Consider the following 144,179-nt stretch of genomic DNA (forward strand, 5'->3'; position numbering starts at 1 on the left):
AGCGTGATTCCTCACCGACTAGCAATGCCAAAATGTCTTTCAAAAAATCCATACTGCGCCTATTCTCGACAGAAAGTAGACGCAAAGACTGGTAATCTGGAAACATTGTAATCGCATATATGGTAACTACCTGATCACTATACCGAAGTATCGCCGGGCATTTGGTGCAGTGAATAGGGTTTGGGTCAGCATGCAAGAGGTCAGTGGTTTGATACTGGCTCGCAACGTTTTTGTTTGCTAAATGTAGACTGCGTGGTTCGGCATGTGGCGTCCTAATCGTCATACAGAGAATACAGTGGGTCTCCTGCGAAACTTTCGTACTTAAGTATTACGAACACAGAAATGGAAGTACAGTCATTTTCATTGGTTCCCTTACAAAAAAGCCTTGCACGTCGTGGAAGCTAATTGTTTCGCGCCACTTGATTTACTAGATTCCAAACCTTTTATTGTGTACTCTTCCCAAGTTGTCACCTCGAGTAGAACCAACTATTATTCTTGACACTTTCAGGTCCTTATACACTCCTGGAAATGGAAAAAAGAACACATTGACACCGGTGTGTCAGACCCACCATACTTGCTCCGGATACTGCGAGAGGGCTGTACAAGCAATGATGACACTCACGGCACAGCGGACACACCAGGAACCGCGGTGTTGGCCGTCGAATGGCGCTAGCTGCGCAGCATTTGTGCACCGCCGCCGTCAGTGTCAGCCAGTTTGCCGTGGCATACGGAGCTCCATCGCAGTCTTTAACATTCGTAGCATGCCGCGACAGCGTGGACGTGAACCGTATGTGCAGTTGACGGACTTTGAACGAGGGCGTATAGTGGGCATGCGGGAGGCCGGGTGGACGTACCGCCGAATTGCTCAATACGTGGGGCGTGAGGTCTCCACAGTACATCGATGTTGTCGCCAGTGGTCGGCGGAAGGTGCACGTGCCCGTCGACCTGGGACCGGACCGCAGCGACGCACGGATGCACGCCAAGACCGTAGGATCCTACGCAGTGCCGTAGGGGACCGCACCGCCACTTCCCAGCAAATTAGGGACATTGCTGCTCCTGGGGTATCGGCGAGGACCATTCGCAACCGTCTCCATGAAGATGGGCTACGGTCCCGCACACCGTTAGGCCGTCTTCCGCTCACGCCCCAACACCGTGCAGCCCGCCTCCAGTGGTGTCGCGACAGGCGTGAATGGAGGGACGAATGGAGACGTGTCGTCTTCAGCGATGAGAGTCGCTTCTGCCTTGGTGCCAATGATGGTCGTATGCGTGTTTGGCGCCGTGCAGGTGAGCGCCACAATCAGGACTGCATACGACCGAGGCACACAGGGCCAACACCCGGCATCATGGTGTGGGGAGCGATCTCCTACACTGGCCGTACACCACTGGTGATCGTCGAGGGGACACTGAATAGTGCACGATACATCCAAACCGTCATCGAACCCATCGTTCTACCATTCCTAGACCGGCAAGGGAACTTGCTGTTCCAACAGGACAATGCACGTCCGCATGTATCCCGTGCCACCCAACGTGCTCTAGAAGGTGTGAGTCAACTACCCTGGCCAGCAAGATCTCCGGATCTGTCCCCCATTGAGCATGTTTGGGACTGGATGAAGCGTCGTCTCACGCGGTCTGCACGTCCAGCACGAACGCTGGTCCAACTGAGGCGCCAGGTGGAAATGGCATGGCAAGCCGTTCCACAGGACTACATCCAGCATCTCTACGACCGTCTCCATGGGCGAATAGCAGCCTGCATTGCTGCGAAAGGTGGATATACACTGTACTAGTGCCGACATTGTGCATGCTCTGTTGCCTGTGTCTATGTGCCTGTGGTTCTGTCAGTGTGATCATGTGATGTATCTGACCCCAGGAATGTGTCAATAAAGTTTCCCCTTCCTGGGACAATGAATTCACGGTGTTATTATTTCAATTTCCAGGAATGTAGTTCGTTAGGACCTTATGTCAAAAGTTGGCCGCTTGGGTTAACGGTGGCGGTGCTATCTGGGGCGTCTTGTCACGGTTCGCGCGGCTCCCCCCGTTGGAAGTTCGAGTCCTCCCTCGGGCGTAGGAGTGTGTGTTGTCCTTAGCGTAGGTTGCGTTACGTTAGATTAGTGTGTAAGCCTGGGGAACAATGACCTCAGCAGTTTGGTCCCATAGTCCTTACCACAAATTCCCAAATTGAAATGTTCTAGCAACGAGCTTTGCAAACAATTGCCAAACCGGTTACCATTTATATGTATTATCAGCATGTAAAAATTAACTATGCCCGTTAATATTGAGTCTGATAAGCGTATGCTGTTTGTTTTCGTGTTATGTTGTTATTATCGATCGCAGTATGGGAACCTGACGTCCATTACCGTTAGAGAGATAGTGTAATTCTAAAATTAACATTTCAGAATTAGCAACGTCGGGATGAATCATCCAGAAAAAAATCTGTAAGGGAGGTGATGCATGGTAGGTGGAACAGCCGGCTACGACTAATAATGTGTTTATAGTGCATTTGCTGTTCACCGGACAGGGGCTAATTGTTAGTGGAGTAATGCGCCCGATATAGACTCCATGTTCGTTCGTACACATATTGTATTTTTCTTCTTGTGTTACTCTAAAACACAGCGGCATTTGTATGGCATACACAAATGATGAATATGTGGGTATGATTCTGATACTAGATGCATCTAATACCCGGGCTGGTTTTGCCGGTCGTGATTATGCTGCTATACATCATGGTCGACATCATCAAGTTAAAAACGACGGCCACGAGAAAGACGGGCCGTAGCGTGCACGTCACAGCAAGTGACACAGCAGATCTCACGACTGCAAGCAGCCGTCTCCAGCGGGAAGCAAGTTATTATTTAGACGAGGTTAATAATTCTTGACAGCGTGTTCAAATACATGCAGATTCTCAGCATCATACGTAAAAAATTTTTAGTGGGTGCATTTTCAGATACGTATTGATTTCTCGTGGTCCACGCATGGAGCCGAGCATCCGCGAGGTGTGGCGGACAAGGCCATTAGTGTGACGTCACAAGTTAGTTGCAGGACCCGTATATCTCGCTTTCCCAGAATAAAAGAATGTTTAGTCATCTGGAGGTCCGCCTGCCGCAGAAAGATGTTCTCCTTCCACCATCGCGTAACAGAGGTCGTCCACGGACTCGCCGTACTCCAGCTACCGAGGAAGCTGTTCTGCAGGTCATACAACAAGAACCAGAGAATTACGCATAGCGTAACGAGGCAGCTGCGTGTTCCGGAACGCACGGTCTTTGTTGTGCTGCAAGAGCGTCGGCCGCACCAGTATCATTTTTGGCTAACGCAATACCACCGTCCTGCAGACCGCGTCTTCGAATGCAATTCTTTACATGGTTCCAACAATAAGAGGAAGCCACGCACTACTTCATAAACATTTTGATATGCACAATACACACCACTGATGCGTCATTAACCCACACGTCAGCCTCGAAAGTGGGTATTCAGTTAGCCTTGGCATCAATGTCTTAGCAGTCATATTGAGACAGAAGTTTTAGTCCCTACTTCTTGCGTAACTGCTTGAGAGCACGAAGGCATCATACATTCCTCTCAAATTATTTGCCTGACGCACTGGAAAATTTACCAATTCAGTTCAGCAGATGTTATGGTTCTGAGATGATGGAGAACCTCCAGATTTTTAAATTAATGTGAGAATATATTTAGACGGAACATTTCCAAGGAAATGGACGGGAAGATCCAGTTGTATGGCCTCCGCGTTCACCGGACATAATTACCCTTAATTCTTGGTGTCGGGACACTTGAATTCTGAGTGTTTTGGCCACAACTGAAAACGGGTTGGGTAATATTTCAGGGAACAGACCCATGTTAAGTAGCCAGTGACGCAGGAACACAAAATATCTGACGTGACTCCACAAGGACAAATCACGTGGTGTTCGTTGAAGTGACCCGGAGGGTCATTGAAGAAGAGACTCGTGAAGGAAAGCTTCTTCCAGTAGCAGCCCCCAAAGCTATGCAAAGGCCACTGCGAATCCAACTGTCGTGAATAGTCAGCGCAAGCAACTGCATCTGGTATAGCCCTAAACGCAAAAGTGTGCGTATGATGCTTCGGTATCAGCAGTTCTCTGCTTACACTTGTCATTCATTTCCTCGGACTTCTGACGAATGGTTACCTCATACTTTCAAACTTCTGTGCTAGAAGTCCCGGTCGACCTGTTTCCTTCATACCTCGCATGCAGACAGGCTCGTGGAATGTATTCTACCGGTCATCGAATGTTTTGCCTGTTTACCCTTTGTCTGGTATTTATTTATTTATGTATTTCGACATCAGCAGTCAGACTGGTTTGATCCTTAGAACCTATTAATCCCACACACGAAGCTGTCTTTTACTTCAGTCATTGCCGGTTCGATGTGTACATCGAACACTTATGGACAACAGATGCAACCATTCGTTATTGTTGTTCAATTCCTGTAGTTCCTTCGTGGTTCTTCTTAATATCGTTTAATTAGTCGTCGTTTTCTGTAGCTTTTTTTTCTTTGAGTGGTCAGCCTTTTGACTGGTTTGATGAGGCCCGCCACGAATTACTCATCTGTGTCAGTCTCTTTTTCTCACAGTGGTACTTGCAACCCAAGTCGTAAACTATGTTCTGGATGTTTTCCACCTCTACACCTCCCTCTACTACCACAGAAGACATCCTTGATGTTTTAACAGTTCTATCATCCTATCCCTTCTCCATCTCAGTTTTTTCCACATATTCCTTTTACTTCCAGTTCCGCGCAGAATGTCCTCAATCCTGGCCTTAGCAAACCACCTAATTTTTAACATTCGTCTGTAGCACCACACATCAAATGATTCGATTCTCTTATGTTCCTACAGTCCATGCTTCACTACCATACAACGCGGTGCAACAAACTTACATTCTCTGGAATACTCTCAAATTAAGGCCAGGGTTTGATAATAGTAGACTTCTATTGGACAGGAATGCCCTTTCTGCCAGTGCTAGTCTGCTTTTGATGGCCCCATACTCAATCCGCCGTTGGTTATTTTGCTGCCTTGGTGGTACAATTCCCTTACCTCATCTACTATGTAACCTCCATCCTGATGTTCAGTTTGTCACTGTTCTCGTTCCTGATACTTCTCATAACTTTTATGTTCCTTCTATATAGCCTCAGACCATTCTCTGTACTCATTACAGTTCATTCCATTCGGCAGGTCATTTAATTCTTGTTCACTTTCACTCAGGATAACAATGATATCACTCCTAAACTTTTCTTTTATTTCCATCGTTGCTTCGTCGACGAACCGTTTGACCAGCGTGGGCGAAGCACTACATTCCTGTCTTATACCCATTTTGATCGCAGCATTTTGTTCTTAGTCCTCTGCTCTTATTATTCCCTCTTGGCTCTTGTACGTGTTGTACATTACCAGTCTCTCCCTATAGCTTACCCCTATTTTTCTCAGAATTCCGTGCAAATTGCACTGTTTTACATTGTCGAAAGCTTTTTCCAGGTGGCCTAATTCTATGAACGTGTCTCGATTTTTCTTTAGTATTGCTTCCGCTATTAACCGCAAAGTCAGAGCTGCCTCTCTGATGCCTTTATCTTTTCTAATGCCAAACCTATCATCATCTAGCGCATCCTCATCTAAAACATAATAAATTTCCTTTTCCATTCCTCTTTATATGGATTTTGTCAACAGCATAGATGCATGAGTTGTTAAGTTGATTGTGCGATAATTCTCGCACTCGTCAGCTCTTGCGGTCTCCGTAACGGTGGTTGATATTTTTCCGAAAGTCAGATTGTATGTCGCCAGACTCATAAACTCTACACACCAAAGTGAGTAGATGATTTATTATCACCTCCCAAATAATTTTAGTAAATCTTACGAAATGTTGTCTATCAGTGCTGCCTCATTTGATCTTAAGTCCTCCAAAGCTCACGTACATTCTGATTCAATACTGGATCTCCTTTGTCTTCTAAATGAACTCGAGTTCCTTTTCTATGGTATCAGACAAGTCTTCCCCCTCAAACAATGTACTCCTTCCTCCTACCCGCTTTCTTCTTTATACTTATCAGTGGAATTCCCTTTGCAATCTTAATGTTACCAACCTTGATTTTAATTTCACCGAGTGCAGTTTTCATTTTCGTATATGCCTAGTCAGTCCTTCCGACAATCATTGCTTTTTCGATTTCCTTCCTTGCAGCCATTTCGTCTTAGATTCCCTGTACTTCCTATTTATTTCAATCCACAGCGACTTGTATTTCTGTATTCCTGAATTATGGGGAATATTTTTGAGCGTTCTTCTTCCATCAATTAACTGAAGTATTTCTTCTATTACCCTTTATTTTATCGCAGTAAACTTGTTTACTTCTGTTTTATTTCTCTCCAGATTCTGTGATTGTCCTTTTAGAGGCGTCCGTTTTTCTTCAATTGTATTGTCAGTAGGCTGTTTAGGTTTTGTTATTGGTAACGCCACGTAGCGCTATGTATGCAAATCACTAGCTGTGCTGTGTGCAGTCTGTGGCTGCTTTGCATTGTTGTCTGCCATTGTAGCGTTGGGCAGATGGATGTGAACAGCGCGTAGCGTTGAGCAGTTGGAGGTGAGCCGTCAGCAGTGGTGGATGTGGGGGGAGAGATGGCGGAGTTTTGAAATTTGTAACACTGGATGTCATGAACTGATATATACATTATGACTTTTGAACACTAATGAGGTAAATACATTGTTTGTTCTCTATCAAAATCTTTCATTTTCTAACTATGCCTATTAGTAGTTAGTATCTTCAGTAGTTTGTATCTTTTATTTAGCTGGCAGCAGTGGCGCTCGCTGTATTGCAGTAGTTCGAGTAACGAAGATTTTTGGTGAGGTGAGTGATTTGTGAAAGGTATAGGTTAATGTTAGTCAGGGCCTTCTCTTGTAGGGATTTTTGAAAGTCAGATTGCGTTGCGCTAAAAATATTGTGTGTCAGTTTAAGCACAGTCATGTATAATTTTTCTAAGGGGACGTTTCATATGTCGACCCTTAGCCGAGGATACCTCACTGGAATCTTCTGTTTTTTTCTTGTAGTTTGTGTAATTAGTGTAGATTTTGTTTATTGCTAGCGCGTAATTGTAGGGAGAATCTCCTTTGTAGTTGCAGTCTTATATTTTTGTACAGTAAAACAGTTGTGGCATGCATGTAGATTTGCAACAAGTATTTAGCAGTTGCGCTTGCGATTAACTTGATATTATTTTCAGTGCTATGTTAATGTGTTTTCTTATTTTTGCTCTTCAAATTGAGCTTTTCTGTGTTATTGTGTGAAATATTGTGACAATTATGTCATATCTACAAAGGTAAATGATGATCTGAATGACACAAGAACTGTAGCCTCGCCGAAACGAAGTAACAATGAGTGATGTGAGACTCGTCGACACGGTGATTTTGACAATAAGCTGTTCATTACTCCACGTAAATTCAAAACATTTAAGAATTCTGACGACGACATTCATCCACAAGAATTGCTTCATCAATTCTCTCATTGTTTTCCTCCCAACTGGTGTGTAACTACTTGGAGAATGAACCAGCTGTAAGAATGCGATCGGTCATTCACGATTGTCACAGTGAAGGAGAATTTTATCATGCCTTCCTCTCAGCGTATTGGTCTCAAGCTACACAAGACCGAGTAAAACATAGCATCATAATGATGAAACGTTTCGAACAATCTGAAATTTCCAGTCTTATGAAATATTCTGAAGACACGCTGCATAAGAATAAGTATCTTTCAAACCCATACAGCCCCTCAGAACTCATCCGCATTTGCTTAATCAAACTGCCTGAACATTTACGACATATTATTTTAGCAGGACGTTGCAAAGACGACATTGAAGCTTTTCAGGGACTGTTACAAGATCTCGAAATTGACACTGACAATCGCGGAATGCGAAAACAGGAGCACAACAATTACAGGTCACATCTGTCATTATTCCGCGATGACAGAAATAATACACGACAAGGCTATTCTTACAACGTAAATCGTGACCAAAACAGACACCACCTTATGACAACCGTTGGCAGAGTAGTAATAATTACAGGGAAAGATCACCTCTCCGCGGTGATGACTATCACAGAGGCAATCAGAGAAACAGACAATATGGGAACCAAAATAATTATTATCAAGGGAGATAGAATAACTTCACATGCAACGGTCCAGCGCGCAGTTACGATTCAGGGAGAAATTCTCCACCACATGACCGACAAGAAAGAAACTATGGAATATACCGACATGACAACAGACGATATGATCGTAATGACAGACCTGAGTTGCATCAGAACTGGCGGGATTCAAACAGAGCAGGGCCCTCTCGACAAGGTGAATTTGTAGAAGTTAGGTCTCCAAATCCCAATAACGACACGCGCCAACAGACACAATAGGCAATTACTCATACCGCTGGCAGCCACAAAACGTACTTATGAAACTGACGACGCTGCTGCCGTAGCTAGTAATTACGTAAAAATGGAAGACATTAGGGACATCTTACTCAAGGAACACGACGTAAAACATAACAACATTGCATATCCTGTGATTCACATTGCTATAAATGACGTAAAATTTACGGCAGTACTTGACTCTGGCAGTCCCATTTCAGTTATTAGTGAAGCAGCTTTTAGCAAATGCAACAAATCGAACGATTGCCCCACACTTCCGTTACGTAAGATTAAATTACAAGGTGCAATCATTGGAAAAAGCGTAGATGTACGCCAACAAACCAACTTAGAATTCTTTTGTCAATGTCACAGCCTCTCTATGAGCTATCTTATTGTTCCATTATTGTCGACGGAAATTATATTGGGAGTCAACTTTTTGAATGACTACAAAGCAACCTTAAACTTTCACCATGCCGAAATAAGTTTAGAGAAGGAAGGTAAGTCAATAGCTTTGAAATTTAAAGATTGGCTATCGAACCATGACGAAGAAATTAATCGGCTATACTCCTGTTAGACAACAGTTCGGAATTTTCTACGGAACTAGACACTAACAACCACTCTGCAAGTGCTGACAGGGATGATGTCGACGGCATATTTGAAACTAATGAGTAAATTCAGAATAAAATTCAAACAATTGAGAATTGTAATGACACTGATAGGCAGGACCTTTTTGAGATTTTACAAGCACATTCCACAGTTTTTACTCACAAAACAGGAACAATCAAGGGATTTCAATACCAATTTCGTTTTAGTGAGCATACTAAATTTTGTGTTAGACCATACGTAATTCCAGCACATTATAGGGACTGTGTTAGAACAGAAATACAATCTATGCTTGACGAGGGCATTATTGAGCCTGCAGTAAGCCCATACAGCAATCCATTACATGCTGTTGAGAAGAAAAATGGATCGAACTGGCTTGTCTTAGATTCGAGACAAATCAATACTATAATTATTCCTGAAACAGACAGACCGCAAACGTTGTAAGAACTTCTTCAACATTTTAATGGTTTAAATGTGTTGTCTTCCATTGATCTCAGATTCAGCTTTTATCAGATGGAACTTCATCCAGAATGTAGAAAATACACAGCTTTCCTTTGTTTCGGCGTTTGTTATCAGTTTCGGAAACTTCCTTTTGGTTTCAACATTTCTTCGGCAGCATTCATTCGCGGGCTAAATTCCATATTACCTGAGTTCTTAAAACGTCACATCACCTTATATGTGGGCGATATTCTAATAGCAGAAGCTTCATGGGAACAACATAATCGCATCCTCAACACTTTGTTACGTATTTTTGCAGAATCTGGAATTACAGTTAACTTGGAAAAGTCTGAATTCGGTAGGTCAAAGGTCAGGTTTTTGGGACATATTATTTCTTCTGAAGGCATTCAGCCGGATCCTGAAAAGTTAGAAGCAATCAGAGCCATTCCAGTTCCATCCACCAAAAAACAAGTCCGCAGTTTTCTAGGTCTCGTAAATGTTTACTGTCGATTTCTGAATATGCTAATTCTTATTACACCAAAACTTTGTTCACTCATTGGAAAAAATACTATTTGTAACTGGGACGAACAAGCACAGTTGGAATCCAATTCTTTGAAAGAATCGCTACTTAACGCGCCAATACTAGCAAACCCGCCACAGACTGCACACAGCACAGCCTGTGATTTTCATACAGAGCACCACGTGGCGTTAGCAATAAGAAAACCTAAACAGTCTACTTAATATGTGTTTATCTGATACGATTTATGTTGTAGAATTTTTCTAATACTCAGCTACATTCACAATTATGAGGAATACTGTTATCCTCAAATATAATTTGCATGAAGAATTTTATTTACTTTGTCAAGATGATTAGACGTTATTTATCTGTTCTGTTTTGTTTTAATACTCATGTTTGAAGATGTTGTTTCGAAAGTTATTCTGATCCTTTATGTATTTACTGATGTCATAATTCCTGTAACACTGATGTATATGTTAGTTCGATTCTTTTGTAAAGCCCGTATTACTACAAATGTTATCTGTAGTATTATGTTATTTAATGATGTATTTTGTACCTTTGATATTGTATTCTCAAGTTATAAAATTGTAATTGACACCAGTTCATCAAATTTCTGATGGTCATAGTATATGCAAAATATGTGAGAAGTTGGGACTGTTAGTGTTTGGACGTGTGTTAATACTTCAGCAAGCGACTGATTAACAGCATTGCTGGTTCTAAGGACAATTCCAAAAACTTTGTGAGTGTACAAGTGGTGGTTTATGGACTTGCTATATTCTCTGCACGTCTCTTCGCTGGTAATTGTGCACCTGCACAGTCGCAACGGATGGCTGCTAGCTACCTCTACAAGGACTACAGTGGGTCTGCATCTTTGATGACCCACCAATACCATTATTTCTACAAGGACTACAGTGGGTCTGCACCTCTGGTGGCCCACCAATACCACAATCTCTACCAGGACTACAGTGGGTCTGCTCTGTGATGACCTACCTACCAATCTTCTTCAAAACTTCGACTGACTCTGCTGTGGGTTTGCTCTGTTGTGGCGCATTACCTGTCTGCATGTCAAGAGTCAGCACTCTCTTTCCGTTGGAAGGGCAACACTACTTCTTCAAGACTGCATTGAAATCCACTACTTCCGTGCGCATTCTCTTTTACTGCTCAGAATTTGAGGGAAAAAAACACTGCAGTTTTACTGTAACAAATGATCAGGAATGTCTTTATGGACTGTGAGATAATTTTAGCTTTGACCAACATTGTATCAATAAGTGTGTGCATTTGATATCTTTGTTGTTGTAATTATGAAAAATTTTATCAAATCATTATTGGCCACTGCCCAAAACAATTTGTAAAATTTTTTGTGAGGAGCATGGGAGCTATGTAAGTGGGCTGTTTAGGTTTTCTTATTGGTAACGCCACGTAGCGCTATGTATGAAAATCACTGGCTGTGCTGTGTGCAGTCTGTGGCTGGTTTGCATTGTTGTCTGCCATTGTAGCGTTGGGCAGATGGATGTGAACAGCGCGTAGCGTTGAGCAGTTGGAGGTGAGCCGCCAGCAATGGTGGATGTGGGGAGAGTGATGGCGGAGTTTCGAAATTTGTAAGACTGGAAGTCATGAACTACTACATACATTATGACTTTTGAACACTATTGAGGTAAATACATTTTTTGTTCTGTATCAAAATCTTTCATTTTCTAACTATGCCTATTAGTAGTTAGTGCCTTCAGTAGTCTGAATCCTTTATTTAACTGGCAGTAGTGGCGCTCGCTGTATTGCAGTAGTTCGAGTAACGAATATTTTTGGTGAGGTAAGTGATTTGTGAAAGGTATAAGTTAATGTTAGTCAGGGCCATTCTTTTGTAGGGATTTTTGATAGTCAGATTGCATTGCGCTAAAAATATTGTGTGTCACTTTAGTGAATGTTTTTGTTTGTTCAGTTTTGATCAGCTGTTTGAAAAGCAAATAATGTAAGAGGGTTATCAGCGCAGCAATTCAGAAACTTTTCTAAGGGGTCGTTTCAGTATTGCCTACTGAGAAATTCGTAATTTCTGTGTATGTAGCCCTATGGAACTTCAAGGTTTGCTAGTACTTCATTAATACATCCGTATTCCACTAATTTCTGTACTGACTATTTCTAATTAATTGCTTGAAATTCAAACTAATCTTCATCACAAGTACATTATGATCTGAGTCTATATCTGCTCCTGTGTGTCCCTCACAATTCAGTATCTGATTTCAGAATCTCTGTCGGACCATGATATAGGCCAACTGAAACCTTTGCGTATCACCAGCCTCTTCATATCAGAGTAGCACTTGCCACTTGCAACCTACGTCCTCAATTATTTGCTAGATATATTCCAATCTCTGTCTTCCTTCAGTTTTTGCCCTCTACAGCTCCCTCTAGTACCATGGAAGTCATTCCCTCGTGTCTTAACAGATGTCCTATCATCCTATCCCTTCTCTTTATCAGTGTTTTCCACATATTCCTTTCCTCTCCGACTCAGTGTAGAACCTCTTCATTCTTTACCTTGTCAGCCTACCAAAATTTCAATATTCGTCTGTAGCACCACATCTAAACTGCTTCGAATCTCTTCTGTTCCACTTTTCCCACAGTCCATGTTTCACTACCACACAATGCTGTACCCCAGACGTAAGGACGCAGAAATTTCTTCCTGAAATTAAGGCCTACGTTTGATGCTAGTAGGAATGCCCTTACTGCCATTTCAATTCTGCTTTTAATGTCCTCCTTGCTCCGTCCATCACAGGTCATTTTCCTGCCTACGTAGCAGAATTACTTAATCGAGTTCGAGACCTTCATTCCGGATGTCAAGTATCTCGCTGTTCTCATTCCTGCTACTACTCGTTACCTTCGTCTTTCTTCGATTTACTCTCAATCCATACTGTGTACTCATTTGACTGTTCTGTGGCGGCCACATGTAGTAAGTGTTACTTCACTCAGTGGAGACTGACCAAACAGAGGCACGCCAGTGACCAAGGCGTTGCGAAGTAAGCACGCACAGATAGCCTTGATGACAGCAGCAGTCTACCAACAGGATGATGCAAGGACGCACACAGACTGAGCGCCGTGTGAAGCCTGGAGAGTGCCGAGTAAGGGGAAGTGAGGCCAGCACACTAAGTTACGCTAAAATACACTGCGGGAGTAACACCAAAAAGCTATCACCGAGGGTGAAAAGCTTCTTCCTGCTGGATATAAATAGTGGAGTGCAGGCAGCAACAGACAGAAGCCATTAGAAAGCAGTTCGCATCTGAGGATGGACGTGGTCCGTGTCCGATTGTTCAGTCTTCGTAGGTGACGATTTCAGAAGTCTGTTCCAGCTCGCAGGCGTCATCCGCTCGCCGCCAGATGTCAACTTCAGCTCTGGAGGTCAGCCCGAGTACGGTTGGCACCATGGCTGACTAACAACACTGAGAATTTCTGGCAGGACCGGGCGCAGCGTGGTCTTGGTCACAGGCGCCGCTGGGGAATGACGCCCGGACTTCATGGCAACCCGGCCCCACAGCACGTGGTCTGTCCATGACAGAACCTCGCGTACATTGTGACTGATGGCTTCCCCGCCGCCAGTGCAGCTAGCGTCGGCAGCTGACCTCACGGCGAAGCGGCTCCGTGGGCGTGCCCGTACTGGGGCGCCTAGCGGAGACAAGTTCGTCTCAACCATAGGCTTCAGCGGAGCACAATGGGGCTGAGGCTCCAGAGTACGATCGGCGAGCGCGTTGCACGCATTGTCGGAGAATCTACACAGCAGCAGCCAGGCGGAGTGATCCGCAGTGCTGGACAACGACGACGAGGGAGAAATTGTAAAGAAAGTTCAATAAAAAAGTGTAAAACTTCACGCCGTCTCATTCTTTCATGCAACCACTGTGTCTGCTGCAAACTAGTGGTGCAGAAGTTGTAACAAGCGGTGTCAGGCGCCCCCATGCCACGACTTTGCCTAGCACCGTGCAGAGCAACCAATAAACACCGAATAGGGTGATTCCGGCAACTGCCTTCTCTCTGTTTTCTGTGTAGCTAGACATGTCGAGGGTAGCGTTAAGGGATGTAAGACTCTTATTTGAAAGGCCTAGCAGCCCTGTAGACTTACCGAAGTTTCGTGGGAATGATAGTCACGTAACGTAGTATCATCTAAATGTGTAGTATGTGGATTAACAGGTCACATCACTCCTTGCGATAAATTTGTACCAAGCACTTGTGATGTGTGTGGCCTCTATGGTCATGTAACAGGGCAATGTGGTAAGTCTATATGGCTTGCCATTAGACGTGCTAGGAATTAACTTGCTTCTGGGTAATACAATTTTATTTTTGTGAGGTGAGGTATACCACACGGAATATGCCAGAGACACTTGCAACCAGGACAAATGACGCTGTAGTCTCATTGACAGAGCAAGTTAAGAAACTGATTGAAGAAAGTAAGTTGCAAAAGCAGCACATGCAGAGGATGGAGCAACAATTGTTGCAAAATACTCAATCAGGCACGTGAAGCGATAGTGTAGAAGGCAAGGGTACTGTTTTATCCGGTGTGGCAGGTTGTTCAGCGGCTAATTTGATACCTTCCTGCTCTGGTAAAACATCAGAGGATGTGAATGTTTTCATTGGTGATGTACGGAGTACGGCTAAACTGTGTGGCTGATTGCATGAAAAGCGTTTGCAAATGGCGAGGTTACGGTTAGTAGGTGACGCAAAGACTTACGTGGCATACCACGAAGCGTTAAAGGATGCTACTACGTTCACAGAGTTGGCTGAGAAATTATTGATAAGGGTTAGGAAACAAAACGGTGCCAGATTTTGTAGAGAAATATTGGGGAGGATGATACAAAAGCGGGTGAAACGGTAGAAGAATTTTCTGACAGAATTACGAGAACGAATGCGCTCACGTGTGAGTTAACGCAAGATGCGAGTGCAAATGAAGTACTATCAAAAGAAGCAGAGAATAGAGCTTTAGACGTAATTTTGTGAGGGGTCTCGCCGGATTTTTCACGCCGGATGCGGATGGAAAATCCAAGTGACTTAGCAGTGGCAATGCGCGTAGCTACACACTTGCAGGAAGTGGATAGCGCCACTAGAAGTCGCAATGACAAGAAAATTTTATCGTCTTCCAAAGAGTGCTACCATTGTGGGAAGCAAGGTTATTTTAAGGTACAATGTCAGGAATTTTCAGAAAATAGGGCATAAGGCACAGCAGAGTAATGCCAAAAAACGGGTTAATTATACAGCAAGGAAAAGAACTGTTTAATTAAAAACTGCCGTCGGATGGCTTTCCCAGTTAAAAGCGGTACTCAGAGAGTGCACGAAGAGGCGGATTGTAGTTTGATGGTTTGGATAAAAGATAAGTTGTGAAGAGTTTTAGTGGATACTGGAGCGCATGTATCAGTTGTCAGTGTGGACCTTGTGGGCAAGAAAGGATTTGAAGCTCCCAGATACAGATTGCGCGCAGTACGTGATAAAAAATTAGATGCACTGGTGATAGCACAGCTCAAGTTTAAGATAGGGAACGTGTGGTTCCGGGAGCAAATGGAGGTGTTGTAAACTGTGGGACAGGGATTTTCAGCGATACTTGGGTTGGACTTTCTGATTAAACATAATGCCAAAATTGACCTTTCGGTACATACACTGGAACTCGATGGGAACTTGTTCTCAATAGGTACAGAAGCTGCAAATGATTCAGAGTCGCAAGGTACACCGATAGCTAAGGTGGTACCAACTTAACTGCGTACAAGTGCATTAAAGGTGACATCGTGTGACAAAGTACGAACAGGTACAGGGAAGTTGATCTGGGTACAAGTGGATGTCGATGTGCCACAGCAGGGGTTATTCTTGGTAGAGCCACTACCGAGTAATGAGGATTTCGACGAAAAGCATTGCTTTATTCGTAGGAGTGTATCATGGATAACGGTCATAAACGGGCAATTTATGGTTCCGGTGAGTTTAGATAAATTCGGGCGGGATGATGTCGATCTGCCAAAGGGATTAGTAATAGCCACAGTAGAGTTAATGGATGAAGAGGACATCGATAGTTCGAGACTAGGCTATTATGTAAAGCAAGCTGTCAGCACGTCTGCACTTCGTGACAAAGTAAATCATTCGACAGCAACTGATCGGTCGGGTTGTTGTTGCTGTTGTTGTGTTGTCTTCAGTCCTGAGACTGGTTTGATGCAGCTCTCCTTGTTACTCTATCCTGTGCAAGACGCTTCATCTCCCAGTACCTACTGCCACTTACATCCTTCTGAATCTGCTTTGTCTATTCACCTCGTGGTCTCCCTCTACGATTTTTACCCTCCACGCAGCCCTCAAATGCTAAATTGGTGATCCCTTGATGCCGCAGAACATGTCCTACCAATCGATCCGTTCTTCAAGTTGTGCCACAAACGTCTCTTCCTCCCAATCCTATTCAATACCTGCTCATTAGTTATGTGATCTACCTATCTAATCTTCAGCAATCTTCTGTAGCACCACATTTCGAAAGCTTCTATTATCTTCTTGTCCAAACTATTTATCGTCCATGTTTCACTTTCATACATGGCTACACCCCATACAAATACTTTCAGAAATGACTTCCTGACACTTAAATCTAAACTCGATGTCAAAAATTTCTCTTCTTCAGATTCGCTTTCCTTGCCATTGCCAGACTACATTTTATATCCTCTATACTTAGACCATCATCAGTTGTTTTGATCCCCAAATAGCAAAATTCCTTTACCACTTTAAGTTTCTCATTTCCTAATCCAATACCCTCAGCGTCTCCCGACTTAATTCGATTGCATTCCATTATCCTCGTTGTGCTTTTGTTGATGTTCATCTTATATCCTCCTTTCAAGACATCCATTCAGTTCAACTGCTCTTCCAATTCCCTTGCTGTCTCAGACAGAATTACAATGTCATCCGCGAACCTCAAGGTTATTATTTCTTCTCCATGGATTTTAATACCTTCTACGAATTTCTTTTGTTCCCTTCATTGATTGCTCATTATCCAAATTGAATAACATCGGGGTGAGGGTACAACCCTGTCTCACTCCCTTCCCAACCAGTGCTTCCCTTCCATGCCCCTCAAATCTTATAACTCCCATTTGGTTTCTGTACAAATTGTAAATAGCCTTTCGTTCCCTGGATTTTACCCCTTCCACCTTCAGAATTTGAAAGCGTATTCCAGTCAACATTGTCAAAAGCTTTCTCTAAGTCTACAAAAGCTAGAAACGTAGGTTTGCCTTTCCCTAATCTAGCTTCCAAGATAAGTCGTAGGGCCAGGATTGCTTCACGTGTTCCAATATTTCTACGGAATCCAAACTGATCTTTCCCGACGTCGGCTTCTACTAGTTTTTCCAATTGTCTGTAAAGAATTCGCGTTAGTAATTTGCAGCCGTGATTTATTAAACTGATAGTTCGGTAATTTTCACATCTGTCAACACATGCTTTCTTTGGTATTGGAATTATTTTATTCTTATTGACGTCTGAGGTCTCATACATCTTGCTCACCAGATGGTAGAGTTTTGTCAGAACTGGCTCTCCCAAGGCTGTCAGTAGTTCTAATGGAATGGAATCTACTCCTGGGGCCTTGTTTCGACTCAGGTCTTTCTGTGCTCTGTCGAACTCTTCACGCAGTGTCATATCTCCCATTTCATCTAAATCCTCTTCCATTTCCGTAATATTGTCCTCAAATACATCACCATTGTATAGACCCTCTACATACTCCTTCCAGCTTTCTGTCTCCCTTCTTTGCTTAGAACTGGGTTTCCATCTGAGCTCTTGATATTCATACAGGGTGTTTCAAAAATGACCGGTATATTTGAAACGGCAATAAAAACTAAACGAGCAGCGATGTAAATACACCGTTTGTTGCAATATGCTTGGGACAACAGTACATTTTCAGGCGGACAAACTTTCGAAATTACAGTAGTTACAATTTTCAACAACAGATGGCGCTGCAAGCGATGTGAACGATATAGAAGACAACGCAGTCTGTGGGTGCGCCATTCTGTACGTCGTCTTTCTGCTGTAAGCGTGTGCTGTTCACAACGTGCACGTGTGCTGTAGACAACATGGTTTATTCCTTAGAACAGAGGATTTTTCTGGTGTTGGAATTCCACCGCCTAGAACACAGTGTTGTTGCAACAAGACGAAGTTTTCAACGGAGGTTTAATGTAACCAAAGAACCGAAAAGCGATACAATAAAGGATCTGTTTGAAAAATTTCAACGGACTAGGAACGTGACGGATGAACGTGCTGGAAAGGTAGGGCGACCACGTACGGCAACCACAGAGGGCAACGCGCAGCTAGTGCAGCAGGTGATCCAACAGCGGCCTCGGGTTTCCGTTCGCCGTGTTGCAGCTGCGGTCAAAATGACGCCAACGTCCACGTATCGTCTCATGCGCCAGAGTTTACACCTCTATCCATACAAAATTCAAACGTGGCAACCCCTCAGCGCCGCTACCATTGCTGCACGAGAGACATTCGCTAACGATATAGTGCACAGGATTGATGACGGCGATATGCATGTGGGCAGCATTTGGTTTACTGACGAAGCTTATTTTTACCTGGACGGCTTCGTCAATAAACAGAACTGGCTCATATGGGGAACCGAAAAGCCCCATGTTGCAGTCCCATCGTCCCTGCATCCTCAAAAAGTACTGGTCTGGGCCGCCATTTCTTCCAAAGGAATCACTGGCCCATTTTTCAGATCCGAAGCGATTACTGCATCACGCTATCTGGACATTCTTCGTGAATTTGTGGCGGTACAAACTGCCTTAGACGACACTGCGAACACCTCGTGGTTTATGCAAGATGGTGCCCGGCCACATCGCACGGCCGATGTCTTTAATTTCCTGAATGAATATTTCGATGATCGTGTGATTGCTTTGGGCTATCCGAAACATACAGGAGGCGGCGTGGATTGGCCTCCCTATTCGCCAGACATGAACCCCTGTGACTTCTTTCTGTGGGGACACTTGAAAGACCAGGTGTACCGCCAGAATCCAGAAACAATTGAACAGCTGAAGCAGTACATCTCATCTGCATGTGAAGCCATTCCGCCAAACACGTTGTCAAAAGTTTCGGGTAATTTCATTCAGAGACTACGCCATATTATTGCTACGCATGGTGGATGTGTGGAAAATATCGTACTATAGAGTTTCCCAGACCGCAGCGCCATCTGTTGTTGAAAATTGTAACTACTGTAATTTCGAAAAGTTTGTCTGCCTGAAAATGTACTGTTGTCCAAAGCATATTGCAACAAACGGTGTATTTCTATCGCTGCTCGTTTAGTTTTTATTGCCGTTTCAAATATACCGGTCATTTTTGAAACACCCTGTACAAGTGGTTCTCTTTTCTCCAAAGGTCTCTTTAATTTTCCTGTAGGCAGTATCTATCTTACCCCTAGTGAGATAAGCCTCTACATCCTTACATTTGTTTTCTAGCCATCCTTGCTTAGCCATTTTGCGCTTCCTGTCGATCTCATTTTTGAGACGTTTGTATTAATTTTTGCCCGCTTCGTTTACTGCATTTTTATATTTTCTCCTTTCATCAATTAAATTTAATATTTCTTCTGTTCCCCGAGGATCTCTACCAGCTCTCGTCTTTTTACCTACTTGATCCTCTGCTGCCTTCACTACTTCATCCGTTAAAGCTACCCATTATTCTTCTACTGTATTTCTTTCCCTCAATCCAGCCAATTGTTCCCTTATGCTCTCCCTGAAACTCTGTTCAATCTCTGGTTCTTTCAGTTTATCCAGGTCCCATCTCCTTAAATTCACACCTTTTTTCAGTTTCTTCAGTTTTAATCTACTGTTTTGTTGAGTGGTACTTGAGATAAGTAAATAAATTAGTGAAATCAAAGTGAAGTAGAAATTATAAAGTAAATGAAAAACTTAGTTGAGAAGAATTACACACTGGCAAACAGCGGGCAGAGCAGAAGGGACAATGACCATGAAGTCAGCAAGTTCAGAAGCCATCGCCCTCCCCCACATAAGCGGACGCTGTCGATTCAGCCGTCAGGGCATCGCCCGACCGGCTCACGTCTTTCTCAGTTGTCACATGTGAGCAAAGGCCCTCGCCTACATTCCAAGAGCCAATGACCGACGTTAAGAAGATTCTTCGAGAAGCTTTTCAACGTGACAGAAGAGGCAATGACCGTAAAGTCGTTCATCTCCAGTAAACTGAAGTGAATAAATACTCGAGACGCAGTGGGCCCGACAGACGAAGAAAAGAGAAGAGAGTAACAGTAGTTTTCAGTCAGTTTCGGTGCTGAAGACCGTCATGCAAGAAGAGACTACATCACACACAGACGCACCAAGTCCGCCGCTGTAATGGAATAGCAAGCAGCAGCCTTGGCTCCAGAAGAAAGAAGTTAAAAGGTATTTGAAGTCTGATTTTTTTACGTACCTGGGTGACTCGTGAGGACGGGAAGGAGACGGTCTCACTTCAGCAGTCACCTGTGAGCTGGGATGAAGATCTGACAGCCGAAGACTGGCAAGCGGGAGTCCGTTGTTCGAGTCCGGGACACTTACCTTCCCCCGCCGCGCCGCTCCGCTGGCCGACGCACAACACACGCGGCCACTTAGAGAAGAGAAACACTGGCACTCCACATCCAAGGTATCACCGTCCGATGCACGACTTCGCTCTCAATAATTAAACGGGCCACCTCGCGCTCCGCGTCTCCAGTCAACTGGGCGAGACGGCGACACGAGATACACACTGCCGCGCGTAATCATACGCCGCCACTGCCGCAGTAGAAGGCTTCGCAAACGACACAGCTGCCGCTCTCAGAGCCAGAACATCGAGTAAGGAAACAGTTGTACAAATCTTCAACAAAAGTTATCTTATGTAAAAATGCTGTTTCACTCTACCTCATACACAAGCCAAGGAATAACCCACGCTGCTCACATGTTAAGAGAGAAAAGTAATTAATTTACTATTTTCACCCTGACATAGTGCTTTAGAATCTAATGCACTTTGCAGTAATGCTCATCCTGACAATTGACTAGAATCAAAAGAGAAAACCCAGTTACATTTAGTGACAGAACTGTTACATTTGGTGTCAGAGAAAAAACACTTGGCTCAATATAACGTGTGAATGGCACACTGAAAGTCCACAATTAGTATTGTTTAATGTGTGAAAGGATAAAGATTTGCATAGCAGTCGGATAATTTTCTTTATTTAGAAGTGTATTTTCTGTCATTATTTTAAGAGTTTGTCGAAAATATTTAAACATCGTTTTCATTCAGTGTAGTAAGATTGTGTAACTAATAGTTGTAAAATGATGACACGAATTCGTACAAAGTCAGTCAGCACCACAAGCGGTTTCTACTGAGGAAGCTATTCACAGCTTAGTTAATCAAATATCACAGCTTAAAAATGATAATAATGGATTATTTACAATTGTGTGAGGTTAGGCAAACCAGTTCAATCCCTCCCAATCTAGATTACTCAGAAGCAGCCTTGGTAACTCCTTTTTCAGGTAAACCTGGTGAGGACATAACAGCCTCTTTTGATGATTTAGTAGCAGCTGCAAAGTTAGGATCATGGTCAGATGAACAGCTCTTACAAATGACAAAGTTAAGATTGATAGGAGAGCCTACAGCACACTTCCTGTACCATGAAGAATTACGGAATACTCCAACATTTGAGGAATTGAAGAAAGGATTGCGTAAAAGTTTTCAAAAACAGAACAGCTGTAGATTTTATAGGGAAAAATTACACACTATCACTCAGAGGCAGAACTAGTCATTAGAAAACTTTGTAGATATGATTAGAAAAGGTTCGCAGGAGAGCTTCTGTAAAGTTTGGAAGGTAGGAGACGAGATACTGGCGGAAGTAAAGCTGCGAGGGCCGGGCGTGAGTCGTTCTTCTGTAGCTCAGATGGTAGAGCACTTGCCCGCGACACGCAAAGGTCCCGAGTTCGAGTCTCGGTCGGCGCACACAGTTTTAATCTGCCAGGAAGTTTCAGGATTAGAAAAGTTAATATTAACGCCTATCAGTTAACAACTAGTGATGAAGCAAATAAAGTTATTTTACAAGAGGCAGAAGATAGAGCTCTCGATACATTTTTACGAGGGTTACCTCCTGAAACGTCCCGTCGTGTCACGGCAGAGTTTCCTAAAAATTTTGCGGAAACTGTATCTGTGGCTACGGCTTTCGAAGAAATAGACATTGCCACCAGATACAAAGAGAAGCGAAATGTACACTCCTGGAAATTGAAATAAGAACACCGTGAATTCATTGTCCCAGGAAGGGGAAACTTTATTGACACATTCCTGGGGTTAGATACATCACATGATCACACTGACAGAACCACAGGCACATAGACACAGGCAACAGAGCATGCACAATGTCGGCACTAGTACAGTGTATATCCACCTTTCGCAGCAATGCAGGCTGCTATTCTCCCATGGAGACGATCGTAGAGATACTGGATGTAGTCCTGTGGAACGGCTTGCCATGCCATTTCCACCTGGCGCCTCAGTTGGACCAGCGTTCGTGCTGGACGTGCAGACCGCGTGAGACGACGCTTCTTCCAGTCCCAAACATGCTCAATGGGGGACAGATCCGGATATCTTGCTGGCCAGGGTAGTTGACTTACACCTTCTAGAGCACGTTGGGTGGCACGGGATACATGCGGACGTGCATTGTCCTGTTGGAACAGCAAGTTCCCTTGCCGGTCTAGGAATGGTAGAACGATGGGTTCGATGACGGTTTGGATGTACCGTGCACTATTCAGTGTCCCCTCGACGATCACCAGTGGTGTACGGCCAGTGTAGGAGATCGCTAACCCACACCACCGGGTGTTGGCCCTGTGTGCCTCGGTCGTATGCAGTCCTGATTGTGGCGCTCACCTGCACGGCGCCAAACACGCATACGACCATCATTGGCACCAAGGCAGAAGCGACTCTCATCGCTGAAGACGACACGTCTCCATTCGTCCCTCCATTCACGCCTGTCGCGACACCACTGGAGGCGGGCTGCACGATGTTGGGGCGTGAGCGGAAGACGGCCTAACGGTGTGCGGGACCGTAGCCCAGCTTCATGGAGACGGTTGCGAATGGTCCTCGCCGATACCCCAGGAGCAACAGTGTCCCTAATTTGCTGGGAAGTGGCGGTGCGGTCCCCTACGGCACTGCGTAGGATCCTACGGTCTTGGCGTGCATCCGTGCGTCGCTGCGGTCCGGTCCCAGGTCGACGGGCACGTGCACCTTCCGCCGACCACTGGCGACAACATCGATGTACTGTGGAGACCTCACGCCCCACGTGTTCAGCAATTCGGCGGTACGTCCACCCGGCCTCCCGCATGCCCACTATACGCCCTCGCTCAAAGTCCGTCAACTGCACATACGGTTCACGTCCACGCTGTCGCGGCATGCTACCAGTGTTAAAGACTGCGATGGAGCTCCGTATGCCACGGCAAACTGGCTGACACTGACGGCGGCGGTGCACAAATGCTGCGCAGCTAGCGCCATTCGACGGCCAACACCGCGGTTCCTGGTGTGTCCGCTGTGCCGTGCGTGTGATCATTGCTTGTACAGCCCTCTCGCAGTGTCCGGAGCAAGTATGGTGGGTCTGACACACCAGTGTCAATGTGTTCTTTTTTCCATTTCCAGGAGTGTATTTTCAGCAGGAGTACGATGTTTTAGGTGCGATAGACATGGACATATAGGGAAAAACTGCAGACAACCTAAATGCACTGTCAAAGAATAGGTCACACATTCAAGGAATGCAGGTCTAAGAAAGTTTTAGGAAATAGAAATCAGTTAAACTCAAATGGGAATGTCGGAGCCGCCGCCAGACGTTCCCAATAAAATTTTATGCCATGAAGGCGGAATGCTGGTTATCTGCTACCATATAGGATAAAGAGGCAAGGATACTGGTGGATACAAGCGCAAACGTATCAATATTGAGTAATGGATGTATTGGAGAAAAGAAATATGACCCTCCCAGGTATAGATTGAGTGGAGTAGGAGGAGGTAGAGTGAAGTCATTAGGATGTACGTAATTGATTTTCTATATTCATGGTGTACAATTTCAAGAAGATGTAGAAGTGGTAACAAAGGTAACTGACGGGTATGACGCGTTCCTAGGACTGGATTTCCTGAATAAACATCACGCTTAAATCGACCTCAGACAGCAAATTGTAGAACTTAGCGGAACAGTGTTTCAGCTAGGTGACACCGCTGCAAAGGGCCCGCTGCCGCAAGATATCCCTAACCGGAAGGCGAAATCAACTACACTGTGTGCAACATCCTTGAAGGTTGATTCGCGGGATAAGATACCATTTGGCTCAGGAAAACTTTTCTGGATGACCGTTGACCCCGAGGTACCTACAGATACAGTGTGTCTCATAGAGCCAATAGAGGAAAATGAGGATTTAGATGTATCACATTAATTTATACGCAGAAGTGTTCTACGGGCTCAAAAAGTTGAGGGAGGAAGAAAAGCACTACCACAAGCAATGAAAACTCTCGACTTTGACGATTACGCATGCTTCACATTAAGTATGCTGAAAAATACTTTATCACTTCACTAAAGCACTGTACGCTCAAGAATCACACAATTCACACATCAATCGTTGTAATAAGTGTAACAAATCTTGATGACAATAAATAAACATAAAATAAAATTTTCACTTAGAAAACTACATAGCAACACCTAAACTAAGTTTTTATTTATTTTCTAATTTCTACTTCACTTTAATTTCACTAATTTATTTACTTAAGTACCACGCAACATTCCTTCACTCTTCGGAGAAATTCGCCCTCGAATTTACCACTCAACAGTTCATAAGCAATAGATTGTGGTCAGAGTCCACATCTTCCCCTGGAAATGTCTTACAATTTAAAACCTGGTTCCTAAAACTGTCTTACCATTATATAATCTATCTGAAACCCGTCAGTATCTCCCGGCCTCTTCCATGTATACAAATTTCCTTTATGATTCTTGAACCAAGTCTTAGCTTTGATTAAGTTGTGCTCTGTGCAAAATTTTACCAGGCGGCTTCCTCTTTCATTTCTTTCCCCCAATCCATATTCACCTACTACGTTTCCTTCTCTCCCTTTTCCTACCCTCGAATTCCAGTCACCCATGACTATTAAATTTTCGTCTCCCTTCACTATCTGAATAATTTCTTTTATTTCATCATATATTTCTTCAATTTCTTCATCTGCGGAGCTAGTTGGCATATAAACTTGTACTACTGTAGTAGGCATGGGCTTCGTGTCTATCTTGGCCACAATAATGTGTTCACTATGCTGTTTGTAGTAGCTACCCGTATTCCTATTTTTTTTATTCTTTATTAAACCTACTCCTGCATTACCCCTATTTGACTTCGTATTTATAACCCTATATTCGCCTGACCAAATGTCTTGTTCCTCCTGCCACCCAATTTCTCTAATTCCCACTATATCTAACTTTAACCTATCCATTTCCCTTTTTAAATTTTCTAACCTGCCTGCTCGATTAAGGGATCTGACATTCCACGCTCCGATCCGTAGAGCGCCAGTTTTATTTCTCCTGATAACGACGTCCTCTTGAGTAGTCCCCGCCCAGAGATCCGAATGAGGGGACTATTTTACCCCCGAAATATTTTACCCATGATGACGTCATCATCACTTAATCATACAATAAAGCTGCATGCCCTCGGGAAAAATTGCGGCTGTAGTTTCCCCTTGCTTTCAGCCGTTCGCAGTACCAGCACAGGAAGGCCGTTTTGATTTATGTTACAAGGCCAGATCTGTCAGTCATCCAGACTGTTGCCCCTGCAGCTACTGAAAAGGCTGCTGCCCCTCTTCAGGAACTACATGTTTGTCTGGCCTCTCAACATATACCACTCCATTGTGGTTGCACCTACTGTACGGCTATCTGTATCGCTGAGGCACGCAAGCCTCCCCACCAACGGCAAGGTCCATGGTTCATGGGGGGGAGGGGTCGGGTATGGAAGCATTATTACTAAAGTATAAAGCATTGTTTGAAACGCAGGGTACGTTACCTTCTACACCGATAACACAGCATCGTATTCCGACAGGGAATCACGCTCCGGTGTATAGTAAGCCATAGAGACTACCGAAACAATTACTACCAGTAGTAGAGAAATCAATAGAACAACTGGGAGATGGGATAATCCAGCACAGTAATAGTCCTTGGTCTAGTAGTGAGGTCCTAGTTCCGAAGGAGACCCCGGACGTGTCAAAAAAATTTCACTTTTGTTGCGATTCCAGACATTTGAATTAACGGACAGTGGTGGACGTATTTCAGATTCTGAATATCACAGAAACGTTAAACCTAGGGCAGTGTAAGTTTTTCTCCACTATGGATTTGCGAAGCGGTTATCACATTTACGACGCATTGTGGTCACTTAGACTACAAAATAATGCCGTTTGGACTAAAAAACGCTCCAGCAACTTTTCAGAGGTTTTTGGATGTAGTCTTTCGCGGGTTGAAATCGAAAAAATGCATGGTGTATCTGGTTGACATTATAGTTTTTTCAAGAGATATAGAGCAGCATCTGGAAAGGTTAGAGAGGTGATTGAAAGATTAGAGGTAGCATGGCTAACATTAAGTTTTGACAAATGCCATTTTGCGGAAGCACAAGTAAAGTATCTCGGGCATGGTATCAGGCAGTACAGGGTACGGACAGATCATCTCACTTCTACAATACGAAATTTTCCGGTTCCGCAAATGGTTAAATAACCGCAATCGTATTTTGGTCTTGCGAGCTATTATCGAAAATTCGTACAGGGGTTCGCAGAAATAGCAAGGCCACTTACTAGGTGGCTAAGAAAAGGTGTTTCCTCCCGGTGGACGCAGATTGCGAGAAAGCTTTTCAAGAGTTGAAACGGATACTGACATCAGATCCAGTTTTTAAGTTCCCAGACTTTTCGAAGGGGTTTATACTACAGAGTGACGCGTCTAATCACTCTATTGGGGTTGTACTTGGGCAAGAAATTGATGGCAAAGAACATCCGATTGCGTTCGCCTCTCGTCAACAAGGCGGAACAAAATTACTCCACGACGGAGAAGGAATTGTTAGCGGTAATATAAGGGATTTCGCACTTTCGATGTTAACTGTACGGTAGAAGGTTTAAAACTGTGGCGGATCATTCAGCTTTGAAATGGTTATTACGTCTAAAAGACCCGGCGAGTAGGCAAGTGAGAAGGGCGCTGAAACTCAGTGAGTTCGATTATGAGGTTATACACAAGACAGGTGTGAAACATGCCAATGCTGACGTATTGAGCAGGAAAGTGGCAGTATTATAAGTAACAGGGGCGACTGAAGTTGAGTGAAAAAGGGCAAGAGCCATCGATAATGATTGCCAATTGTTCAGAATGCAACCGCAGTTCCTAGTACAGGACGGGTTACTTTGCAGGTCGACAAAAAGTGGCCTGCGCGTCGCCGTACCAACAGTGTTAAGGTCTGAAATTTTGCAACAGGCGAATGACCATTTTCTTTCAGGACGTGGTGGGAGAAGAGCTACAGATAGGCAGATAGCGGAGAAGGTTTGGTGAAGGAAACGATGTCAAGACGTGGACGAGTACGTCAGGAATTGTGTGCCATGCGCACAGTGTGCGGACTTGAGCCATCAAAAGATTCAGCTTCAAATATTACCAGAGGCAGACAGACCGTTCCAACAAATCGGAGTTGATGTATTAGGTCCATTTAATAGGAGTGCAGCAGGGAATAAGTATGTGTTAACAGTGATTGACCACTTTCCTAGGTATTTATTCATAGTTGAATTACCAAATCAGAAACAAAGTACGGTGACACATGCTTTAGTTATTAATTGGTTACTCAGGTATCGGATACCTCAGTCCTTAATCTCGCATCAAGGTACTAATTTCACGTCTGATCTGATGAAGCAACTGTGTAAGTTACTGAAGGTAAAAATACTACGGAGTAGCCATTCCATCCGCAAGCCCCCCCTGCGGGTCCGGGGATTAGAATAGGCCCGAGGTATTCCTGCATGTCGTAAGAGGCGACTAAAAGGAGTCCATCCCCCTCACGGGGGTAGTTAGCGCCTGCGTCCGGAGACGGACGGTTCCACGACCTATAATTGTGGTCTTTTTGGTTTTTCACTTCTCGTTTCTTCCTTCCTTTGGTTGGTTCCTTTCTTTGCTCTTCTCCACCTCACTGTCTTCCTTAATCTTTCCCTTGACTTCTTCTCCTTGCCTCCTCTATGCCTTCTTCTCCTTGCCTTCTCATTGCCTTCTTCTCCTTGCCTTCTCTGCTCTCCACCTCGGCGTTTGAGACAGTCTGTCCTCTTTCTCCATCTCTCTCTTCTTTTTCCTCTTCTTCCTTCCTCCCTGTGCGTGCCTGAAGGCCGACCCACGCGTTCGCACGCGTAGCTGGTGACGGGGTAACGCATAATTCCCCGCCCTGGGTAGACATGTAAGGCACGCACGTACCCCCTGGTAAAGGCCAGGCCCAGGGAGGGGTGATTGCCTGAGCTGATACCTTCTGACCATGCCGATTGGTCCCTCCATCTGTTTCTCGGGAGGTGTGACCTGAGGTGTAAACATTCACCTAAGGCGGGAGTGCCCTCTGAGAGGGTCCCCACAAGGAAGGAGCGCGCCATCGGAGACGCTGGCAATCATGGGGGATTCCTCCGCAATGGATTTCACTCCATCTCTCTCGACTTCTGCCCAAAAACGGAAACATGACCAGCCAACAGTGACGCAAGTCCTACCGCCTGCCCCACAGTTCCTCGTCGTTTCTCGATCTGAGGACGGAAAGGATTTTTCTTCTGTCAACCCTTTCGTTATTCAGAAGGGCGTAGATGCCATAGCCGGATCTGTCAAATCTTGTACCAGGTTGCGTAACGGTACCTTATTACTAGAAACTGAGAGCGCCTTTCAGGCACAAAAACTGCTTCGGGCCACACTCCTGTACACGTTCACTGTCCGGGTGGAGGCTCACCGAACTTTGAATTCGTCTCGTGGTGTGGTCTATACTAGATCCCTCGACGGATTGACTGACGAGGAGATTCAATCTTTCCTCGCTGAGCAGGGCGTGACGGCTGTCCATAGGGTCATGAAAAAGGTCAACCATGACCTTTTACCGACCCAGACACTTTTCTTGACCTTTGATAGTGTTAAGCTGCCATCGCGCATCAAGGCGGGCTACGAGGTTATTTCTGTTCGCCCCTATGTCCCGACACCTACGCGCTGCTACCAGTGTCAGCGTTTCAATCACACTCGACAGTCTTGTTCCAATGCGGCTAAATGTGTCACTTGTGGCAGGGATGCCCAAGAGGGTGACTGTCCACCTCCGTCGCCTCGTTGTGTGAACTGTCAGGGTGACCATGCCGCATCCTCCCGCGACTGTCCTGTCTATATGGAAGAACGCTGTATCCAAGAAATTCGGGTCAAAGAAAAAGTGTCCACCTCTGCTGCTCGCAAACTATTGGCTAGTAGAAAGCCCACGCGGCTCCCAGCGGGGAAATACAGTACTGTCCTCGCCTCTCCTCGGACTACCAGGGAGGTGGCAACCCAGACATGCTATCTGACCTTCAGCACCACGGTCGTCCGTTCGGCCAGTGCTAAGATCGCGCGGTCGACGTCTCCTCTTCCTCCCATCACCCCACAGACACCAGCCCCTTCATCAGCTTCTGCTAAGACGAAGACCCCGAAGTCAGATGCACGGGCCTTCAAGAAGGAACCGTCCCGTGCAGACTTCCTACGTCCCTCGACCTCCCAGCCTTCGACCGGTACCTCCACCAAACGACCTTCCAGGAAGGCTCATAGGAAGCACAGTTCTCCTTCTCCGGCACGGCGCATTTCTTCTCCTGCGCCACCCAGCGTTTGCCGCCCCAGGCCGTCATCCGTTTCGCCTGGCCGCACCGCTGGTAGCCGAACATCTGGCCGTTCACCGGCGGCGGAAGCTTCCCCTCCCGGCCATCTTCCCGAGATGGCCGATGAACCTATAGACCCAATGGACGATGACTGTCCGCCTACTGATAGCGGCGGCAGTGCTCGCTCGAAGTTAGGCCCTCAGCGTCCTTCGAGGTGACCCCTTCTTTCATCTTCCTTTTCTTCTTACGATGGCACTTATTCACTGGAATATTCGCAGCATTCGCTCCAACCGAGAGGACTTGAAGTTGCTGCTCCGCTCGCACCGTCCGCTCGTCGTAGCTCTCCAGGAAACGAAGCTACGCCCATGAGATCAAATTGCCTTGGCACACTACACCTCTGTGCGTTTTGACCAACCCCCTGTGGTAGGTATCCCGGCTCATGGAGGGGTTATGTTGCTGGTCCGGGATGATATTTACTACGATCCCATCCCGTTGCACACCGGCCTGCAGGCAGTTGCCATCCGCAATACTCTCCCCACTTTTACATTTTCCATTTGTTCCGTTTACACTCCATCGTCGTCTGCCGTTACCAGGGCAGACATGATGCAAATTATTGCTCAGCTACCTGCACCATTTTTGTTAACTGGAGACTTCAATGCCCACCATCCCCTTTGGGGCTCTCCAGCATCCTGCCCGAGGGGCTCCCTGTTAGCAGACCTTTTCAACCAGCTCAATCTTGTCTGCCTCAATACTGGCGCCCCTACTTTTCTTTCGGACACATCTCACACCTATTCCCATTTAGACCTCTCTATATGTACTCCCCAACTTGCACGCCGGTTTGAGTGGTATACACTTTCTGATACATATTCGAGCGACCACTTCCCGTGTGTTATCCATCTCCTGCAGCATACCCCCTCTCAGTGCTCATCTAGTTGGACCATTTCCAAAGCAGACTGGGGCTCTTCTCTTCCAGGGCGACCTTCCAGGATCACACCTTCATTAGCGGCGATCGTCAGGTCGCACACCTCACGGAAGTCATTCTCACTGCTGCTGAATATTCCATCCCTCACCCTACTTCTTCTCCACGTCGCGTACCGGTCCCCTGGTGGACCGCAGCATGTAGAGACGCTTTACGTGCTCGTCGACGTGCTTTACGCACCTTTAAACGCCACCCTACAGTGGCGAATTGTATCAATTATAAACGATTACGTACACAGTGTCATCGTATTATTAAAGAAAGCAAGAAAGCCAGCTGGGCTGCTTTCACAAGCACCTTCAACAGTTTTACTCCTTCTTCTGTTGTCTGGGGTAGCCTGCGCCGGCTATCTGGCACTAAGGTCCACTTACCAGTTTCTGGCTTGAAGGTCGCGAATGACGTCCTTGTGGCCCCTGAGGCTGTCTCCAATGCCTTCGGCCGCTTTTTCGCAGAGGTTTCGAGCTCCGCTCATTACCACCCTGCCTTCCTCCCCCGCAAACAGGCAGAGGAGGCTAGGCCACCTAACTTCCGCTCCTCGAATCGTGAAAGTTATAATGCCCCATTCACCATGCGGGAACTCGAAAACGCACTTGGCCGATCACGGTCCTCCGCTCCAGGGCCTGATTCTATTCATATTCAGATGCTGAAGAACCTTTCTCCTGCGGGTAAAGGTTTTCTTCTTCGTACATACAATCACATCTGGATTGAGGGACATGTTCCCGCATGCTGGCGCGAGTCTATTGTTGTCCCGATTCCTAAGCCGGGGAAGGACAAGCACTTGCCTTCCAGTTATCGACCTATCTCGCTTACCAGCTGTGTCTGTAAAGTGATGGAGCGAATGGTTAACTCTCGATTGGTTTGGCTGCTCGAGTCTCGACGCCTACTTACCAATGTACAATGTGGATTTCGTAGGCGCCATTCTGCTGTTGACCATCTGGTCACCTTGTCGACCTTCATTATGAATAACTTCTTGCGGAAGCACCCGACCGCGGCTGTGTTCTTTGATTTGGAGAAGGCTTACGACACCTGTTGGAGGGCGGGCATTCTCCGCACCATGCATACATGGGGCCTTCGCGGTCGCCTCCCTTTTTTTATTCGTTCCTTTTTAATGGATAGACAGTTCGGGGTACGTGTGGGTTCTGTCCTGTCGGACACCTTTCGCCAGGAGAATGGGGTGCCACAGGGCTCAGTTTTGAGCGTCGCTCTCTTCGCCATAGCGATCAATCCAATAATGGATTGCCTCCCAGCTGATGTATCAGGCTCCCTTTTCGTGGAAGATTTTACCATCTATGGCAGCGCGCAGCGTACGTCTTTCCTGGAGCGCTGTCTTCAGCGTTCTCTTGACCGTCTTTACTCCTGGATCGTCGCCAATGGCTTCCGTTTTTCTGCCGAGAAAACGGTCTGTATTAACTTCTGGCGCTACAAAGAGTTTCTCCCACCGTCCTTACGACTCGGTCCCGTTGCTCTCCCATTCGTGGAGACAACAAAATTTTTAGGTCTTACATTTGACAGGAAACTTAGTTGGTCTCCACATGTGTCATGTTTGGCTGCCCGTTGTACCCGTTCTCTAAATGTCCTCCGTGTTCTCAGTGGTATGTCGTGGGGAGCGGATCGAACCGTCCTACTTCGCCTATATCGGTCGATCGTCCGCTCCAAGCTGGATTATGGGAGCTTCGTATACTCCTCTGCACGGCCATCCATCTTACGCCGCCACAACTCCATACAACATCGGGGTTTACGACTTGCGATCGGCGCGTTTTATACTAGTCCCGTCGAGAGTCTTCATGCTGACGCTGGTGAGTTGCCACTCACCTACCGGCGCGATATACTGCTTTGTCGGTATGCCTGTCGGCTACTGGCAATGCCTGACCACCCGTCTTATCGTTCCTTTTTTGATGACTCTCTCGACCGTCAATACGGGTTGTATGTCTCTGCCCTGCTACCCCCCTGGAGTTCGCTTTCGTCGCCTCCTTCAACACCTTAATTTTTCACTCCCTGAAAACTTTCGAGTGGGCGAGAGCCACACGCCACCTTGGCTCCAGACTCCGGTTCGCGTCCACCTTGATCTCTGCTCGCTCCCGAAGGAGGTTACCCCGGGTTCAGTCTACCACTCCCGTTTTGTCGAACTTCGTTCGAAGTTCATTAATATCACCTTCATTTATACAGATGGCTCTAAGACCAATGACGGGGTCGGGTGTTCTTTTATTGTCGGGGCACAAAGTTTCAAATACCGGCTCCATGGCCATTGTTCGGTCTTCACAGCTGAGCTCTTTGCCCTCTACCAGGCTGTTCTTTACATCTGCCGCCACCGACATTCTGCATATGTCATCTGCTCCGATTCCCTTAGCGCTATCCAGAGCCTCAGTGATCCGTACCCGGTTCACCCTTTCGTGCACCGGATCCAACGCTGTCTTCAGCAGCTGGTGGACGTCGGTTCTCCGGTTAGCTTTATGTGGGTTCCTGGCCATGTCGGTATCCCTGGGAACGAAGCTGCAGGTGCCGCGGCCAAGGCTGCGGTCCTTTAGCCTCGGACAGCTTCTTGTTGTGTCCCTTCGTCAAATTTTAGCAGGGTCATTTGTCGGCGCATTTTATCGCTGTGGCATGCCGATTGGGCTGCACTTACAGACAACAAGCTTCGGGCCATGAAACCTCTTCCCGTGGCTTGGACGTCCTCCTCACGCCCTTCTAGGCGGGAGGAGGTAGTGTTGGCCCGGTTACGAATTGGACACTGCCGGTTCAGCCATCGCCATCTGCTGACGGCTGCGCCGGCACCGTTCTGTCCATGTGGGCAATTGCTGACGGTCCGCCACATTTTAACGTCCTGTCCGGATTTTAACACACTGCGTCTTGATCTTGGCCTGCCATGTACTCTAGAAGCCCTTTTAGCGGATGACCCACGAGCAGCTGCTCGCGTTCTTCATTTTATCAATTTGACAACCCCCTCTAAGGACATTTGATTATGCTGTTTTCCTTTTTTTTTAATCCTATGCCTCAGTCTGTCTTTTATCGTGTTTTCCGTTTCGTTGCTGCTTTAAACTTGACTCGCGGTGCATTCCTAACATAGTCTGGGCGCTAATGACCGTTGAAGTTGTGCGCCCTAAAACCACAAAAAAAAAAATCCGCATTAAACGGACGAACGGAAAGAGTGCATCACATGATCGCTAAGATGTTCAGTCACTATGTAAATAGTCAACACTCCGATTTGAATGTGTACTTGGAGTTCGTAATAATTGCGTATAACAGTAAGGTACATACGTGGACAGGATTGTTGCATTATGAAGTGTTGTATGGTCGGAAGATGCAATCACCTTTTGACATGCTTAATCCAAGGATGGGAGCGGAGGGCGAGCATGTAAGACAATTTTCGAAAACCATTAACGAAGTCTGGCAGAGAGTTAGTTGAGCTAACACGAAAGCGTTGGAACAACAGGAACGGATGGGAGGTACAACGAGGAAGTTGCCACAGTTTCGAGTAGGCCAGTGGGTGCTACTAGCTAATCCATATGTTCCAAAAGGGAACCAAGAGGTTCACAAACAAATTCCATAGACCGTACCAGGTAGTCGAAATTGCATCACCTGTCAATGTAAAATTACAATTGCCTACGAAGACAACGGTGGTTCACGTTAGTAGAGTTAAGCCGTTCCAGGGGTAGTAGATCCGTGTATATGTACTTCTCCTTCTGGCAGAAAACGAAAAGAAGCGCCAGAAGCAGACAGTAAATCGGGTATTAAGTGTAGGTTGCGTTCGAGGGATGTGTAGTTAGCAGTAATTATTATCTGTGTATTATTTTTGTGCACGGACTGGGGTTACTTTATTGGTATTAAGTGGTAGTGATGGGAGTTTTTTTCCTTCTCTCTGCATTCTGTAGGTGACGCAAGATGGAGTCCAAGTGGATAGTATGGGGCGTAGTCCTCTGGCAGCTGATACAAGCTGGTCAGGTACAGGATATGCTGTTGCTAAGTAGGGTGTTTGGGAAACAACCAGATGTGGTCCTCACGAGTCACGAGTGGACGCTTCGGCTTTAACTCAAAGTTAGAACGAGATATGGCAGCTAAAGGAGGTGGTATCGATTGTGGAAACGGTTGCATCTACGAAAGGAATATTACGGAACGTGCATGAAGAGTACGAGGCTTTGGATAGGTCATGTAAGGAAATAAGGGAACAACTGCGCCACGTCGTGAGATGATTCCAGGGAGGAGAAAGACAGTATAGAGGGTTTGGTTGAATGCAGGTGGGAAGCTGCTTAAAGCTATTTTTGGAACAGCGGATAGAGACGATATTGAGAGTGTGAACAATACTTGAACAGTTATTCGCGACAGGGAGAAAAGCATAGGGAAGTTTGTGGATATACACACAACAGAGGTATGGGGATTAGGTACAGAGTTGTTGAATGTGACACGTACGCTGCATGGGATGGCTACAGGGCTACGAGCATATATAGAACAAACACAGAAATTATTGAATAAGGATCTGCAACAGGTACAAAGGCGATTGGATATAGTGGAAAGGAAGCTGGAAATGGTTAAATTGCTGTGGGAACTGGTTAACAGCATTGGTGATGCACGAGTGAGGATGGATGAATTGCAAGAGGCAGTACGTCACGCAATGCACGGGCAGGTGAGTGTGACGTTGATGTCACCAGAAAAATTCAGACGGAGTCTAAAGCAGGCAGACGGAGAGTTTCCAGAGGGGGTAGAGCACATACTGCCGATAACTGAAGCGAGTATGTCACTTCTTTTATCATATGCCTAGGGTTAAGGTAACAATGGATCTAGACTAGTGTGGGGAGACAATATCACACAGTGCATCCTTATCCGGTCAGATGGGAGCACATGGGGAATGGCGTACAGTTCTGGACACAGGAGGTTTTATTAATTTCTGAGGAAGGGGAGTTTAGAGTTGAGTCGATGTCTAACGGAGTCAGTTTCCATTTGTCCATCACGGTTTGTTTCCTGGACAAGGGTTGTGAGATCCAGTTATTTAGAGCAGAAGCAGAAGCTTCGGAGTGTCGGAGAATAATAGTGGAGCCTACACCACATTTTCATGAGGTTGGGAGGCATTGGTTGTATTCAGTATCCACTACAGAGAGGATATCAGCCAAGTCTTGTGACAATGGTAATTGGACAGCAACCAAGGAGATGGAATTATGGGACAGTGGTTTGCTAATCAATGGGACAAATTGTGAAATAGTAGGGGATCGTTTCAGGTTACCAGCGACAGTCATGGGAGCACCAAGGTTATAGATACTCACCTGACTTTGTACTGGCCAGATGCGTCATTCGGCATCGCTCCAGGAGAAAATTTGATGTATATTAACAACACCTTGAATGCTACACTATTGCAAACGATAGATAAGCTAGTAGATTCGGAGAAAGGTCAAATTTCAATGCAGCAATTATTAAGTAATGTGGAGGAATACGATACCAGGCGGAAACGTAGCATAGTGACCATTGGTATTTCCACCAGTACTATTACGAGTTGATTGTATTTATCGGTGTGGTATATGTCTTATTAAAACGGAGGATTCAGCATGTTAGTGCATGACCGCTCCATGAGTTTCCTGTAGAATGGATTACCAGTAGGGCATGAGTCGGGGGAACCTGGATGGATATAGGGAAGAAGTAGAATATAGGATAGAACTAGAGTTAACATACAGGGTAAATTCGGGGTCGAATTTAATTTTTAGGAGGAGGCAATGTTGCGGCCACATGCAGTAAGCGTTGCTTCATGCAGTGGAGAATGGCAAAACAGAGGCACGCCAGGGACCGAGCGGCAACGAGTTCATCTCAACCACAGGGCATCCTGGCTTCAGCGGAGCACTGGTGACCTGAGGCTCCCGGGTGCGATCAGCGGCGCGCGTTGCGCGCATTGTCAGGGAATCTGCACAGCAGGAGCCAGGCGGAGGGATCCGCAGGGCTGGGCAGCGACGACGAAGGAGGAATTGTAAAGAAACTTCAGTAAATAATTGTAAAACTACACGCCGTCTCAGTCTTTGGCGAAGCCATTGTGTCTGCTGGTAACAAGTGGTGCAGAAGTCGTAACAGTTCATTCTGTTCTGAAGCTCATGTTATTCTTCTTCACCTTCACTCAGGATAGCAACGTCATCAGCGAATCGTATCATTGAAATCTTTCACCTTGAATTTTAATTCCTCTCCTGAATCTTCACTTTATTTCCATCATTGCTTCATCAATGTACAGAAGACCCCAGTGGACGAAACACTACATGATTGTCTTACACCCTCTTCAATCCAAGCATTTCGTTCTGTCGTCCACTCTTATTATTCAACCTTGGATCTTCTACGTATCGTAAATTACCAATCTCTCCCTATAGCTTACCCCAATGTTTATCAGAATTTCGAAATTTTGCACCTTTTTGCATTGTCGAACGCTTTTTCCAATTGGACAAATCCTAAGAACGTGTCTTGATTTTTCATTAGTCTTGCTTCCAATATTAACTGCGGTGTCAGAAATGCCGATCGTGCCTCTACTTTTCCTAAAGCCATACTGATAGTCATCTAATGCATCCTCACGTATGTTTCCAATTCTGTATATTATTCTTGTAAGCAATTTGGATGCATGAGATGTTAAGCCGATTGTGCTATAATTCTCGCACTTGTCAGCTCCTTCTGTCTTCGGAATTGTGTGCATGATGCTTTTGCGGAAGTCAGATAATATATCGCCAGACTCTTACATTCTACACACCAACATGAATAGTCGGTGTTTTGCCATCTCCCCAATGACTTTAGAGATTCATATTCAATTTGATCTAACCTTCTGCCTTATTTGACCTTAAGTCCTCCAAGGCTTTTTTTTAAATTCTGATTCTAATACTGGATCCCCTATATTTTCTAAATCGACTCCTGGTTCTTCTTCTATCTCATCAGACAAATCTTCCTCAGATAGGTCCTTTCTATTTATTCTTCCACCTACACACTCTCTCCTCTGCATTTAACAGTGGAATTCCCGTTGCACTCTTAGAGTTAGCACCCTTTTTTTTTTAATGTCACTGACGGTTGTTTCGACTTTCGTGTATGCTGAGTTTGTCCTTCCGACAACAATTCCCTTGTGAATGTCTTCACATTCTTCCTGCCGCTATTTCATCTTAGATTTCCTGCACTTCCTGTTTATTTCGTTTTTCAGCGAGTAGTATTTCTCTGTTCCTGAGTTTCCTGGAATATTTTTGTACTTTCTCCATTCATCGATCAATTAAAGTATTTCTTCTGTTACTCGTGGTTCCTCGCAGATACGTTCTTTGATCCTATGTTTTCCATCCCAACTTCTGTGATGGCCCTTTTTAGAGGTGTCCATTCCTCTTCAACTGTACTGCCTACTCAGCTAGTCCTTATTGCGGTATCTATAGCCTTAGAGAATTTCAGCCATATCTGGTCATCCATAGGACATCTGTATCCCACTTCTTTGCGTATTGATTCTTCCTGACTAATGTCTTAAACTTCAGCCTATGCTTCATCACTACTATATTGTGATCTGAGTCCGTGTCTGGTCGTGGGTACGCCTTACGATCTAGTATCTGATTTCGGAATCTGTCTGACCATAACGTAATGTAACTGAAAGCTTCCCGTGTCTTCCGGCATTTTCCAAGTATACGTCCTCGTCTTGTAATTCTTGAACGGTGTATTCGCTATTACTATCTGAAACATGTTACGGAACTCAGCCATTCTTTTTTCTCATTCCTTGTCCCAAGCTCATATTATCATCCTTCCTTTTCATCTACTCCTTCCCATACAACTGCATTCCCGTCCCCCATGACTATTAGAATTTTATCCCCTTTTACATACTGAATTACCATTACAATATCCTCATACACTTTCTCTATTTCGTAATCTTCAGCTTGCGTCATTGGCATGTATATCTAAACTAATGTTTTCGTTGTTGGTTTTGCTGTCGATTCTGACAATAACATTTTTGTCACTGAACTGTTCACAGTAACACTCTCTGCCCTACCTTCTCACTCATAACGAATCCTAGTCCTGTTATGCCATGTTGTGCTGCTGTTGATATTACTATGAACTCATCTGCCCAGAAATCCTTGTCTTCTTTCAATTTCACTTCACTGACCCCTACAATATGTAGACAGAGCCTTTGCATTTCCCTTTTCATATTTTCTATCTTCCGTATCACGTTTAAGCCTCTGATATTCCTCACCCCGATTCGTAGAACGTTATCCTTTCGTTGGCTACTCTATCTTCATCTCATGATCACCTTCCTCTTGGCAGTGCCCTCCCTCCTGCATGTCTGAATGTGGTAATATTCCGGAATCTTTTGCCAATGGGGAGATTGTCATGGCACTTATTGAGTTATAGTCCACATGAGCTTCGGGTATACGTTATGTGTCTTTAATGCAGTGGTTTCCCCATCCTTCTGCACCCACATGACGTTGATCATTGCTGATTCCGTCCGCTCTCCGCCCACTTTGACACAGGTGTTATCAGAATTACCTGTCATGCAGGAAGTCTTATTCCTCCAGTGTTGATTATTAATAAATATGAGAGAGGTGGCGGGCTTATAAACCGTGACCGAGGACATTTTGACTTCTAATCAAAGACTCTAACCGTAGACTATGTGTTACTGTGTCTCGAATGTATTGCATCACTGTATTGTGAAGTCTTTTTCCTAGTGCGATTTATCCTATGAAGGAGTACTCATTTATCTCAAGCCTTCCTTCCATTCTCGAACGCAAAGCTGGAACTAACTTTTTCGAGTATTTGTCTTTTCCAACGCCAAGTTGTTAGTCATTTCACAGATATCCAACTTGTTTTTCCACTCTACTGTCTATTATTCTATTACTCTTTTAAGCAACTCGGGTGCTTAAAGCGATAATGTAAATGACTGATGGTTTTCGTAGTTATCTGGCCCTGATACCATCGGATTAACCACAGCTCAAGGTTCAGTGGTTAGTGTCGTAGTCTCCAGATGATACAATGAGGCTTCGTTTGTGGGGGTGCTCAACTGCGCGCTCATGAGCGCTTATGCAAAGTCACAGTTTGTAGGCAGTCCAGTTTTTACACAGTCCACTCTATTCATTGTGACGAATGATGATGATGATGATGATGATGATGATGAGGACAAAACAAACACCCAGTCCTCGAGCAGCGAAAGTTCCAAACCCGGCTAGGAATCGAACCTTGGACTTGCTAATCAAGAGGTGGCAATGCTAGCCACTAGACCTCGAACTGCATACATGCAGATGATATGACGCCAGTTGCGATTCCCGGCTGAGTCACAGATTTTCATTGCTCGAGAACTGTTTCGTAGGTGCGGGAGGAAGTGGTAAGGAACTGGGTCGAAATTATTTTACATATTTTACCAAAAAATAATTACACAAGGACAGGATTTTAATACTAAAGCTCAAATCTTCGTTTTCTTTCACAATGAAACGTCGCATACCCTTGTTTCATATTACAGTTCCTAATGACACCATGTTGCAAGAATAACAGTGTAGCTGATTAGCTGTTTGAAGGCTATGCACAGGAAATCAAGCTCAAATCACAAGTTTTACACCCTGACTGTAGCTCAGAAAGAAAACGTTTCAAAACTGACGTCTTTTTTAACAAAGCTTGTGTAACAACTGTACAAGTTAAAGCCTGAGCTAGAAAACATAGCGGTAATTTCACAAATTTTGGCGTAATCCATTTCCAGGGGAAGTATCTTGCTATTACAGTAAAAATTGTTAAAACATGTAAAAGCTAAGTTCACTGCACTAAACGGATTTTTAAAAGAGCAACAATAATTACATAAATTCAACGAGTGAAAACTTTAAAATATAAGCTTTAATACACAAATATCAAATAACGTAAATCCCAGGCACACATATTCAGACAGTATCGATCTGTAAGAGCTGATGAATCTCATTTAGACACAGTGGTAGTTCCAAAAAAACATAGTAACAGCTTAGAATAAAGTAGTGATTCACTGTAACAAACACCAAGAAATAATTACCATTTACTACCATACCGCATGACAAACTAAAACTTTGACTAGCTTACAACACGCCAAAATAAAACCAGGGTTACTTAAGACTTCCTCCAAATAACACCACACTGGAAGGAACCTCTCAGCGAATATAGCTGCTACCTGGGTTTTTAACATAGCATCAGTCATAATGTTGGCCTTTGCAAAGCGTTAAAAGACAAGAGAGTTTGATCAGAAATACCTGAAACGTAAATTCGTTACCACAATCAGCCAACACAACTAAACGTACGAGACCGCACATACAGTCTGTTAAGTAAGATTGTGCTCGTGTTAATCACTAGAAAAACATACATGACAACATACTAAAAATTATACATTAACCATATAAAACTTATACATACATAATATATGAACAAAAGTGCAGTTACAGTTCATAATACGTCCACTTACCCGCAAGGTGGGAAATATTGCTTGGCACCTCTGAGGCATGCTTGAAATCAAGCTTTCCATGTATTCACATGCAACAAACTTCCAAATGCGTCGAAATGGCTCTGATAGTATTTTAAAGTGCAGATCGTTCTTCTTCGTAACTTATTTTTAATGTATGGCCTTATACATTTTCAATAGGGTTAGAATTAGATGTCTGAGACCCAATCCAGTACCTGCTAACCTTTCTCTTTACTCCAGTCGTTGAAAAGACTACTGCAGTGCTTAGGTTCATTGCCCTCCTGGAGTATCCAAGTCTGCCAGTCGGCTTCAAACATCATTGATAAACGTTGCACGTAAACTGCACTGATGCCTCTTCTTGAGTATCTCTGTCAAGAAATAAAAGTAAACTAACGCTTTACGGACAATGCATGATGGACAAAGGTTCCCTATGTCGATTTGTAAAGTAACTAACTCGATATCGCTTGACGTGTGTGTTTAATGCTGAACTACGCTTTTGCGTAACAGATCGTATACACCGCAATAGATATTGATTTTAATGTTAACAAAACACGACCAACTTGAGGTCACAGCACCGTTCACAAGTTGGCATGGGAATTAACATAACTATGTGTTCAGAAGTAACCAGAACACGGGAATATTATAATTAATACAAAAATACTCACCGGTCTCTCGAGGACTCGACAGAAGAAAACCACCGGCACATAATTAGCTCTAAATTCCAGTTAGAATCAACACTGTGGGGTCAGGATGCCGCAGTGAGAATCATTTACAAGATTCCCATAATAGTCTGCCATAATGTGACCAATTCACTGCAGGCTCCACAAGGGTCCGCTCCACAGGATTTCAAAGTAGCACACAGTCTTCTGATGGGGTCTTCAGGTTATTCATATAGCCCTTCGAGACACACGTGCCTCTAGCAACGGCAAGCCAGACCACACTGCAACACCAGTGACAGTCTCCTTAGAAACAATGCAGCCAACTGCCCTGGAGCATGTCGTCACAGTAAGCGTCAATCGCCCACGGCGCTCCTCTGGAAGCGGAACCCGCGGAAACACGCATGAATCCAAATAGCCTCTAGCTTGCTACACAAGAAACCGTCTGTCGGGAAAATTTCAACATACTCAAAGTACACAAGAAGAAGCGCAGCAAAACCATAGCAAAAGAACTTGATAAAAGCAAGCCTGACGACTGACCATCTTAATCAAGGTGCAAGTCGCCAAAGTTGCGTTTAAAAGAAAGACTTGGACTACGCGGTTAGAAAGCCCCATATGACGTCACACCGGACCAAAAATGCGATGATGACACATTTAATCTTTGAATTTGTATGCATGGCATATCTCCGGTCTCATAGCATCTAGACACCAACTTGAGTAGTCCTTTGGTTGTCACTTTTCCAAATTAATTCAGAAATTCCGAAGCTCTGACTTAGGTACTGGACTCCAAATTTCTACAAAATGGAGATCCATTTCTTATGCTACCACATCAACAGAAAATTCGTCGCCTTAGCAGACGCCTTCAGTCTAATCTTTATATCTATCCGCTCTCTCATCTGCGATTTACAGTAGATACATTTCTATCATTAATAATGTTAACACATCTGATTCATTTCAGAGACGGCGGTTCTGACTTTTCTATTTGCTGAATCTACCCCTCCGACTAGTATACCCATTTATATTAGTTGACAGTTCTCCTGCAGCCATTTCGTCCTAGGTCCCCTGTGCATCCCGTTTATTTCATTCCTAAGTGGACTGCTGTATTTCGTCTTTTCCTGCATATTTTTTGTACATCCTTCATTCGGATATAAATTGAGGTATTCCTGTTCTTACCTTGTTAGCCAACCTTTCTTCATAGTTACCTTCCGTGTACCTAAATCTGTGCTCCCAAGTGCTGTGGCTACCATTCTTAGATATGTCCATTCATGAACTAGCTACTGTGATATTCATTACGGCAGAACCTACTGCGTCAAGGAATTCCCAACGCTTACTGAGAGTCCATATCCGCCTGACTACTCTGATTCTTCCTGACGAATCTATAACACTACAACCTACGTTTCGTCATTACTCAATTGTGGTCTGATCCACATCCACTGCTGCGCAGTCCTTTCAATTCAGTACTTCATTTCGGGATCCGTTTCACCATGATGTAACACGGCTGCTTTTCGTTCCAAATTCGTCACCATACCATGGCAACTGACTCACATTTAGCCAATTAAAGGGAAATTCACACACGTTGCTCCATTATACGCCTTGTTGCAACACGGCTGCTCTAGCGGTGATCTCGGCAACGAGTCCACAGTTTTATGAATCTAAATTTGGAGAGATACGCCAAATACTGATATGTTTCCTTTTTCTGTATGTCTTTTACTGTTAGTTCAGTCGCTTCTGGGAAAGCAGCAGCACTTGTGAATCAACCCTGCATAATCTCGAAACTGGTGATAGTTCACAAATAACTTGTCATTTAAATATAAAAACGTCTCAAAAACAGTTGTTTTGAGGAATTATGTAGCGTACGATATCTGGGAATAAATTGTGCAAAATTGTCTGTGAGCTGGTCATTAGCTTTTGCTGTTAACGACTCGTAGAAACAGGTATAACTGCAACGGAAAGGATTAGCTAACGTTATTGAAGCAAATATACGGATTAAAGTAAATTGTAAGCTGGTGACATTTCGTACGTAATGAAGCAGCAGGTGGTGCCGGTAGTGATGAAGGAGCAGCTAATAAGATAGGGCTTGTTTGTCAAGGCATCCGGAACGGCTGCTCTGCGGTAGTAGTGCGCCAGGGAAGCTGAGGCGGCCTCGCAGTGGGAAGCGCGAAGCTGCGCTGCGGGGTGCCGCAATGTCGCTTATTCAGGGTCACCGGCCCACAAAGGCAGCGGCGGGAAGCTTGGCGACCGTGCCAGGAGCGCCAGATAATGACGTCTCACATGGGGACGCTAATTATTGTTATCGGCAGCAAGCTGGCATAGGATGAGACACCTACTGTCATAGTATAAGAAATATTAAGAAAAAGAAGGCAAGTGATTTCTGCTCACGTAATATGAAGTTCTTTGAAGAACAAATACAAATTGCGTAAACAGAGATCCTCGAGGTTTAGTTGCCTCTGAGATCCACAGCGCCGTAGACAATGGGGACCAGGAAGATCCTGTATCCTTGTGTCAGCATTGTTAGGACCGGGTAATTTCTTAAACGGCACAATCACAGTGAGATAAGACAATGGTGTTCTGGAAGGATGGGCTAAACATGGTTGGCAGTGGCGTGTTTCTTGCTGTTAGAAGTAGTTTATCTTGTTGTGAAATTCAAGTAGATAGTTCTTGTTAGTTAGCATGGGCAGAGGTCATTGTCAGCTAACGGAATAAAATAGTAATTGGATCCTTTTACCGTCCTCCCAATTCGGATCATACAGTTGCTGAAAGGTTCAAAGAAAACTTGAGTCTGATTTGAAACATGTACTCGACTCATACGAGTATAGTTGATGTTGACTTTAATTTACCATCAATATGTTGGCGAAAATACATGTTTAATTCCGGTGGAACGCACAAAATAACATCCGAAATTGTGCTAAGCGCATTATATGAAAATTGTTTTCAGAAGTTTTTTCATGAGCCCACGCGAATAGTAAGCGGTTCTGAAAACACACTTGATCTCTTAGCAACAAAAAATCCTGAGTTAATAACGAGCATCCGAACGGATACAGGGATTAGTGAACACAGTGTTGTCGTAGCGAGATTGAATACTGTAAACCCCAAATCCTCCAAAAACAAACGAGATGAGGCCTGAGTTCAGAAAAATAGTATCGGCAGCAATTAAGAGATTTATACCAAATAAATTAACTAACGACGGAGCTTATCCTCCTTGGTACACAAAACGGGTCAGAACACTGTAACAGAAACAATGAAACAAACATTCCAAATTTAAACAGACGCAAAATCTCCAGAATTGGCGATTTTTTACAGAAGCTCTAAATTTAGCGCGGACCTCAATGAGAGATGCTTATAACAGTTTCCACAACGAAACTTTGTCTCGAAACCTGGCAGAAAATCCAAAGAGATTCTGGTCATATGTGTAGTATGTTAGCGGCAAGAAACTATTAACGCCTTCTCTGCGTGATAGCAATGGAGATACTATGGAAGACAGTGTTGCCAAAGTCGAGTTACTAAACACAGCCTTCCGAAATGCCTTAACAAATGAAGACGAAGCAAAGACTTCAGAATTCGAATCAAGAACAGCTGCCAAAATGAGTAACGCATACGTAAATATTTTCGGAGTAGTCAAGCAACTTAAATCACTTAATAAAGCAAGTCTTGTAGTCCAGAATGTATACCAACTGCGTACCTTTTCAGAGTACGCGGATGCATTAGCTCGAACTCGACAATCATACACAACCGTTCGCTTGAAGAAAGATCCCTACTCAAAGACTGGAAAGTTGCACAGGTCACACAATATTCAAAAAACTTAGGAGTATTTCAGTTAATTACAGGCCCATATCATTAACGTCGGTATGCAGCAGGATTCTGGAACATATATTGTGTTCGAATATCATGAATAATCTTGAAGAAGACGGTCCATTGACACACAGTCAACATGAGTTTCGAAAACATCGTCCTTGTAAAACACATCTAGCTAGTTATTCGCATGAAGTATTGAGTGCTGTTTACAAGGGAGTTCAAATCGATTCCGTATTTCTGGATTTTCGAAAGGATTTTGATACTGTACGACCCACACAAGAGGGTTGCAAAGAAATTGCCTGCTCATGTAATATCCGTCTCAGTTACGTGACTGGATTTGTGACTCCCTGTCAGAGAGGTCACAGTTCGTAGTAGCTGACGGAAAGTCATCGAATAAAACAGAATGGATTTCTGGCGTTATAAGCCCTTTGCTGTTCCTTAACTACACAAACGATTTCGGAGACAATCTGAGCAGATGTCTTAGGTTGTTTGCAGATGACGCTGTTGTTTATCGACTAATTAAGTCATTCTAAGATGAAAACAAACTGCAAAACGATTTAGAAACGATATCTGAATGGTGCTAAAATTGGCAGTTGACCCTAAATAAGGAAAAGTGTGAGGTCCATATGAGTGCTGTAAGGCATTCGTTGAACTTCGGTTACACGATATTTCAGTCTGATCTAAAAGCCGTAAATTCTACTAAATACCTCGGTATTAGAGTTACGAACTACTTAAATTGGAAGGAAAACATAGAAAATATTGTGGGTAGGGCTAACCAAAGACTGCGTTTTATTGGCAGAACACTTAGAAAATGTAACAGACCAACTAAGGAGACTACGCTTGTCCGTCCTCTTTAAGAAGACAGCTGTGCGGTGTGGGATCCTTATCAGATAGGTCTGACGGAGTACATCGAAAAAGTCCAAAGAAGGGCCGCACATTTTGTATTATCGCGAAATATGGGAGAGAGTGTCACTGGAATAATACAGGATTTGGGATGGACGTGATTAAAAGAAAGGCGTTTTTCGATGCGACTGAATCTTCTCACGAAATTCCGATCACCAACTTTCTCCTCCGAATGCGAAAATATTTTGTTGACAGCGATGTACATAGGGAGAAACGATCACCATGATAAAATAAGGAAAATCAAAGCTCGTACGGAAAGATGTAAGTGATAGTTCTTACCGCGAGCTTTACGAGAGTGAAATAATAGAGAAATGTGAAGGTGGTTCGATGAACTCTCTACCAGGCCCTTAAATGTGATTTGCCCTCGATGTAGATGAAGATGTAGACATATGTACTCGTGTAGAGCAAAGGAGTTAATGAATTTGGAAAAGTGTTACCAGATGCAGTATTACGGGCATGGGTCAAAAATGAAACATCATGTCTGAAGCCGATGAGTTTCGATTTAGACCAAATACACACCTCATGTGGCGAAAAAGAGGGTTCCTACTGCATTATGCATAGTCGAGATGCGTGTTGCAGACGTGCACTTGTCACTTTCATTAGCATCTGTGAACGCCTGCTTAAGGAGAGCTGGAACTTTGAGATTATCCCAACTAGTCGCACCGAGAGATCTCCAAAGTCCATTAGCTGTGCTTGGACGAAATTGCTGCCAGACGCCCTTCTGGCGGTGGCTTCATCCTGCGGGTGGCCGGCCTTCCTCCTGCAGCTGCGTTTGTAGTTCTCTAATCTGCGTGAGCGTGTCATCCTCTTGAGGGCCGTGGGCGTAGACAGCATGACGCCCACCTGCGACACCCGCTTCTAGGGAGGCACAGAGGAAAGAATTTCCCGGCGGCACTTGTCGCCTGCTTCTCGTGATGTCCACTTCCGGTCTCGCTTTGTCACCGCTGCGAGTCCGGTGGTGGAAGCAGCTGTTCGGTTCCTAAGACGTCTGGGTACCACGTGCCAAAGTGTCCGCTCTCATTTCGTCGCTTCTGCTCATGGCTCGAGACCCTCCAGTTACAATCCTACTGCTAGATTAGCTAATACACGTAACATAGGCAAAGCAAGATTAGGAAGTATACATTAGCAAAGATCCACCTACTTCACTCTCCTTCCATGGTTACAATAATGAGGAGTAACAATAGGGTCGATGCGTAAATTTGTAGCTTTCATCCAAATGTTTCATAAATGCAACAGATACACACAAAAGAGGCTTTAGAAATGAGTAATTTATTTTACTTCAGCAACAGCAAATCAGCAAACTCTGGGATAATATTTCGATTCTGTGACTGCAAAAATCACGTTCTTTTGAGGCTAATAACTCGTTAAGTTCGGAGCGCGTTTTCATCCGGAATGGAAGTTCCTTAAAGATTGTTCTATAGATATTGGGAAATATTAAAATGTGAGGCGGAAGAACAGGTGACTCCGGTGGTTGTGGAATGACTCCCCAACGCAACTTCTGTATAATGCTTTTTGTCACTCTAGTAGAATGCGGACGGGTGTTATTGTGGTGTCACTGTAAGGCACCACACTGGCTAGGTTGTAGGCTTCAAATCGGCCTCGGTCCGTCAGTACACAGGACCCGATATTCGCCACTGTCGACGCTAGCAGACCGAGCGCCGCCACTCGGCTGGTCTCACTAGACAGCGCACTGCCCAGTTCTACAGCCGACTTTAATAGGAATGGTTCACTTGTTATTGCTTCTGAGATCTCATTTGCAGAGACGCTAGTTAGCACAGCCTTCAGCTAAGTAGCTACGACCTAGCCAGACGCCACATACAGTTTATGCATTGCCAATTCATCCATATGTGTGAAGCAATCAGAATTGTAAAGCAGTATTCGCAGTTCTGTCTATAACTGCACTTGTAAATATTACTGTGCAAAGTAAAGATCTACGTTCATCGCTGATGCAGAATTAAAGCTAAGTATTTAATTGTATTCCTGTCTACTAACTTCTAATTACCTAAGTTGTTCCAGATACATGCCGTCCGGTATAGTTCATTGATCCTGACGTCAACCTACGTGATCAATGCGTGCAGTAATGGCCACCACATGTGATCAGACTAAGAGTCAAATTGCGTGACTCAGCCGGGTCACCCTCTTTACATGAGGCCCATAGTTCCGCCTCATACATAAGTTATCAAGCAGTAGCATCACTTCACGCAGTCTTCCCTGCCATTCTTTTGAGATTCCATCGGCCAAAGAACTCAGTTCTTGCAAATAAATGTCAGCAATCACTGAGAAACCTCGGTGAAGCAATTAGTACTACACCGCACTGTCACTATTCAACCACATGCACAACATAATATTTTGTGGATTATTGGAGTTCTTTGTATCCGGAGTTGCTGCTCTGTTTGGTCTCAACCAGTCCCTTCTTTTAGTTATGTTAGCATAAAGACACCTTTTCTCGCCACCAGTAACGATAAGGGGCAGGAATGGTGAGTTTTGTTCACGAGCCGATTGATGACGAGCAAGCAGAGATGCACAAATGTGCATCCGCCAAAGTTTTGTGGTTATGGCTTAGAGAACGCGGTAGCCACACACCTGATTCTGAACCTTCCCCAGTGCATGAAAATGCTGCACGATGGTGGAAGTCCACAGTTCATCACATCTGCCAGTTCTCGAGTACACTGACGTGAATCATTGTGGATTAATGCGTTTAAACGATCATCAACAATCGAGTAAGGTCTTCGTAAACGAAGAGAGTCTAATGTCAAAACGATCTTCCTTTAAATGAGAAAATCATTTTCTTATAGTGCCCTGTCTAATGACATTATCCTCATACACGGCGCAAATGTTTCTGGCTGCCCCCGATGCTGTGAACCCACAATTGAACTCAGAGGAATACGTCAGATATATTCCGGTTTCTCCACTTGACACTCCACATTCTAGCGTCCAAAATTCCTCTCATTATTTCCAAATGACATTATGACGGTATGCAAATTCAAACTACAACAGTGAAGTACATACTAAAAATGTCAATCGCTAAATAAACACATAGCAACCGAAAAATTGTCACAGAAGAAGCCGAGTGTCAGCGTGGTGTGAAGGTTAAGATACTAAACTGTTGCATGAACGGTCGTGAGTTCAAAACTCACATGGACTGTATGGTTTTAATATCTATAATCGGTTCGGATACATTCTAGAACTATCCACTAATGTCAAGAACCATTGTACTGGAATATTCTGTAGCTGTATATTTACTGTGTGTGTTCTGGCCGGAGGCAATTCGCTCCGCGTTCTTGGATGTGCAAGTGCTGAATGAACCTTCGTTCAGTAAAGTTATTGTTCATGATTCATCTAATTAAACCTTCTTATAAGTGTTATATATATTCAGTCATTCCGGAGAAGTACCGCCGCCAGGTGCAGAAAACGGTAATCGACGAAAGCAAAACATCTCTGCTGAAGGTGGCTAATGGGAAATATTTAAAACTTACGGGAAGATGTGTCATTCGTATGGGTATAAGTTGCCATACACAGCACTTAGAATTCATCGCCTTACAAGAGTAAAGTCATGACGTCATTCTCGGGTGGGACTTTTTGAAAGCTACTCAGGCAATTATAGATTGTGGTCGCTCGAAGATTATGCTAGACGAGATGAGATACTGTGGATAGTAAGATGCGCATCCGAGTGTGTGGAGACTATGTGTTCTGGATAAAGTGATCATTCCTGCAGCCAGAGCTAGAAAGGTAGCTATCACGTGTAATGCCGTGCACCAACCCATGGATCTTGTAGTGGAATGTAAGTGAAGCATACCACTGTAGAATAACTTGTCACCCCAACCTCTGTCGCCTCGTTTAAGAACGGATTCGGGGAATTGTGGATAGTTAATTGTCGCCGAGAACCGCATATCATTCCAAGACGCATGTACGTAGCAAACGCTGAGCCTTTAATTGATGAACAGCTGAGTGTCATACACTCCTGGAAATGGAAAAAAGAACACATTGACACCCGTGTGTCAGACCCACCATACTTGCTCCGGACACTGCGAGAGGGCTGTACAAGCAATGATCACACGCACGGCACAGCGGACACACCAGGAACCGCGGTGTTGGCCGTCGAATGGCGCTAGCTGCGCAGCATTTGTGCACCGCCGCCGTCAGTGTCAGCCAGTTTGCCGTGGCATACGGAGCTCCAGCGCAGTATTTAACACTGGTATCATGCCGCGACAGCGTGGACGTGAACCGTATGTGCAGTTGACGGACTTTGAGCGAGGGCGTATAGTGGGCATGCGGGAGGCCGGGTGGACGTACCGCCGAATTGCTCAACACGTGGGGCGTGAGGTCTCCACAGTACATCGATGTTGTCGCCAGTGGTCGGCGGAAGGTGCACGTGCCCGTCGACCTGGGACCGGACCGCAGCGACGCACGGATGCACGCCAAGACCGTAGGATTCTACGCAGTGCCGTAGGGGACCGCACCGCCACTTCCCAGCAAATTAGGGACACGGTTGCTCCTGGGGTATCGGCGAGGACCATTCGCAACCGTCTCCATGAAGCTGGGCTACGGTCCCGCACACCGTTAGGCCGTCTTCCGCTCACGCCCCAGCATCGTGCAGCTCGCCTCCAGTGGTGTCGCGACAGGCGTGAATGGAGGGACGAATGGAGACGTGTCGTCATCAGCGATGAGAGTCGCTTCTGCCTTGGTACCAATGATGGTCGTATGCGTGTTTGGCGCCGTGCAGGTGAGCGCCACAATCAGGACTGCATACGACCGAGGCACACAGGGCCAACACCCGGCATCACAGTGTGGGGAGCGATCTCCTACACTGGCCGTACACCACTGGTGATCGTCGAGGGGACACTGAATAGTGCACTGTACATCCAAAACGTCATCGAACCAATCGTTCTACCATTCCTAGACCGGCAATGGAACTTGCTGTTCCAACAGGACAATGCACGTCCGCTTGTATCCCGTGCCACCCAACGTGCTCTAGAAGGTGTAAGTCAACTAACCTGGCCAGCAAGATCTCCGGATCTGTCCCCCATTGAGCATGTTTGGGACTGGATGAAGCGTCGTCTCACGCGGTCTGCACGTCCAGCACGAACGCTGGTCCAACTGAGGTGCCAGGTGGAAATGGCATGGCAAGCCGTTCCACAGGACTACATCCAGCATCTCTACGATGGTCTCCATGGGAGAATAGCAGCCTGCATTGCTGCGAAAGGTGGATAAACACTGTACTAGTGCCGACATTGTGCATGCTCTGTTGCCTGTGTCTATGTGCCTGTGGTTCTGTCAGTGTGATCATGTGATGTATCTGACCCCAGGAATGTGTCAATAAAGTTTCCCCTTCCTGGGACAATGAATTCACGGTGTTCTTATTTCAATTTCCAGGAGTGTAGAAACCTCCCATGCCGAGTCTGTGGCCGAAATTAGAGCTACCATTACAAGATCTTCTAGATCGACTATCACAAGATCCCACTAAGAAACAATAGAAGCTACTTAACATTCTTCAAGTGTTCTCTCAATCCTTCAATCCACAGGTGAAGAGAAAATTAGACAAATCGACAGTGAAGCACCGGATTAGCACTGCAAACCATCAACCAAGACGTTTACCGACTTCCACGAATTGTCGATACACTAGATTGTCTGAAGGGGCTAAGTTTTTCTCAACCATGGACATGTACTCGTGATGATGACAAATCGAAGTAGATAGTGCTGATCGTGAGAAAATTGCCTTCATCAACCCTGAGGGTCTTTATGAGTTTAAGGTAATGCCGTTTGGTTTGTGTAATGCACCAGCAACTTTTGAACGGATGATGGATAGCCTTCCAAGGTACCTGAAGTTTACGATGTGTCTTTGTTATTCAGATGACATTACAGTGTTCTCAGAGACATTTGATGAACATATAAAAAGACTGAGGGCCATTCGTAAGTGTCTCCAACAAGGCGGACTGAAATTTAATGTAAGAAAGTGTCTATTTGGAGCAAAAGAAATCAAAATACTCGGACACCTTGTGTCAAACGAAGGTGTGCGACCATACCCAGAAAAGGTGAGATATATAACTGAATTTCCTATTCCTAAAAGATGTGAGAAGCTTCCTCGGATTATATTCATATTACCTTCGTTTTAACGAAGCCTTTTGTATCAAAGCCAGGCCACTCAAAAAGCTGTTAAATGGTGATGTTACATTTTTCTGGGGTGGTGCGAAAGAAGATTAATTCCATGTGCTGTGAAAAGCTCTGACGACTAACCCTGTACTTGGTCTGTATGATGAGAGAGCACCTACAGAACTACACACAGATGCCAGCGGGTATGGGGTCGGTGCTGTTCTGGGCCAAATTTCGGACGGAAAAGAGATATTTATAGCTTATGCTTCTAGGATACTAACAAAAGCAGAGAGAAACTACTCAATTACACAAAGAAAGTCTTGCTGTGATATGGGCCATGTGCAAGTTTCGACAGTATCTCAATGGAAGGACATAGACAGTTGTTACAGATCATCATTCACTTTGTTGGTTGACAGGTCTCAAGGATCCAACATTACTACTCGCCAGGTGGGCACTACGTCTTCAAGAGTATGACATTACCATAGTATACAAAGGTGGAAGAAAACACTAAGATGCCGACTGTCTCTCAAGAAACCCTGAGCAAGACCAAGACTTTGATGAAGATAGTGATTGCCTCGCTGCACTCCAGGATCTCTCTGCTGAGCAGAAGTAGTACGGCAATATATCTAAAATTATGCTTGCCTCAAATAGGTCATAAGATGTGAAAGGACGATTTAAGGTAGTTGCTGGACTACTTTGCAAGAAAATCTTTGATCCGTTTGTAAAGCGGTGGCTACCAGTGTTCTTAGATGTTCTACAGAAATTCCATGACACACCTGAGGCCGGACACTTAGGATTTAATAAGGCATACAATAGAATCCGCAAAAGTTTTGCCTGGCCAGGAAGCATACCACTATGTCTCGCACTGTCGAGAGTGCCAGAGGAGAAAGGCAGTTCATTAGAAACCACCTGGCCGACTCATAACAATTCCACCAGCTAAAATGCGTTTCTAGCGTGTTGCGATTGACCTCCTCGGACGATTTCCAAGGTGTGCTAGTAGCAATAGGTGGATTATTGTTTGGACTCACTATCTGACACGCAATGCAATTACAAAAGCCGTGAAAACAGACGAAGCATCCGAGGTATCCAAATTCATCGTGGAAGACAGTTGTATTAAAACACGGTGCCCCAAGGTCGTTAATTACCGATCGTGGGAATGTTTTCCAATCGAATCTTGTGACAGAGATAAACTGTCGGTGCAACATTACTCATCAAATGACGACTGCCTACCATCGGTAAACTAACGGTCTTACTGAATGCCTTAATAAGACCTTGGCCGACATGCTATTAATGTTAATCAGTATTGAGCAGAGCAACTAGGATGAGGTGCTACCTTTCGTGAAGTTTGCGTATAACATCGCCAAACAAGACACCACAGGATTTACGCCATTTTTCCTGGTGCATGGGCGTGAGGCGACTACGACGTTGGACACTGTGTTTACGTTACGTCCTGACGACATGGACGACGACTACATCGGCCAGGTTTCAACCAGAACTGACGAAGTTTGGCAGTTAGCTAGACTCCGCACGCTGCAGGCTAAAGAAAACGATCGCCGAAGGTAGGACGCGAGCTGGTTCAAATAGTTCAGATGGCTCTAAGCACTATGGGACTTAACATCGGAGGTCATCAGTCCCCTGGACTTGGAACTACTTAAACCTAAATAACCTAACGACATCGCACACATCCATGCCCGAACTAGGATTCGAACCTGCGACCGAAGCAGCAGCGCGGTTCCGGACTGAAGCACGCGGCCGGCTATGACGCGAGCCACCGCCCTCTTGTTTACCAGCCTGGTCACCTCCTGTGGATCTTCACTCCGGTTCGGAAGGTTTGTCTCTCTCCGAAGCTTCTCAGACGCTACTTTGGAACTTATAAAGTTGTAAGACAGTTGTTTGATGTTACTTTTGTACCTGAAGATTTCGACCGCGACACCAGACGACAAAAGAACAGAGATACGGCCCACTTCCATCGAATGAAGCCCTACAAGGATCTTGAAAATTCGAAGCTCCAGAGACAGGCAACAAGCGGAAAGGTAACGAAGAGCGTAGAGGCAAAGAAGGTTCTAAGAAGGTCACCGTCAGGGCGATAATCAGTCTTCTGGAGTCGGAGTACGCAGGACCGATGACTCGTTCCCGTACTAGTAGGACGTAACACCGAGACGCTATTCTCTTAAGGAGGGAGCAATATCGCAGAAGAATCCGAGTAGCAGCTTGGTGTTGTGGCTATGATACGAAACGGCTGTATGAAGGGCCGTGATTTCAAACGTCACGTGGATTGTAAGAGCTTAATTTCTATATTCGTTTCGAGTACTTTCTAGAAGTATCCTTTAATGTAAAGAATCATTGTACTGCAATGTTCTGTAGCTGTATATATACCGTATGTGTTCTAGCTGCAGGCAGTTCGCTCCGCGCTCTTGTATGTGCAAGTGCTAAATAAACCTTCGTTAGATGAGGTTACTGCTCGTCATTCGTCTAATTACACCTTCTGCTACGTGACAATATCAACATGCAAAAAAAAAAAAAAAAAAAAAAACTCTACGAAGTTATGCACCAAACCAAACACTTTCCTTCTACTAAACGTCAAAGACATTATAACTATCTTGCATCTCACTGTCAACAAACTTAGAATATATTTCTTTTCGATTCGTGTAAAGCTGTGTTTCCTTTCTTTTTTTCCATCGCCAGGATCACATATATTTGTCATTTATCGTTATCCAAGATCAGTGGTTAGTGAGGGTTAAACCTGCTCAGTAATACTCTACAGCCTCCTACTTAATTACATGACTAAGAATCACACCCGCTTAATACCTGAGCTACTGATACCTACTTTGTTCCTCATGCGTCATGTCCTACATTTCTCTAGACATCATGATTTACAAAAAGGGTACTTCCACGAAAACCATCTATTACGCCATCCCATTCTTGTTCCATCATATCATCATCTGTTCCGTAATGTTTTGTCCTGCAGCAAGCCTCAAAATACATTAAGCTGGAAAAACAAGCCTGCAAATCTCATTATGTCATACCTATTCGTACATCACTTTCATCCTCTTATCTTTCGCTCTTGTTCCATTTTCAAATAACCAATTAATTCTTACACCTTATTGGATTATCTCTGCGCCGACTTCTGGTAACACGCCGCTTCCTTACACAAGACAGGCTTTTTTCTTAATCTGATCTGTGGTCTTCGGTGGTGGTACCTGTGATTCTCCAGTATACAAAACAAAAAAAACAGAAAAACTATTATGTCATTTCAAAACTTTATACAGACTATATCTTACTTACTAAGGTATCGCTTCCCGCTGCGTGACGCCCCATATTTTCTCTGTGAGTACTAGATTTCCGCTAGTCATTCTCCAATACAACATAATGCAAGGAACTGTCTTCCTTACAACCTCTTCTCACTAGAACCTACAAGAACACAATCATCATCAATATATAGTTCGCACGATCACGCGACGTCGTACAGCAACAACTTCATAAAGATTTAAAATCTAGTTTGGCGTGGTCTTCGAGGAAAAAGTATTACTCTCTAAAATTAACTCATTCTTTCTGCTGCATAACGGAGAACACAGTGAAAAAAACCTGGAATAGAGATTCATTCACGTAAACGAATACTAAGATTGTAACATATCGATTAGGTGTAGGTAACTGTGTATATCTTATCTATGAAGTGTGCATTCTGTGTTGTTTGAACTCACTGATGTATGGTAAGAAAATTAGTTTCATAATGTGTATGCAAAAAGGCAAAAGAATATGTTGAAATTTTCAATTATTGTACTATGAATATGTTTATGAAAGAATTATGAGTGTTAGAAACTGTTTCATGCTTAGGGCACTTGAATTCCCCCCGCAACGAAAGTGGCATGGCGCGATATAAAAGGAGGGTTTGGCGGTCGAATTGAGCGGCTGCTTAGTGTGGACAGCACGCTGTATTTGGCCTATGCACTATAAACTTCGGCGTTGCTAAGTGAGGCAACTGGAAGCTGCATTAGAAGGAATATGCCTCGGATGTGGATCTGGCTATTATTTGGTATTCACGGAATAATGGAATGGCTCTAATACGTTGAAAATCCGACGCCAAGATGAGATTTATAGAGCATTTGCACATAAATAATCGTGAGTACAGTTAGCCGCCATTTCACAAGCCACTAATCTTCGCCACAGTTTCACAAACTTCATTCATTCAGTTAAGTAATGTATATTGGCATGTAACAGTCAATTTGTCTGTTTTTTTAATTAATATAAAACGTCAATTCTTCTTCGAAACCATAACTTGAATCCTGATAATGAACACGAGCAGGGTCCTCACCTACGTGCTACGAAAACAGAGTATAAAAATTTAAATGAACAATTCTGGCATTCATGTGTTTAAAAATGATTTTTTGTCTAAAGTAAAAGGAGTAGTAAAAGTTAAAGTAAGACTGAAATTTAGATCCTTTTTTTATGGACTATTCCTAGTAAAATTCTTAAAGTACGAAGATTAAGTACAAAAATTTAAGTATCAATCAATAGGCAAGGGAACACGTTAATTATTTAATGGCTAAAAACCATAAAAGTGACTTTGGGTAGGCTTTGTTAAAGTATCCCTAGTTTAATATAAAATATAGTTTCGTGGAATTACAGTGCAAGATTGTGTAAATATTATCGTCAAGGATACCTTTTTCACAGGTGATTAAAGTGCAACTACACACAATCTTTAATGAACAGATTTGCGGTAATACTGTCAGAAGTGAAGTTATGCACACTCTCAGAGGTACTATAGTTTGGGTACCCATAATGAATGGTTCCTTTTTCAAATTAATTAACCACGATGTTGCATTTTATTACCTTGCAACGTAATTTAAGTGAATGATTACATCTTAGAGATAGTTTTTACTTTTGCAGTAATCAAAGAACTGTGGCTAGTGAAACTACACCATGTTATGGGTTCCCGTCATATTGTCCTCCTATTAAGTAAAAATGAACTATTACTGTTACTAAGGAAAACTGCTATATAAAAAGGAGCTTAAACCGTGTATTTAAGATGTTATTCATCTTTGTGTTATTAAAGTTTGTTAAGATGAAGCACCTAATTTCCCAAATTAATTCTGCTCTTAATGGAGTGACGTTTCAGTATTTTGATTAGGCATTGCTTTTGATCGTGACAGTCATTAGTGTGAGCTCGATGCAATTTTGCTCCCCATATTTTATTGGTGTGTGTGTGTTATTGGTAACTGCTACTCCACACAGTACAGAGTGCACTGTGTCAGTTCGTATCCTGTTTGGTATTCGAATGGTAGTTTCAACAAAAGTAACTTCAATAACTAATTTCAAATTCTCCAAATATATATTTCCTCATTAATGTGCCTAATATGGCTGGCGACTGTTAGTTCCTTTTTATCCACTTATAATTTTACCACTTCTGTTTACTCCCAACGTTAAGGCCCGTTTGGTTTTACTGTAAACTGCAGCCAATCCGATACCCTTTTCCATTAGACACATGCATGATCGAGCTTTGAAATCCTCTCACAGGGTAATATTAGCGGGCTTCACAGCAAGTTAGTGTTATACGTAGCTTTTCCCGTGACAGAACTAAAGGTTCAGTTATTAGGGAATAGTGTTATAAGCTCATACTGAAACATTATTTAGAAACATGTTTATATTCCATACATCTCTACATTTCAAACACATATATCCACCTTCTTTAGGGTTTCACCTCTTCTGTGAGATCATCTCATTCAGTTAAATTCGCATCTGGTATACCGTGGACATTACCACAACTTGCCACCATTTATTTAACACGAAATCGACATAAACACCACAATCTTAGGAATGTCGACAAGAGGTTCGAACCTCTAGCCGATCGTATCAAGTCCTCAAGATGGACGACAGAAATAAGCCAGAAAAATCGGTACTGCTACGTCCCGTACTCAGTATCACTTAAGACTATACACGCATTCATAATCTCATTTTTGCCAAGAAAAACCCACAATTTTTCTTAGACAATGACCCCTACATTAAAGCTATGTTTCTCAACAAGCGAATTAATCGTGACTGCCGAAACCCATTTATTCTAGTAAAACGCCTCTCGCAGGCTTGTTAACTCAGTACGTGTACCGCTACCCTATAGAGAGAGTAATGTTGCAAATGTGACTGGTACTGAAAGGTAAGCTTGAGTTCAGCGAGTCCTTCACAACTACATTGGTTTCCCACTAACGCAAATACCCAATAACTGCCAAGAAAGATGAGGTGAAATTTCGAAAACAGAAATATAGAAACGAGAAACATACTGAGCTAATTTATACCTCTATCATAAATAGTACAACTTGTTCATTAAATGCTTGGACCACAGTAGAAGAAACTGGTATACTTATCTCTACCGTGATCACCGAAATTTATTTCAATCGCCTTCAAATCCTCTCATTTCGTTCATCACTATCTCCAAAATTTCTATGGACGAATCTGTCTTGTGGCTGGACACATCCATTCACAAACAACCATTACTGTACCGTAACCAACAAGGCAAACTCACCAGGTAACTTACTGTGTCTGTTACACACGCGCTGAAGATCAGAGGTAGACAGAACTACAACTGACACTCTAATTTCCTAAATTACTTAACATCTTTATAACTGGAGTAGAACACCACCAATAACGTAGTCATCCTTAGACCTCCAAGCCCAAGACGGAAGTAAAATCATCATTCTCCTTCCCCCGCAATCAGTTTTTCCCAACCATCAGCGATGGTCGTTACGTCCCTTAATTATAGATATATCAGCGCCATGTTACGGTTCCCAAAGATCTGGTACGTACCTAAATGCGAAATTCCTTCGACACGGCTGATCCGACTGCTAATGCGGTCAGGTGATCTCAAGTAGTAAGATACCATGAATGAACCAAATCTACTCGTCACGTCTTAATCCTCAACTACACCTCCGTAACCTTACGATTGAACTAATCTGTAACTTATATTCCATGATAAATCTTCTCACAAAACCATTTATACCATTACCCTTCAGTTCTATTACAACACCTTCCACACAAACCCTTTACATATCATCATTACAATAGCTGCAATGCTTCCGCTTCAGCGGAAGTTTACGTATTATATCCATATTTCAGATTGCATTAGCCTCTCTCAACATGCTGCCAACCTGAAACATCGAACACATGTGAAGGCGCTAGCCTTCATCGACTCCATCACAGCATGGACCCACCAAACCAACCTACCTAATTCTGACTAAAGATCAGTTACCGTCATCAATGCACCAATGACACAATCACTTCTTCCTTCGCAAAATATAAGGCCACAACACTTTGTGACACATAGTAAACACGATACTTTCTTCGTACCCTTTCTTTCTTCGAATACTGGAGTTTTAACACAATTTTCGAACATCACTACGGGTAGCTACTCTCTCTTTTCCTGCACAAAAGAAATGTACGGACATTACTTACTACTAAGCTATGTACAATCAGTCTACATCGTTACCTGAGATTTGAACGTTAGTATCGCTCCAATATTATTCTCTTCCGATTTATTCCACTGATTAATTCTATAAAGAACTTTTCATGTCTACCTACATCAATACTCGTCTCCTGTCGGCACCTAGTTTTATTCTTTCCACTTCAATTCTCTCTGAACATCGCCCTAAATCTAGAGTTCTTGCCAGTAACCCCATGTTGAACCAATAATAGATAGTGATATGCCTCACAGTGCTGCCAGCTAAAACAATCCATCTCACTAATCGTTGTGTGACTGCTGAACAGACCAACCATTCCCACCTCCAGCTACTGACGCTTTTACTTGAATTTTCAATGATTTCTACCGCCTAGGAAAAAGGCACAGTTACCAATATATGCCCTCCTTCCGCAGTAGAAGCCTTTGCTAAAATGTATGCTCCATGCAGAGGCACATAGTGAAATTGATCACTTAAATGAACTGCGTCTATTTATCTCTCTCCCTCATAATCTGGTATCATTACAGACTTCCGTTCAGCTTCCACCTTGTGGATCGGATTACTACATAGACTCTATAAGACATTGTGTCCAAACTATGGCAAGAAAACCTCTCAGAGCCTAGTTTTGAATTCTCTAAAGACCTGTTATGGCCTGCGTCTCTAGTCCTCGCATCTATCACGTCCACTTTAAGCAACTTTCCAGGCAGTTTACATCATCCTCGCTCGAGGTTAATTTATGCGCTATGCCCATGAATAAAAGCGGTATCTCCTCCAAGATACTTATCACGACGGCATTCTCTACACGTTTTCGTTAGAGTGGTGGATTCCGTAGTCAGTTGATAATTCTCGTCACGATTCCTAGCTACAAGTTTCCTCCATCTTTCGTCGGCAAGTGCGCTTGCCAGCTTACATCCAATATCCTTCTTTACATCCATTACTTTGGTGCCTTCTTTTCATCCACTGCTTTGGTGTGAAACTTTTTCGACAGTTTTATTCCAGTATTCGTAAACTCCCGCTGAGATATCTTCACTACTACACCAGTCTCTTTTGAGCCTGTATTCATTCCCTTTAGAATTTCATTTTGCTTGACACCAAACTCAAACAGCTCTAACAATACATCACTTTGATTACACCAGTGAGAACGGTGATGGAACAGAAAAACTCCAGTGAGAATTTCGCGGATTTGTGCAGAGTATTTCTACATAATATTCTTCATCCCTGTTCTGAACAATGGTTACATCAACCAGATAATGAACTATCACATCCAGATCGTGGACAACTTACCTTCTCGTTTTACTTGCTGGTGCATCACCTTCCGCACCGAAGATTGGTACTTTTGGATTTGGAACAACCTATTCCGTATCGAAGGATACCAGTTCGCGAGCAATTTCCATTTCTTCGCTAGCCTTATTCGCCTCCGTGTCAACTGATTATTAAGTACAATGAACCTCTTCCGCCACGTCTGACAGCGCATTCGCTATTAAAACAGCACGAATTTCCCTACTCACAGATAACCCGCTTCTACTCAAACATGCATTGACACGTAACAAAGACGAAAATGAACCTTCCAAAATTTCAACTCTAAACAGCGTCGGTCTACAACGAGTGGAACAAGACATGGTAAACACACAAAAGCGGCAAGAAAGACATGTAATTAAGAAATGCGCTGATATTTAAATGAAATTTCTCTCCATCTTTACGAGTTATACCATGGGCTTTCCTGTTACATTGCGTATAAAGCTTAAGCCATTCCAACAATCGCAGCTGTTCTCCAGTCATCATGTTGAACAGGACAGAAAATGTCCTGAAAATCATGTACAATTATATTATCTAACCTGAACAGAAGATTACCTAACAGCTGGACCCACGACAAGGGTCGCCCTTTTTATGCTAGGCGGCATTGTGCGAGGGTTAAATACTCGTGGTGCCTTTGAACTGAACAGGATGAACCTGTTCGACACGTAGATTCCCCTGCCCTCTCTTTTACCCCTACGATTCAGAAGTACTTACTGAACTGAGCGCAAAGGAAACGAAAGGAGAGGATATGCCTCTAAGTAGTGTGTTGCGCATGTGGTTCCTGCTAAATTTCATAGTGTTAAGTGGCATAGAGTTCCTCTGATGTGCCGAGCGGTAGCTGTGAGTATAATTTCTTACAAAGTACTGTACATGCGAAACAAATCATTACAAACGGAGTGATAATTAGCTCACACTACAGTTGGAATGAGTAATTCGAAACATGAATTCTGTCTTTTAACTAACACTCGAAAATATTCATCTAAATTAAGTTCTCGATCACTTCAAACACGATGATTGCATCGTTCAGGAGCTATTAGGAACCCGCATGCAGGAAACCAAATAACGAAGTCTTGGATAGACCATTGTTTGCCACAGCGTGCTTTAAAGCACAACCGCAGTAATTTAACTCAAAACGCGCCTGGGTTCACGACCTGTTCAAGAGTAAATTACAAACGACGCTCCTCTGAGCTCTGCGATACATTTCGTCAAAACCTATAGAATGGCCCAATGCGACCAAACGTTCGAAACGCCGTCAGTGAGATGCCATGTAGCAAAAGTTTGTCGTTAAGTGACCAGTCAAACATTCTTTAGTTTCAAACAGTTTTGCAACACTTATTTGCTCATCGCGAAACGACGGCATCTCTAACAAATCTAAAATCACCCGAGTTATTGTCCATCTGAAATAAGACAACAGCCACACATCAGTGCTGATTTCAATGGCCACTTTCTATCACTGAGATGAATGTTCCCATATTTAACGCACAGGTAAATGAACTTTAAGCATCGGGTGAGGGAAGGTGTACGAGGAAATCTAGGAGGAGCACCCTAGCACTTCCAAGAAATCAGCCTTGCTCATCAGGCCGGCACCACCTGTGATTCTACTACAATTTCCATCCGCAGCTATTGTACAGGAGACTGCCAGTACTATTTCTGGGAGATCTTATCTGTAAGTGGAACATGGACAGTAATTTCAGGACAAGTCTGAACTCTGTGCCACTCCCCACAGTAATGCCAGACGCAAATTACACTCTCAAGGGCGAAAGGGCGACCGACAAAGGGCAGCGGACTCCTTCACTGTACTTGACAATCGGTTACGTGAGGCGGGTTTGCCACCCGTCCTCTGTTCTGTGTTAATAGAAACGCTTTGCAGCGCACGCATTGCCGAAGGCCGCCTCAAGCCTCATAAAAACCACTAGCGAGCCACGAGTGCAAATCATGTCAAATTAGTGGAAAAATATTGTGTTAGAGGGGAATAATAACCACTGCAATCATTATGTAAAGTACATTTTCATGCTAACACTCTACTTGTACAAGTCTCTTTACCAAGTGAAATTGGCAGCCTGGCTCGATTCTGGCGCATTTCGGTATCAACTGAATTTACTTGTACAAAGCTACATTGACTTGATGTTGCTGTTTTGTGGTTAATCTCTAATGAACTTAACTTCCAATGCTAGGTTAAAATGGCTACCCGGAGACACTTGTATCCATCGTTTCGTTAGTAATGTCTCTGTTATTTATACCCAGTAAGATTTCTTGCTTTTATTAATCTTCATTTTATCAACACTGTTAAATTTTACATTCACTAGTCACTATAAAATATCGATACACTGATACTAAATACACGGCAGAATAAAAATACTACACCCTTTTAGAGGTTTCCACTTCACTCAAGATTTGTGGTTGCAACAGTCAATGTGTAGTACATGAAGTGATTACAATTAGATATCAATTAGGCAAGCGGATATGAGGTACCAGGTATCGACGCGAGAGGACACACTATTATGAAGTGTACGCTCCATGAGCAGCAACGCAGGTGCTGTCTCTGGCCAGCAGTCGATCATACAGATGGTGTATTTCGTCCTAGGATACGCTTGATCATCATGATCACGTAGATTTGTAAAAGTTGTTGGTTGACGAGTCTTAAGACTCACTTATCGTCCCTCTATATCCCACTCATGATCGGGTGAAGACACGTGCGGAGATATTGTTGGCCAGGGAAGTTGCTGCAAGTCTTGCAGGGCATGCTGGGATACAGTAACAGAGCGCAAGTGGCAGTTATCGTTTTGGAACTACAAGAACGGCAAAAGAAAGTATTTTACAACATTCTGCACGTACCAAGAGCTGGTTAGCTCACCTCTAAAAAAACCAAAGGTAATGAGAGTTGTAGCTCATCACAACCCAGATCGTAAGGCCCTGGGTGGAGGCAGTGTGTGTTGGTCGAATCCATTCAGCGAGACAGTGGTTGACAGGTTTACGACGTACGCGTAAACGACCATCACTTGCACGCAGGCAGAATTTCTTTTCACAGCTGAAGACCATGGCGCGCCATCACAGCTCACAAGTGATATTCTGAAGGCACCATTCGAGCCATGCACGTCAGTGCTGTGGCAAGAGTCGAAGACAGGACAAAGGTGTACGTGCCGGTAGACCCACTGCTAATAACTGATTTGTTGTATAAAATAAATACATTTTTCCAGCTAATTGCTTAGTACACAGTATCAATAGTAGGAATTAGAAGAATGTATATACACTCCTGGAAATGGAAAAAAGAACACATTGACACCGGTGTGTCAGACCCACCATACTTGCTCCGGACACTGCGAGAGGGCTGTACAAGCAATGATCACACGCACGGCACAGCGGACACACCAGGAACCGCGGTGTTGGCCGTCGAATGGCGCTAGCTGCGCAGCATTTGTGCACCGCCGCCGTCAGTGTCAGCCAGTTTGCCGTGGCATACGGAGCTCCATCACAGTCTTTAACACTGGTAGCATGCCGCGACAGCGTGGACGTGAACCGTATGTGCAGTTGACGGACTTTGAGCGAGGGCGTATAGTGGGCATGCGGGAGGCCGGGTGGACGTACCGCCGAATTGCTCATCATGTGGGGCGTGAGGTCTCCACAGTACATCGATGTTGTCGCCAGTGGTCGGCGGAAGGTGCACGTGCCCGTCGACTTGGGACCGGACCGCAGCGACGCACGGATGCACGCCACGACCGTAGGATCCTACGCAGTGCCGTAGGGGACCGCACCGCCACTTCCCAGCAAATTAGGGACACTGTTGCTCCTGGGGTATCGGCGAGGACCATTCGCAACCGTCTCCATGAAGCTGGGCTACGGTCCCGCACACCGTTAGGCCGTCTTCCGCTCACGCCCCAACATCGTGCAGCCCGCCTCCAGTGGTTTCGCGACACGCGTGAATGGAGGGACGAATGGAGACGTGTCGTCTTCATCGATGAGAGTCGCTTCTGCCTTGGTGCCAATGATGGTCGTATGCGTGTTTGGCGCCGTGCAGGTGAGCGCCACAATCAGGACTGCATACGACCAAGGCACACAGGGCCAACACCCGGCATCATGGTGTGGGGAGCGATCTCCTACACTGGTCGTACACCACTGGTGATCGTCGAGGGGACACTGAATAGTGCACGGTACATCCAAACCGTCATCGAACCCATCGTTCTACCATTCCTAGACCGGCAAGGGAACTTGCTGTTCCAACAGGACAGTGCACGTCCGCATGTATCCCGTGCCACCCAACGTGCTTTAGAAGGTGTAAGTCAACTACCCTGGCCAGCAAGATCTCCGGATCTGTCCCCAATTGAGCATGTTTGGGACTGGATGAAGCGTCGTCTCACGCGGTCTGCACGTCCAGCACGAACGCTGGTCCAACTGAGGCGCCAGGTGGAAATGGCATGGCAAGCCGTTCCACAGGACTACATCCAGCATCTCTACGATCGTCTCCTTGGGAGAATAGCAGCCTGCATTGCTGCGAAAGGTGGATATACACTGTACTAGTGCCGACATTGTGCATGCTCTGTTGCCTGTGTCTATGTGCCTGTGGTTCTGTCAGTGTGATCATGTGATGTATCTGACCCCAGGAATGTGTCAATAAAGTTTCCCCTTCCTGCGACAATGAATTCACGGTGTTCTTATTTCAGTTTCCAGGAGTGTATAAAGATTTGAAATCACTTACTCTTGCCAAGAAAGGAATCCAGTAATCAGCAACGCATGTTTTCAATTAGATAGAAGCAAGCATTGAGAGTTTAGTTTCAGACAAGACACAATTTAAACATAATTTAATACAATTTTTGGTGGCCAACGTCTTCTATCCCATCCATGAATTTCTCAAAAAGTGCAGTAGACCATTTTAAAGAAAATTTATTGTACTTTAATTTTTGACAATACTTCGTTGTAACAGCCAAGTAACTAGCTAATGTGTGAATGAAGGATTTAATGAAAGCAGATGTAATTATTAAACCTGTAAATATTACAAGTTTAATTTTAATTCATGTACAGAATTTTACTGTTTATTGACTGAGGATCATTAAAATTAATGAAACTCAAGTTTTTCTAATTACATTTTTGTAGTGTGTTTATCTGCCACGTTCCACACCCAGGAGGATCCCCTCTTTTGTGGGTCTGTGGAATCAATGATTAATCTAATCTTTGCAACAGTTTGTGTTGACACGCAAGCCTGCGACCTACCACATCGTCCTTGCATTACGACAATACTGGGGCGAATATGTGCTTCGAGGACGTTCAGAACCTCATTTATGGGTGCGAGAACTTTGGCATGAGAATTGATGTCAGCATCGTTGCACAAATGACGCAGCACGATCCAACTTGCTTGACGGTTCTCATGTAGAAGCATCCTGCCGATCGGAAGGCTGTAATTTGACCTCTTTGAAATTTGCTCAGGTCAGCTGTTCAAAGGACGACTGCGTTCCAGTGGCATGGCTGCCTTTTTACTACACGTGTTTTCATCACGGTAAGCCTTTTAGCTATGAGCATTTCCTATTGATGAGTAGACGCAGATGATGCTATGATAGCTGTTCCATACGGTTTCTGTTGGTAGGTGACGTTGAAACCCTGGAAATCACATTTAAGCGCCTGGCATAGGGTTCATCGAAACACATTCACAATTCCCTCTTATTCCAATCTCGTATAGCGTGCGGAAAGAATGAAAACCTATATCTCTCCGTACGAGCTCTGATTTCCCTTATTTTATCGTGGTGATCGTTCCTCCGTAAGTTGGTCAGTTTCAACAAAATATTTTCGCATTCGCAGGAGAATGTTGGTGATTGGAATTTCGTGAAAAGATTCCGTCGCAACCAAAAACGCCTTTCTTTTAATGATTTCCAGCCCAAATCGTGGATTATTTCTGTGACACTGTCTCCCATATTTTACCATAATACAAAACGTGCTATCTTTCTTTGAACTTTTTCGATGTACTCCGTCAGTCCTATCTGATAAGGATTCCACACCGCGTAGCAGTAATCTAAAAGAGGACGGACAAGCGTAGTGTAGGCAGTCTCTCCTTAGGTCTGTTACATTTTCTAAATGTCCGCCAATAAAACGCAGTATTTGGTTAGCCTTCTCCACAACATTTTCTGTGTATTCCTTCTAATTTAAGTTGTACGTAATTGTAATACCTAGGTATTTAGTTGCATTTAAGGCTTTTAGATAAGACTGATTTATCATGTTGGGTTGTTGTGGGGTAGAAGACCAGACAGCGAGGTCATCGGTCTTATCGGATTAGGGAAGGACGGGGAAAGTGCCCTTTCAAAGGAACCATCCCGGTATTTGCCTGGAGCGATTTAGGAAAATCACGGAAAACCTAAATCAGGTTGGCCGGCCGCGGGATTGAACCGTCGTCCTCCCGAATGCGAGTCCAGTGAGCTAACCACTGATTTATCGTGTAACCGAAGTTTGAGTTCCTTTTAGCACTCATGTGGATGACCTCACACTTTTCATTATTTAGTGTCAACTGCCACTTTTCGCACCAATCAGATATCTCTTCTAAATCGTTTTGCAGTTTGTTTTTTATCTTCTGATGACTTTATTAGTAGATAAATGACAGCATCATCTCCAAACAACCTAAGACGGCTGCTCAGATTGTCTCCCAAATCGCTTACATAGATAAGGAAAGGGTCTATAACACTACCTTGGGGAACGCCAGAAATCACTTCTGTTTTACTCGATGACTTTCCGTCAATTACTACGAACTGTGACCTCTCTGACAGGAAATCACAAATCCAGTCACATAACTGTGATGATATTCCATAAGCATCCACTTTCACTACGAACCGCTATTATCCGTCATTGGATTAAATTCTGTCGTCTCTCCCGTCTTCCAGACTAGAGCTCGTAGTTATGCCTCAAAAAAGCCATGTTTTCAAATTCGTGCGCGTAAGTGATCAGGGGTCATGGACTCCTAACTTGGTTCCCCTTCAGTGGTCAAATCCCAGGTAAAGAGATGAATTGTATCACAAACACCATGAAAAAGACAGACAGGGAGAGACAGAGCATAGCGACAGCAGATGGATACAGCGCGGCGTTGAATTTAGTATAGTTATCAGTAGGGCTGCAATAACTGTTAGTCTCGTTTCCCATGAAGAATTTTGCACTAAAAATCGTAATGATGTGGAACAACTCACTTTACATTCACATGGAAAACTAATTTGTAAATGTAGTTACGTGCTGAACATTCAAACGTGTTTTGTTGTGATACAAGTCTCAGTAATTCCTGTGCATTAAATTCTAAACATTACAAGAATAGAAATTCTTCTATGGAAGTGAAGGAGCTGTCAAGGGGAAACTTTTTCAGTGTGTTTTCAAATTTTACTTTTCAGTCTGTCAGACCATTTATATCACTGGGTAAGTGAAGAAAAATTTAAGTTGCTGCATTATGCAACCTTTTTCTGCTAAAGAAAAATTTTGTATGGTGCAATGGATGCCATTTCTCTTATGGTATTGTATTTATAAACGTCACTGCAATGAATTGTTTACAACGAACTGCGTGTGGGGTTAAATATACTATGAAGCAGTGAAACGGTACGTAAGTTTCCGCTCTATAAGCAGCAGGTTTCGCTGCTCGCTCGCACCGACAAATACAAACAGAGGCGGCTCTGCCGCCAATTTAATTGCACGACGTGGCCGGCTGCGGGTGCAACAGAACCCATGTGGACTTGTGGAAAGAAATGTCAGGCTTCATAATACGTATTTATATGTGACGTGTAATATGCATTTCTTGTACGTGAATGTGAATCTGTACATGAACTTTCCTAATCATCCTCACACCTTTCCGTAAATTGTGGCCAAATTTTAGTTGGGAAGTAGTTCTGTAGGATAGTAGTGGCAACCTCACTCCTGGGTAGGGGTTCAGAGAGATATCACAGGTAAGTAAAAGTCAAAGGCGTTCCAGTGTCACAAGATCTGGGGTGGAGAGGTTGGTCACGGCCAAGTGGTTCGAGCAACCCCTCCACCAGGGCCGAGGAAGACCTCCGGGTGCCAGCCATATTCGTCAGGTGTTACAGAAGACGGGTAAGTGAGCAGACGTGCCCTCAGTGCGTCTGTCTCAATGTTCACGCATACAAGAGAGGTATTTGAATATTTGTACTAATTCTTTTATTTCCAGCTTCGGATTGTGTAAGGAAATGAATGTTCTCGTTTAATTTCGGAAATTTTACCACCTGTGTTAATGTATCTGGTCCCCAATTTGCCCTTTATCCACCTCACATAGTGAGTGTCCCATGTAAAATATTGGGAGACTTTGGTGGCATACATTTGGCCAACGCAATTCCGTCTTAACCGTAGAAATGTGCTTGCAGATTAATATATAATATACCCGAGCTATAAGTTGCAAAATTGTAATATCTGTAAACTGCAACAATTGCTGCAAACGCTGAAAAGCCGTGTGATAACGTTTAAAATAAATAGGTAACCAATTGTCATCAATCTTTAACATAACTTAAAAATCACGAAGTCAAGTTAAAGGAATTCATTTAAAATAAAATGTATAGAATGCAGGACCCACACATCGGCGTGTGAGCCCTCCAGCTCCTTGCCTAGTATCGTACAGAAATGGCGCGCTCTTTAGGTAGCGCTCTCAAGCTCCCCTCCCTAGTTATCCGTTGCGCAATTTTCATTCAGGGCTTGACAACATCAACTTTCATCTGGCGTCCCTAGGCAAGGAGGTTTGACAGTAAACTTTCAGCAGTAGCCCAATTCCTCAAACAGATATGTTCAAAATGATCGTGAGTGAGCACCACATATTATTCTTGCAATATGTTTTTGACTATTGAAGACTTTCTTACTTAAAGATGAGTTCCTCCAAAACATTACTCCATATGACATTACTGTCTGAGGATATGCCAGCTATGTCATCTTACTGATTTATAGCTCCCAAAGATTTGGAATGATTCTGATTGTACGTCTGGCTGAAACAAGTGGTTTAATGAGTCCCAAAACGTGCTTTTCCCAGTTCAAATTCTCTTTAATATGGACGCCTAAGTATTTTGAAGTTTAAACCCCATCTTCATTTCCTTACCCTATGTCAACATTATGTTTTTTGTAGTGCCCCTAGATGTTTGGAAAAATGAATAAGTTGCTTCTCTTTAAAGTTGAAGGTGATACCATACGCAGAAAAACAGTCAATTATCCTTTAAAGAACATTGTTTACTAATCTTTTCGTTTTCTGTATGTGAGCTTGAACTGACTGCAATAGTGGCATCATCTCCAAAAGGAACTACTTCTGCTTGTTACATATTAGATGGGGAGATTGTTTTCATACTTTGCGAACAACAATGGACCTACGATTGAGCTTTGAGAAACACCTTACGTGATTTCTTCCCGGTCATAATTAAATCCCTGGACTGTGTTACATGAATTTTGAATAAAACATTCTACATTGTTTTCACTGGATGTGGTTGGCTATATAGTAGAGCCCACCAAACTTCAATTTATCTGGGAGAATACTGTTATTTACACAGTCATATAGTGGCTGGAAATACCAGCCGGCGCTTTTGTACTATTTAGTGGCTGTAAAATTTTTTTAGTGAACCTGTAAGTGGCATTGTCTTTAGAGCAACTGTTCTGATCTCGAAAATGTGATTTTGTGAGGGTGTTAGTGTCGATAGTGTTGATAAGGTGAGGCACTGTTTTAGAAAATACCAAGTTCTGAAAAATGTAGAAAAACTATGTCAGCAGTGAAACAGCTCAGCAGTTATTGAAACCTTTATCACCTTTCTTAAACTGGGCGTGGACAACTGCAAATATAGGTCTCTTTGAAAAAATGCCTTAAAATAGTGATTCATTACGTATTTCAGATAGCATACGGCTTATTATATAGGAAAGAGTCTTTAGTAATCTGTTGAAAACTTCGTCAAAAGCGGATGATCGTATATTTCTCAGAAAACGTACAAGTTTTCTGATATCCAGAAGAAGTTGCTGATGGATTTTACGAGAGTAGCATTTTCAACATATTGCTGTGTTTTTCTGTTGAACTGTTTGTCTCTGGCTGGTTGGTCCGCCTCTCGTTTCACTACATTCCATTCATTCGTAAGTATATTTCCGGAATTACTGATTTCTGATACTATGTGCATTTTGTTTGGTCTTTTAAGAACGTTTGTTAGTAATTTTGAGTAGCCTTTTTAGGGTGCAGCGGCTCCATTATCTCTACTTGTTCCTGTCAACAGATAAGTTTCCCATTTACTTTTACCTGATGGAGAACACTGTTGAATTCGTGAGTCGTAAATCACGTAGTATACCTCGTCTTGCTGGTATGAGCATATTTATGTGCGTGCACAGAAATTAAACTCCCGGGAGAGCAGAGGAAGGAAAAGCGCATGGCTGCGCAGTTAGAGAACTGTAGAGAAAGCAAGGTGTTCGGAGCAGCAGAATGAGCTAAATGCTTAAATTGCGGTAACATTTTTATCTGATTAAACCCGCCGAGCACATAAATATTCATGAGAATATTTTTTTAATGCGTCTCATTCGCATTCAAGTAACGGCCACGTATGGAAGGGAGCAGCTGCACCTGGCTGAAATGCGGCTGCCTTCTCGATTTAAATGAACGCACCCGCATTACTTTAAAAACGGCGACTTCCACGGTAACTAAGAGCTTATGGACGCTGCATAATATTTCTGCTCCCTGTAATAAGTTTATATGGACCGGGAAACAGTGAGCCGTTTTCGCAGAAATAGAAACTGTTACTGTTAATGAACGTATTACCTACCCTACATTCTCCGAAAATTATTGAGGACACAGTAATCTATTACACCGTGGCAATGGACACACCGGCATCACACAAAACGGGAGGACAGAAATTGGTGTACCTGTATGTGACAGAGTAACACATTTTATTGCACTGACCTTATCTCTACCGTGAAGAAAAAAGAATGAAAGAAACCTTTGCCGGTCATCCAAATTAACGCAGGATGACTCGACAAAAACAGCCAGCATCACATCCCTCAGAAATGATTTCAACTACACAACTAGCATCAGGCTGAGGCAGGAATGTTACCCATCTCGTCTATAAAGAGTGAGCTTCTTTATAATGTGCAGACCACTCTGATGACATTGTAGATCAGTCGCATGTGAGAATAGGAAGTCCAGGTTCTAAAACCAGCGAGACCGATTCTTTACGGTAGCTCTGCTCACTAGTATCTTATTGTTTCTTCTGGGCTATGTGATATAGGCTACATTTCTGGAAAAAGTACGTAGTAAACTCTTAGTCATTTACATGAAGAAATCAGTTTCATTTTCAGTCGCAGTAGCAAATGACATATACAGTGAAACCTCCTGGCAGATTAAAACTGTGTGCCCGACCGAGACTCGAACTCGGGACCTTTGCCTTTCGCGGGCAAGTGCTCTGCCATTTCTTTCAGGAGTGCTAGTTCTGCAACGTCCGCAGGAGAGCTTCTGTAAAGTTTGGAAGGTAGGAGACGAGATACTGGCAGAAGTAAAGCTGTGAGTACCGGGCGTGAGTCGTGCTTCGGTAGCTCAGATGGCAGAGCACTTGCCCGCGAAAGGCAAAGGTCCCGAGTTCGAGTCTCGGTCGGGCACACAGTTTTAATCTGCCAGGAAGTTTCATATCAGCGCACACTCCGCTGCAGAGTGAATATCTCATTCTGGGGACATATACAGTATTTCTTGACGTTTTCCGACCGGATAGAGCATCTATCTGGCGTGTACCTGAGACGAAATTATTTCTTGTCCCGATATTTCTGCTAGTAACATGTACTGTTATTAGTCAAAATATTGTAAGGATAAATAATTTTGTCCGGGAAATCCAGATGATGGAATATAACTTTTACAGATGTTACAGATTCTGACAGTGATGTTATCTTCAGATAACCGTCCAGCTGTGGTGTTTGATCAGATCAGGGATATCGTCATTTCAACATGCAACTGCCAGTCAGAGCCGTAAAGTATTGGAGACAAGGTTAAGGAAAAACTGCACAAAATTTTGCATTTCTGCCATAAGGCTGGAAATCTGCCAGTACAATTAATGGAAAATAAACCAATTACCAATTTGAGGAACTATGTGCCATTGATTATTGAAATTCCTGAACCTTGCCACCACTGATTGATGTTTCAAAAATTTTAATGGCTCTGAGCACTATGAGACTTAACATTTGTGGTCATCAGTCCCCTAGAACTTAGTACCACTTAAACTTAACTAACCTAAGGATTCGAACTTACGACCGTAGCGGTCACGCGGTTTCAGACTGAAGCGCCTAGAACTGCACGGCCACACCGGCCGGCTTCAGAAATTCTACTCAGTATTATTAAAAAGAGACTAGAAGGTAAGACTGACCAATACTTAGGTAAAACCAGTTTGGGTTTAGATAACTAAAGTGATCTAAGGAAGCTAGTACTACGAACTACATTGAACTGATAGCGACAGGAGAAAGAATGTCCCATTCGTTGATCTAGAGAAGGCTTTTGATAGAGTTGACTGGAGAACACTGATTGGAAAATAAAAAAGAGAAATGAATATTGAATAGCCTAGAGACATCAAAGAATGAGTCTCACTCTGTACGGAAAACAACGTAAGGAAACATATATCCACGGAACTAAGGAAGAAGCTATCTTCTGAACAGGTATCCTCTCTATGTACATATCTGTTTCATTACTTCATAAAAATGTGAAAGAAACAATCAAAGTGACACCTAGCGGACAAAATTAGTGTAAAACAAATACGTTGTTTTCGATTATCGGGTGACATGGTAGGTCTGAAAGACACTGAAAAGGACTTCAACTATTGTGTTAAGAATTTTGTTGGATAGCCAGGAAAGCCAAACATGGAATTTAACTAATAATAAGTAAATCGAACAGAAAAAGTACACAAATATTAAAATAGGAAATTAAATAATAATTCAATGATACGAATATTGCTACTTGGAGAGGGACAACAAAAGATACAGAAGTATAGCCGATATTAAAAGAAGAATTGCCACGGCTAAACAAGCTCGCAGAAATATAAATAATTTACTTACAAACATCCGCGGTATTACAGAAACAAGACAGAAATTAATTTCGATATTTGTATAGGTCATTTTAAGCCATTGTTGTTAGGGTGTAAGGAAACAAGAGAAACAAAAATTAGATCTAATAGAGATGTGGGTATGGAGAAGAATTACAAAGACATTCCGGACTGAAAGTGAGTTTAGTGAAGGAGCACCGAGAGAAATTAATAAAAAGATGCTATTTATTAACATGTTACACAAAAGGAAAGCTAAATTAGTTGGACAGCTTACTAGACATAACAGCTTCATGAAGAAATCTTTAAAGGAATTTATTGGAAAAAAGTCACGAACCAGGCTTGGTATTCATATTACCTAGATATATTAGTAGTAGCAACTACAAATACATGGCGCAGAAGGGTATGATCAGACAAGGATGACTTGTGAGGTAACGGGCGCCCGGCGCCCTGAAATTACTCTAAGTTGGCGTGGCCGCACGGGCAGCTCTGCCAGCCGGGGCCCGGCAGCAAACACGTGGTGGCGAACGTTAGCCGGACGATAGGGATAGCCCCAGCGCATGGTCCAGCCGCGTGGCTGGGAGTTCCATTGTGACGCTGTTGATGAAGGACACACGCCAGGACTGCCAAGGATGGCGGACTTTGTGAAACCTTAATGGCAGACATTTCACAGTTCGTATAGAAATTTAAAATTATCCAGATGGGTCAAGATGCCTCGAAAAGAAACATGTACATTACCATTATTTGCACGACGATTCTGTGGAGTAATCAGATTTTCAATATCTTTATTAGTTTATAGTTTAATATCTGACTTAGACTTAGAGAGAGCTTTTGATAATGTTGATTGGAATACTCTCTTTCAAATTCTGAATGTGGCAGGGGTTAAATACAGGGAGCGAAAGGCTATTTACAATTTGTACAGAAAGCATATTGCAGTTATAAAAGTCAAGGAGTATGAAAGGGAAGCAGTGGTTGGGAAGGGAGTGGGACAGGGTTGTAGCCTATCCCCGATGTTATTCAATCTGTATATTGCGCAAGCAGTAAAGGAAACAAAAGAAAAGTTCGGAGTAGATATTAAAATCCATGGAGAAGAAATAAAAACTTTGAGGTTCGCCGATGCCGATGTAATTCAGTCAGAAACAGCAAAACGAGGATAAAAGAACATAGTCGAATTAAGTCTTGTGATGCTGAGGGAATTAGATTAGGAAATGAGACAATTAAAATACTAAAGGAATTTTGCTATTTGTGGAGTAAAATGACTGATGATGATCGAAGTAGAGAGGATATAAAATGTAGAATGGCAATGGCAAGGAAAGCGTTTCTGAAGAAGAAAAATTTGTTAACATAGAGTATAGATTTAAATGTCAGGAAGTCGTTTCTGAAAGTATTTGTATGGAGTGTAGCAATGCATGGAAGTGAACGTTGACGATAAACAGTTAAGACAAGTAGAGAATAAAAGCTTTCGAAATGTGGTGTTACAGAAGAATGCTGAAGATTAGATGGGTAGATCTCATAACTAATGAGGAGGTATTGAACAGAATTGGGTATAAGAGGAGTTTGTGGCACAACTTGACTGGAAGAAGGGATCGGTTGGTAGAACATGTTCTGAGGCATCAAGGGATCACCGATTTAGTACTGGAGGGCAGCGTGGAGAGTAAAAATCATAAAGGGAGACAAAGAGATGAATACACTAAGCGGATTCAGAAGGATGTAGGCTGCAGTAGGTACTGGGAGATGAAGAAGCTTGCACAGGATAGAGTAGCATGGAGAGCTGCCTCAAACCAGTCTCAGGGCTGAAGACCACAACAACATATCTGACGATAGACTATACAAGTAACACCCAGCAACGAATTTCCAAAATATAAACGTTTCATCCAATTTTGTCTATCGCTGAATCTTTAGAAAGCAATAAGTGCAAACCTAAATTTGTATCAGTTACAGGCGTGTAACTTTAAAAGTACATGAGTTACTAGAGGACAAAGTGGCGCATTACTATAGTTCGCTTTAGGCCATAAGTTGTCCACAGCTACACGAAAAAACAGTAGCAGCATGGTTATAAATATGTTTATCCTCTATGTCTTTGTTTATATCCGATATGTACTATCCATGAAGAAATTGGTTAAATATTTATTGTGTTTTAGAAAGCACAGTGACATTAGGCTACTGGCCTACCTTTTGTTCTATTTCTTTGATATATGTTTATTTAATTTGTTTATGTATCTAGAAATGTGTGTTACAGCATGTTTATAGTCCAGCCGTAGGAATATTTATTTAATTTCAAGTTATTTACATGTAACTCCAGTATTTCGTATACGTTTATATGCGTTTGTGAGTGTACTTTGGATTGAAGGCATGGCGCGAGCGCTCTAGCCAATCTCAGCGCTCGTGAATGGGGAGACTGGATGGAAGCGAGTTGGGGAGATGACACGGGTAGTCCTGAGGAGAGGGCAGTCCTGGACAGTACGGCACTGGACACGAGAAGTGCTGGACGCGACGGCGCGACGGACGCGCAGTCTCAAGACGGACTTGAAGAGTATGGAGCGATTTACGCATGGTCGCGGCAGATAGATTTATTTCGTTGTGCTGACTTGTGCACTTGTGAGATTTCCGTGGCTACTACAGTGATGACGTAGTGTGCGCTTAGGAGCGAATATCTCGTGAGCTTTGTTGTTGTTCATAATTAATTACGTGCAGTAGGAATCTGTTGTTTCCCTGTTACTCAGCTTCTATTTTATATAATTGCCGGAACATCGACTCCAATAACTGTTTGACAGAAATATACCGCTTTCTCAAAAGTATTTCTACTATCGTACTTATCATTTAAAGTCGATAAAATACACTCCTGGAAATTGAAATAAGAACACCGTGAATTCATTGTCCCAGGAAGGGGAAACTTTATTGACACATTCCTGGGGTCAGATACATCACATGATCACACTGACAGAACCACAGGCACATAGACACAGGCAACAGAGCATGCACAATGTCGGCACTAGTACAGTGTATATCCACCTTTCGCGGCAATGCAGGCTGCTATTCTCCCATGGAGACGATCGTAGAGATGCTGGATGTAGTCCTGTGGAACGGCTTGCCATGCCATTTCCACCTGGCGCCTCAGCTGGACCAGCGTTCGTGCTGGACGTGCAGAACGCGTGAGACGACGCTTCATCCAGTCCCAAACATGCTCAATGGGGGACAGATCCGGAGATCTTGCTGGCCAGGGTAGTTGACTTACACCTTCTAGAGCACGTTGGGTGGCACGGGATACATGCGGACGTGCATTGTCCTGTTGGAACAGCAAGTTCCCTTGCCTGTCTAGGAATGGTAGAACGATGGGTTCGATGACGGTTTGGATGTACCCTGCACTATTCAGTGTCCCCTCGACGATCACCAGTGGTGTACGGCCAGTGTAGGAGATCGCTCCCCACACCATGATGCCGGGTGTTGGCCCTGTGTGCCTCGGCCGTATGCAGTCCTGATTGTGGCGCTCACCTGCACGGCGCCAAACACGCATACGACCATCATTGGCACCAAGGCAGAAGCGACTCTCATCGCTCAAGACGACACGTCTCCATTCGTCCCTCCATTCACGCCTGTCGCGACACCACTGGAGGCGGGCTGCACGATGTTGGGGCGTGAGCGGAAGACGGCCTAACGGTGTGCGGGACCGTAGCCCAGCTTCATGGAGACGGTTGCGAATGGTCCTCGCCGATACCCCAGGAGCAACAGTGTCCCTAATTTGCTGGGAAGTGGCGGTGCGGTCCCCTACGGCAGTGCTAGGATCCTACGGTCTTGGCGTGCATCCGTGCGTCGCTGCGGTCCGGTCCCAGGTCGACGGGCACGTGCGCCTTCCGCCGACCACTGGCGACAACATCGATGTACTGTGGAGACCTCACGCCCCACGTGTTGAGCAATTCGGCGGTACGTCCACCCGGCCTCCCGCATGCCCACTATACGCCCTCGCTCAAAGTCCGTCAACTGCACATACGGTTCACGTCCACGCTGTCGCGGCATGCTACCAGTGTTAAAGACTGCGATGGAGTTCCGTATGCCACGGCGAACTGGCTGACACTGACGGCGGCGGTGCACAAATGCTGCGCAGCTAGCGCCATTCGACGGCCAACACCGCGGTTCCTGTTGTGTCCGCTGTGCCGTGCGTGTGATCATTGCTTGTACAGCCCTCTCGCAGTGTCCGGAGCAAGTATGGTGGGTCTGACACACCGGTGTCAATGTGTTCTTTTTTCCGTTTCCAGAAGTGTAGTACCTGCTGATTATATTTGATTGCAATGTTTCATTTATAAATTTATATGTTACTTTCATAATTCGCAATTGCCGAGTGTTAGAAACCTTCGACCATTCGATTCATATGTGTATTCTTATCGAATACTGTAGACTCAGCAGTATTTGGCCTGTAATGCGGCAACTACTTATCCCAGCCCCTAGACAACGAAACCAGCCAAAACTTATAATATTGCAACGTTTAGGTGTTTGGTACATAGCTGAGGGCCACCCCACCTCATTTTACTGTTTTGAAAGCCCGCAGACTACATTCGCGTTTGTGACCCATCTCTCGCAGTAGTTAAATATTTCACCATAGACACAAAAGCCAACTTCCATGTCCCGCATGCTGTTGACAAGGGAATAAAGAACAATTCGAAATTTTCACTCATAAACATTAGTCACCGCAAACCATTTGAAATGAACAGACAGAATTAACAAATAACCAATTCTTTCAGAATTTTAAAGAAGCGTCAAATTTTAAGAACTAAACAGTCATTCAGAAACATAATACGCACGCACGCACGCACGCACACACGCACGCACGCACACACACACTGAATTCTCCTCCATGTGCCCTTTTGTCTCTCTCTGCTCCCCCCCCCCTTTCTCACTCCCTTTCCATCTCTCTCTCTCTCTCTCTCTCACTCTCACTCTCACTCTCACCTCCCTCTCCCCTCTCTCTCCCTCTCCCCTCTCTCTCCCTCTCCCCTCTCTCTCCCTCTCCCCTCTCTCTCCCTCTCCCCTCTCTCTCCCTCTCCCCTCTCTCTCCCTCTCCCCTCTCTCTCCCTCTCCCCTCTCTCTCCCTCTCCCCTCTCTCTCCCTCTCCCCTCTCTCTCCCTCTCCCCTCTCTCTCCCTCTCCCCTCTCTCTCCCTCTCCCCTCTCTCTCCCTCTCCCCTCTCTCTACGCCCCCCCAACCCACTCTCTCACTCTTACTCTCACTCTCGCTCTAACAATATCTCTCTCTCTTCCTTCTCATTGCCTCCTCACCCCTCTCACCACTCACTACCAAATGCCCACACTACTTGTTAATTTTAAATTAAGCACTAACCTAATAATCTCCAATGTCGTATTCCTAGTCCAGCCAATAGCACTAGATCAAGGAAGAAAAGAGCTGTTAAAAATAATCCCAACATCAGTACTCTTAATTCTAATAGAAATGTTATAAAAAAATTTAGTTTCAGACAACTAAATTGCATCTATCAATTTGCAGCTCAATCTTTCCTAATTTAATTTAATTTTTCGTTTATATTTCCTGCAAAAGGGGTACGATCTTCATAAATGCGAAAATACAATAAAAATTTAATTTCATTTGGCGCATATACCCCCAGTAAGTAAGGTGTATTCTTCATCAATGTGAGTTTTAACCAACATCATCTTTGGTTCAACACGAAATCTTTGAGCCTGTAGTTTAATGACATTCTTTGGTTTGTTTACAATTTATAAAACTTTGAGTTTGTTGTCCGTAGCAAAGTCTGTTAACTGTAGTGTTCGAAGGCAATTCCAAAAATTAAATAATATTTGTAAAAGTGCTACATATAACAAATATATATCTGCAGGATCTATTAACCGTACGTAACACCCTTAAGTAGAACTGATATTGTAAATTTTGCGGGAAACTGCACCACAAGTAGTGCTTATTTGCTGTCGTTTTCTTTTTACAGGTACACAAGAAGCTTCACAAAGCGACAACAAGTAAGCACTGAAGGTACGCAGGGTGGTCAGAAAATGTCTGAAACGCTTGTCGTGATGTTGTTGGGCAGATTGTACTGAGACATAAATGTTATGGAAAAAATGCGATACGTCGCGCCATTTCCGGGTTATTTAACAATGAAGCTAGCCAATCAGATCGTCGCGCGAATAAATTCAAGTGTCAGGTAACAAGTCAAAGCACTCGTTGGGCAACACCGCCCCTGGCAGGCCGCTTGAGTGTGAGCGCGCGACGCCCCGATTGGCTAAATTCTACGCTAAATAACTCTGAAACGGAGCAACGTAACGACTTTTTTTCTTAACATTTACGTTTCAGTACAACCTTCCCTGTAACATCCCTACAAGCATTTCACACATTTTCTGACCACCCTGTATGTGTAGCGTCCGATGATGAGCTGCTACTCAGCTCGAAACCAGTCATGGTTTACTGAAATACATCCAATTTTTGAAATCATTATCAGCAGTCTTTAAAATTAAATATTAAAGGCAGTTTTGATCTCAACTTTTTTTATTAGAGTGACCCGTTTTGATTCTATTTAAGAACCATCTTCAGACTCCAGAACGGTGGGTGGACTCAGTGGAGCAAGTTGCGCCGACCCTCGATGCAGGAATAACTGCAGTTATTCTAGCGTCGAGGGACGGTGCAACTTCCTCCACGGATTCCACCCACCGTTCTGAAGTCTGAAGATGGTTCTTAAATAGAATAGAATCCGGTCACTCCAAGAAAAATAAAAAGTCACGATCAAGATTGTCTTTAATCTTTAAATGAAATACATTTATTTTAAAAAGCGACTCGTTGTGGTAATTTCTGTAAACCTTTAGATACAAATGTGGCAAAACGTGTCTGAATACCCAAGAGGACCATTTTTTATGTGAAAACCAGATTTAGCTAGGAAGCATAAGTAAAACTACAAGACATTAAAAGTCTGAGAAGATATCGGTCGAAATTTTTCACAAACATTGTCTAGTTGATTAACAATTGCTATGTCTTTGTTTCTATTATTTTCATGTAATCAGGCCCAGAAAGATATGAGCCACTTTAAAGGCTGATCCGGAGACAAAACCTGGTAATAGCGATTAGGAGACGTAGGACGAGCATTTGAACATCCGATATGGCATCCAGGAAACAGTCACTAGTCACTAATACTAACGAAATGTACCTCATTGTTTTGAGAATCTGAAGCAAATGATTAACATCACATTTAGTGATGTTAATAACGGATCCTATTTCGGTAACATTAGATTAAGACCTGGCGGACTATACGAAATGATTGGTTGATAGGAATTTCAATTAGTTAATGAATGGGAGTGCATGCTGTATGAATTGTAAAGTGACTCCATGGCTTCAATAAAGTTTGCAGATACAATTCTATGTTAGTTGCGTTAGTAATGCAGAGCCGTAGAGGCTTGCATAGGAGTGACTAGCATGGTCATACGCATCAAACTAGTCTTCGGAGTCAAGTGCACGACAAAACAGCTTGTTACATGCTGCTAGCTGCGAGGTATATTTACTGTTTGAAAATAAACAATTTGAAATACGTTAATCGACTTTTCCAATTCTCGTCGCCTGAGTTACTGGAGGTAAATATTTGGACGTAATGTATTCACACTTGCGAATACGGTCAATGGAATGACGATAGTAAAAGTAAATCTACCACCACTTGGCACCGCCACTTCAACCCCACCGCAACTATCTCTCTTCAGGCTATGTTCCTAACTATTCTCAAAAATTCTCGCAAGGCGATAGGCTCCACAGCACTATAACTTGTACTGTCGTGACGGTTTTTTTTTTTTTTACCTGTCACTACCTTGTCCATTATGATACTTAAAAAACAAATAAGCAAAAATCGAAAACCAGCAGACGTTACACAGCGTATATGATCATCTTACCTGATTGTTTTATTGTTTTGTTTAGTAGGTCACCAAATGGCTACGATAGCAGAACACATGAAAAAGAAAAACAAATAAGACTGCAGATGCATAGCCATCAGTGAATAAACACGTGTAAGGAAAAATATTTGTAGCATGAAGAGACCAGGAAATAAAGGAAACTACGAAGACTTGCTGCGCCATGCTACTCATTATCTTGCTGCCGGAATAACGTCCAACCTATCGTTGACAGGGGGACGGGGTTCGTCATGTGTTGGCTGGGGGGTTTCGTTGAGATTCCAGCCCCTGGGCGGGCTGGCGAAAATGCTCAGCAAATACACTCCTGGAAATGGAAAAAAGAACACATTGACACCGGTGTGTCAGGCCCACCATACTTGCTCCGGACACTGCGAGAGGGCTGTACAAGCAATGATCACACGCACGGCACAGCGGACACAACAGGAACCGCGGTGTTGGCCGTCGAATGGCGCTAGCTGCGCAGCATTTGTGCACCGCCGCCGTCAGTGTCAGCCAGTTTGCCATGGCATACGGAACTCCATCGCAGTCTTTAACACTGGTAGCATGCCGCGACAGCGTGGACGTGAACCGTATGTGCAGTTGACGGACTTTGAGCGAGGGCGTATAGTGGGCATGCGGAAGGCCGAGTGGACGTACCGCCGAATTGCTCAACACGTGGGGCGTGAGGTCTCCACAGTACATCGATGTTGTCGCCAGTGGTCGGCGGAAGGTGCACGTGCCCGTCGACCTGGGACCGGACCGCAGCGACGCACGGATGCACGCCAAGACCGTAGGATCCTACGCAGTGCCGTAGGGGACCGCACCGCCACTTCCCAGCAAATTAGGGACACTGTTGCTCCTGGGGTATCGGCGAGGACCATTCGCAACCGTCTCCATGAAGCTGGGCTACGGTCCCGCACACCGTTAGGCCGTCTTCCGCTCACGCCCCAACATCGTGCAGCCCGCCTCCAGTGGTGTCGCGACAGGCGTGAATGGAGGGACGAATGGAGACGTGTCGTCTTCAGCGATGAGAGTCGCTTCTGCCTTGGTGCCAATGATGGTCGTGTGCGTGTTTGGCGCCGTGCAGGTGAGCGCCACAATCAGGACTGCATACGACCGAGGCACACAGGGCCAACACCCGGCATCATGGTGTGGGGAGCGATCTCCTACACTGGCCGTACACCGCTGGTGATCGTCGAGGGGACACTGAACAGTGCACGGTACATCCAAACCGTCATCGGACCCATCGTTCTACCATTCCTAGACAGGCAAGGGAACTTGCTGTTCCAACAGGACAATGCACGTCCGCATGTATCCCGTGCACCCAACGTGCTCTAGAAGGTGTAAGTCAACTACCCTGGCCAGCAAGATCTCCGGATCTGTCCCCCATTGAGCATGTTTGGGACTGGATGAAGCGTCGTCTCACGCGTTCTGCACGTCCAGCACGAACGCTGGTCCAGCTGAGGCGCCAGGTGGAAATGGCATGGCAAGCCGTTCCACAGGACTACATCCAGCATCTCTACGATCGTCTCCATGGGAGAATAGCAGCCTGCATTGCTGCGAAAGGTGGATATACACTGTACTAGTGCCGAAATTGTGCATGCTCTGTTGCCTGTGTCTATGTGCCTGTGGTTCTGTCAGTGTCATCATGTGATGTATCTGACACCAGGAATGTGTCAATAAAGTTTCCCCTTCCTGGGACAATGAATTCACGGTGTTCTTAATTCAATTTCCAGGAGTGTAGTTCGCGAAAGTGGCCCGATAGTGTTTATGTCGGTGGGGGTATCAGCTGTTGTACTTGCAGACATGTCCAGTAGTCCGCAGGGTGGACGATGTCATCCCGGAAGAGGAGGTTCGCAGCCATGCAACTGATTCATGTGATGACGTGTAACTTCGATGATTGAATGTGGGTTGGGTCAGGGTGTATTGGCACGGCGGGAGAAACATGATGTGGAGGTGCTCGGAAGTAGGAAGCAACGGTCTTCGTACAATAGTATATATAGCTGCTGCTTCTCCAAACTCTAAGCGGTGTAAATCTGTATCTTCGACATTGCACTTGAGGCACACGAGTGAGTCCACAACCGCGATGCGGTGAAATTTCTGTCTTGTAGTATATTTGCAGTTGGCTATAAGGTGCCACGTCGTGGAGATGTCAATGATGTGGTATGGTTGATCGGTCGTTTTTCCAACATTAAGTGATGAAATCTGGATTGATGTGCTTCAACGGGGTTTCGGGTAGAAATCGCGGGTTGTCGCTTTCCTGGTCCTGGGGAAGTGTATTCCAAACAGAGCTGGCCGATGTGTGACACTGGAGGTGGGACATGTGCCAATGACGTCGGTGGGCATCTCGATATAAGTGCGTACTCGGTGGTCAACATTCCAGGGAAACCATTTCCTGGCTTCACAATAGCCGTAGCATACCATTGGCGTAAAGCGCCATGTTTCTAGCCCTAACATAAATCAGAGCGAGGCTACCATCCCGCTTCGGTAACATGAGGGCATCATGCTGGTATCCGAAACATATTTAGTATCCGAAAGCCGCCTGCAGTCTGGCTGCCATTGTTGCAGTGATGGGTAGTATCTTTGCGGTATCCGGGCAACCACGTGTGTACCCACAAAGGTGACCCTCCGGCACATGTTCAGTAGACGTAGCAGGTGGTTCTGTATGTTTCCCGAATGCGTTGCACTAGCGCCCGAAAACGGATTGCCATCGTACAGCGAAGGTCTCGCCTTTACACCACTCGGAGACAGGTCTTCATGGAGCATGACTTTGTGACACTTCTAGAGCTCCCTACCCCTACACTGTAACGGGTAGTCAATTGAATCGTAGCTTCTACTTCAGCCGCTGAACGTACGGCGAGGGCAAAGTAGTGCGCGTGAGGACAGCAGCAGAACACGCACTCGCGGAGTGGAATATCTGCCAAGCACTACTGTAATTCGCAGATGAGCGCTTCCATTGAAATGGTACAAGGCACGGTCGACAGTGGGCGATCCTGCCTTACTGAACATTCGATCTGCCTCAACTCGAAGGTGCGTCAACGTTGGCGGTATTTACATCTGGTCCATCATTGCGTTGAGGAATGCATGATTGACACGACGAAACGCTTCGTTGAAGTCGATGGAGATTAAGACCTGGCAGTCGAGAGTGTGTTGCCACAGCGGTCACATCTCGATATTCATAATAGCAGTCGGGATGTTATTCTCCCCACCTAAGGATGTTTGCTCACAGGACACAGCTTGTCGTAACACATGTTTGGGTGGAATAGCTAGAAAGCGTGCGAAATTCTTAAAATCGGATTTTAGTAACGTGATCGGCTGGTAACACAATCTGTGTTCCTCCTGTGAATTTCAGGACTGTGTAGAGGAGCAGCCTACTCACGCCATATAAAATTCACATCAGTCTCTCCATTGTGTGCCAGCCTAGTCCGCTGTAACTAGCTCTGACGTCATAAATGTTGCGCAATACTTTAAAAACAAGTAAATAACCTGAAACGTTTCTAGCATGTCAGGAGTAATACTAAATCAATATGTGTTGAATATCAGTTCAATAACTTTAACCATTTTCGAAATTTGGTCGTTTTTCTGTAAAAATCATTGACACAACAGAAAAGAGGTAGAAACTTAAAAATTTATATTTAGATTCTTTTTTCTAATAATTTAGTAGAAACAGTATTCTGGAGCTCACAACTTAAAATTTTAGTTCAAATTAATGATTTTTTTGATTTTGTCTTAGAAGTTAAGGAGGCAAGATAGATTAAGTAGGCGAATAAATAAAGCTAGGATGTTTAAAATTAAGCTGAAGCGAGATATGCTATAATCATAAAGATGTGAGAAGTTTCAACTGATTAACTATAAAACTATAGCGATAGCATATCTCCAAAGGGCAAGTTCAGGGCTCGTCTACTAGGTGTAGTGTAATTAAATTAATTCTCTCGCCCAAAATATTTGACTTGGCCACGTCAGACTTTTATTATGATTACTTACCTGTGTGCTGATTGCACATTTAAATTGACAGCTTCATCGGCCATCAGCAAAGGAAGCAATGATTTATTCAGTAACTTAAAGTGGTGCATTACTAGCCCAGCGGCTAGTTGGGAGAGCCGATTTGATCAGGCGTTCCCATAGCCGTCCGCACCTCGGCTTTATATATAAGAACACTGCACGAGAGGCAAGGCACCAGTTCTCTCCAGACACTGATTAGTGCACCACTTGTGCCGGGAGTCGCGTCGCGTCAGTATCATTGCTATGAACAGCCTCGGATCCCGTAATAAGTTACACGGGATACGCGTAACCATGAAATCGTTTTAGAGTGAAGTGTTAATTCAGGGATGACTTTAATGATCTATCTTCAGTTTTCGTATGTCGTATTTTCACGTGCCGCCGCGGGACAGACATTTAGCATGGCGTTTGATGAACATCATCATCCAACTATGGCGAGCATTCATTTAAATATTTAATTTGAACAGTTATAGTGGCATCAGCACATAAGACTCTGAATTGCTCTAGTAGTTGGATTGTGTGGATGCTTTTTGGTCTGTGACTTTCATAATATAGCGAACATTTTAGAGAGAATGGTTTTTGATTATGAATCCTAGACAATCTCCTGATTCCTCAGAGCTATAAGCTGTAGCTATAAATGTATTTCTGAGAGGAAGTGGGCACTAGGAATTCTAATTACAGGCTTCACGTTCTGCTAATCACATTCTAGTTGCCAATATTGTAGTTAGAGAGCCAGTGCTGAGAACGGCAAAATAACAACAGCATTAAATCAATAATAGAAACATCTATAACAAACTATTCCACCCGCCGCCGCACATATGGTGCATCGGCCGGGAAATGCATCTTTTCTACATTACAGTCTACATTTTATAACAAACAAATAATTCCACCTGCCGCCCCACATATGGTGCATCGGCCAGGAAAGAAACTGTGTAAGAGTGAAAGTGATTTTAAATATTCGGATTCGGGTGTTAAATGCGACACGCAACTGAGTAATAGAACAGTGACAGCGTTACGTGTGTATGTGGATGACGAAATTGGATTAACAACGCATCTGGATTGATGGAGCTGGCACTGAGTCTAGGGGCCCTGCCGGCATCGCGAGAAGCCAGTTTCGCCTCACCGCAGTTGTCCGCCGGAGCAACCGGAGCCGCGCCTGCAGTTGCGGGCCACACAGCAGCTGTCGAAATGCCATCTGCAGTTCAACGCACCACGTTGCATCAGTTACCCTGGTACGCCGTGCCGGCAACGCCATACGTCGTGCATAAGGAACTAAGTTAAGTGAAAAGCTGTTAAAATTTTTACTAACCTGCACTAAAAGACTGTCGGCGATGGAACTGCGAGAAGAAATCGAGGTTAAACTTAAATCAGAGCATTTGTCTGTTGAGGGAACTGTAAATCCAGACAACGGTTCAGGTGTAAATATGCATGAAAATAGTAATGTTAAAGTGAAATATAAAGTATTGTCTCCTGACAGTAGTGTGAAAAAGGGCAATGATTCAATAATAGAGACCCCTCTAGTAAAGCAGAAATCAGAAATTGTTAATTAATTGGATGATAGTTTATCTGACGAATTAAAAACGAAACAGTCATCAGAGGCGGTAGAGTTTAAAAAGGATAAGTTAGATATGACTGATCGATCAGAAGTTTCATTTAGTTTTGATGATTCTGGTGTTGGAACTAGTTTTTCATCACCTGAGTGTGATAAAAAACCAGCTAGTGAGCAATCCAAAGATACTGGGGCTATTGATTGAAATGTTATATTACAAGCAATACCAGCCAGTAATGCAAAATTGTCAGCCAGTAATGCTGAATTAAATTATGAGATTGTAGCCAGCCAAACCAATTTTAATAAACAGTTTGAGACAATGGACAATAAATTAGAATCCAATAAAGCTGTATTAGGGACTTCCTTCAAGACTGACTGCAATAAGTTGAAAGAGGATCTGGAAAGTTTAAATTATAAAATTGATTACATCCATGAGGATATTAAGAAAAAGGTTGCACAACAATTTTGTGAAATGTATAAAACAGTAAAATTCGAAGTTGCTGAGGTTCGCAAAGACTTCCAAATGGAAGATGCGAAGCTGGAGCACAAGTTAACAGGAAAGATCGAGTCGGAATCTGAACTGTGCTCAGATAGGTTTAAAGATGTTAATATAAAAGTAAACATATGTAAGCAGAAGTAGACGCAATCAAAACTGATACTACTCATATTGTGCAAAGAGTAGATAATGTTGAAATGAGAGTCGAAAATATTAGTACTAACATTGAGAGTAAAGTAGCTTCAGTAACTTCTGGTAATGGTAGTATGCAACAAGTTGTAGCTGCAAACTCCGATTTTATCCGGTGTCGGCAGTTCTTGCGGTTCGATCCAGCTATATATAAAAAAAAATAAAAAAAATAAAAAAAACCGCTACATTTCTTCAACGATTTTGAAGATGTGATTCCACCAACTTGGTCAGAACGAGAGAAAATCTCATTTATTAGAAGCCATTTAGCAGGTAATAAATGGAAATGTCGTGTGGCTAGGGCCTCCTGTTGGGTAGACCGTTTGCCTGGTGCAGGTCTTTCGATTTGTCGCCACTTCGGCGACCTGCGCGTCGATGGGGATGAAATGATGATGATTAGGACAACACAACACCCAGTCCCTGAGCGGAGAAAATCTCCGGCCCAGCCGGGAATCGAACCCGGGCCCTTAGGATTGACAGTCTGTCACGCTGACCACTCAGCTACCGGGGCGGACATTTAGCAGGTGACGCCATGCGTTGGTCAGCTGATGTTATGTTGAAGTGTAAAACATTAGCGGAATTTAAAACAGCTTTCATTAATAAGTATTGGTCTAGCAATAAGATAAATGAAGTGTTGAGAAAATTTGGGATTGGCTAACGCTTCAATGCAGGCAGGAATCTATTAAAGAGTTTGCTAGGTCATGGATCTCACGTTTGTTACATTTGGCTGAAAAGCTAAAACCTGAAATGATAATACTGGGTCTTGAAGCCAAACTGCCATGGTATTGGCAAACTAGAATATCTGCCCCTAGAGACAGTCTTGATCGTTTCATTGAGTATTTGGAACGTGTAGAGCGTGTTGCTGCCAAAGAGGAGCAAGCACGTAATAACAGAAATGGTAATAACACTAGTAGTAATTTTAAGAACGAGCAGAATGGCAATATAAACATCAGAACAGTAGGTGTTCGAAATCCTAAGAGAGGTAGGAATTGGAGAAATAATTATCAGAACCAACAGTGGCATCCAAATGTTAGTAATTTTGTTCCGAAAAAAATTATGCAGGTAAATAACGGTGCGGAAAGCAATGCTGTCCCAGTTAACTATAATGGAAATAAAGGAAACAGTAGTAGGCCGAGGCAGGAAAACTAGTTCTCGTCTATGAGGACACTGGCGGTCACCAGGCGCTTACTTTTCCTAAGCCAGTGGTTACAGTAATTGGTAAGACAGATTAGAATACTGAAACTGAGGATTTGGATGATGGGTCGGTAGCATCTAAGCATACAGCAGAAATACTAGATCACTCACAGTATTTGATAGATACCATGTTAGAGACGCTTTCTAAGTGGGAAGAGAAAGAGAAGGCGCAGCAGTGTAACAGTAGGGAAGAGCTACAAAATACTAAATTGTCAGGTAAAGAAGCAGAAAAATTCATGCTTATATTTACGATGAGGATGATGTGCTCTTATCTAAAGTGCCTGTGCAGGATGTTGATACTGTACTAATAGATTTAGGACAGGAGGTAAGTGAGAATGTAGAGTATAGCCTGTTGGGGGTCGATGAATCCAGTAGCTGTGACCAGTTGTCACTTGAGAAGGAACCCGACGATAATAGTGAAAGTGGTTTAGCTGTAACCAATGTTATGCCCGGTCTGGAGGTGCAGAATCGCTCAGACTACAGTAATTTGGATCATATTCAGCAAACTAAATGTAATGAAGTCGTGCTGTGTTTCGATTTGAAATTAATAGACTGACTGGAAAAGGCAGCTGAAAATGTAATTCAGGAAACCCCTACACACTTTGACCGAAATGTAATAAAGTCAGATGTCGATCACTTTAATTAGACACAAATCCAAAAGGAACTATTGGATGAGTTTCAGGAAACACCTGTACAAACTAGAATAAGCCACCCTATAATAATAGTGAATATGTTGGGTATCAATGTACGTTGTCTCGTAGACAGTGGAAGTGAGGTGAGTGCGATATCTCAGTCTTTCTTTGATGCATTACCTGGTAAAGACAAGCTTACAGTAATGAGGGTATCAGGACTAAGAATAATTGGTGCTACTGGCAACGTATCAAAAACGGTAAAGAAAGAAGCTTTGCTGCCCTTTAACATTAATGGTAATTTAATTGATCACCCATGCTTAATTGTAAATAATCTCAGTGTTGAGGTTTCAATTGTCATAGATTTCTTGTCGAAATATCAGGGTGTTGTTGACTTTGAAAGAAGCCAGTTAAAATTGGTCCTGCCGATAACCGGAGTGATTACGGTACCTTTTATTGATAAACCTGTAGTAACTAATGATGAAACTTGGGAGCTGCCTATACGAGTTCTGAAAAATAGGAGACATTGGGACGAAGGAGTTAATCTTAGTAAAAGTAAGACAAACACATAAGAAAGAAACAAGTGTCATGACGCAAAAGTTGTACCCACCAGTTTTGAAATAGGTCCGTTAGTCCTTGTCAAAACCAAGGAAAAATCAAAGAAAATAAATGCAGAAACAAAGAAATTCATGTTTGTATACCAAGGACCTTTCAGGATCATAGGAAAGCGACATGGCAATGCATATAGGCTACAGTACCCTAAGAGTAAAAAGCTATTAGGTCTCAGGAACGTGATCGACCTAAAGGAGTTCATAGTTAGTGAATGAATTCTGTAGGGAGGAGGTTGTTCTGTAACCTCTACACAGTGTGGCATCTGTGCAGTCCCAGCTGTGTGGGATCTTCTTTCCCATTTCAGATTTCACTCTCTATTCATCTTATCTATCCATCTAAAATTTCGACGTCTTGTTTCCAACACATTAAATTTTCCGTTATGGTTATCAAGCCAATAATAAACTAATGAATTCTGTAGTGAGGAAGTTGTTCTGTAACCTCTACACAATATGGCAGCTGTGCAGTCCCAGCTGTGTGAGATCTTATTTCCTTTTCCGATCTCACTAATTCTTCATCTTTCCTATCCACCAAAGTTTCGACTCCTTCTTTGCAATACTAAAATCGTCTGCTATGACTATTAAGCCATGAGTTCTGTAACCATTCTATCCACCGATTAGTGAAGAAAATACCTAATGTGACAAACCTAACTGTGACATAAACAACAGAGAAGTATGATGTAATTAAGATACAAAGGTTTTGAGTAACAAGTATGTATATAACCCTGGCAATATTATAAGTACAATCTTGTTGTTTTATTGGAAATGGTCCACCAACAGTTATTTAAAAAGATATACAAATTCGTGTACAAGCAGGATCTGAAGTGGCAATGAGACCTAGTGTATGCTGTAGAGCTAACTAATTAATAGTAAAAGAGATTGCTTAGTGTTATGAAAAATATGCAGATAAGTTGTAAGATTGAACTCACCTGGTGTAGCAAGGAAAGGCAGTGTAATAGAATTGAGCAGTGTTTGTGGTTTACACGTGAAGGACACGTCCCGGAAATATTTATAAGGTAGGAACTGGCCGTTATTTGGTGTAGTGTGTGACAGGACTCACCTACACGTATTGAAGTTATGAGTTGGAGGCGTGAATGCGACCATAGGTACCCTTATGTTAGATGAGACACAGCAGCTCAAGGTGTCCTATAGGTTTAAGGAATTTAGCATTAGGCTCGGCCATAATTAATTAATGTACTTTAGTGGTAGGTCGAGAGAGACTACCTGTGGTTTCAGCATCCAATCCAGTGGAAATGGATTGCAACGTGAGCAAACTGATCAGCTGCAGTACACTACAAATATGAAATAAATGTGCTATCCTATGCTTTAAATTTTAATGGAGTGAGTATTACTTAAGTCCATACACTAGCAACATAAGTAAGTACATAATTGCAGATGTGGAACTGACACAGCAGCAGAAGACCAATAAGTGGATTTAGTAGTCAATTAAATGTTGTGTGTTTTGAACACTCAGAACTGTACTATTACCACAAGTTACTCACATGTACGAAGAAGTTGTGAAGACCACTACTAATCAAATATACTCATACTGTCTCTAAGAATAAGGTAATCGAAGATGAGTCAGCTAAGTAAATAAAATACAAATGTATCAGGAATGTACTGAGCATTGATTCAGTGTTCCGGCCCAAAAATAATAAATAAAAATTAAATAGGATTTATGATTGTATGCCTTGAGCATAAATTTTCTCTAGTACGTGACTAACGGCGCTTTGAGCCATTTGTTTACCGCTTTTATGACAGTTAAGTAACTTTGAGAGAAAATTGATAAAGTTTTGTTAACTTGATTCCAGTAATATATTGAAAGATAAATTGTATACATCCCCAGTTCATTGCGACCCACCCTTAGCTATTAAGTGAACAGAGTCTGAGGCACTCTTTTTGTTTCTTCTACAGGACAAACCAGATAATGGCAGCCTGGTAGCTGTGTGAAAGCGTGGAGTGACTTGGACACAACTCACAGTGACCTCACCTCTTTCCCCATGTAATTTAGAAGTGAACGTGAAGGACGCACACCATAGCAACTTACCCTCCTCTACCATTGTGAATGGAAGTGCAGAACGCCAGCCAAAGCGGCTACAACCACGTGTGTAAAAATGAAATTGTCATAATTTATGAAATTTTCTTTCAGGTTTAGAAAAGACTGCTAAGATATAATTATCTGTTTATGTACCATGAATAACTGGGTTATTTTATTTGAATTTGTGTATTTAAAAATATATTTAATGGATTAGAGATTTTCATAATTTTACATATTTATGTGTTTGTCTGTCTAAGGCAATATGTATGCCAAAGTGTTTCATTAATTTTGCTTAAATTTTGAGTGATAATGTTGCTTAAGAGGCAGTGAACATGCCAGCAATTTAAATAATTGAAGTAGGTAATCAGTTTTTTTTTATTATTTCTATATGTTTACATTTAAATTTTAATTTTTCATAGGGAGTTAGGCTGTACTATTGCTCCCTTTTGTAATTAATTTTTTTTCTCTTCCCATTTACATTCAAAAAGAAATATTAAGTAGAGGGTGATGTAGGGAGCAGCCTACTCATGCCGTATAAAATTCACATCAGTCTCTCCATTGTGTGCCAGCCTAGTCCGCTGTAACTAGCTCTGACGTCATAAATGTTGCGCAATACTTTAAAAATCAAGTAAATAACCTGAAACGTTTCTAGCATGTCAGGAGTAATACTAAATCAATATGTGTTGAATATCAGTTCAATAACTTTAACCATTTTCGAAATTTGGACGTTTTTCTGTAAAAATCATTGGCGAAATAGAAAAGAGCTAGAAACTTAAAAATTTATATTTAAATTCCTCTTTCATAATAATTTAGTAGAAACAGTATTCTGGATCTCACAAATTAAAATTTTAGTTCATGATTTTCTGGTTTTTGTCTTAGAAATTAAGGAAGCAACATAGATTAAGCAGACGAATTAATAAGGGTAGGATGTTTAAATTCAAGTAGAAGGAAGATCCGCTGTAATCATAAAGATGTGTGAAGTTTCCACTGAATAACTATGAAACTTTAGCGATAGCGTATCTCCAAATGGCAAATTCAGAGCTCGTTTACTAGGTGTAGTGTAATTAAATTAATTCTCTCGCCCAAAATATTTGACTTAGCCACGTCAGACTTTTATTATGATTACTTACCTGTGTACTGATTGCACATGTAAATTGAGAGCTTCACCAGCCATCAGCAAAGGAAGCAATGATTTATTCAGTAACTTAAAGTGGTGCATTACTAGCCAAGCGGCTAGTCGGGAGAGCGGATTTGATCAGGCGATCCCTTAACCATACGCTCCTCGGCTTTATATATAAGAACACTGCACGAGAGACAAGCCCCAGTTCTCTCCAGACACTGATTAGTGCACTACCTGTGCCGGGAGTCGCGTCGCGTCAGTATCATTGCTATAAACAGCCTCGGATGCCATAATAAGTTACTCGGGATACGCGTAACCATGAAATCGTTTTAGAGTGAAGTGTTAATTCTCGGATGACTATAATGATCTATCTTCAGTTTTTGTATGTCGTATTTTCACGTGCTGACGCGGGACAGACATTTAGCATGGCGTTTGACGAACATTATCATCAAATTATGGAGAGCATTCATTTAAATATTTAATTTGAACAGTTATAGTGGCATCAGCGCATTAGACTCTGAACTGCTCTGGTAGTTGGATTGTGTGGATGCTTTTTGGTCTGTGACTTTCATAATATAGCGAACATTTTAGAGAGAATGGTTTTTGATTATGAATCCCAGACAATCTCTTAATTCCTCAGAACTATAAGCCGTAGCTATAAATGTATTTCTCAGATGAAGTGTGCACTATGAATTCTAATTACAGGCTTCACGCTCTGCTAATCACTTTCTGGTAGCCAGTATTGTAGTTAGAGAGCCAGTGTTGAGAACGGCAAAATAACAACAGCATTAAATAAATAATACAAAACAGTTTATTCAATGAATTCCACCCGCCACCCCACAACTGGTACAAGTATGCCTTCTATGAAAGCTATTGGCGGGAGTGCCGCTCCTGATAAACGTTCGCAGTACATGTCTCTTCGTCGTGGCTACATCCGTCGAGAGGGGTTCTGTAAGAACTGAACGATAAAGCATCCGAGCCGGGATACCGATTCTGTGATCCTGTAGCAAGAGCTCCAAGGACATCGTCGGTGGTCACTACAGAACCGAGGACGGCTGCTCCCGCGGCGCCTAGTGTGCAATCGGCAATAGCCTCTGCACCGGACGGTACTTCTTGATAGAGATTTCTGTTGTGCGTAGTGAACCCGTCGGCGACGGGATCTTGCAATGTCGTCTATCACATAGGTACTAAACTGACATTAAGGCTTATCGTCGTCGTCGAACATATGATGTGTAGAGGGTTCTTCATCGCTAATCCTGTCTTCGTCGTGTGCTCCTATAAAGGCTCCTTGGAGACAGCAACTGGTCAAAGTTAAAAATTTTGCCTTGATGCGTTGAGTTTCTTTTTGATGGTCAGGGTAGGGGGGGGATGGTTAATAAGGTCGCGCAGAGCGCTATGGTCGAAATTCGTTGTGTGATGTATCGGTCTTCTGGGATCGAGAAATATTTATTTATGATTGGCATGACACGTTTAAAGGAACTGTTATTTTGTGCACAAAAGAATGCGAAATAATTATTAATTGTCTCACTTTGATATTTTGAAAGCTGTATCGATATTGATGGTTAGTCGGTGGTTTTAGAACAATGAAAAATATATAGATATTCTCAATTTTTTTTCTTTTCTCCAGATCCTCATATGAGAAAGACATGGATAGAGACGTATGTAACGTAACACGCTTCTCGTAAATATATGCTGTTATTTATAGCCAAACCACTTATTTCAGTAGCGGTGCCATCCCTACATGTGTGAAAATTTAACCATACGTTTTTCAGAGATTAATAACGTACAGTATAGCGCGAGTTGTAATTTATATTGTCGGCCGGCAGATTCTTGTCCCAATTAATCCACTATTAACGTGGCGTAGAGAAAACTGGGGGGGGGGGGGGGGGGTTTACAAGTAATTCTTGAGTAAGCATACTAAAGTAAAGTTAATTTCACTCATTTTGCGAAGAGTCGCTTCAGGGCTATCTCTTGTTCAAGTGACGACATTTTCACAGCTGAGAAGGTATCAGCTTTGATTTAATAATATGTGTACCATGCAAAAGATTTTTCTCCACGTGAACCCATGAAAGTATAAATAATTATTCGAAAGAAAGGTTATTTAATTACAACCCTGAGATATTTGTAAATGTGAAAGATAAAGTTACAGCGATCTATTCCTAATTTATTTTACGAAGGTATCGACATTCCAAGGTGGTTTATTTATCGAACACTTGAATATAGAAATAATTAAGAATATCAAGAATAACAATACACACCTACGATGAGAAGCTGTAGCGAATATGCTGTGCTGTGTTTAGCCTTATGTGATCGTATGATGTAATAACAGCACGAGTATACAAGCACACAATACAACACACAAACACACGGAAAAAAATCACTATAGTGTTTCCACTGGGCTTTGGTTCTGTTTCAAGGTGTGGCGGAAGGCCTGTTTGGCGCGCAGTATCCACGAGTGGTCTTGTAACGCATATGCTCGTAACTGGTGAAACTTTTCGTGGAAGACTGTGCGAGTCCATAGAGGCCGCAGCATTCTTCATGAGACTATCTCCTGTTCACATGTTGGCCAAACGTAGCAACAGATCGGATTTCCGCGTTAGGTTTAAGTGGCACATACCCATCATCAGCTCGTGGAAACGGCCCGCCAGTTTAAACATCGGCCAGAGGTGGCGACGCTGGCCAAGTCGTCTCGATCGCTTCGGCGCCGAAGGGCCTGCTATGTTCCACGGCTGCCGGGCGTGGTTCTTGCTCACAGTCTCTGTTGTACGGCTCACCCCGCGGCAGCTGAAAAAGATTTATCGTATATACCGTCAGATTTATGCACCTTCTCTTCGTCCTGTGAAATTGGCTCAGTGGCCGATTCTGATGTCTCATAGCGTATTATGAGGCGTTTAGGCGACCTCTGCTTGCGGCTGTGTGTATCGGTGCCTTAAGAAGAAGAGATTCTGGCAGTTTTGGTGGAAAAGCAACGGCTGGTATAATGCGGTTTTCAATACCCATAATAGTCCCGTGAGTATCCTAGAGAAATTCAAGCGTAGGTTTGCCTGGTTGTCAACCATATTTGTGGGAGGCACTGTCGTTAACAAGATACTGTGAGGTCCCCGGTTCTGCTGGCCATGAACTGAGTCTTTTGAGGACTGGGCGTGAAGTGCCGTCGCATAGATGAGTGGAAAGGCAGTTGGGGTTCAGTCGACGTTCGTGCCGTAGTTGTGCGATGGGGCCTTCTTTTAGACAACCTGAACATGTCGTATTTAGTCCGTCATAAATCACCACTGCTCGGCAGCCACCTGCAAAGTTGTATTATGGGGCGCGCCATTTGAAGTATATTCGATCCTGGATCACACCATTAAGCATCGGATACGTCGTAAATTGTGGCCATGTTTCGACCGCGATGATTTCGTCTTCCTGCACTTCGAAAGGCCGTTGGAATACACGGATCGTTCTAGTGCCAAGACCTGTGTGTTCCAAATCCGCAGATCCGATGTTGCCGTCGGAGTGCTTAAAGTTTAGTCCGTATCACGTCCATCGGATAATCTCGATACAGGCAGCGTCGGAAGTCATCTTAACAAAAACGACGATACTAACTACAGAAATGTGAATGCCAATAAGACCGTCACGGGGCTGTAGATATCATCACCTAAAAGGTGCTCGATGGCCAGTGCTATGGGTTGTGCCTATGGATTCAAAGTGTGAACTTCAGAGTGTTTTTCGTGTATGAATTGGCCGTGGTAGTTTCTTCGACTAGGAAGCGCGGCAACACGCAACTGAACAAGCAATTCGAGCGCGTAACGGCTGGGACGCATTTGCGTTGTCCGCACTGTTTCCCTGCCAAAGGCAGGATCACCGCTTTGGTTATCCGTGTACGTTTCACGACCAGACCCAAACTTCCATTTTCCCCAAATTTCCATGTGTAAATATTCAGGTATCACACCTTCACTAGTAGAAATTGTGAAACTGCCGTACAGGAGCAGGATATTTTAGCTGACAGTCGCAGCATGGTATCGGCGAATTGGTACGATATTGCAGTATCTGTATTGTTAAGAAGTAGACCGAATAATCATTCGGAGATGCATTCAGTTAAAAGTCGCTCCAACTGTACGGGAATTACATGATATTTTAGGAGTGTAGGTTGTATCGCATGATCGATGACATAGGCAAACTGGGATCTGGCCGTGAGTCGTGCAGCGGAACGAAAAGCTGTTAAGGAGATCGCTCGCATTAAGTGGGAAATCTAGTTTCGGTTCCCGATCTGGTACAAATTTCCGTTGACGTTGTTCCATTATACAGCTGCTGGTTGTCCGTAATCGCGATTGCGAATACATTTAACGAATTTCGTGACAGCTGTAGCTCAACAGTACCTATTCCTTCGGACGTGCACGCATGTTTAAAGGAACGTTGTATCGTACATCCTAACGGTACACACAGTACGATATCGAAAATATTGCGATATCAGTCAAAGATGTTGCCATTATATTTTTACACTGATTGCTGATGTGAATTACGGCATTATTATTTGGTAATGAAGGGGGCGCAGTTCACCTCCCACATTAACTCTCTTCTCCTTTGGTCGGCTGTCTTTCAGCTGCTAAGCATTTTAGCAGCATTTTAATTACAACTAAGGAGTTGCTTAATCATAGTAGTAATCTCTACATTTCTCCAACTTTCATATAAAGGGCACGTTGTTGTCCCTCGTAACTAATGATTTGAGAATTTTGTATATTTCAGTACAATTTGTGCTGAAAGGAGATCAGTTTGGTGTCTATATGCGCGCCAAACACTCGTCATTACGTGCAGATTGTCACACCACATAAAAATTGAACCGTTGCAGCCTATTTTGCTACATGAACTCCGATCTATGTGATTCACCGTAATGAAAAATTATTTGCTGTATAAACACTGTCCGCCTCACCAAATTTATCTGTCCATACACAACAATTCAGAGCGTGTCTACAAGCAAAGCAGATAAACTTAATTGGAACAGACCATTTGCTGTAGCAATGGTAATATATCGACACTGCTTGGTTGATTTATGGTATCTTTGCTTACCCTAGCAATACAAATGAATTTTTCACAATGCGCATTACTGATAGGTGGAGCTACTTTATGTCCACTCTAAAAAATTAAGAAATACAGAAATATTTTATTGTAGTTGACTTATATTTGCAAAATATGTTTTTTAGAGGAGCTGGAAATGAGGGTATGGCATCGTTGGCCGGGAGGCCCTATCCGGCTATGCTCGGCCGCCAAGTACATGTCTTATTTCAGTCGACCCAAAATTTGACGACTTGCGTGGCGGTAACGAGGATGAAATGATGATGAGAACAACACTACGCCCAGTAACCGAACAGAGAAAATCTCCAACGCGGCCATCAAGCAGAAGCGGGTCCGTTTGCGTGGGAAGCGATCACGTTACCACCCAGGTAAGCAGGAGGACAGCTGATGTGTAAGCAGGATACAGAAACTGAAAGTATCTCTCTGCAAGCACTTAACAATATCAAAGCATTTACAGTTACTTCTGCAACTAATGGGGCTACTCAATACAACCCTAAAAGAATTAAAAAACACAAACATCGTTATTTGGTATTGACTATTACCCACTTTCATGTCTGGAATTGGGTGGCAGGAGGTCTGATGAGCAGGACTCGCTATATTATAGGGGAACCGAGAGCCAAACCGGGGGTGGTGTTGCTGTATCCTCTGTGGAGTTAGACGCAGCGTTTGCCAAATTGCCTAATCCTCTGGCGTATTTCTTTCAATATTTTACTGAATTAGTCGTAGATCGACTTGAACAGGTCGAAAACTTACTGTGGTTGTTGATTCGTCCACAACAACGTGCTGCTGCCTTTCGTGTTCCGCACCAAGTACTTTTGTCAATGATGTAGCCTGTCCCGAGCCATGGCGGAAGGGTTCACATTACAGCAATTGAGGGACTTCGTCATTAGGCAGAGCCTGACCACCGGAGTTCGGAAACAGCTTGAGTGTCGTTACATCTCTAAGATGGAGCAGGATAAATAGCAGTTACATCAGTATATCAACAGAGTTCAGATAGCCTGCCTGGCCTTGTTTATTGTTCTAAGGGGAATGCGGGCTGCGGATAAGTCGAACTTTGTTTCCCATGATCGTCCTTCGACCTGGTGTAACTGGGTAACCTCTTTTGATGATAGTCAATTGTGAGGATGAGCATTACTGATAAGGGCATTTCATTCTAAAGCATTATGATAGGGTGAGAAACACTAAATAAATTACTTTTTTCTCTCTTAACAATATGTGGGTAGGGTGGGTTCTTCCTTGGCTCGGGTATGAGGTAGAATGCGACAGCATTTTACATAACTTTTATTGAAAGATTTGTACAATGGTTTCCTTACTGGATTGTTCTGGCTGGGAGAGCGGCAGCTGTGTCGTTTGCGAAGCCTCTGCTGCGTGAGCGGCGGCGTCTGATTACGCGTGGCGGTGTGTACCTCATGTTGCTGTTTCTCCCAGTTGACTGGAGGCGCGCATCGTAAGATGGCCCGTTTCATTATTGAGAACGAATTCGTGAATCGGATGGTGATATTTTGGATGTGGCGTCCTAGTGTTTCTCTTTTCTATCCGGCCGCGTGTGTTGTGCGTCGGCCAGCGGAGAGGCGCGGTGGGGGATGGCCAGTGTGCCGGACTCGAACAACGGACTCCAGCTTGCCAGTTTTCGGCTGTCAGATCTTCATCGCAGCTTACAGGTCACTGCTGATGTGAGGCCGTCTCCTTCCCGTCCTCACGAGTCACCTGGGTACATCAGTCTTCAAATACCTTCTAACTTCTGTCTTCTGGCGGCGAAGCTGCTGCTTGCTATTCCATTACAGCGGCGGACTTGATGCTTGTGTGTAAGATGTAGTCTCTTCCTGCATGACGGTCTTCAGCACCGACTGAACTGTACTGGAACTGAAAACTGCTGTCGGGCCCACTGCGTCTCGCGTATTTATTTACTTCAGTTAACTGGAGGTGAACGACTTCACGGTCATTGCCTCTTCTGTCACGTTGGAAGGCATCTCGACGTCTGTCATTGGCCCTTGGAATGTAGGCGAGGGCCATTGATCACATGTGACAATTGAGAACCACGTGAGCCGGTTGGGCGATGATACCCTGACGGCTGAATCAACAGCTTCTGCTTATGTGGGGAGGGCGATGGCTTCTCCTGAACGTGCTGACTTCACGGGGATTGCCTCTTCTGCTCTGCCCACTGTTTGCCAGTGAGTAATTCTTCTAAACTAAACTAAGTTTTTCATTTATTTTCTAATTTATACTTCACATTGATTTCACTAATTTATTTACCTGTCTTGAGTACCACTCAACACTGGGAAGAGCTTCGTGCTGCTGTTGTAGCGATATCTGCGTTGCCGTTTGCGGACAATGTATGTCCTGAAGTTCAGGGTCAGGCCACGAGCATTGTCAAGGGAGATTCTGAGCTGACCACATCGGTTGTGGTCGTTAAGAGGGAACCCAGGCGGTGCTTCAGATGCGGTAGCACTGCTCATTTGGTGCGCTCTTGCGTTCAACCTCGCACACCTAGAGCCAATAAATGACGCCGGGCTGGCCAGCGACCTCGGGATAGAGTCTTTAAACCTTGTTGTCGCTAACTCATCACCACCCTCGCCTTATATTTGGTCTCGAGTAGTGCATGCTTTTGTATTCTGTTAGCTGGTTTCTTGAATTTGGGCATCTTACGAAATTTCTGTCGGTCCCTTCTCCGGTGCAGAGGTGTCGGTGGGCCGGTGGCCAGGTGTTGCCTCTGCATGGTTAGGTCAGAGGGAATATATTAGTTGGGGATTTTCCTGGCCTTTATCATTAGACTTGGTCACGAAGTTGCCGGTCGATTTAATTTTTGGGTTTGATATCATCGATAAAACTCGGTTAGTCTTGGATTATTCAGGGCATACCTTCTTCTTAAAGTTCGCTCTTCCAGAGCAGTTAGCATTTATGAATGTGCCAAACGGTCTGCGCATCGAGATGCCGGCGTACTGGCAGTTGAGGCTGTGCGTAATGACCTTCGATCTCGCCCATCTCTCTCCACATCAGGCATCTCAGTTACAGAACTTGCTACACAGGTTCCCGGAGCTTCTTTGTGATAGATTGGGGGTTACTAAAGTTCTTAATTACCATATCCATCTATCTGACGACATTTGCAGTCCCCATATCGCCTCTCACCCCCTATGGTGAAGATATTGAGAGCTAAAAGATCCAAAATACTTGAGTAAGGGTTTATTAGGCCTTGGACATCTGCCTATGCTTCTCCCATTTTCCTTGTCCCTAAGGATCAGGGGCGTGATTTCAAGCCTGTTGTTGACTACCGACGCCTGAATGCTAAGGTTCTCCACGAGTCTGATCCTCTACCTGATCTTCATAACTGCTTCACCTGGTTTGCCGGTGATAATTGGATTACTGTTCTTGATTTGAACCAAGCCTATTATCAGATTCCATTAGCCGAAGAATGTAAACATGTTACTGCATTTTGTACTGACTGGAATCAGTTTAACAAGTTACCCTTTGGTTTGGCTACTGGTGCTGCCGTTCTTACTCGTTTGCTGGATAATATCCTTGGGGACTTGAAATTAGTGTGCGCGTATAATTCTCTGGATGACTTAGTTATAGCCGTTTGTTTCAGGACCGTTTGGAGCATATCCAGTAAGTTTTTATTATTTTATTTTTTGAGATTACAGGGAGCCGGGTTAACTGTTAATCGAAGTAAATTGACATTAGCCAGACAGCAGGTATCCTTCTTAGGTCACCTAGTGTGCTTTAGTGCATCGACCAGGAGCGAACTAAAGCATTACGAGCTCTGCCTCCGCCCACTGACAAACTTGGAATTGCTAGGTTAATAGGCATGTCCAACTATTTTACGCTTTTTGTCCCTCATTATGTACAGCTGGCGGCGCCGTTAAATGAACTGCTCCGAAAACGAGTGCGTCTTCGATGGGAACCTGCACAAGAGGCCGCGTTTGAGCACGTTAAGGCAACTATAGCCAACCCTCCAGTTCTCGGACTACCGGACTTTAAAAGAAGTTTATTTTTATCACAATAAAGGATGACAGCCAAAACAGTTGCAGCTGTTTTGGCTGTCATCCTATATCGTGAAGAATTTCAACAGTTGCTGTTGCAGCCATGTTTAAAATCTTGAAAGTTTATTTTCCAAACTGACGCGTCTAATGCCGGTAGTTGGCCTGTTCTCCTCCAGGAGTTTGACGGTCAGAGGCAGCCATTAGCCTACACGTCTCGTCGGTTAACTGGTGCCGAACTTAAATATTCCGTCTACGATTTCGACGCGTTGGCCGTTTTGTTCACAGGGGACAAGTACCGCTTCTACCTTGAGCATCGGGCTTTTCAGCTAGAAACTGACAATCAAGCGTTGAACTGGCTTTTATCCAGGCCACGTAAAACTGGCCGTATTGCCAGGTGGGAAGTTCACATTTCTCCGTTTCAATTTGAACACCTGAAAGGCACTGAAAATGTCCTTGAGGATTTCCTTAGCCGCATGTTCACTGAATCTACACCCAGTGAGCACAACCCGGAGACAGAGGCAGGTAGTCTTAGTTGTTGTGTGTTAGGTGAGATTCCCCTTCTATTTGATGATACTGCTCAGCATCAGGATCAGGACCTGCTTGTGCACCCATTAAGCAACGCCTCTTGGCTGGGAAACAGACGGATGAGTATGTTACCAAGCAGGGCATTTTGTGTAAAATGGTGGGACGTGCTAAGCAATATAAGATATGTTTGCCAGTATGTCTGTTGCGCCCGGTTTTACGTAATTTTCATGATTCATTGGTGGATGATCACTTAGGAACTTATAAGACCTTGCAAAAAATTAAAGAGTATCTGACTTCGCCCTCCATGGACCGTGACGTGAGAGAGATGGTTTCTCGGTGTCGCATGTGTAATGTAGCTAAACCTAAGAATGCGCTTCAACAAGGTCTGCTGAGTTCTGAGCGCGAATCCTGTCCTATGCACGAACTCTATATGGATTATGTAGGGTCCTTACCTCGTACTAAGAGAGGTAATCGGTTCATATTGGTTATTATCGTTGCGTTTTTGAGATTTACCTGGCTCCTTCCAAGCCGTAACGTGACTGCTACAACTACTATTTCGCATTTAACGAATGTTTTCAGTGTTTTTGGATCCTCCAAACAAATAGTTAGTGGTAATGCGCCCGCCTTCCTTTCAGCTCCTTTCAAGGCCTTCTGTTTTCAAAATGGTGTTATGCATATCACTGCTACACCGTACTATCTGCTGGAATCTTCTGAGGAGAGGGTCAATACCAAATTTGAAATCCTCTTTGATTATTTATCGTCAGAAGACACCTAGTAAGTGGGACTCTAGTTTGCCTTGGCTTAGTTTTCCTTTCAGTACCGCCAACCATGAGGCCTTGAAAGCCACTCCTGCCTCCTTGATTCTTGCCAATCCTGCTAATACCCCTCTTTTGAAACTGTGGGGAATTCAATATTTGAATCCGGCGGATATCATCCTTTAAGTCATCAGGGAAAAACTGGAACCATGCCAGACATAATATACACAAGGCCCATAATAAACAAACTGAACGTTATAATCGTAATCGGCAAGGCTTTAGGGGGAGGCCAGGAGGCCAGGTCTATGTCCATAATATTCCTGGGAGTCAGGTGCGTGTTGGAGAGCTTACAAAATTCACTCTCCGTTTTTTGGGGTCTTGCACCACTGTGCGTCTTTTGGGCCTGGTGAATCTGCTGGTTAACTGCACCAGTAAGTTGTATCTGGTCCACCTTACCCAAGTAAGATTTGGTTAGTCGTATTGTCGAGTTACCCCCCTGCCCCTGTGTGTGTGTGTGTGTGTGTGTGTGTGTGTGTGTGTGTGTGTGTGTGTTGGGGGGGGGGGGGAGAGGTTGAGTCATGGTTGAGCCGTGGTTGTCTTGCACTGATGCCGTTTATCTTTTTTTTGGCATTTACTCACCATCGAGTGGCGTCTTATTGCTCCCTTTCTTACTACATGAACGAGTTGCTCACTTGCCACGCCGGCCGTTGGTGGCCGAGCGGTTCTAAGCGCTTCAGTCTGGAACCGCGCGACCGCTACAGTCGCAGGTTCGAATCCTGCCTCGGGCATGGATGTATGATGTCCTTAGGTTAGTTAGGTTTAAGTAGTTCTAAGTTCTAGGGGACTGATGACCTGAGATGTTAAGTCCCATAGTCCTCAGAACCATTTGAACCATTTTTCACTTGCCACTGTCAGTGGCAGCAGCGCTTATCGATACTAGTACTGCTGTACCTTCTCTGGTGTGGCCGCTATATTTCCATGTCGTGGGGTGTGTGAGGTTGCGATGGAGCAGCGGGGTAAGTCTCCGCAGCTTTAGGTCAGTCCGGGGCAGCTGGCAGCGTGCACGTGCCGTCGGAGTTGTGTGGCACTAGCTGTGAGAGCTGCAAAGTTCGTCGCCCACCGAACCTGCATACTGGAGTTCAGTAATCAGTGCACCTGTTATGAAACCTCAACTGGTGTGACATCTCTTTGTTGACTGCTGGTTGTTGCTTCCTGGGCTGTTCCCACATCCAGCAACGTGATGGTGTGCTTTAGTCGGCAATATTTTGCAGCTGTCTTCCTATACTGTTTTTAACTTCTGAAACGATTACAATTTATTAGTGAAGTGCACCAGCGGTTTCTTCTGCCTTGCGGCCGTTAACGTTCCGGTTACCTGCCCTGGCCATTAGTGTAATTTCACGACAGTGTCTTTTCCTCACAGTGTGTATACTGCCTGGCACGGCGTGCAGTTCAACAACTTGATGTTGTGCTCCGTTTTTCTTTGAGTGCTAATTGTGCTATGACTGTGTTTAGATACAAAGTATTAAGACATAGTCCTGCTGCGATCCTCGTCTTTGCTGATATTTTTGGTTGTCGTGCCGTTGGTTGGGTGGAAGGGAATTGATTATGTGGTTGGTTGGTTCTTCAGCCGTCCCTACGTAGTTCTGCCACCCGATTAATTAGTCTTACGCTTGGCTGCCTGTCTCACCTAAACTGTTGTTAGAAGTTCCTCCCTAGGCCGACCCTTGGAACACTTCTGAGCACCACTGTTTTGTTCTTCTACATGTACATTTACGTGGTTACTCTGCAATTCACACTTAAGTGCCTGGCAGATGCTTCATAGAACTATTTCCGTACTACTTCTCTACCATTCCACCCTCGAATGGCGCGTGCGAAAAGGAACACCAAAACGTTCGCGTTAGAGCTCTGATTTCTCTTATTTTGTTACGATAATCATTTCTCCCTACGTAGGTGGGTGTCAACCAAATATTTTTGCATTCGGAAGAGAAAGTTGGTGATTGAAATTTCTTAAGTGGATCTCGCCGCAAAGAGAACCGCTTTTGCTTCAGTGCCTGCCATCCCAATTCGCACATAATATCAGTGAAACTCTCACCCCTATTGCGCTATAACACGAAACGAACTGCCCTTCTTTGCACTTTTTCGATGTCCTCCGTCAATCCTACCTGGTAAGGATTCCACACCGCACAGCAATATTCCAACAGAGGTTGGACAAGTGTAATGTAGGCTGTCTCTTTAGTGGGTTTGTTGCATTTTCTAAGTGTTCTGCCAGCAAAGCGTTGTCTTTGTTTCGCCTTCCCCACAATATTATCTCCATGTTTTTTTTCAATTTAAGCTGCTCGTAATTGTAGTTCCTAGGTATTTAGTCGAATTGACATCCCTTAGATCTGTGCGATTTATCGTACACGCAAAATTTTTCGGAAGTTCCCATGTGGATGACCTCGCACTTGTCTTTGTTTAGTGCCAATTGCCACATTCCACACCACACACAAATTCTCTCTAGATAATTTTGTAACTGGAACTGATAGTCTGATGATATTACTAGACGGTAAATTGCAGCGTCATCTGCAAACAATCTAAGGGGGCTGCTCAGATTATCACCTAGATCATTTATGTAAATCAGGAACAGCAGAGGGCCTATGACACCACCTTGTGGAACGCCAGATATTCTTTGTGATTTTGATTTTCTTCTGTCGCAGGTTCCGTGCCAGGCCTTCATCTCTGTATTAATTTTGTCTGTTCCATGTTCAGTGTAGTGCCTTCAGCCGAAACTTGTTTGAAGTATTTTAAGATTAAGCCTTCATCCGTGTTTTATTTAAAATTCTAGCTTTCTCTGTATTTAGGCTTCCAGCCACGTTTGTTTTAAAAATATCTTTTTTAGATGTATTCCAATATGCGTACAGTCCTGAATCCGAAAAATACTGACCATGACATTCATTGTGAGTGTAGCATATACTACTAAGACTCAAACATTTGGGCAAACTTTAACCGAAAACTTTAAAAATATTTATGATATATAGGAGAAGAACTCACTCAGAACAATAAATTTTTTAAAATGAAATCTTAAAGTACAAAGTACTTGACCAGATTACAAAGTGCCACCACCTTGATACTGCAATGGTTAATTCCTGCGGTGGGCGACTCATTCCGTAGTCCGATAAATTGATATCTGGAACAATGCTACATCTGCAAATTTCTGAATCGCACTATCTTTCTAATGAGTGAGCTAAACTGGCTATAACTAGACACGACTTCCTTAACAGCCCATTATTACAAATATTCTTTATTCGTTTCATAGAAAAAGTGCATGGAATTTCACAAAGATAAGAATACAAATACAAAGGAAAGATATAAAAACATACTAATTATACAACAACAAAACGAAAAAACGGGATATTTAAATCGTAACTATAAAATGAGAAAAGTTTTCAATGTCATCAGGGTAAAAGAGCATTTAAGGAGAAGTATTCGATAATTTAGCTTGAAAATAGTGTTCCTCCTCCTGAGTACAGAATATTCACACAGAACTTGACTTCTGCTTTAAATTTAATTAAAAATTAGCTTAGTTGAGCAAGAAGGCAGGTATTATAAAGCAAATATGGATAATTTCGTAGTGATCCTCAACTGCTGCATTTGTTTGTAGCCGCACTCGAGAATAACTTTGTTTCACATCTTTATTCAGCTGTGTCTCGGCACCAGTTCGTTTACTGAAATTCACATTCATGACCTCAGTTATTTTGTAAATGTTATGGTTCAGACCGATAGATTAGTTAAGATAGAACCAGAAAATTATATCTGATAGAATTTACTGATAATAGTGAAAATAATGACGAGATTGAACCGATGTAGATGCTTCAGCCGACAAATCTGAATCGAACGCTCAAAGCGAGACCATTAATTGTGTTGCTAGTCGCAGCACTTCCTAAATACAAGTTTCTACTACCATAGTACTTAATAGTTTATTAGAACTGTTTAAGCAGATGTGATACGAAATAGTACTAAAGATGAAATAGGCACCGTAGTTAATGTAATGTGTACTAAAGAGGAAAATAGAATTTTACACAATAAGATGTTTACCTTAGGTAATGGTATTTCTTCTTCGATTTCCTGCTTGAGTACTTCAACATCAGTCTTATCTTTACAATACATCACATTAGTCACTGATGTCACTGACTTGAAGGAAACATGTAAGGGCTTATCTAACGAGCCTTAAAGGTCAGTGGGTCAGTTCACAAACTTAACCTAGGACTAGAAGACTTCATTATATAGCATGAATCTAAAATGAAATGTCAATTAGACAACTAGAGAGAGAGCTTTGACAAATAATACAAAGAAAACACTTGTTAAATTCGGAGTTACACAGGTTGTACAGCAAATAGTTCTCAAGATGGTAATCTTTTTGAATGGGACTTTCTTGCAGGGTATTGGTCTTCAGATGTTCAGGAACGTCTAGGAAAAGGAAGTCTGTAACCCGGAGCAGCAGGCAGGGCAACCTCTGCAAGTACTTTGAGAAATGCAGCAATATGACGAGGTACTAGGATTAGCTGATCAGCAACCAAGACGTTCTTAGAATAACAAAGGTAAAACTGCAGTTGGCTGGTATATCTATAAGCATCTATACTCATGCACATACACGTATGTATAAGCTTGCTCAACGTGCTCTTTGATTTATGTACGATGACCCTATAGCGCCACCCCTTGGCGCCTGCCTTTCCAGCAACCCAGAGTGTATACAGGGTGAAGTGAAATTCGCGCAGTCTTGTTTCGCACCACGACTCCTCACATGACAGCGATAAAGAAAGGTCTCTCACAAAATTTCATCTGCCTAGTATATCCGGCAGCAAAAAGACGTTAAGGAGCGTGCAATCTGGCAACACTGCAACAACATGAATGACATCCACCTCTGTCAGCACAGAGGAAGTGTGCTGTACAGCTGGTGAAGTGGTTAGCGTTTTGGGTTATCAGGCAGGATGTCGAGGGATCGATTCTGGATTTGGGCACACATTTTTTTTCCCTCATTTCTTTCTGACATTTAAAACTGTAATGTACATGATATCTTAGGTCAAATGTCTCCTAAATTTACAACATTTTGTAACGCTGAACATAACAAATACATGATAAGACACATACGATATAGTCAGTTGAAACAAATAACCTCTCATAGGACAGATAACTACAAAAACAATATCAACTTCGAGATACTAAAGATGAGATCAGAGTACAATAACACATCTAATTGTCATTTATACTACATGTAATATGAGAGCTCAAATGTCGCACATTAGCAACAAGTGACAATAATAATGTGCGTATTAATGACCGCATGACCTTCATAACAGAATAAGTTGTCCTCAAGACAACAGATGCCCAAAGCGACCTGCTTGCGCTTCCAAACATTGCCCAACCTGCCGGACCACACAGCTCTGGACCCTTCGCAACAAAGCTGCGTCCACAGTAACAAGAGCAGGAGGAACACACACACTACAAATTCTTCCACATTCGTCAGCGGAGAAGAGTGCAAGTACTCCTTCAGGTGTCCCCACAGGAATTAATCCAGAGGTCAGGGGAATGCGGTGGCCACACAACTGGACCTCCACGTACGATCAATTTCCCTGGAAAAGTTCTGTCCAAATAGCGTCGTATATTAATGCCAGAGCGTGGAGGTGCACCATCATGTTGGAACCATATCCTCTGCTGAACATATAGTGGAACATCTTCCAGCATATCAGCCAGATAGGTTGAGAGGAATGCACAATATGTTCGTGCACTCAACCGGTCAGGTAACGTTTAGGGGCCCAAACACCTGTTGCCCAATATTCCGGCCCGGACATTGATACCAGAGCGAACTTGATACCCACAGTCTGGATGACATGCTGGTTAATCACGCACCAATGTTGGGCGAATGCTGCTTCATCTGAGCATAGTACGGTGCTCACGAAGTCATCAGTGTGCAACGATACTTTCGCACTCTCGTCAATACGGTATCAGAACGTTTAAGTTCTACCACTGTAAAGACGGAACATCCGCGATTCGGAATGTCAAAGATGAGGGTAAGTAGCGGCAGGAACACCACCACAAAATTACGCAGCACTGACACTCCAAACCATCGACTCTCGGAGAGAGATTTTAACCGTGTTCAACTTACTGGAAAAATATCGAACTATTTTTCTCCGAATCATAAAGTTTATGGGAAAAGCAGTGAGAATAATTACTTTTGGAAACTTTTCATCAGACAAAGCCTGTTATAACAATAAACTGTTTCGCTTAATAAAACGGCCGCCAGCCCAAATCGGACAGTGTGCCTACACAAAAAGATGAAGTCAATTTTCGATACTCAATAAATAACTACTTTCACTCACTACGTAATTTAAACACAACCACTTAATTTCCATTTACTAAGGTCACTTGGCAGTAAGTACCATTAATCCCACTTTCTGTTACATATGGAATTTATCACTATACTTCAGTAATTATTGAAAGAAAGCACACATATGTTTCAACAAGGATACAAAAATATTAAACTTATAGCTATCATTCATGAGACCAAACATGACTAAATTTCATTTCTTTAGGACTGTTATTTGTTCACGTTTTACGAACACCAATATTTTTCTGGCTTTTTGTGACATGGAGAAGCAACACGAACAATTACTGTTAAGATTGTTTTAGTTAAACAATTATGTTACTTTACTTTCAGAAATACTATTGAAAACTTATCGTCATGGTGACGCAAAGCGGTGGCCGTTAAACTGATACGTGCAAAGTTTAGTATTTAATAATGATTTTCAGAATTTACTACCAAAACATTACTCTCGCCAGTAATGTACTATTATCCAAGCTTCCATAAACATCAGGATATTCAGAATAAAGTACTCTCCCTGTTACTGATGTCGAAGGTGGCGTGAGAAGGTGCTGCGTAGTAACATTGCGCTCTTGATGAACATAGCTCTCTCTTCCTCTTGGTGGCGACGATAAAATTGCTAATTTTTGAGGTATTAATTTATTGCCGTTCTGTGCCAATCATGTAGAACACCCCCGAGGCAAAACCCCAGTCTTGCAGGTAAATTCGGGGCCGCTAGTTCTTGCCCAGCGTAATGCATGTTCACCACTTGTAGGGCAGCTACCGACTGTCCGAGCCACTTGTGCGCCAATTCTTACTCGCGCGCCCCACCACCTTTTCCATTCCACCACAGAAAGGAGTTCCGTTCTACCTATGATCGCTACACCTTTTCAATTTACACTCTTGCTTAAAAAACACTAAGTATGAACCATCTACAATTGCATGACAGCATATACATACAAAATTTACATAACTAATTACAGTTGTACTTGAAATATTACATAATTATTTACAAAATATGTTTTAATACATTTATTCCACCTACGTCAAGGATGCTATTTTCAACTGATAAACTACACTTACCAAAATTTCACTCTCGTTATAGTATCTGCTTAATTTTTCAAAATTATTACAGAACAAAAAATTTTGAAATATACAAATTAATGGCAGTATTATATTTACAATAACATTACAAGTGGCTTCCTGTCGTTGTTGGAACCATTCACAGATTATCATCCGCTGATGGCGATCTGAAAGATGCAGGTGTTTTCTGAAAGCATAACGATAGGGGTGCAGCCCATGCTCGTGCAACACGTTAACGACCTTGAGTTGTAATACACGCAGCGACCTTGCTACGCAACGTGTATTTCGCTGAAGTTCTTAGTGTATAACCACCAGAATAGCTTCCTCAGTAGCTGGAGTAGGGCGAGTCCGTGGCCGACCTATGTCATATGGTGGCGACTCCCGAAGGCGCAGCTCCAGATGTAGAAACACATTTCTATCTGTCTGGCATCAATGATGATAACTAGCTGTATATTCACGTGCGGCAACACCTGCTCAGTTATCAGATGCACCGAGGACGAGAAGCATATCAACGTATTCATCGTTTGTGTACGCCATAAGGCAGACATACTGATTTAGAGGTTTACAATGACAAAATGGGCGCGTTACTCCGCCAGCAACTAGTCCCTGTCTGATGGACAGTGCATACAGTACAAACACGCCATCAGTCTTGAACGCTGTTCCACCTGACGCGCATTACCCCTCACGCACACATTCTTCTGCATGATTCATACCGACACTGCTAATTGTGTAATGTTCAGTTGAGAATTACACTGTTTCAATAACGGTAACAGACATAATGTTTCCACAACCCCATAATAGAATAATAATAACAATAATAAAACCCGTGGAGGCCCGGGAAAAGAATAGGCCACCAGTATGTTCTGCCAGTCGTAAAAGGCGACGAATAGAACAAACCACTAATAGGGCTACCCCCCCCCCCTTTTAGTGTGATTAGTTGGTTCAGGATAGAACTAATGAAGCCTCGGACAAGCGCTGTCATGGTCGGGCACGACGCTTGAACCGTATGCCCGTCCACAATGGTAACGACACTGCTAGCCACACGGAAAATAATTTCAGTCCAAATAGAGGTGTTTTGCAGGATATGCTTCCTGCAACCACCCTAGAAGGAAAACTAAGACGAAGGATGAGATGGTCAGATGAAGTTAACCGACACTTCATGTTCTGTTATTACCAAGCAACAAACTTAGGAACGTACACAACTGGATACAGATCACAAGTATACGCAACATTTATTACCAGATAACCAGAATTAAAATTTTTCACAGAACAACGACTCGCTGATCAGATCCGTGTAATAATCAAAAATAACAGGATACCACAGTCAGAATTAGAAAACATCAAACAACAAGTACAACAAATACTAGAACAAAATAACGTGCAATCAGAAGAAGAAGAAAATACAGTAATGGACTCAAACATCCCAGAGCAAACAAACGAAGAACAACACGCATCAATTAAACGATCAGAGGAAACCGAAATCTTAAGACAGCCACCAGAACAAGCACAATAGAACACGAAGTGACACACATGTTAGATATAGAAGAAAAATTTCAGCTGACATATAGAATACAAAGACACAAATACAGACAGACAGTTCTTGCATATACCACCAAAAGAACGGCTCTGAGCACTATGGGACTCAACTGCTGAGGTCATTAGTCCCCTAGAACTTAGAACTAGTTAAACCTAAGTAACCTAAGGACATCACAAACATCCATGCCCGAGGCAGGATTTGAACCTGCGACCGTAGCGGTCTTGCGGTTCCAGACTGCAGCGCCTTTAACCGCATGGCCACTTCGGCCGGCCATATACCACCAAATAACCCACAAGTTGAAACAACAACAACAACAACTATGAACACAATCATATACAACAAAATAAATGAAAATACAACTATGGAAGAGTTACAACCACTGATTTATATAGGAGCACTCACTACACTAAATATACACACTAGGCAGAGATCACAACCAACCAACACACAGAAGAAACCCACAAAATCAGCATGCCAACACAGGCTACAGATCAGAAAAGACATCGGACAGCTAACACAATTTAAAGAAAAGAAATATCAGACAAGAAACGAATAAGGTTAGGTAAAATCAACAACATGAAGTGATAGAGCAATTAGATGAAAAGAAGCGGATATTACAAGCATTGGCCAAACGACTTAGAAGATACAAAAAAAGTGAAAATACACTCCTGGAAATGGAAAAAAAAACACATTGACACCGGTGTGTCAGACCAACCATACTTGCTCCGGACACTGCGAGAGGGCCGTATAAGCAATGATCACACGCACGGCACAGCGGACACACCAGGAACCGCGGTGTTGGCCGTCGAATGGCGCTAGCTGCGCAGCATTTGTGCACCGCCGCCGTCAGTGTCAGCCAGTTTGCCGTGGCATACGGAGCTCCATCGCAGTCTTTAACACTGGTAGCATGCCGCGACAGCGTGGACGTGAACCGTATATGCAGTTGACGGACTTTGAGCGAGGGCGTATAGTGGGCATGCGGGAGGCCGGGTGGACGTACCGCCGAATTGCTCAACACGTGGGGCGTGAGGTCTCCACAGTACATCGATGTTGTCGCCAGTGGTCGGCGGAAGGTGCACGTGCCCGTCGACCTGGGACCGGACCGCAGCTACGCACGGATGCACGCCAAGACCGTAGGATCCTACGCAGTGCCGTAGGGGACCGCACCGCCACTTCCCAGCAAATTAGGGACACTGTTGCTCCTGGGGTATCGGCGAGGACCATTCGCAACCGTCTCCAAGAAGCTGGGCTACGGTCCCGCACACCGTTAGGCCGTCTTCCGCTCACGCCCCAACATCGTGCAGCCCGCCTCCAGTGGTGTCGCGACAGGCGTGAATGGAGGGACGAATGGAGACGTGTCGTCTTCAGCCTTGGTGCCAATGATGGTCGTATGCGTGTTTGGCGCCGTGCAGGTGAGCGCCACAATCAGGACTGCATACGACCGAGGCACACAGGGCCAACACCCGGCATCATGGTGTGGGGAGCGATCTCCTACACTGGCCGTACACCACTAGTGATCGTCGAGGGGACACTGAATAGTGCACGGTACATCCAAACCGTCATCGAACCCATCGTTCTACCATTCCTAGACAGGCAAGGGAACTTGCTGTTCCAACAGGACAGTGCACGTCCGCATGTATCCCGTGCCACCCAACGTGCTCTAGAAGGTGTAAGTCAACTACCCTGGCCAGCAAGATCTCCGGATCTGTCCCCCATTGAGCATGTTTGGGACTGGATGAAGCGTCGTCTCACGCGGTCTGCACGTCCAGCACGAACGCTGGTCCAACTGAGGCGCCAGGTGGAAATGGCATGGCAAGCCGTTCCACAGGACTACATCCAGCATCTCTACGATCGTCTCCATGGGAGAATAGCAGCCTGCATTGCTGCGAAAGGTGGATATACACTGTACTAGTGCCGACATTGTGCATGCTCTGTTGCCTGTGTCTATGTTCCTGTGGTTCTGTCAGTGTGATCATGTGATGTATCTGACCCCAGGAATGTGTCAATAAAGTTTCCCCTTCCTGGGACAATGAATTCACGGTGTTCTTATTTCAATTTCCAGGAGTGTAGAAGGAAACAAAGCCAAACATTCAACACAAACCAAAATAAATTTTAACAGACAATAGATAACACACACTTTAAAATAGACAATCCACCAAACATAACAGTCATGGAACACTTCTGAGCAACATATGGTCAAACCTGGTACAACATAACGGGCATGCACGGTGGATACAAGCAGAAACGGACACATACAAGATGATACCACAAATGCCTGAAGTGATAATTTTGCAACATGAAGTCACCCGAGCAATTAATTCTACGCACAATTGGAAAGTCCCTGGAAATGATAAAATAGCAAATTTCTGGCTAAAGAAGTTCACCTCAACATATTCACATCTAAGTAAATTATTTAAGTTACATTGCAGACCCATACTAATTCCCCAATACACTTACACATGGAATAACTTATCTGAAACCTAAAGATCAAGCATACACAGCTAAATATCGCCCCATAACACGACTACCAACAATATACAAAATATTAACTTCAGTCATTGCACAGAAATTAATGACACATACAACACAGAAGAAAATTATAAATGAAGCACAAAAAGGCTGCTGCAAAGGAGCACGAGGATGTAAAGAGCAACTGATAATAGATGCAGCGGTGACATATCAAGCTAAAACCAAACAAAGGTCGCTACTCTACGCGTACATTGATTGCCAAAAAGCTTTTGATAGTGTACCCCACTCATGTTTACTTCAGATATTGAAAATATACAAAGTAGATCCTAAATTGATACATTTCCTAAACATAGTAATGAATAATAGGATAACCACACTTAATATACAAACAAATTCAAATAATATCACATCACAACCAAAACAGATTAAGTGTGGAATATACCAAGGAGAATCATTAAGTCCTTTCTGGTTCTGCCTTGCTCTGAATCTACTATCCAACATGCTAAATAATACAAATTATGGACATAATATTGCTGGAACAAACAAACTCAAAATCACACGTTTGCTATACATGGATGATCTAAAACTACTGGCAGCAACAAATCAACAACTCAACCAATTACTAAAGATAACAGAAGTATTCAGCAATGATATAAATATGGCTCTCGGAACAGACAAATGTAAGAAAAATAGCATATAGCCGGCCGGGGTGGCCAAGCGGTTAAAGGCGCTACAGTCGGGAACCACGTGACCGCTACGTCGCAGGTTCGAATCCTGCTTCGGGCATGGATGTGTGTGATGTCCTTAGGTTAGTTCGGTTTAAGTAGTTCTAAGTTCTAGGGGACTGATGACCTTAGAAGTTCAGTCCCATAGTGCTCAGAGCCAAAAATAGCATAGTCAAGGGAAAACACATTAAACAAGAAGATTACTTATTGGATAGTCACAGCGACTGCATAGAAGCAATGGAAAAAAACCGATGCCTATAAATATCTAGGACACAGGCAAAAAATAGGAATATATAATACAAGTATTAAAGAAGAATTAAAAGAAAAATATAAATAAAGACTCACAAAAATACTGAAAACAGAATTGACAGCAAGAAACAAGACAAAAGCTATAAATACTTATGCTATATCAATATTAACCTATTCATTTGGAGTAGTGAAATGGAATAAAACAGAACTAGAAGCACTCAATACACTAACATGATCACAATGCCAGAAATATAGAATACATCGCTTACATTCAGCAACCGAAAGATTCACATGAAGCAGAAAGGAAGGAGGAAGGGGATTTATCGACATAAAGAACCTACATTATGGACAGGTAGACAATTTAAGGAAATTCTTTATAGCACGAGCAGAAACTTGCCAAATACACAAAGCAATCACTCATATAAATACATCGGCTACACCATTGCAATTTCATAACCACTTCTACAACCCTTTAGATTACATAACATCAACAGATACAAAGAAAGTAAATTGGAAAAGGAAACACTACATGGCAAGCACCCATATCATCTGACAGCTACACATTAAGCAAGACGCATCCAACACATGGCTAAGAAAAGGCAATATATACAGTGAGACGGAAGGATTCATGATTGCAATACAGGATCGAACAATTAACACCAGATATTACAGCAAGCATATTATTAAGGATCCCAATGCCACAACAGATAAATGCAGACTTTGCAAACAACAAATAGAAACAGTAGATCACATCACAAGCGGATGTACAATATTGGCAAATACAGAATACCCCAGAAGACATGACATTGTAGCAAAAATAATACATCAACAGCTTGCCTTACAACATAAACTTATAAAACAACACGTTCCCATATACAAGTATGCACCACAAAATGTACTGGAGAATGATGAACACAAATTATACTGGAACAGAACCATTATAACAGATAAAACTACACCACGTAACAAACCTGACATCATACTCACCAATAAAAAGAAGAGAGTAACAAAACTAATCGAAATATCCATACCCAATACAACAAATATACAAAAGAAAACAGGAGAAAAAATTTAAAAATTCATCCAACTGACTGAGGAAGTCAAGGACATGTGGCATCAGGATAAAGTTGACATTACACCAATTATACTACAACTACAGGAGTCATACCACACAATATCCACCAGTACATCAATGCAATACAGCTATATCCAAACTTATATATACAACTACAGAAATCCGTAATTATTGATACATGTTCAATCACCCGAAAGTCCCTAAATGCAATATAACATATACCGTACATTTAAAAGGAAGTCACGCTTGATCAAGGTCCGCGTCACTTTCCATTTTAACCAGACTTAACGTCTGAGAAAGTAAAGAAATGATAATAATAATAATAATGCATTGAGATACATACTAAACAGCATGCAGTTACCAGACTGAATGTTGAAAGGCATAATTAGTGGGACCATGGTGATAATACATAAAAGCAATAATAGAGTTTGGACATAATTCGCAAAGCACGTATTAGTCCCACTGTTAACGTAAGGCCCTAAAGAAATGAAAATGATCTGAACGAGGCTAGAATAGTAGTTGGTACTAATCTATGGGGCTATTGGAGGAGGGTACAAAGAAAATAGGTTTTGCATGAAATGGAAAGGGCTTGTTTCAAAGCTGACCAGTCTTTTATTTCAACGACTGGAGTATGCAAGTGCAATTGTTTTCTAGAGGACCCATTGCCATCGCTGTTTACGGTTAAGATGCCAGACACCGTACCACCTGCACAACATTTACCAAACAGATAACATATGCCTCAGCCCAGTATCGAACCATCGACATACTGCATGCTAATCAAAAGCTCTATCCACTGCACCAACAGTACAACACGACTACTGAGTGCTGACAGATGTAGTTCCAGTACATGCTGTTACAGTGTTGTCACATTGCCACTCTTTAACATCCTTCATCTGCCAGATGTACTCGGCAGACGAAATTTTGTGAAAGACATTTTTTTATCGCTAGCATGTGAGGGGTCGCGCTGCGAAGCCCGAGTGCGCGAATTTCTCATCACCCTGTATATAGTCGAGTCACTGCAGCCACACGTCAGTAAGCACCTGACGACGATGAGCAGCTGTCTCGTTGAAATATTGTGCAGCTTCCACATCGTTATTCGACGCGACGACTGTGAACCAATGAAGCAGTTATTACGTCGAGAAAGCTTCAAACAGCACAGTTTAATTATTACAGATAGGAGAACCAAATTAAATTTAATTGCGATCATCTTACAAGTTACTTCTACCGCACTTAGCATACTGGTTCTTGTTTCTACAGGAATACTGTTATGAGGTCGTCCATGTTTCTGGTAAACCATGCCCAGTGCTGACTCAGTTACCTCATAGATTACATCAGTACACAGAATTGATTGATCATTCGAATGACAACCATACTCTACTCGAGGAAGATAGAATTCACAGTGATTGCTATCTAGATATGTGCAAGAACATGGCAGAATTGCAGAATACTGATCCACATTGGAGCACCGTTAAACGATTGCTTAGAGTATATTCAACAGGTAAAATAAAGCAACGCCGGCCGTGGTGGACAAGCGGTTAAAGGCGCTACAGTCTGGAACCACGCGACCGCTACGGTTGCAGGTTCGAATCCTGCCTCGGGCATGGATGTGTGTGATGTCCTTAGGTTAGTTAGGTTTAAGTAGTTCTAAGTTCTAGGGGACTGATGACCTTAGAAGTTAAGTCCCATAGTGCTCAGAGCCATTTTAATATAAAGCAATACCACACATTGCAAAATATTGTTCTGTTCTACAGACCAGAGACTTGAGTAGTCTTTAACGAAGTGTTACAGAAGCACAAACATAAGGGTACTGACATTCTAGGACATGCATTGATACTATAAATTAGGGCATTAATAATGGCTAGGCACTACCCGAAATATATATTTGCATAATAAAACCTCAAACTAAAGGACAACTGATTGCTGTGCGCTATCATTTGAAAATCATATCTCAGTCGTTGAGTGCACCATATTCCCAATGGAAGCTAACTTCACGACTTCACTACTTTGAACAAAGAACATATTGAGAATATTTTGTTCTTGAAGTCATTTAGAAGTAGTATTATAGAAAATGAAAAGTAAATTTTCTCTAAGTTGCTGACCGAAGGAGGAAAGAGCAGTGATATAGATCTATTCATCTAAATAATTTCCTATGATGTGAACACCTTATTGCAAGTTCTAGTGTATTCATTAGTTAAGCCAGATTAATAATTTATGGACATGTCCTTCCATTACATTTCCGAAGACATTGTCCATTCCACAGGATCAGAACATACAAATATGCAATTAACCTCACGTGCATCGATGGAGGGAAGCAAACACAAGCCGGTCCTGCTCTGAAACAATAGCATTTATCCACCTGTGTGTGCGTGGTATGCAGCCAGCGGAACCAAATAGTTATTCGTAGAAAAAATTCCTGTGCAGAATGCCTGACGAACCGTTAAGCGTTCCGAATTCAATGGCATTCCTGTGCTCTGAGGGAAAATGATTTCTATAAACCGAAACCTGTTGATCTTGTGAACAATAGTGAAATACCTGTCTGCTGACCACCCCTTTCCAAATACATATCACCGCCTCGTATTCGCAGCGAAAGAGCAAACACCTAACAGTAACTTTGAATCATTTACATTAGTGCAAGAATCTCGTACCTCAACGCGTAATTCGGAGCTACTGAAGGAGTAGGGGGAGCATCGCTAATTTTTTACCCCAGCGCCCCATTCGGTAGTGAACCGACCATGATACGGTATTCCGTCTAGAGGATAGTACATCCGCAAAACTAGTATGCACATGCGTTATGAGTATTATCCATTTAGAAGCAAACCCAGTATTTACACGCTTATCCAACTATTGTAGTTGTTCGTTAATTGGCTCTCGGCGTACAAGCTGGAAGAAGTCAGTGGCATTGTTTGCTTCAGCAATAGCAGTCATCGTACTATTTCTTACACTACGATCCAAATTGTAGCTCGACAGCCTCTATGTGACATACCGATGGGATTTGCTTGTAGGGGCTAATGACCCCGTAGTTTGGTCCCCTTACTCCCCAAATCAGCCACCCTTTACTGTCATTCGCCTCCTAGACAGCCAGTTCTTAATGGATGGTTAACTTCTCCCTTAAACATCAATGCAAATAAATTTCAGCCCGACATTTTCTTCTGTTGTAGATGTAGAACTTGACAGTTCATAGTGCTCGGGTTGCTTTCCTTAAGCTTCCTGCAAATGAATCAGAACACGAATTAATCATTCTACTTCAGCCCGCTCCAGATGCTTGCTGTCAGGCATTTTACGGCAGTTAACGCTTCCGATGACAGTGTGCGGGATTTCCACTTCTCATAGTCTGCAGTAGCCTTACGTCCGTTACGTCGACAATCAGCTGCACCACAGGTCTTCTTGCCTCAGACAACTCCATCCAACATCTAATGCAAATACACTGCAAGTGGCTGTACAATTAATGGCTGACGGTACATGACACTAGCCTTATCAGTTATCATTCTAACTCAATATGACACACTGATCGAGTAAATAATTGCCTATATAATCATCCAAAGATATCCTAATCCACCCCTGCGCTTCTGGGAGAAGTACGTCTTCTCAGGGTTTTTTTTCCATCATATATCCGAATGGGATATGCCAGCCTATACGATCCTAGCAGCATTCATGTGATGCGTTTAGTTGACAGATCAGTCACGTAACACGAAGAGATATTGGCTTTCTGTATTGATAGAGAGCGAATACTCTGTGTCGATCTGTCATATTGATGTTAGTGTTTACCAGTATGTATCATTTAACCACAAACGGGCCTATGCGTGTTAATGTCGGGATAGCAGCTGGAGTGACCTCAGAACTATGGTTCAAAGAGAGAATGTATAGTGAAGTACAAAGGTGGGGTTCGTTGAAATAGAGTAGGGGAGGCTTTGCGGCAAACTCACGTACATATCGAGGGGCAGTGGACGCCTAAGCACGACCCATCTGTCTCGGCTTTCCAGTCTTTGACAGCAGCAGTGTTAGTACAGCGATTACTCACTGTACTTGGTGTTACTACGTTAAAATTAACAGATCTACAGGCATCACAGGGCGTATTTCTAAAGCAAGAAAGTACTGTGAACACACATGGTCTGCAAGAATTTGTATGTGCTGCAGCAGAGCGAGATTTGACCTGTGGCATTGTTTTTCTTACATTGAGGAAGCATTGAGGTAAGCTGATCGTGATTTCGGTCACTCAATCACTCTAAGATCAACTCAAGTTCATTGCAAGATGGTGTACCTACACCAACAGATGTTGCATACGATAAATGTTGAATACAAAGCATACAGAACAATTTATTAGAGAAATACTGTCGGATAGTTCCAAACGACAGTCAGTGCTACTTAAGTACTGCGAGGCTATGCGTGGTTCTCCCTGTCCCCCCAACCATTAACAAATGTTGCATTAAAACTAAACTCTTGCATACCATATGCATGCATATAGACACCATCCTGATTTCGAAATATAACCTGCCTATGATGAAGATGTAATCTGTCCAGCGAAGCAATGGAATCTGATGTTTATAACAGAGTTATCAAACGTCTGTCAGGGATATTTAAATAAAATGATGCTGTGTGTGTTGCTCACTCCCACGGTTAACAAATGTGCCTTTAATACTGCCATATACGAGGGTACTTAACGTCACTTTCTTAGGAAGGAAAAAAGATACACAGTAACTAAGAGGAGCAATGGATTGAGGTGCTTGTAACTCAATTTCCAAACGTCTGTTACGGCTGTTTAAGTTCACTGACCTTATGTGTGGTACCTCCTCCCACAGGTAGCAAATGTGCTATTAAAACTAGTTTCTTCCATGTCATATACATGTACACAGACGCCATTCTAATTACGAAATATAATTTTCCTACGACGAAAGGAATACCCAATAAAACTATAGTGCATTGGATCCAGTTGCTTGGACATACGTTCCAAACGACTGTCCGGGACATTTAAGTACGTTGACTCTATGTAAAGTCTTGCCGGCCACTGTGGCCGATCGGTTCTAGGCGCTTCAGTCGGGAATCGCGCTGCTGCTACGGTCGCAGGTTCGAATCCTGCCTCGGTCATGGATATGTGTGATTTAATTATGTCAGTTAGGTTCAAATGGTTCAAATGGCTCTGAGTACTATGGGACTCAACTGCTGTGGTCATCAGTCCCCTAGAACTTAGAACTACTTAAACCTAACTACCCTAAGGACATCACACACATCCATGCCCGAGGCAGGATTCGAACCTGCGACCGTAGCGGTCGTGAGGTTCCAGACAGTAGCGCCTTTAACCGCTCGGCCACTCCGGCCGGCAGGTCAGTTAGGTTAAAGTAGTTCTATGTATAGGGGACTGACGACCTTAGATGTTAAGTCCCATAGTGCTAAGAGCAATGTCAACCATTTCTGTAGAGTCCTCCCTCCCATTATTAATAAACGTTACAGTAAAGGTACAGTCTTCTGCACAATTGATTTTAGACATTTACTTCCGTATCGCTAGCTTTAGACGGGATCAAACTCAAACAGCTCATTTCCATGGTTTTAAATCACAGATTAAAAATCAGATTCTTTTTAACGGACGTATATTCCTATCACATTCTTACACAAGCGCGAAGAGTCCGCGACACACTCACTGCCAGGAAGACAGATTTCCAATGTGGTGGTGACTACATATTTGAAATTCTAAGAAAACAGGTGCGAACTACAGGGAACAGAATTGTAAGACTTGGTAGCTAATGTAATATTTGAGACAGCTGCTCCATAAGAATAGCTATTTTAAAGCCATCCTAAATGGATTGATCGCGGATCTTTAGCTGCTTTTTTGCAACAACATTTCACATGAGGTGGAATTTAACAGTTCAGCTGTTACTACGTCAGACAGAGTTATCACTTTTTATAGCGTTCTATTCACTTAGACGAAGCTTGCTATTTCTGTCGGCTAGCGTTTGCTTCTCTCAAGCTATACACTTGATGTTCGGATCCTACAGAATCGACAACGTCATCGGAGAAACCAGCTCGAAAGTTAGGGTAGGAGTCTGTACCCTTCTAAGTTACTGTTTCTACATTAAGAGTATCGGTTCGTCCTGCTCGGCCTATGCTGACTATTTTGTAAGAACGTATGTAACGTAAATAAAAGAGTAGATGGCGTTTTAATTACGCCCTTCATTCCTCGACAAATATGTGATATTGACTATGTGGCATGAGGGTTATTGTACTGGTTGAGTGTGGACATACCATAAATTTTCGTATGTGGCGCAACATACAAATGATAATCACGCATGTTGTCGAGAACTTTATGCTGTTGGAAAGTAACGTTACTGTAACTAGTATTCCGATATATCACCAGACGTGTGTGGGAACTGATTAGACTACTATTGTTGTAAAAAGTCTCGCATGTCCAGTCGTAAGGGGAGGATTGATTCGACGTGGGGAATTGGGATTTCAACGCAGTGATGTGTATGTCTGAACGTAAAGGGCACTAGATTCATTTCTCAAACGCCTCCAAAATATACCAATGCAGGAGTTCAACTAGATCTGCCATAGCGTGCAAACAGTGCAGGCAACACGGCTGTAACATCGTAGATATGCAGAACGTCCTCTCATCTCCTCCCGTAAGCTGGTACACACTTGTACTTTGTCGTACTGTCAACTGCGGTGCTTATAACAGTACACCAGCTCACTTTCGTGATGGCATTCGAACCCTTTCCTCCGCTGGAGCAGTGTTGATTATATCACATTGTGGAACACGTGTGTTTTACAACACTTGTTTCAGAGAGTCTTTACGGGATGCAGCACCTTGCGGAAGCACTGACGGAAAATAACTGCAGTATGTCCTCGAATCTCGTTGGCTGGATGATCTAAGTGTCAAATAATTTCCTATAACAGAGGAGCATCGAGACACCTAGCTGGTGTGAGTGTGGACATGCGATAACTTTTCGGACGCTTTACACAAATAAGCGACAATTCCATTGGTTGTATCAGATACGTATGTGTACGAATGTAAAGTTACTTTGGACTGTGTTCCTACATGTGCAAAGAAAATGATTTGGGTGGGAAGTAGACTAACTATACCCGCTCGTAAGAGAGGCATAGATTTGGCGTAGAAAATTGTGAATTCCACGCATGTCCGGCGGCGGTTTTGTGAATGTGTTACGTCGAAAATTATGTTCAGTCATGAGGAGGATATATATTTACGTGGGAAACTGATATTACCAGAGCCACAGTTGTCATGAAGAGGTACTGTCAGTACTTCGCTCATTGTCGAATTTCACGTAGGGACGGAACGAGGTTTCCCTTGCTTTCGATTACCCTAGTTTCGTACCTATTAGAGAAAATACGTTACAATTCTCCTTCTCTGTTTGTGTCGTCGGTCCGGAAAGTCCCAGCGTTCCAGAAGCCTCTTATTCGACTGTGAGACATACTGCCGATTTCCACATTTTTCGTCTTTATTTGGGTGAGAGAACATTGATTGTGAGGTGTGGTTTAAGCCAAGATGGTGAAACACTGTTGGAAGAGGCATTTGCTGGTCCTATAGACTTGATTAACACATATTATTGTGACTATAGACACCTTAGATGTCTTTTTGACGTGTTAGGATGATGTGAAATCTGTTACACGACTGACATCGGTATTCGTTTAAAAACAAGAGTGGAGCTACCAATTTCCTCTTTGTACTAGTTTCACGTAAAAATCTTCTCATACGAGATACGTTTATAGTGACTCAGTGGTTTAGCACGTCCAACGGTAAAGTTTGGGCTATTTTGATATACACTCCTGCAAATTGAAATAAGAACACCGTGAATTCATTGTCCCAGGAAGGGGAAACTTTATTGACACATTCCTGGGGTCAGATACATCACATGATCACACTGACAGAACCACAGGCACATAGACACAGGCAACAGGGCATGCACAATGTCGGCACTAGTACAGTGTATATCCACCTTTCGCAGCAATGCAGGCTGCTATTCCCCCATGGAGACGATCATAGGGATGCTGGATGTAGTCCTGTGGAACGGCTTGCCATGCCATTTCCACCTGGCGCCTCAGTTGGACCAGCGTTTGTGCTGGACGTGCAGACCGCGTGAGACGACGCTTCATCCAGTCCCAAACATGCTCAATGGGGGACAGATCCGGAGATCTTGCTGGCCAGGGTAGTTGACTTACACCTTCTAGAGCACGTTGGGTGTCAAGGGATACATGCGGACGTGCATTGTCCTGTTGGAACAGCAAGTTTCCTTGCCGGTCTAGGAATGGTAGAACGATGGGTTCGATGACGGTTTGGATGTACCGTGCATTATTCAGTGTCCCCTCGACGATCACCAGTGGTGTACGGCCAGTGTAGGAGATCGCTCCCCACACCATGATGCCGGGTGTTGGCCCTGTGTGCCTCGGTCGTATGCAGTCCTGATTGTGGCGCTCACCTGCACGGCGCCAAACACGCATACGACCATCATTGGCACCAAGGCAGAAGCGACTCTCATCGCTGAAGACGACACGTCTCCATTCGTCCCTCCATTCACGCCTGTCGCGACACCACTGGAGGCGGGCTGCACGATGTTGGGGCGTGAGCGGAAGACGGCCTAACGGTGTGCGGGACCGTAGCCCAGCTTCATGGAGACGGTTGCGAATGGTCCTCGCCGATACCCCAGGAGCAACAGTGTCCCTAATTTGCTGGGAAGTGGCGGTGCGGTCCCCTACGGCACTGCGTAGGATCCTACGGTCTTGGCGTGCATCCGTGCGTCGCTGCGGTCCGGTCCCAGGTCGACGGGCACGTGCACCTTCCGCCGACCACTGGCGACAACATCGATGTACTGTGGAGACCTCACGCCCCACGTGTTGAGCAATTCGGCGGTACGTCCACCCGGCCTCCCGCATGCCCACTATACGCCCTCGCTCAAAGTCCGTCAACTGCACATACGGTTCACGTCCACGCTGTCGCGGCATGCTACCAGTGTTAAAGACTGCGATGGTGCTCCGTATGCCACGGCAAACTGGCTGACACTGACGGCGGCGGTGCACAAATGCCGCGCAGCTAGCGCCATTCGACGGCCAACACCGCGGTTCCTGGTGTGTCCGCTGTGCCGTGCGTGTGATCATTGCTTGTACAGCCCTCTCGCAGTGTCCGGAGCAAGTATGGTGGGTCTGACACACCGGTGTCAATGTGTTCTTTTTTCCATTTCCAGGAGTGTATAATTTCCACTTTTTATCCTCTGAAATATACTGTGGCGATTGCCCTCCTCTTTCAGTATCCCCTTCATGTCTTACAATACCAAACAAGGCTTCTATAGTTCAAAACTAATTAGCATCATTCTTAATGGGGCCATTGTTGTAGTATTCGTTATGTAATACTTTTTGTATGTGTTGTTCCTTGTCAGATGTATCAGAGAGCTCTATAGCCCTAATCTGGTCAGGTTCTCCCTCTCGAACAGGCCATGAAACCCAACGGTACCAACCGGCCGTCGTGCCATCCTCAGCCCATAGGCGTCACTCGATGCGGATATGGAGGGGCATGTGGTCAGCTCACCACTCTCCCGGCCGTATTTCAGTTTCCGGGACCGAAGCCGCTACTCCTCAATTAAGTAGCTGCTCAGTTTGCCTCACAAGGTCTGAGTGCATCACACTTGCCAACAGCGCTCGGCAGACCGGATGCTCACCCATCCTAGTACTAGCCCAGCCCGACAGCGCTTAACTTCGGTGTTCTGACGGGAACTTCTGTTACCACTGCGGCAAGGCCGTTGACTGGTCGGGTTCAATAAGCAGTAAATCTGGTCAGGTTAATAAGCAATACACAAATAAAATAGGCTGCCCGATCTGAGATTTTGTAAATAAAGAATAAGCTCTTTTTAATTAAATGTCTTCACATGAAATTGTTCGCCACACACAACTCGGTCTCTCCCCTAAGTGACACTTTCCTACTTATCTGAAATTTTAGATGTACTTTTAAAGAAAATATGCAATTGTATCCTGTCAGCATCCTGCTCAGATATCATTATTACCATGTTAGCCCATAGGTATCCAGCCTGGAATTTTTACAAGTGGCTGAAAATCAGACATCAGTTCGCTGGGGCGGCAGAGTGGCCTACTAGAGTCCAGTGGTGGGCCACTTGGCAGGTCGCCCATCTTGCCATGCATTGTAGTTGTGCACTGAACTACCAAGTGTGTGGCGTCTTCTTGTGAAGGAACGCCGTGATGTCTCCTGCCATGCCCAGTACCTCTAAGTCTGGGCCTACATAAAGTTAGGAGCATGATTAAAAGTGGTAGCAATCGGTCGTGTGTCGATCGATGATCCCACCTGGAGCAAATGTGGCAGCACATGTCGTGTGTGTACCACTACTGGAGGTGAAGTGACACTGTTGATGGCGGTGTCGTGACTACAGACCATGATCCAGGCATCGACTGTCGGCTTAATATTGGGTGATAAAGGCCATTCTACGATGAGATCCCGCAGCATGGTGCTCTGCCACAGGACAGATGAATGTAGAGCAGACTTCTGGCATTGTCTAGGCCGTCCAGTATAGCACAGTACTCTGTTATGTCTTGTGCATGTGCTTGAAAGAGATGTTTTTATGTTATCACGATTTCATTGACCCGTATATACAGTCATTTGGTTCTACAGTTTGTATCATGGGATTTAGATACAGTGAAGTTCGGGTTGAAGTTTGTGTAGACGGAGTACTCACTTCAACAGTTATTTTACTTCCAAGCTTCAATTGACAAATTTATAAACCACGTACTGTAGAACCAAATATATATTTCTGTAACCTGAAAGAACTTTAGGTAGTGCCAAAATAACCAGCTGCACAATTATCCTTATAACAATGACACAATAATTCAAACACATAATAAATTCAGTCTTACAGTATTACGAATAACTGGACAACACCTGAACAGTTAACAGTATTTGGCACTCGGTCACAATCATTTAGTACAACTAGTCTAATCAGTCTAATCTAAAAGCTGTTAATTGAACTAAATACTTAGTTATTACTATTACGAACAACTTAAATTAGAAGGAACACATTGAATATATTGTGGGGAAGGCTAACCAATGATTGCGTTTTATTGGCAGGAAACTTAGAAAATGTAACAGACCTACTAAGAAGACTGCCTACACTACGCTTGTCCGCCCTCTTTTAGAATACTACTGCGCGGTGTGGGATCCTTACCAAATAGGACTGACGAAGTACATCGAAAAAGTGCAAATAAGGACAGCACATTTTGTATTATAGCGAAATATAGGAGAGAGTGTCACAGGAATGATACAGGATTTGGCTGGACATCATCAAAAGAAAGGTGTTTTTCGTTGCGACGGAATCTTATCACGAAATTCCGATCACCAATTATCTCCTCTGAATGCGAAAATATTTTTTTGACACCGACATACATAGGGAGGAACGATCACCAAGATAAAATAAGGGAAATCAGAGCTCGTACGGAAAGATATAGATGTTCATTCTTTCCGCGCGCTATACGAGATTGGAATAATTAATTGTGAAGGTGGTTCGATGAACCCTCGGCCAGGGACTTAAATGTGATTTGCAGAGTATCCATGTAGATGTAGATGTAGAACTGGAAAATTGATGATGCCCAAGAGTATGAAGATCAGAAAAAACAGCCATTGGCTACACTTTGGTCCACTACTATTACCGGTCACACTACCGAACTACCCACGTTTACATCTGAATAACTACAGCCCATTCTCATGAATGAAATATCGACAAAATGTTAATGCAAAATGATTGAGCCTCAGGCTCAATTAAAGGCAGCCAGTAACACAGTAAACTCATAAAATCGCTTAGTAACGAGTTGATTTAGATTCACAGCAATAAACAACTAATTTCTGCTGAACACAACAAATCACAGCCATGGCATGCAATAACACAATTAAACCTGCGCTGCCTCATGGCACACGCTGTTATGCGCCCTCATCCGATAAACAACAACAATGGCCGGCCGGGGTGGCCGAGCGGTTCTAGGCGCTTCAGTCTGGAACCCTTACGACTGCAACGGTCGCAGGTTCGAATCCTGTCTCGGGCATGGAAGTGTGTGATGTCCTTAGGTTAGTTAGGTTTAAGTAGTTCTAAGTTCTAGGGGACTGATGACCTCAGAAGTTAAGTCCCATAGTGCTCAGAGCCATTTTGAACCAACAACAATGTATCTACACAGTACCACAGACATAAGTGTAGGAACATGTTTACAAGTAGCTACGCTCATTTCACGGCTCGCACTAGCTGACAACACGGTGCACTACGAGTCAAAATTCAACTAGGATCCACCATCAAATGGTAAGCGACTCATTAAATGCTCATTATGGCCGTCTTTATCATCCACTGGAACTGCCGAGCATCGGTCCAGGGAACACAGCAGCTACCCCACCAGGTTGGTCTCCAGGTGTCAGCCCCGCCATTGCAGATCGTCGCCTCGCCTGGTAACAGTCCCGCGCACGACCTTCTCATGCCTTTTGACTTGGCTCCGCCTAGAACTGTCTTCATCGTGTCACTTCAGCAACGGACTAACTCCAACAACGCCAGGCTCAGTCCGCATTATCTCACACCTAAGACGTCAAACTGGCCCCAGCAAATGGCCACAGGCTTCTCCGTCAGTGCCATCAGTGCCACAGGCCTCACAAGATCTAGCTAGACTGGCCGTCAAGAAATTTAGCACTTCAAGGTCACACCTGCTGCGTGTAGTCTACAGGCGCTGAGTGCTGTGATTCACCCACATCATAAATAAGTTGCCATACTGTTGACAGTGCAGTACGTTAGAACCACATGTGGTTTCAGTTTTCTGAGGAACGACGCGCCACTGGTGGTTTCAGTCTTGCAAGGAAAGGTGCATTGACGTGTGTTTTGTAGTGAGAAAAATCAAAGAGCAGGGCCTATATGTAGTGCTGCTCCAATTGGTGTGCATAAATGAAGAAAAGACATTCGGAAACAATTAAAAATTGCCGTATTGAATGTATGGGAGATTTTACTGATCTAACAGTGAAGAAACCAGGAATAATATATATTTTTCACAACTTCTTAAAGTGACAAGAAAAGCTTGTAATAGTTGGGAATCGATGTATTCCATATTAAATCATTACGCCTAGGTTTTTTTTTGTAATGACAATGTTTCTCTATGTTTATATAATATAGTAATGTCGAATAATAATAAGAAATCATTTATATTTTTCTTAAAGTACTCACATTAACAAAAGTGTCTGATCTACATCTAGATCATTGGTGTGATACAGTATCTGACACTTATGTAAACCTTTAGATTTTGGTATTTATGCTGAATATTGATTTTCGTGAGTAAACTATTGCAGTTTTATTGTTTTCAAAGATAAATTACAAAATACTAAACAAAATTACAAGTACTTATTATAGTATTCAGTTGTAGAAGAATAAACCTTATTACTTTTAAAATTAGCTCTACATATACCCATAACTGTAATGAACGATGATTTTCACATCTAACCACGTTTTTATGTTTTTCCGTTGTTCCATCTTATTTTTTGTGGTAAGATTTAGAGCAGTTTCGACATAGGGTATTGTTACCTTCCTTACCAAATGTCAGTGGTCTGCCTTTGCAACCAACAAACTGACTACATCCTTGGAAATTGAGAGCTGACATAAAGTGGACCTTTTCTTCAAATCTCGCTTCATGGAACGCCCTTGTTAGTGTTGATAAGGGATGCCCTACCCTGATGATAGTAGCCATTTTCAGATACTGGTCAGACACCGTCAGAGCTCCCATAAATTCGGAGATCTGCTCGATGTATCTTGCGGTATACGATCCAGCTGTTCGTAACAGCCGTATCAATTATTCTTCTACACAGAGACCAGTACCATTTCTTGCTGCGTAAAGAACTGGAATATTTTCCAACAAGCGAGACATGATAGTCTACTCTTTCCACATTTATACCGCATATCTTTACAAGCTGTGGCTGTTGAATGCTGGTTTTCTGCTTAGCTGTTGTATTCCACCTATTTCAGAAGTGAGTGGATCCACACTATTAAAACTTGTGCCAATAGAGACGAATTTATTATCATTTTACTTGACAAACAACGTGTTACCATGTTTCACTAGACAATTTTTCCAACGGCGTTGTTTCTTTAAAAAGAGTTTTTCAGTTCTTTTTCCTAGCACAATACCTGTTGGCCTAAATCCAATGTTTCGCAGTTTCCACAGGAGATCTTTGCTAATCAAGCTCTTCTCGAGGTAAGCAGTATGTATGAGGACTTTCAATACACTCAGGCCATTTAGCATTACCCTAGATCCAAAACTGGATCACAAAACTGTTTATCACTTTCTTGCTACAAATGCAAATCAAAATGGAAACAGTAACAAGCAGAAGCACACAATGACCGTGGGTCACAGCTAAATCGAATTAGCTTTCCTCAAATAAAACGTTTTAGTGTGTGATGGCTTTAACACTTGATAATAGTTTCGTCGATGCTCAAGTCTTCTGAAAATTTACCAAACTGCTTAAAGGGCTCCATTTTAGTAATTAATGGTGAGACATTGAAACCTCTATCATGTTTGCTGTCTTGAGCTTGATCATTATCACTGAAGTAAATTAGAGATTAAATCTTCGGGTATTTATTTCTCGACTTAGCTTCATTGACGATTTCCGGTCTTTATTCAGAGATCTCAGACCAATGAAGTGTTTCCGACGAAGTCTGTGCTACCCTGACAAACGTTGTCTACCAGAAATACTATCAGTTCTTCCAAATCGAAAGACAAGTCGTATATGTACTTATACGTACATATAGCATCTAGCTGATCGTAGAAATTTTCTCACGATGGAATCAAGTGCATCACTGAAATTAAAGACATTTTCTCCAACTACAAGTGGCGTGAGATCCTTTATTTTGTTTTTAACTTTTCCTACAGCTGCATCAGCTGAATCCCTATTTTTAGGGTTTGTAATGTATAGTAGCTTCATTTTACTGTAAGTCGGCAATCGGCTACAAGGTTTCTTCTGTTTTCTTTACTTTATTCTACATTGAGCACCCTCTACTTCATTATCCACATTCTCCAAAAATGGATTTGAAAATGAAGTGCCTGCGATCCAGGTACACCCAGAACATTAGAGAAACCTTTACACGATCGTCTGCCTCATTTTCATCTGTCAAAGCATTACAGTCCGGAGGAGCAACAACCACATCAACATTTCCGTTGTCTTCCTAAATCAGTCCTTCAAAATTATCATTATTTTAAATGTCTAAAACTTTATTCATTGTAATGCTCTCGAACACTAACTCATAGTTTACTTGTTGTTTCTCTATTTAATTGTGCTACACTGAACAAAGTAAATTGAGTCATCAACTCCACTGCTCGAAGTGAATGCTATTGTTGTGTTGGTTTTATTACTGCTGTGTCAGCAGGCGATTCTGTTTCCTTCCAGTGATCTAACAATAGGTCGTTTTTACGCTTTCCAAACAACAATGTAGGCTAATAATGGTAAACTGTTTTCTTGCATTATTACTGTATGAAACTTTTGCTGCAGAACCGGAGTCAACAGATCTTAGAAGTAATTGATAAATATATTGAGGATATAAAAAGTAACGTCCTACATTTTCGGAAATTATGGTCCATTTTAAAATGTAAGGAGAATTCCATTGTTTGTATGTTCAACAATAAAAAATTACCGAAATTACTTTGAATAATGAATGTTTTTGATCTGTGTTTGGAATTCAAAACAAGATATCCGATGTTTAATTATAAAATTAAAAGGAACAATAGAATGTAAAAATTGGTCACGGCAGGATAATGGGTTAACAGTGCTGTGAACTCGACAGAGTCACTAGATGTGAGCACATTTTCTTGTTCTCCAAGAAAGGGATATAAAAGAAAACGGAAATCTACGGAATCTGAGGAAACGTTAGTCTGTAGAATTGTAATTAGATAGTACGACACACAACAGTAACTGAAGAGTGTTAAAATACATGGTGGTGATCGTGAAAAATTTAATCACTCTGGCTCAGAGATGTATGTTCTTCGCTTTCTTTGCTCACCTATTCTCTGATTGAGACAGTGTAAAATTTTTAATGGAATAAGGAAACACTGGTGAAGCAAGAACGACGTTTTGTGTATGATGAACTTACTGTGTGCTGAATTAACTGGTCTTGTAGTATACTTCGATAAAACTTGAGTTAGAGAAAACCAACACACACAAATACTTTTCTCGACTTCAGCAGAAGCAGTACCCTGAAAGTAGGTACACTTCATTTTGTTTAGTGTACATCGCTAATTTCGGTGATCTGTGCAGAGCTGCAAACAAAAGATGTTCTAGAGGCAGGGGATGTAGTTGACCCTATTGAGGCGAGACGATGGAAAAAAAAGTACTGGCGGCGGTGCTTGGACTTTCTCGCAAATAAAATGCATTCACAAGTGACACGATACATGTATAATGTCCCAGATGTTACCAAAATTAATTTTGTGGTTTTCTAAACAGAATTCTTGCTGGAAGTTTCTGCAAGGTTCAAAAGAACGCAAATTCGTCAGGAACGAAATTTTTATTATATGTACCACTCAGTTTCACACCTCTTACATCGTTTTGTTTTTTATCTCGAAATACTTTTTTGTTTTCACGACAAAATATTTCACTCATGCGTCTATAAACTTCCAGAAAATTAATATATTTTTATCAGCCCAAATATGTCAGTGCATGTCGTTTATCAACAGGTTGAAATATAAGTTATTTTCCCTCAAAATTTACTGTAACATCAGTTCTCTTTCTTTTTCGTAAGAACTGGCAAGAATTTTCTTTTGAAAAGTACAACAACTTTTGTAGATTACAAATATAGATGTCCAATTTTTTTGGATATTCTTACTAACATTTTAAATTACCATTAACTGGCAACGCTCTTCTGGCCGTGAGGCCTATTTTGGTGACGGCTAGAATAGTACCTATCCATTGAACTGGCCGTGTATCACCTTCCATGCATGCCACCCGCTTGTGTACAACACATACCTGCCTCGTATGCCTCCTCACAACATTAACGCTTGAATCGAAAACTATTTCTGCTAGTGGGAAAGTCGACCGTGCTGTTCAACAAGGCACAAATTTTACTGTGTAAGGCAACCCATAATCTAGTGTGCCTTGTGGTAAGTTTCCCTTGTTACAGTTTTTAGCTTTTCATTCTTGTTATTACTTCTGTAAAATACTTTGTAATTAGTAATTACGTAGTGCTGAATTTCGGTACAGTGGGTTTGGGTTGAAAGTTGTGCAACTATAGACTCGCTTTTAAATTATTTTTATTTATAACTATGTATTGTAACATGGATGCTAAAACGACAGCAGCAGAAAAATTTTCAACAGTTAAATTCAGACATGAGAAATATTCCTAATTTGAACACATCGAAATATTCCTAAAGAGTTATCTTACTCGATCCAGGTGACACCACAAATGGCAACAGTCTAGAAACAAATATCACCCTTTATAACTAAGACAGCCACAGGAGAAGATACACTCTGCCAGAAACAACCTTCACCGACTGCCCAACTGATGCTGACAGACAACACAACTGTAATCTTATCGCCGGCCGGAGTGGCCGTGCTGTTCTGGGCGCTGCAGTCTGGAGCCGAGCGACCGCTACAGTCGCAGGTTCGAATCCTGCCTCGGGCATGGATGTGTGTGGTGTCCTTGGGTTAGTTAGGTTTAATTAGTTCTAAGTTCTAGGCGACTAATGACCTCAGAAGTTGAGTCACATAGTGCTCAGAGCCATTTTTTTGTAATCTTATCACGATATTATTGCACTTGACTACCGTGGATGTCTGGACACACGTGGTGTTATTACAGGAAACAAGTTCATTGGCGACTATGAAAAGCACTGTCAATGCTGTGAATGCACTGTGAGTTGTGCATATACTACGAAGTGGTTCAGAGCGTCCTCGTAAAATACCACGATAAAAATTAACGATAAGCTGACTGCAGCGTCCTCACTCCCAGGTCCAATAATAACGTAGTCCACTAGTACACATCTACAGTCGTGAATGCATAATATTCATGGAGTAACATACATTAATCTTATGCACGATGGCCCTGCCTAGCAGTCTGAAATATCACTTCACACAATTCATGGCTGCTTCGCCCAATTTGCAAAGACTACTTCAGGCACAATGTAACATTCTCTACTACCTACCACCCAGTGCACGGTAATCTATTCAGACAGTGCTCAACAGCTGCCCACCACCACACGTGTACATTTGGTCACGTCGCTGATATACCATAGTGAATCTTCAAACGCGTTTGCCGATTCAACAGCGCTCGTCGTTCGGTTCTCTCTTGCTCGTTTTCTGGACGTTGACAAATTTTTCCACTTCATCACAAATGCGTCAGCTCCCGCGGTATGCTGCGACCGACCCCTTCGCCAACCACGCCAATATAAGATGGCGCATCACCAGATGGGGATGGCACCAAATGCTTTGTGCCCTGCAACAACATTTCTATTCATTTTCTTTCAGTTTGTAATGTAGATACATGAGCATGTCCGCCATATGTATCACAGAAACTGACATAAATATAGCACAGAACATTTCAACATAATTTCAAATATATTACTATAAGTAAGCGTTATGGCATTTGCGATGGGAACAATCTACATGCAATATTTACATAAAAATATTTATTCTTAAGGAAGAAAGAAAACAAGATTCCACATATTACCATATGATCATCTGGCAGACTGATATACTAAGTCTACCTGGAATCCAGAAGCCAAACGCCGATGTTCTACGGTGTTATGCTGCATCACAGATACTGTAATTTATAATTGAGGACTACAATACTGATCAATGCTACACTACACAGCACTACTTTCATACTACTGTTATTGATATCAGAACCAAGTCACATTTCTCAGATATCTTGGTAGTTAGATCCCAGGCTTTCTGAGATCTAAGTCAAGCTTCACAGAGGCTGTGATAATCTGCCAAGTCATGTATAGCGACTGCGCGATGGTTGTCAGCGTCCCATCCCTGATGGTTCATCCTTGTTGGTCTTTGCCGAAGCTTATATCCTCACGGCTTCCTAAAAGTAGTTGTAGGTGGATGTTCTGCCATGGTGCATCTCTTTGTCATGATGTACGGCCTCTGCTTGCTTGTCTCTCAGTCATGCGAGCTTGCAGTAGAGTCGCTGATATTTTAGCTGTTAAGAAGTTCAGCTTTTGTCACAGTTCCTCATTCTGCATTCTATTATAGACTGTTGTATTACTACAGACTTTTTGATCGTGTCTGTAACTTCTCGTCTAATGACATACTCGCAATAAATGTGGTCCAGGACGCCGATTACAAGTGTCTGCAGTGCGTTGTATTTTCAGCGAGTGGCTGTGATGTAGTGTACAGTTTCCTTGATTGGAAGCTGGTATGAAATTGTGGATCGTTCTTCAATAAAATTCTTCAGGGTATCAGACCGCATCGTCATAATTTAAAATGCGCCAACGTTTCGGCCAGCGTTGCAGCTAGCCTTCATCAGGGCCTTACGTTAACTGCTAAATGAAACACACTTGGTTCCTTAAATAGCTGCACGAGAAAACCGTGTCGTTACTTGATTGGCTGTAAAAGGAGGAGGAGGAGGGGTGAAAAGTATGCTTTATTGGTGTTTCCTTTATTATCTGTCATTGGCTGAAATAGCTGTTTTCTATTGGTCTTTATATTAATCCACCCCATTGGAGGAGACGGACGAATAGCGAACAGGTGATGGCTGTGACGTCACACTGTTTCCATGCTGTCCAGAAGCCGGCTGCGGCGTGCCATTGCTTTGTGTGCTCGCGACCACTACTGCGGCTCTCCGCGTGTCTGCTTGGGCCGCCACGGCTCTGCCGCCGCTCCGTAGCCCTGCTATTGCAGGCAGCCAGGACCTCGGAAGCTTGTACCCGTCCTCTCTATTCATGTTGGCGGGTCTTTTTGCTATTTCTATCGCCTCTCTAACCTTTCTTTTGAAAGTGAGAGGCTGTTTCGCCAGGACGCGGGCTTCTTGAAAAAATATTGGTTTCCCGCACTCGTCTCGGTGTTCCGCCACTGCTGACTTAGTGTGTTGTTTCAGGCGGATATATCTTTCATGTTCCGAGAGCCTTGTGCTAATCGGACGTCCCGTCTCACCTATGTAGACTAATCCACATGCACAACCAATTTCATACACGCCAGCTGTGTGTAGTTTGTCAACTGCATCCTTGGTAGAACCGAGCATATCTGATATTTTGTTTCTGCTTCGGAAAATTGGTTTGATGTCGGCTTTTCGTAGAATTTTGCCAATACGTTCGGTGACCCCTTGTACATATGGTAACACAGCAATGCTCTGTGCCTCCTTCTCCTCTTCCCTATTGGTCTTCTCCCTTGTCGACATGGTGCTGTCTATCATCTGCTTCCCATAGCCATTAGTTCCGAAGATGGACCTGAGGCGTTCAAGTTCTGTCTTCAGATGTTCTTCGTCGCTTATCCTGTACGCTCTCTTCGTTAGCGTGTGCAGGGCGGACTTCTTCTGCGTGGGGTGATGGTGGGAGGAGGCGTGAAGGTACCTGTCCGTATTGGTTGGTTTCCTGTACACTTTGTGGCCAAGTTTACCATCAGGTTTTCGATAAACTTCCACGTCACCGAACGTATTGGCAAAATTCTACGAAAAGCCGACATCAAACCAATTTTCCGAAGCAGAAACAAAATATCAGATATGCTCGGTTCTGCCAAGGATGCAGTTGACAAACTACACACAGCTGGCGTGTATGAAATTGGTTGTGCATGTGGATTAGTCTACATAGGTGAGACGGGACGTCCGATTAGCACAAGGCTCTCGGAACATGAAAGATATATCCGCCTGAAACAACACACTAAGTCAGCAGTGGCGGAACACCGAGACAAGTGCGGGAAACCAATATTTTTTCAAGAAGCCCGCGTCCTGGCGAAACAGCCTCTCACTTTCAAAAGAAAGATTAGAGAGGCGATAGAAATAGCAAAAAGACCCGCCAACATGAATAGAGAGGACGGGTACAAGCTTCCGAGGTCCTGGCTGCCTGCAATAGCAGGGCTACGGAGCGGCGGCAGAGCCGTGGCGGCCCAAGCAGACACGCGGAGAGCCGCAGTAGTGGTCGCGAGCACACAAAGCAATGGCACGCCGCAGCCGGCTTCTGGACAGCATGGAAACAGTGTGACGTCACAGCCATCACCTGTTCGCTATTCGTCCGTCTCCTCCAATGGGGTGGATTAATATAAAGACCAATAGAAAACAGCTATTTCAGCCAATGACAGATAGTAAAGGAAACACCAATAAAGCATACTTTTCACCCCTCCTCCTCCTCCTTTTACAGCCAATCAAGTAACGACACGGTTTTCTCGTGCAGCTATTTAAGGAACCAAGTGTGTTTCATTTAGCAGTTAACGTAAGGCCCTGATGAAGGCTAGCTGCAACGCTGGCCGAAACGTTGGCGCATTTTAAATTATGACGATGCGGTCTGATACCCTGAAGAATTTTATTGAAGATGACAACGGCCGCGGAAGCCTACGCTTACATTGTGGATCGTTCTTTCTATTACAAAGTTCCTGGCAAGTTCTTCTCCTTGTTTCTACACAGTTCCACATTCCTTGCCTTTCCGTATCAGTGTATGCCTTTCTTCACTTGTTGAGTGGGGTTTCTGTGTCTAGGATCTCCTTTACATTGTTACCCTATTTTGATCCACCTCTTTTTCTTACGCCTAGTTCCAGGGTAGGAAGTCTGTTATCACCAGCAGCGCTTCAGGTGTTGCTGTGTATTGTTCTGTTAGGCGCCAATCCAACTTGCCATAGAACATGTGCTGTCCTTACCTTTCTGGCTGTATGAGATCTATCGGTGAACCAGATGGTCACAACAGCCATCAGGACTGCTTTATGGTATGTTCTTATTGTACTCAGGGATAGCTGAAAACTTTTTTCGTTAATTGTCTCTATTTTGTTCAGGATTTTAATTTATCTCAGGCAAACTATTTCTACATGTGCGTCAAATTTTTGCTTACTGGCCCTGGCAAAGGATGATGTTCTCCCCTACTCCATGCTGCTGCCTGCACCTCGCTACGACTTCTTTGTCAGCCACGCTGGCAGCTGAGATTTTGCACAATGTACGACGAAGCACCAGGCTCTGCCCCACAATTTGTCAGCTGTCGTCACATCCATCAGGGGAGCTGGCACATTTTTATCTCCAGCGTTTCATCCGGTAACGTAACCCTTCTTCAGACTCTGGCACGTCCTCGGCCAGCCCACACGTCGCCAGACCAAACTAGCCGCCGACGCCAGTGGTCGTGGGATGCCACCAGTATCCATGCCTCCAGCGCTGGCACCAGGTGATGTTGCCGGTTGCTCTCCGTCAGCAGGCTCAATTCTCGTGCATCGCACGGTTCCAGGAAGGACTGCTACTGCGTATACGGCGCCAAAAGAGACCTCTGACTTGGTTCTGAGTGGCAGAACACCACTGCCAATGTGAGAAATTCAATTTTGCGGAACTATTGTAATATGAGCTGAAAATATTACTCTGCATGTAAGATACTACGATGGCCCAGTCAGGGGTATAGAAGGCGACCCACCTGCCCCTAGAGTTGGGTTTTATGCAACCCGCAACATCATCAAACGCCACCTCCTAGATTTTCATAGTCTCTTTGCATGCGGGAACTGTTAGTCCCACAGAAAAAATGAGTCATCATTTGGACGAAATTTACTGTAGTTTAATTTTGTACTGGGTTTCATTTTCAGAGACCCACTGGTCTGTATTTCTTGTAAGTGGTTTGTGGGACCCCCTACATCCACTGTAAAACATTTTTGTCGACTGTAAAAATTCTTTCACAATTCAACGACTTTTATTCTTCGTTGACAGGCTTTATTGAACATCGAATTTAATTGAGAAATTTTTTCTTTTGTTTTGTGATCAGTCTTCTAAGAGACATGAGGCAGATAATCACTAATTCATCCCTTGAGTAGCACTTGCAGCTAGCCGCTGTGATCGAGCGGTTGTAGGTGCTTTAGTCCTGAACCACGCGGCTGCTACGATCGCAGGTTCGAATCCTGCCTCGGGAATGGACGTTTGTGATATCCTTAGGTTAGTTAGGTTTAATTAGTTCTACGTTCTATGAGTGTGTCTTGTTTTTTCTTTAATCTTGCTCCCATTAGCAACTGCTAAGTCAAATTTGCCTCTCTGGTGTGTTTACCTTTCCTAATGCCAAACTGATCGTTACCTAATACATAATCAATTATTTTCCATTCATCTGCTTCTTATTCTTGTCACCAATTTGGATACATCAGCTGTTAAGCTAATTCTACGACAACGCTCGAAGTTGTCAGCTCTTACAGTCATCGGAATTGTGTGGGTGATACTTTTTCGAAACTGAAATGGTATGTCATCAGATGCTTACATTCTAGTTGCCAACGTGAACATTAATTTTAGAAATGCTGATGGAACGTTATCTATCCCTTCTGTCTTATTTGACCGTAAGTCTTCCGAACCTCTTTTAAATTCTGATTCTAACACTGGATTTCCTATCTCCTCTTAGTCGGCTCCTGTTTCTTCTTCCATCACATAAGACAAATCTTGCATCTCATAGAGGCCTTCAATGTGCTCTTTTCATATATTCGCTCTCTCCTCTGCATGTTAAAGTGCAATTCCCCTTGATCTCTTTAAGTTACCGCCCTTGCTTTTAATTTTTACATAATTTGTTAGGACGTTCCAATATTATGAGTCAGTCCTTCTTACAATAATTTTTTCCGACTTTTTACGTTTGTTATGCAGTAATTTCGGCTTATCTCTCCTTGTCATCCTATACATTTAATTACTAATTGAGTTATATTTCTAGATTCCAGAATTTTCCTTAACATTTTGGCACTTCCTTCTTTCATCGATCAACTGAAGTATTTCTTATGTCACCCATGGTTTCTTTGCAGATACTGTCTTCGTACCTATATTTTTCTTCCCAAGATCTGTGATTGCGTTTTTTAGACATGCCAGTTTCTCTTCAACTGTACCTTCTACTAAGCTTTTCTTATTGCAGTATCTATAGCTATAGAGGGCATCAAGCGTATCTCTTCATTCCTTAGTACTTTCGTATCCCATTTCTTTGTGTAGTGATTCTTAGTGACTAATCTCTTAGACTTTTAGCTATAGAGAACATCAAGCGTATCTCTTCATTCCTTAGTATTTTCGTATCCCATTTCTTTGTGTAATGATTCTTCGTGACTAATCTCTTACACTTCAACCTACTCTTCGTCACTACTAAATTATGATCTCAGTCTATATGTGCTCCTGGGTATGCCTTACAATCCAGTATATGATTTTGAGACCTCTGTCTGACCATGATATAATTTTACCAAAATGTTTCCATATTGGCCTTTTTAACGTGTATCTCCTCCTTTTGTGCTTCTTGAACAGAGTATTAGTTATTACTAGCTGAAATTTACTACGGAAATTAATTAGTCTTCGGTACAAAGCCCATATTCTCGCGTAACTATTCCTCCTTCCCCTTCCCCTAAAACTGCATTTAAATCCCCTATGACTATTAGATTTTCATATCACTTCACATACTGTATTACCCTTTCCATCTCCATTTATGTATTGCATTACCCATTCAATGAACTGGTATACTTACTGTATCTCTTCATCTTTGGCTTCCTATGTCGCCACATTTACGTGAACTACGTGTTTGTTTGCGGTAGATTCTGATGATAAAACCCTTAATACTCAACTGTTCACATTGAATCACTCTCCGCCCTACCTTCCTATTCTCAAGGAATCCTACTCCCGTTATACAGTTTTCTTCTGTTCTTAATATTATCCTCTACTGATCTGACAAGAAATTATTTTCTTGTTTCCACCTCACTTCACTTACTGTATCTAAACTGAATCTTAGAATTTCCATTTTCGGATTATCAAGCTTCTCACATTCCACTTCCTGGCGCGTATAAAGTTATCCTCTTGTTGGTTTCCAGTGTTTTTCTCATGGTCACCTCTCCCTTGGCGGTCCCCTCTCGGAGATCCGAATAGGGCTATTTCAGAATATTTTGCCAATGGAGAGATTATCATGACACTTTTTCATAGCAGGTCAGTGTCTAGAGTGTACACATTATCTGTCTGTAATGGAGTAGCTTCCATTGGCTTCTGCAACCTCATGCCTCTGATAATCACTGATTCTTCTGCGTTACGGGCAGTTTCCTACACAAAGGGCAAGAGACTGCCGTGAACCTCTCTCCGCTCCTCGCCTACTTTGATAAGGCCGTTATCAAAATGAGTATGATTTATGATGCTGAAAATCTTCAGCCATCAGTAATGATTATTATTCAAAGTTTAGACGGTGGTAGTTTTCGAACCCGGGACTGAGGAGGTTTTGAATGCAAATCAAAGACGCTACGCATAGACCCCTAAACCAGGCAAATTGTAAAACTGACACTGGCGACAATTTTACGTAGCAAATTTGTCAATTTTAGCTGCATAAAATGTACCTCGTTGTATTTGCACGCCATCTGACTACGAAACTGTTTTGAAAGTGGCATTAAGGTTGGGTAGAATGTCAACATAGTTTCAGCATAATGCAAGCCGTGCTTCTTTATTATCATCGTTGGCGTGTTTAAATTACTACTGCCGACTAAATAGCTGCAGATGGCGTAATAGGCCAATCAGTAGTGACAAATGAAAATCGTATACCGGGAATTTTTCGTGTAGTTGTCCGAAATCTTTGTACAATGTCGGCAGGGAGTGCCACGAACAGCAGATAAGAAATTCTGACTTGTGCGCTATGAGTGTGGGTGTCGACTGCTTTTGAAGGTCACCTTTGTAGTATTCAACTGAAAGTCATCCCAGTAAAAACATTAACTACATTACATTTACTAAAGAAAAGTCTTGTTCATTTTTAATGTAGCACTAATAGTTTACATGTAATGAGAGAGAAAATATGAAACTCTTACACGTAGTTGTTGAAGGTATTGCAGGTTGCCTTAGACCAAGCGGTAGGAGCGGCTGAATCACCCTGTACTTCATCTAAGCATAAGGGACGGTAAAATGAAAACGAGGCAGGTACGACAAAGTAAGTAAACTCTATAGTATTTTAAAACTGATCGCCCTGCCTGTTATTGCCTTTATCTGGCTGTGAGACATGTTGGTCAATGCCATCATGGAAAAACGTTTCCAATTGCGTACAAAACTATTATTGTACCCAGGCGTGAACCTCTTCGTGTGAAGTTAATCGATGATCACGAATATTTTTCTTTGGGGCCCAAAAAATGGAAATTGCATGGGGAGAGATTGCGACTGTGTGAAGGATCTATAAGGGCTTCCCAGTGAAACTCCTGCAGCGTAGGTGAAACAATCTTGGCAGTAAGTCTTCGAGGGAAGCACTTGAACTACGAATTCACAACATCCAGATACATGTGGCCCCAACATCGATTATTTTTGACAGATGGGGCTTGAAAATGGCATAATGAACTGCCGAAACTGTTAGCGAAAATAAAATAAAATAATATTTCAATTG

This window comes from Schistocerca cancellata, chromosome 6 (assembly GCF_023864275.1).
Source record: "Schistocerca cancellata isolate TAMUIC-IGC-003103 chromosome 6, iqSchCanc2.1, whole genome shotgun sequence".
NCBI lineage: Eukaryota > Metazoa > Arthropoda > Insecta > Orthoptera > Acrididae > Schistocerca > Schistocerca cancellata.